We start from the raw sequence: 144179 nt of genomic DNA on the forward strand, positions 1-144179 counted from the left end.
TCTCAGTTCAGAAAATGCCTCCGTAAGATTTGCCTGTGGGCAAGCCTGTGGTGCATTTTCTTGGTTGGTGATTGATGTGGGAGGCTCCAACTCACTGTGGATGGTGCCGCTCCTGGATTGGTCCTGGATTGGTCCTGGATTGGTGGTCCTGGGTACTGTAAGAAAGCCAGCCAAGTAAACCAGGAGAGTAACCAGTCAGCAACACTACTCCGTGACCTCTGCATCAGCTCCTGACTCCAAGTCCCTGCCCTGTTTGATTTCTTACCCTCAGTAATGAACTGTTATCTGGAAATGTAAGCTGAAATAAGCTCTTTTATCCCCAAGCTGCTTTCGGTCATGGTGTTTATTCACAATAGAAACCCTAACTAAGAATTATTATTTGGCATATATATATATATATATCCACATGTATTAGTTATATATTGCATATATATGAATATGATGGGCATTTTGCTATTTAATTTAAAAATAATTATTTTCTGAATTGTGTGTATGTGTGTGTGTGCACGCGTGTGTGTGCCTGTCTGTGTGTGAGCATGTTCACATGAGTCCGGGTGCCTGCAGAAGTCAGAAGTAGTCATTGAATCCCTTGGAGTTATAGGCAGCTGTGGAAGGCATTTGATGTGAGTGGTGGAAATCAAACTTAGGGCCTCTGCAAGAGTGGTGCATCTGAGGCCATCTTTCCAGCTTGGAAGCTTTAAGTATACACCGTTTTAAAATTATTGAGTTGTTTTTTTAATGACATTACATGACTTGTTCTCATGTTATAGCATTGGCATGTTTTTCATCTCTCCATATGTGGCAGGCAGCTTTTCTGGTCACTATACACTTGGGCCCATCAAATGATTTTCTCACTCAGTTTATTGTCCCTAAACATTCACCAGCATAAGTTATTCTTCGTATAATTTTTTTCTATGTTAATATACTCAATTAGTGTAGTTCATTGAACAAAAGGGACAGTTAAAACAACAGAGGTATAAAATGGTATGTAGATTATAATAACAGTAGATTTGTATATCTATCATGTAAGTGTGTGTTAAAACGCACATATTAAGGAGTATACATGTTCATAAAAAGGTTATTTCTCAATATAGGTTTACAAGTGATTTTTACCCATCTTTGTTATTTTGTTTTGTTAAAGTGGATATCTGTTAGCTAGGCAGAGTGGGTCACACCTACACAGCATTTAAGAGGCTGAGGGCAGAGAATCACCTTGAATCTAAGGCCACCCTAAACTACACAACAAGTTCCAGGCTACAAACACAATAAAGAAATAAATTAACTTAAAAAACTAAAGGTGCAATGAAATGATATCTTAGTTATTTTTTAATTGCTATGGTAAGACACTATGACCAGGGGAACTTATAGAAAAGAAGAGTTTATTGGGGCTACAGTTTCAGAGCTGAGTCCGTGACCATCATAGTGGGGAGCAGGAAGCAGGCAGGAAAGCATGGTACTGGAGCAGTAGCCAAGAACGCACATCTTGAGACAACAGCCATCACGAGGCAGAAACAGCCAACTGAGAATGGCACAGGCTTTAAAACCCACTCCAGTAACACATCTTTACCAAAAATGCCACACTTCCTAATCCTTCCCAAACAGTTCTACCAACTGAGGACCATGGTTCAAATATATGAGCCTATGCATTTTTATTTATTTATCAGGCGTGGTGTGTGTGTGTGTGTGTGTGTGTGTGTGTGTGTGAATGCAGGCAGGCAGGCATATGCTGATTACAGTGCACATGTGAATGTCAGAGAACAGCTTTCAGAAATAAGGTCTCTCCAGGGTTAGAGAGATGGCTCAGTGGGAAAGAGTAGTGACTGCTCTCTTCCAGAGGATCCAGGTTCAATTCCCAGCACCCACATGGCAGCTCACAACTGTCTGTAACTCCCGTCCCAGTGGATCTGACTCCCTCACAAACATATGCAGGTCAAATACCATATAAAAATTAAAATTAAAATTAAAAAAGAAAAGAAATAGGTTCTCTCCTTTCATCATGTGGAGCATGGTTTTCAGGTTTGGCAGCAAGTGCCTTTCCTTGCTGAGTCATCTCTCTGACTCAGTTTCTCCACTGTTTCCTTCTGCAGTCGCAAGCATCAACCATCTCACTGAGTTCCTCCATTTCCCTGGCTTCTCTGATCGGATAGGTCACCTGCCCTAAGATCCACTAGGAACTTTTTCCTTTTGCAATACTTATAGAGGCTCAGGGTTGTTTTTTGTTTGTTTTTTTACAAGAAATAGCTGGAAGAGCTAAAGTTCCCGGAGAATCAAAAGCAGCTTAAAGCTATCGAAGGCAGATTAGAAGACACGGGTTTAGGCACAAGCCTTTATCCTGCCCTATTGGATAAAGAAGCTTGCTCCCAGTCTGGGATCTTCCTTGCTCTAGAACAAATGACCTTTGGTCCTTGAGGACGTCATCTTGTGCCCCTGGGGTGAGAGCAAGTTTATCTCTTTCAGCTCACTCTTTTGGAAACTGATTATTGGGGAGTCAGGGCCAGGGTCTTTAATTTTTAAAGTGCCTTATTTATTTATTTATTATCTAAATATCTATCTATCTATTTATTTAATGTATATGGATGTCTCTCCTGCATGTATATCTGGACATCACATGTAAACCTGGCACCTATTGAGGCCGGATGAGGAGAGCAACAGATCCCCCCATTGTAAGCCTCCACCAGGTTCTGGGACTCGAACCCAGGTCCTCTGGAAGAGCAGCAAGTTCTCTTAATCACTGAGGTGTCTCTCTTGACCCTTATTCATTTAGTGTGTGGGGACACATACATGCCATGGTATGTATGTGGAAGTCAGATGACAATTTTCAGAATTGAATTTTTCCTCTGCCATGTGGTCCCCAGGAATCAAACTCAGATCATCAGGCAGAAGGTGCCTTTTCCTGCTGAGCCATTCCACCAGGCCCGGACTGGGGTCCTTAGATTCTTTTGTATGTGCAGAAGCTGCTTCTCTGGCCGGAAGCTGGCTTTAGGCAATCAGCACCGTGGACAGCGACCACTGCCCGGTCTAGATTATCAGAACTTTCACGCAGGAAGTCTCGAAAGGGTTGCTGGTCACCACAAAACACGATTCAGAATCTGAAAATGGATTCAGTGAGAAGGATGAAGGAGCTAAGGTGACACAGCCAGCCTATCAAGTCACTATGCATAAAGCCAGCCACAGTTAAGCTGCCTTTGTAACTAGAAACGGTCAATTGTTTCTTAGCTCTCCTTGTTATTTAATGACGTGTATAGAGAGTTGCCGTACATTGAATTAGCCAATACTGAATGATCTCTCCCAGGTAAAGTGTAGAACTTTGTTTCTGAGAGTGTCTGGTGCGACAGTCTATCAACTAATCCATACATGACTACAAAGAGTAGATTTGCTTACCTTGAACTCAAGACTAACAAGAGCATAACTCATGCCCGAATAAAACTTATTTATTTTCTTGTTAAGCAGCATTATTATCTCCTAGATGCGCTTCAGTACAATTTTCCCATGGGGGTAGGCACTGCGAGCTGCAAGTGCTCACGCAGACACGTGTGATCATGCCCCCATGGGGAGGTGGGTAGAAATCGAAAAACAGTGACATTAATGAGACTATAAAACGAAGGATTTGCTTATAGTATGGGAGCTGATGACAAGAATGTCCCCCTATCTGACCTTGGTCAAGAGACTGTATGATGAACTACTCAGATATGTGCTAGTCTGTGCATCTCCCTACAGGTACCTCAGTACTGAGCTTAGAGTTACAAATACATTTCAGAGATTGAAAGAATTTGCAAATATGGGCATTGTGGGGGATAATTAGTATTGATTTTATGGTCTGATTTTATTTCAAAACAAGGATTTTGTGTTCATGCGTGTGCTAGTTGTGTACACACCAGCATGATGGTCATATGTGGTGTACGTATATACATGTGGGGGGGGCACACCACAAGGGGTGTGTGTGTGTGTGTGTGTGTGTTAGAGGACTACTCTGTGGAGTCAGTTCTTTCCTTCTACCTTTATGTGGTTCTGGGGACTACAGATCTCAGGCTTGTGCAGCCGAAATTTTTAACCACTAAACAATATTGCTGGCTTTCATCTAGTTAAAAAAATTGAAATGCACTTGAACTCTTAAAATGTACCCCCAAAATCTGTGGCGCGCCCCCTGACCAGCAGGGGAAGAAAGACCACCGACACGAGGATTCTTCTCTGATCACGCTTTAATGAAGCACTGCTTGGTTGAGGGAGAGCTGGAAGTGAGGGGCCCCAAGCTGGGAGGAGTGGCGGCTTATATGCAGGCTGAAAAGATGTTCCCCCCTAACAGGACACTAGTCAGGCTAGGATTGGTGCAAAGCTGTTGCTAGGCAAACTAAGGCAAGACTCGCGCCAAAAATAGAATTGCTTATCTTGTTTACCACGCTTCTCAGCGCCATCTTGTAATGGCAGATCTCAAACACGTGTGGATCCCCACAAAAATCTACTTTCTTACATTATGTATTTATGTATTTATTTATTTATATTTTATGTATGTGTGTGCTTGTATGGGTGTCTATGCATTTCATGCATGCAGTACCTATGGAAGCCAGAAGAGGGCGTCAGAGCCTCAGGAACTGGAGTTACTCTGTGTGTGTGTGTGTGTGTGTGTGTGTGTGTGTGAGAGAGAGAGAGAGAGAGAGAGAGAGAGAGAGAGAGAGAGAGAGAGCATATGTGAATGTGGGTACACATGACTATGAATGCACATGAATGCACATGCATCTGGAGGCCAGAGATCAATATCAGGTATCTTCCTCAGTCATGCCTACCTTAGTTTTTGAGATAAAGTCTCTTACTAAAGTGGATCTTTGAGCCTCAGGATACATCTCTCTTCCCACCCTCAGTACTGTGGTTACAGATGCCTTGCTATTTTTAGCAGTCATGTAGCATTTCCAACACTTCTTTCTTTATAAAAAAAAAAAAATCAAGATGAGTGTGGTGGCGCACACCTTTAATACCAGCACTCAGGAGGCAGAGGCAGGCAGGTCCCAAAGCTCAATCTGGTTTATAGAGCTAGTTCCAAGACAGTCAGAGCTACTCAGAGAAATCCTGTCTTGAAAAACAAAACAAAACAAAACACCCCAAACAAACAACCAAAACCAAACCCAAACCAACCAATCAAACAAACAAAAAAACACCACCACAAAAAAACCAAAACAACAAAACCAAACCAAACCAGACATTACAAATACACACACATGCACACACACACACACACACACACACACACAACAAAAAAAAAAACACTTTTTTTTTTTGGCAATTGTGTCTCTAAAAATGTTAGAGAATTCACCTTGAAGTCCCACCAACATGGCCACCTAAACAGGAGCTCGACAACAGCATCATCCATGGACTAAGGTGAAAGGGGAAGCGCCCAAGACCACATATGGGGAGAAAGAACTACAGTTAAGGGAAGCCGAGAGTGGGAGAAATGGTGAGACCATCTCAGACCAGGTCTTCTTGATCTACAGACACTTTCCTTCTCCCTCTCAGTCAGTAATTTCCTGTGAGAATGTGATACAGATTAGCTTCTGTTTAAAGCGAAGTGTTCCAGGATTTCCTCAGAGTGTCCTGGTTAGGTTCTTTCCTCCTCTAACCAAATTCAAGATACTTAATAGGGACTCTCAAGTTTTGACTTTTAAAATTCTAGACCAGTTGGGAGGTGGTGGTGCTTGCCTTTAAACCCAGCACTTGGGAGGCTCCAAAGCTATGTAGTGAAATCCTGTCTCAAAAAATAAATAATAAATAAATAAATAAATAATCAAATAAATTTTTTTAAAAAAAAAGAAAGAAAGAAAAAGAAAAGAAATTCTAGGCCTTAATGCTATCGATACCCATCTGTATGTTGCACAGGAAACAATTAAGACTGTATTTAATCTAGGCATGGTGGTGTGCATGCACCTTTAATACCAGTACTCCAGAGACAGAGGCAGGCAGATCTCTGAGTTCCTGGCCAGGCTGTTCTACAAAGCAAGTTCCAGAACAGTCAGGGCTGTTATACAGAGAAACCTGTCTCGAAAAACAAAACCACGACAAAAGACTACATTTATCTCTGAACATTAAGAGTCCTGTCCAAATATGCCCGGAAGATGCTAAGGCCACGGAGAGTGGAGATTTATAGCACTGATGGGCATGTTTTAAAAGACTATTGCCAGGCAAAGATGAAGAGAACTGTACTCTCTACACAATGCTGATCACAAGGCAACATGATACAAACACCTTGGGAAAGAGTTTGACATTCTTTTATGAAGCTATATAAGTGCTTAACACAAAGCCCAGCATTCATATCCCTGGGCAGAAAAATGTACATTTATATTAATCAAGTTTCTGAACATCAATGCTCACAGCATCTTCTATAGCACTAAACTGAGAATGTTTCAAGTATCTCTTAGATAGATGATGAACTCCATGGTAGTGAGACTCAACAAGGAAGTTTATCTAACCAGCACATGTTTCCATTTATATGACATTCACTTTTGGTACATATGTATGTGTGTGTAGTATGTGTGTGTTCACATGTTGTAGAATATGATTTTAAGATGTGTTACCTTTGTTTATGTTGTGGGACATTTCTTTAATGATGCAAAGATGTGTTGTATCCTTTTATGTTGCATTTGTTTAACTACGTGAAGCTGTGTTACTTTGTCTGTCTAAAATACTTGATTGGTCTAATAAAGAGCTGAATAGCCAATAGCAAGGCCGGAAAAAAGGACAGGTGGGTCTGGCAGGCAGAGAGAATATATAGAAGGAGAAAAGGAGAGAAAAAATATTTAGGAATGAGAAAAGGAGAAGGAGGACATCAGGGGCCAGCTGCCCAGCTATACAGCAAGACACAGAGTAAGAAGTAGGAAAAGGTATACAGAAATAGAGAAAGGTAAAAGCTCAGAGGCAAAAGATAGATGGGATAATTTAAATTAAGAAAAGCTGGCAAGAAATAAGCCAAGCTAAGGCTTACTCTTAAGAATAAGACTCCATGTGTGATGTATTTGGGAGCTGGGTGGCGGGCCTTCCAAAGAGCAGAGTAAGACAACCAACAGCCGGTCCACCTGAGTGCACACGCCATGTGCTTGTATGGCAGACAGAAGTTGGCATCAGTATCTTCCTCAATTGTGCCTCATCTTACATGCTGAGGCAGGGTGCCTCACTTGAATCCAGAGCTCTGATTCAGGCTAGGTTAGCTGGACAGTCTGCCGTGGGGATTGCCCGTCTCTGCCGCCTGGGTTGTGAGATTTTAGGCAGCCACCATGCCTGCCCACCTGGCACTTAGGTGGGTGCTGGAGATCCTCATTCCGGTCAAACCTCTGGCAAAAACCACAGAGATGAACAATAGGCTGGTGCTTGTAAGGTCCAGGAGTGGAGTCATGAAGGGAAGGGGTAAGAAAGGAGAGGATTTTTCTGTGGTGAGAAGACAGCTTCAGGTATTGGTTATGGAATGATTACAGGAATCTATTCATACTTCCAAAGTGCACCCACCCACAAAATGTGCATATTAAAAAATTGCTGATAACCGGGGCTGGGAAGATGGCTCAGTGGTTGAGGGCAGCTGTTCATGCAGAGGACCCAAGTTTGGTTCCCAGCACAACTACGTGTAACTCTAGCTTCAGGGAATCTGACAAGTTTGTTCTCTAAGGGTATCCATACTACACACACACACACATGCACGCACGCACGCACGCACACACACACACAAACAAAATTACAAATAAGACGATTTCTTTAAAAAACTGTTGCAAATCAAATAAGATCTGAGTTTGGCCAACAGCATTGACTGATGTAAATTTCCTGTGTTAGATATTTGGCTTCAGCTGTATAAAATGTTTCTGTGAGTAGATGAGTGAAACCTTGCAAAATCCTGTGCACTAGTATTGAATTTTATGTGAACGTGATTATTTATTTTTAGACTGTATGTGTGTGCATGTGCATATGAGCGCAGTGCCCACAGAGGCCAGAAGAGGGCTTGATATCTTCTGAAGCTGGAGTTACAGACACTCATGAGCTGCTCGATGTGGACACTGAAAACTGAACTCAGGTCCTCTGAGAGACGAATCCATGTCCTCTGTCAAATCTTCAACAACTGAGATTCTCTCTCCCATCTCTTATATTTTTGTTGGTTATGCTTTAATCTGTAGTTCCTGATTGTTTATCTAGATTTTCCACTTCCAAAATTCCCTCAGTTTGTGTTTTCTTTATTGCCACTATTTCTGTTTTCAAGTCTTGAACCATTTCCTTCACCCATTTTATTTAAGGGATTTGTTGATAATTTTTTTGTTTGTCTTTTCCTCCACTTCTTTAAGGGAACTTTTCATTTCCTCTTTAAGGGTCACTATCATCTTCCTAAAGTTATTTTTAAGGTCATTTTCTTCTGCTTAGTCCATGTTGGGATGTTCAGGTTTTGCTGCTGTAGTTTCTGGGGTGCCATGTTGCTCTTTATGTTGTTGAATGTGTTCTTACGCTGCCATCTGCCCATCTCTTTCTCCAATTGGTACAGGTGGGGCCTGTGGCTTAGGTGCAGGCAGATCCATGCTGCTGGTGGATGCTGGTACAGCTCTGAAGCTTCTCCAGGTAGAGGTGGAGATCACAGACGCCATGGAAATGGTTGGGAGTGTGGGGAGGCCTCCCAGGTCTTTGGGGCTTCGCTTATTGTGGGTAGGGCACGGGATTGAACTCAGGTCCTCTAAAAGAGTAGGAATTACTATAATTGTTGAGCTGTTTCTCCAGTTGAAGTATGATTATTTAAAAATAAAAAGTTAAATGAAATGTAAGAGTTGAAAGTCAATGATCAAAACTTCCATGTTAAGCTTGAATAAGAACAGTAAGTTAATAAAGTAGAATAGGAATAAATAAAGCCATTTATGTAAAGTTTTGATCATTAGTATCTAAATTCTCATTTCAAGATTCTTATGTCTATTTGAGTCTTCTAACTGTCCTAATAAAGTTTAGGAATTAGGTTGTCTAATCCCACAAAAAATTCATAGAGAAATGTGTTTAACTTGTAGATCAAGTTGGTTAGAATTGACATCTTTACAATAATAAAGTAAATAACCATGAACATGGTATATCTTTCTATTTATTCAGGTTCACTTAATTTCTCTCAATAATGTTTTCAGTACAGACCTTGTATGTGTCTTTCCCTATTTATTTCTAATTACTTGACAGATCTGGGATATTAACAGGCCTGGAAAAATATTCTCTCTCGTGCAATAGGGGCACAAATGTAGTGGTGGTAACCAACCACTCTCCAATTGGATTTTAAAGTATTTTATTTTCATTTTACTACTGCCTAGAAGTCAGTGCAATTGTCAAAAAATATGAAGAATCACTCTCCTGTGATGTGGAATGCCCTTCTCTATGCTGTATGTTTTATTACCACTGACTAATAAAGAAGCTGATTTAGTCAATAGCCAGGCACAATAGAGCCAGCTGGGAAATCCAAGCAGAGATACAGGGAGAAAGAAGGTAGAGTCTGGGAGATGCCCAAAGTCACCAGGGATGCAAGATATGAGGTAGCAAGCCATGAGCCTTGTGGTAAAATATAGAAAATAGAAATGGGTGAATTTAAGTTGTAAGAGCTAGTTAATAATAAGCCTGAGTTAATAGGCCAAACAGTTTGTAATTAATATTAAGCCTCAGAGTGGTTATTCGGGAACTGGTAGGTAGGAGAGCAACCTCCAGTTACATTCCTGTTTTCTTTGACTCTGGCATTCTTAACATATGGTCATCATCCTCAGGATTGTATGATGGCTGTTGTATTACCAGGCCTGAAAAAGGGAAGGAAGAGGAGGAAGAGGAGGAGAAGGAGGAAGGAAAGGAAGAGGAGGAAGAGAACAGGAGGAGAGAAAAGGGGGTAGAGGAAAGGTAACAGAGTGCATGTACCAAGATCAGAAAAAGAAAGCTCTTAGGTGAGCAAAGTGGCACCTTCCTTCAATCCCAGAACTCAAAGGCAGAGCAGGTGAATCTCTGTGAGTCTGAGGCCAGCCTAGTCTACATAGAGAGTTTCAAGGCAGCCAGGGCTAAATAAACAAACTCCGTTTTAAGAAAAAAACTCTCCCGGAACCCCAGAATTTTTTTTGTGTACTTGAGCTCCCTGTCAATCCCTAGAACTGGGTCTGGCTATTCCTATAATATATGGGGAATATGAAAAAAGGCTTTTCTTCTGGGTACAGTGCTCTCTAAAATACAACCAATACTCTACTGGAAAACCATGAAGAGAAAACAGTCATCAGTGAGGCCTGGGCTGTAGGAGGCAGGTGTGGAGAGTGCTGTATCTTTTTCACAGTGCTATTTAAGGCGGCATCTGCGTTTTAACATTCTACCACATCGATCTGTGCAATGTGTGATAAAATAACATTTTTGTCTCTTGTTCAGCTCCTCTTATGTAGTTTTCTGTCGGTGCATTCAATTCTTTCCTATCTATTCAACAGCATTGAAATTTTCTGTTACTTTCTTTCTCGTGTAATTAGAGAAGAGACATTGTTTCCCCCTTTCCGACTTGAACCATTTTTCTTAGAGTCTTCTGTAATCTTACACAGTCTAATCTGCTGATTCCTTAACATTCTGTAATTATCTTTTCTTTTTTTAAAAAATAGATTGATTTATTTGTTATGTATACAACATTCCTTCCATGTATACCTGCGCACCAGTGGGGGGGCGCCAGATCTCATTTTAGATGGCTGTGAGCCACCATGTGTTTGCTGGGAATTGAACTCAGGACCTTTGGAAGAGCCATCTTTCCAGCTCCCTGGGATTTTCTTAAGCCATTCTGTGTTGGAATTTCCATATCCTGGCTCTCTTGTCAGGCTTTAAGACTGAATCGTATAGTCCAGTCAACTATGTCTTCCAATAGAGATTTGACCAAGAAGTCATGTAAACACCAAGTGTGCATGTTGTATACGTGTGTGTGCACATATGTGCATGCTTTTGTGGGGGGTCAGAGATAAGTACCACACACCTTCCTTTATACACCATCTTCCGGAACAGTCTCTCATTGAATCTAGAGCTCACAGCTTTGGTAAGACTGGCTCAGCAGTAAGATCTCAGGACTCACCTGTCCCTGCTCCCCAAAACTTGAGTTTCAAATATGTGCAGTAACACCTCACTTTTATGTGGACCCTGAGAACCCAAGTCCAAGTCCTTACACAAACACTTTACCCACTCAATCGTCTGGGCAGCCCAGGAACTGCAAATGACATTTTTCATTCTTATACTTAGTTACTAACTTGGAAATCAAATTCTAGCTTGGAAATGGTGTTCTGTATTATTTTGAGGGCGTTGCTTCATTGTGTTTAGCCTCTTGTGTTGTTTTGGATGAAATTCTGATTTTTCACTTGGTATGTGAGTTATTGGCCTTTTTTTTAAAATTGTGGTTTTGTTTTTGTTTTTCAAGACAGAGTTTCTCTGTGTAGTCTTAGCCCTGGCTGTCCTGGAACTCACTCTGTAGACCAGGCTGGCCTCAAACTCATAGAGATCCCCCTGCCTCTGCCTCCTAAGTGCTGGAATTAAAGGCGTGTGTCACCACTGCCTGCTGGCTAGCCTCTTTTTTATTATAGTCACTTGTGTGTGTGTGTGTGTGTGTGTGTATGTGTGTGTGTGTATGCATGTGTGATGTGTATATGAGTGCAAGTAATTTTTCCTCTATTAGAATGTTCTTTGATGCACTATTGTGACAGAAGCCCTTGCCTAACACTCATGAGGCCCTGGGTTGAGTCCCAGCACTGTCTAAAGAGCTCGTCTTACTAGACCTACCTAGACCCTGCCAGGACTTTAAAACACACAGACTCCAGGACAGCCCCCAAGGATCTCGCACTTGGGCGCCATCTTCTGAGACCCTTGGCCGCTATTCATTGTTACTTTGGTGTTCCTAAGGCTGAGCAAGACCCAGCTGTCCCCACTTAAGCTTTTCCTCCCTGAACTCTCGGACGCTGGATGCCGTCTGCTTCTTTTAAACATTCTCTCTTTCTCCCTCCCTCCCTCCCTCCCTCCCTCTCTTCCCCCCTCTCTACTGGAAATAGCATTCTTTATTTTGAGGGTGTTAGAAATATTTCCTAAAAAAACGAGCTCTCCGCCGATGTGGAGATAATCCCAGTCAGACTGAATCAGACCAAATTAAAAGATATCCAGGTTTAATTGGACGCCTGTGTTGCCGGAAGGCCCGAGGGGGGAAATAGAAAGCCACCAGCATGACCACTGAAGAGGAAGAGGGAAGGCCACGTGTTTATTTTCTGGGGTGTAGTTTAAATAGTCTGTGGGAGTGGTCTTGACCTTTTCTGGGGAGGGGTCAAGGTTTGGTGGGCTGGGCTTACAGAGGGCATGATTTCATTGTGTTTAGTCTATTTCGTTTTTGAATGACTGATAAAATTCTGATTTTTTACTTTGTATGTGAGTCTTTATCTCTTTTTTTATTATAGTGTGTGTGTGTGTGTGTGTGTGTGTGTGTGTGTGTACACCCATGTACATACATCCAGGGTGGATGTGCCTGTGTACATGAGCACATAGAGGACAGAGGGCAGCTTTGGTGTCATAAATGCCATCCATCTCCTTTGAGACATAGTTACCACTGCTTTAAATCTCAAGAATTAGGCAGGGCTGGCTGGCCAGTGAGCTCCAGGGACCCACCTCCCTAGCACTGGGACTACATGAGCGTGGCCACCATCCAGCATTTTCACATGGGCTCTGGCTGAGAAACTCATACCTTTGAGGCACACTCTTCACTGACTAAACCATCTACCTTGCCTGCTTTCTGCTTCTGATGGACTCTTATAGAATCTCTCCATCACTGGGCCTCTTCTCAGCCTTCCGTGATGGCTTCATGTCTCCCGTGTACTCTTTCCTTCTCCTTTTAGTAAATGTTGGTGTCGAGGAGAAGAAAGGATCTATGTTTTCATTATGTTCCTGAGCATTTTCTATCCTCCAATCTCACTTCTGAATCAGGCAACTCCCACTGGTTCTTGCTTCGTCCCTGAATGGTGACCGACAGTCCCTTCTGTGTTTCGGTGCCGGCATTTCGATTTTCTGCACTTCTTACCAACTTGCTGCATCCGACACCTCAGTCATCTCCTGCTCCTTGTCTCAGGCTATCTTCTGTTTTGCCCAACTCACAGCATCCACTCTGATTAGCTGGCTCTTCTGGAAGATGCCAGACTCATTCCCAGCTCAGGCCTCCTCTTGCTTCTGTCTGTAGTGGTGATGCCCCCAGTAGTTTCCGGTTGGAGTGCGCCCCTCACAGGGATCTTTCCAATGCTCTATACTTGGTGTTACTATTTATTTTTAGTCTTTGAAAAAATGTACTGGTTTTGCTTAAGACTTACTTATTCATTTATTTGTGTGTGTGTGTGTGCATGCATCTGTGCATGCGTGTGTGTGTGCATGTGTGCAGGTGCATATGCCTGTCTGCAGGCACAGATATCAGGTATCTTCCTCCATCATTTTCCCACTGCCTTCTGTGTCAGTCTTCCCATGATTGTGGAGCTGATGTTTCTGGGCTAGACTGGAAGCCAGCAAGCCCTAGTGGTCCTTTTGTCTCCACTTCCCTCTCGGAGCTGGTGTTACAGAGGTGCTCAGGGTATCTGGCTTGTGATATGTGTGCTGGGATCTGGACTCCAGTCCTCAGGACCATACAGCAATCAATCTTAACCGATGAACCATCTCTGCAGCCCTTGATTTTGTTTTCCCTCAAAGCACTTAGCAGCACCTAAAATACCAATATTTATTTGTTTGTTTATTTCTGCTGTTCATCACCAAGATGGGGAATGCTTTGTATTTTCATGGCTACATACTGGAATCTGGAGCAGGTACCTAGGCAAGCATCCCAGTGATTGTTGAGTGTGTACACTTACATGACTCTCACAGTGATCTTATTTTTTGCAGAAAAAAAGCAGAGGTTTTATGTTTTCTCTTTGTGTGGAGTTTCAGTGTCTCTCAGGCAGATGGAATTCTGTTGGATCTTTGGAAGACTCTAGAAGGACCAGATGTGTATCCCCAGCTCCTGAGGTGGCTCAGGAGTGCCAGGAGGAATCTGTCCTCTATGTCTTCTTCCCACATCCCCTCTCCTGTGTGGTCTCAGAGACCTGGGCATCTTCACACCCAACACATCAGCTACCTTCGCAAGTGCCAAGATGGGATGCTGTTCTCAAGGAATGAGTGCTTCATGAGCCACCCTCACCGTGTTTGCCTTATTCTATTAGACAACATTATTTCAGAATCCATCCTTCTTTTAAAAATCAAATGTTATCTTTATGCTTTGTTTTACTTACTCTTTTTTTGTTTGTTTGTTTAACAGGGCCTCATATAGCCAGAACTGAACTCAAATCTGCTGTATAGCTAAGACTGCCCTAGAATTCCTGATCCTCCTACTCCAAAGTACTGGGATTACAAGTGTGTGCCGCTCTGTCTGGCAGCTAAATGTATCTTTTTTCTAAGCACGTGTTCTGCCACTAAGTTACATCCTTGGCCCTCTTTTACTTTTAGTTTGAGTCAGAGTATCAATAAGATGCCCAGGCTGGCATCAAGTCTGCCTATAGCAGAGTCTGGCCTTGAATTTGTGATCCTTCTATCTCAACCTCCTGAGGAGTTGAGATTATGGGAAGACAATACAAGGCCAATTCAAGTGCCTCATAATGGAGGGTTTTTTTTTTATGTTGGAATCATTTTAGATTAGAAGAATTGTAAAAAAGAATATAGCAAGTTCTTGTCTTATCTTTTCAGCTTCCCCTAATATTAATCTCACATAAGTACATGTCCTTGTGGGCTTTAGCTGTCAAGCTGACACGGCATAGAAATCACTTGAGAAGACAGCCTCAAATGAGGAATCCCCTAGGTCAGAGTGCCCTTTGGGCGTGTCTGTTGGGGATTGTCTTGATTGTCCCCATGGTGAGCACCATTTTCCTGGGAAGATGGTCCTGGACTCTATAAGAACGTCAGCTGAGCATGAGCCCATGAACTAGGCAGGAAGAAGGGTTTCTGCTTCAAGTTCCTGCTTGAGTTCTGGTCCAGACTTTTTTCAATGATGAACTGAAAGAAATTCTTTCCTCCATATATTAGTCAGGGTTCTCTAGAGAAACAGACCTTATAGGAAGAATCTATACATAGATGGGAAGAGGGTTTATTAGAATAGTTTACAGGCTGTGGTCCAGATAGTCCAACAATGACTGTCTACCAGTGGAAGGTCCAAGGATCCAGTGGTTGTTCAGTCCACAAGGTTGGATGTTCCACCTGTTCATCAGGATACACTGGAAACCCGAAGAAGTAGGCTCTAATGCCAGTGAAGGAACGGACTTGCTACTGAGGGCAGGAACAAGCGGGCAAAGAGAAAAAGCTTCCTTTGTCCGTGGCCTTTATAGGCTACCGGCAGAAGGGATGGTTCATATTAAAGGTGATTCTTCCCACTTCAAAAGACTTGGATTAGAAGTGGATCTTCCCATTTTAAATGATTTAATCTAGAAAAAAAACCCTCCAGGTGACCCAGTCTTTTGAATTTTAGTAAATTCTAAACATAGTCAAGTTGACAACCAAGAATAGTCCCCCTACTCCCCTAAGTTGCTTTTGGTTGGAGTGTCTCACCACAGCATCAAGAATGTGACTGGAATTCCACTGTACCATGAAACACTTGTTAAACAGGTGAAGAAGTTCCCAATAGTATAACATTTATTATACTTTATTTTGCATTGCTACTACAGAATGCATGACACTGGGCAATGATTGTGCACAGAGAAAAGAGGTTTATTTAGTAAACAATTCTGGTGGCTTGACAGTTCTAGCAGTGCAGTGGCAGGTGGCAGACTGTGTCACAACACAGCAGGAAGGCAAGAAGCGAAGCATGCTATGCATGGAACCTGCTCTTAAAAAAACAGTCCTGTCATACAAGATGTAACCCTTTCTCTCCAGAGAGGCAGGAATGCATTAAGCCCAGATAACCTCCAATAACCTCCCACTAGGCTCCTCCTCTTAAAGGTTCTACCACCTCAACACTGTCACACTGGAAACTTAATTTCTCCACACAGGAACCTTTAAGGCAATGGTGGTTCTTAATCTGTGGGTTGTGACCCTTTGGGGGTCCAACGACCCTTTCACAGGGGTTGCTTAAGACCATCGGAAATCACAGATATTTACGTTATGACTCACAACAGTAGTAAAATTACAATTATAAAGTAACAATGAAAATAATTTTATGGCTGGAAGTCACCACAATGTAAGGAGCTATATTAAAGGGTTGTAGCATTAAAAAGGTTGAGAACCACTGCTCTAGGGAATAAATCAGGTGCAAAACATCACAACACAAACAGTCAAAGTCTAGATTTTATTTACATTTTATTCAGTTTTATTCTGGAAAATATGGTGCATTGAGTTCTTCTGTTTCCTGGTCTTCTCTACCCTGTGATGGCTTCTTAGGCTTTCTTCAGTTTTCCTAACCTCAGAAGGCATTTTAAAGAGAGTCCCCGATGTAAATTTTCCTCATATCAGTTCTAGCTCATAGTCTGGGGAAGAAAACAGCAATGAGGTGAAGTACCATCTCTAATATGTCCTGAAGGGTACCCTTGATAGCGCAGTCCCTTTGACTATCCATGTGAACCTTGCTCTCTTTACTCAGGTAGGGTCTTCCAGGGCTCTATTGTCAAACTATTCTGTCTCCCTTTGGCAATGAGTCATAAACTCTAATTCACATCTCAGGAATAAACATGTTTTAAAAGGAAACTTCGTAAGACTGCAGCAGGTAGCAAACTGATCTTGCTATAAATAAAGGACAAAAGTAAAAAATGGATAGAGGAACACAAAATAACGCAATTAAAATCTCTTACAGCACTTTCCCGGGTTGCACATAGTCTTGGGTTTCATCTTTGGCATAACGAAACGACAGCGAAGGGTTGGAGAAGTGGTTCAGTAGTTAAGAACACTCACTGTGGGCTGGTGAGACGACTCAGGTTCCATGTCCAGTGTCCACATGGTGACTCACAAGTGTCCAAAAACTCCATTTCCAGGGGATCCAATGCCCTCCACTGGCCTCCAAGGGCACTGAATAGATGTGGTTCACAGACATATATTCAGGCAAAATAAAATGAAAACCACCTTCACTCCCACCACCACTACCAACTATATAGATGTCTGCTCGTATTATCTAATCCTAAATCTCAAGTTTCTCTCAAATTTAAGAGGCTAAAACAACAGGATCATCTATAGGTTCATGAGCCCACAGTGTAAGAAGTCCTTGGCTATGAGTGTGGCTCTCTGCTCTACTCAGCATATAGCAACAGAGCTGAAGGGTCCCCTTCCAGGATTGACTGCTCACGTGACTGGAGGGGTCAGTGTGGGATGGCAGCTGGTGCTCAGCCAGAATGTTAGGTTTGGCTCCTTTCCATGTGAGTCTCTCAGTGTAGGCTGGGCTCCCTTACCGTATGGCCACCAGGTCCCAAGGGTGAACTCGCTGAGACCAAGCCAAATGGAACGTATGCAGATGTCTTTGGGATCTGGCTTCAGAAGGCACACACTACCTCTTCCATGAACTTATTAGTTGGGGCAGCCATAAAAGCTCACCCAGTGTCAAAAAGGAGGGAGTATGGGCTCCAGTTCTTGATAGAGGAGTGTCAAAGGTTCTCAGTGGGCATGTTTATCAGGAAACATAGAATTTCTCAATACTGTAGCCTGCGGAAGATTCTGAACTTGAGGGTCACTCGTTTGTGTTAAACAACAAAGCACAGAAAGGTGTTTGTGAGTGTTGAGAAAGTCTACAAATCTACAAGCACTGACGAAAGATTTTCTTATCCAAAGGAAATGAAGGATGAGGTGTGTGGTGCATGCTTATCTTAGCACTTGGGAGGAAGAGGCAGGAGGAATTGGCAGCAGGAGATGAGCCTGGGCCACAAAGTGAGGCACTGCTAGTTCTCCATCTCCAAATTAATTAATTAACTAACAAAAAAGGCATATTCCCAGGCTGGAGAGATGGCTCAGAGGTTAAGAGCATTGCCTGCTCTTCCAAAGGTCCTGAGTTCAATTCCCAGCAACCACATGGTGGCTCACAACCATCTGTAATGAGGTCTGGTGCCCTCTTCTGGCCTGCAGGCATACACACAGACAGAATATTGTATACATAATAAATAAATAATTTTTTTTAAAAAATGCATATTCCCCCCTCCCCAACTTAATTCTGCTCTGTGGAACCACCTTAAATTGAATTTCCTTGACACACCAAGCCTTTTGACTGTTACTGTGTCATTACACAGTGATGCTGTCCTCTTGTAGACCAGGCCAATTTCGAACTCACAGAGATCCGCCTGCCTCTGCCTCCCGAGTGCTGGGATTAAAGGCCACCACTGCCCGGCTGATGCTGTCCTCTTGGGGTTCCCTTCATCCCTCCCATGCTTACCAAGTGGTTTCCGTCTTCTACTCCCAGCTCTGATCTCTGATGCAAGAACAACGATTTGCTTAGGCTAGACTTCACTCTGCACCACCACTTTTCTGAGTTGTTTGACTCCCCAGGTTCCTCCTCTACATCTACTCCAAAGCACGTCAGCCCCATGTTATTCACAACTGTGAACTTCTGCCCATTTTGGCTTCTGCTTCTCACGTTCCACCTGCACACTGCCTTTCCTGGCTGGCAGACTCCTATACATCCTTAAACTCTTCCTATATTGAAATATTATTAAAATTGAACACTACTTTCTGAATGAGTGTGGGTTACCTTCCTCATCTTAGTCTGGTTCAGCTGCTATAGACAACGTGAAACAACACACATTTATTCCTAAGAAGTCTGGATTCCGAGAATTCCAAGGTCAGAGCGCTTGTAGACTCTGTGCCTGCTAAGGGCCGGTTCTTAGGTTCACAGAGGTTATCTTCCTATGGAAGAAGGAGTGAAGGGTCTCTCCTGGAAATCTCCCATGATCCAGTCTTCTCCTAAAGACTCCACCTCCTAATGCCATCACGTTGGAAATTATAGTTTCAAATATGGGCTGGCAAGATGTCTCAGTAGGTAAAGGTGCTCGCCACCACGCCTGACGACCTGAGTTCAACTCCTCAGACCCACATGTTGCAAGGAAAGAACCCACTTCTACAAGTTGTCCTCCGACTTCCACATGTGTGTTGTGGTGTCATGGTAACACCAATAAAGATGTAATAAAAACTGCAGATCATGAGTTTTGGAGGTGCAAACGCATTCAGACCATAGCACCTTCCAAACGAATCCTGACTCTCATGTATGCTTCAGGATTTTATTTTTTAATGTCTGTGATTGTATCCAGATGCTGTAACATCCTGGTGTAATTTGTTAGCCAGTATGCCCATTTAAAAGGACTAAATTAAATCATATTTGTTGTAGACTTGTTTTCTGTAATCAGACACTGAGCTGAGAATTCTTAATGCAAGTGATTGGCTAAGGGAGAGCTCTCTCAGAGGAGACTACTAAGAGGACATATTAACTTTCCAGGGCTGTAGCAAATTACCTGACCTAATCAATATAAAAGATGAAAATTTTATTTGGGCTTACAATTGACGAGGTTTCAGTCCATGACCGTTGGCCCTTACAGTGAAACACATGAAGACAGGGAGTGCGTGGTGTAGCAAAACTGCACTGCTCACCTTGTGGTAACTAGAAGAGGGGATGGGATGTGGAGACTCTGGGATCCTACAAATTTCTTCAATAGAAAAAGCTCCCAGTTACTTAAACACTTCCACCTGGTCCTGCCTTTTAAAGGCTCAACCTTTTACCAATAGTGCCAAGCGGAGAGTTAACCCCCAACACATGGTCGGTCCTTCTGTGGAGGTCATTCCAGATCCAAGATCTAAAAAGGAGGGAGCAGGAGAAGGTCAAGAAAGAAGTCAAGTGAATTGGGTGTGATATTTTGAATGAAAATGACCCCTATAGGCTCATAGAAGGGATTTGCATTATTGGGAGGCGTGGCTTTGATGGAGTAGGTATGGCCTTGTTGGAGGAAGTGCGTCACTGGGGGTTGGCTTTGGGGTTTCAGAAGCCCAAGTCAGGCACCATGTCACTCTCTCTTCCTGCTGCCTGATGTAGAACTCTCAGCTACCTCTCCAGCACTATGCCTGCCTGCATTTCGCCATGCTTCCCACCATGATGATAATGGACTAAGCTTCTAAACAGTAACCCACCACCTCAATTAAATGTTTTCCTTTATAGGAGTTGTTGTGGTCATTGGTGTCTGTTCACAGCCATACAAACTGTAGCTAAGACAAATGGGATTAGAGCAAGGTCCTGGAAAGAGTCCCTCTATCCTAACCACGAAGAGAGCTCTGGAATATGCACCATCCCTCTGAACTTGTCTCAACTGAAGGTAATGTAGATGGCTTCACACCCCTGCACCCAACATTCATTGGCTGGGAATCCCCAGAAGACAAGTATCTTTTGGCTCCCTGTGTGCGCCTTCCCTAGCTTGGCAGCAGCCAACAGGCAGCACTCAGAAGAGAGAGATGTTTGGTTATCAGAAGGAAGCCAAGCATGCAGGAGCTGGAGTCTAGAGATGAAGAAAAGTCAGCAGGCTCCCAGAGGATGACAGGAACAATAGCCATCTCAGCTGCAATGTGAGGCTCAGGACATGACTTGGAATGAGAAGTCCATGAACTGAAGACAGCAGGGAGAACTCCAATGGAGAAAGGTGTTCAACTCCAAGTTGGGGCCTTGGGTCAGTAGAGGTGGTATAACAACAACATCAATAATAATAATAATAATAATAATAATAATAATAATAATAATAATAATAATAATTCTTTGTAAGATTTCACTAATGAATTGAAAAATCTGGGACATTTTCTAGAAAAAAAAATGAAAGAACTAAAATTAACCTAAAAGGAGAAGGAAAATTTAGATATGGAGATATTAATGGCTAAAACTTTAGAAAACATTTCAAAGAATTGTCAAGTTGGTCAAATAAATTGTGCAAATTCTCAGAGTCTTTGAAGATATGTCATTTAAATGATTTAGAGGCAAAGAAAATAGGAATTCTTCACAGTTGGTTAAAAAGAACTAGCAAATCTGAGTTAAACTTGCCAAGGACAGTAGACAGACAGACAGTCCTCCAAAAATACTCACAGACATGAAAAAAGTCCCCTCTCGTGTGTGTGTGTGTGTGTGTGTGTGTGTGTGTGTGTGTGTGTTTTGGTGCATGTGCGCACACTTGTATATTTTACCAACCAATCTGTGGAGATATCTCCAGTCTACACTGGCTTTCTTATATGAACTTAAAATTATGATAAAAAGATAAAGTAATGTATTTAATATTATCAAGAAGGCACCCTACATAAGATGCAGTAAACGGTTGTCAATTTGTTTTTCTATCACTGATTAATCTTCCTTTGTGGGGAGCCTCACTGGAGGTGGGAGGCAATTTCTCATTCTAGCGATGGCTGCAGGGAGGTGAAGCTGCCTTTTCTAAGTACCAGCTGCCAGGGATCAGACCTAAGCGCTGCTGTCCAAACAGATGTCTTCCTTAGGCTATCGTGATGAGGCTGTGACAGGAAGAGTCCAAAGACAATGTCAGATTATTCAAGGGTGTTTATGGTGGCAGCAGAGTCCAGCAGTGTGACTTCACTCTAATGATAGTACTGGTCTCGGGGAATCAACTTTATTGTCCAACAATGACATCTTAAAAGCAGCATTTTCTAGAACTGGGTCCTCCCTGTGTTTTCTTCTTTGGATTTGCAAACCTATTCTCAAGCCTTTCTGATACTCTTCCAGTGGAATCCCAAGCCGATGTTAGCAAAAGCAACTTAAACTGTTGCTGTGTTAGTTACTTTTCTCATTGCTGGGACGAGGCCCAGGGATTGTGGGATACACTTTGTCATTGCAGGGGAGGCATGGTGCCTGGGCTGCGGCTCCAACTGTTGCATGGGCGAAACTTGTGGCTTGGCTTCTTCTTGTTTGGGCAGATCAAGAGCAGAAAATTAGATTAGAAATGAGGCTGACCTGTAACTGCCATAGTGGGCCCCCAGAGCCCTACTTCACCAGCTAGGCTTCCTGTCCACACGGTTCTATAACTTACCAAAGCAATGCCACCAGCTGGGGACCAAGCATTAGAAGACACATGAGCCTGTGGGGGACACCGCACGCCGTTGTGGCTGCTGTTTGTGCCCTCTGATGGGTAGATAAGGTCTAAGTGGAAAAGAGCGCAAGTTCATTTTTGTAGGCACACAGAAGGTATTTGGTGAAGTTCAAGACCATTTCTGATAATGACCCTTTCTGAGTAGGAATAAATGGATACCATTTTAATGCAATAAATAATATATATCTCAAGCCCAAGAACAGCCCAAGCTTAATGGTGAGGTACTGGGAGCATAGCCATTAATGACAGAAACAATGAACACTTTTCTACTTTTTTTTATTGTTACAAACAGAATTCTGGAAGACCAATTAGACAAGAGGAAGATACAAATGGGATTTAAGAAAAGGCAAGATTATTATTATCTCATGCATTAGTATGAATTCCTGAAAAACTCAAGAGTCAACTGAAAATTGTGAAAAAGAACTCAAGTTCACCGAAGGGCTCTATTTAAATGTTTGCAAACAGCGCAAAAATGTCCAGTGTATAATAGCAACAAATAGGAACATATTCAGGTTGTGTGGAACCTATTGGGAGGCTAGTCTCTGGGAGAAAAGTCCCTGTAATAACTTTCTAAAAATTTTTTTTTACTAATTGTTTTGGAAGTGCTGGGGCTGGCGCTCAGGGCTGGGCTGAGGAAATGGCTCAGGAGGAGAAGCACTTGCTGTACATATTTGAAGACCAGAATTAAGGTCCTCAGAGTCCACATAAATGCCGAGTGGGCATGCCAGCCTATTTCTAAATCTGACACAAGGAAGGGAGAGATGGGGGAATCTCAGGAGCAAGCTGATCGTTAGACTAGTCATGTCACGTAGAGCTACTACCTCAGTGAACAGGGTGGAACATTCAATATGTCTCCACATGCACGAGCATGTGCAATTGCACACATGTGTGTCCAAGTACAAGCAAAAATGTACACAGACATGCATATATATATATATATAGTGCAAAAATATGCAAAGAATATTAAGGAAAAGAAAAAGGAGCTTAGAGCATTGCACATCCTGGGCAAGTGCTCCACCTATTGAGCCGCATCCTCCTCTTCCTTCTGAATGGTTTTAAAAAGACAAACTTCATTCTCGGATAAGTTAAAAACTGCACGATGTGACTTCTTCCTAAATTAATATATAACTTAGGCCCCAAAGGATTATGATTTTTGAGAGGTTAAGCAAATTGCTAATACTAGGGGAAGATAACCTAGCGAATGTTTCAATATATTCTAAATCTATATTACTCGGGAATATAGAGTTGATAGAATATAACATTTTTTCCCCTAACATTCCAAAAGCAAACAGAGTTTAAGTGAAATGGAAGGTGAGTTTTGAATCTATGGCGAGAGTTATGCTGTTCTCTTTGAAATGGTGCTGAGCCATGTGGGATAGAGGGAAAGTCATGTTTTGTCTTAGAATTTTTCTGTTGTTTTAACAGAACATCTGAGTCTGGGTAAATTACAAAGAAAAGAGATTTATTTTGTTTGTTTTGAAACAGGATCCATCTCAGTCTGCCCTTGGACTTCCTGTGTAGTAGAAGATGATCTTGAACTTTTGATCTGACTGTGGCCACCTCCCTAGTGTTGGGTATTACAGGTGTGTGCTGTGTCACATCCCTGCTTTAGGGACACTGGGGATGGAACCCAGGACTTCACGGCCTAAGCCACAGCCCTGAGGCTCTGCTGGAGCCTGGAAAGTCTGAGATTGTAACATGAGGGGCTGCTTGTTGGGGTTTCTGTCTCGTCTGGTACCCCACAACCGGCAAACCCCAAAGAAAAATCACACAGAGGATTCCATAAGATTATAAACTGATTGGCCCGGCTTCTTATTAGTTCTTGTAACTTATATTGACCCATTGTTCTTATCTATGTCAGCCACATGGCTTGGTACCTTTCTCAGCAGGGCAGATTATACCTTGCTTCTCGGTGCTCTGGGCAGAACTGCGAGGAATGGGCTTCCTCCTTCCCAGAATTCTCCTGTTCTTGTCGTCCCGCCTCTACTTCCTGTCTGGTTGACCCACCTATACTTCTTGCCTGTCCAATCAGCGTTTATTTAAAATATGATTGACAGATTACAGACAATTCTCCCGCACCATGAGATACGTTGTTAGTCTCTGGTGGGGCTCTTCTGTTGCTTCGACTAGGTACAGAAAGCAGAAGAGCAAGTGGTTGTGGAAGAGAAATCCAAGGAAGCTGGAGAGTCTGAACTTGTTTTATAACAACCTGCTGTCATGGTAACTAATTCAGAGTCATAAGAGCAAGCAGGAGCTCACCTGAGGAAGTCCTCAATCCCTGTGCAGGCGCCTACAATCCAGACCCTTCCCATTGGGTCCTGCTTCCCAACAAAGCCTTGCTGAAACCTAACTTCAACATGAGTTTTGGAAAGTCATAAGTAATTTAAATCATAGTAGATTCCTATCTCATTTTATACACACACACACACACACACACACACACACACACACACACAGAGCGAGAGAGAGAAAGAGAGGCACACAGATACACATGTACACAAATATCAGAAATTTCAACATTAAAGTGAAGGGGAATGCCTCATAAGAAAACTAAATGAAGTACAGAATACGATATATCCCTGTGATCTTGGGGCAGGAGAAAGCTGTTTATCTAAGTATGACAAAAAAAGCATCTTTATAGAAGAGATGGACCCATTTGAATACATAAAATATTAAACTATTATATGTGGTATGGAATCACTATAAACATGGTTGTAAGGTAGCTAAATGATACAGCATGGACAAAGAATGAAGCAATTCTAAGCAGGTGACGCAGGTCTGTAATTCCAGTACTCAGGTAGTTGAGACAAGAGGATCACCATGAAGTCTAGGCTACCCTAGGCTACAGTATGAGACGCTGTCTCAAAAAACTGAAGTATCAATAATGACAATTCACATGCAAATTGATGTTGTCAGCCAACTCTTATGAAAGGAAAGAAAACTGCGAAAGCATGTAGGTAACTCACAGCAATATAAATGTGAGAACTGCTAATTAAAAGGTGCTGCCGGTCATTTTCTTGATTACAGACAAAAGAAACTGACACCAGTTGGTTTCAGCCATAAAGGAATTTATAGGAAGCCTATCGGGTTAGCTCACAGTGAAAACAGAGCTGGAGAAACAGGCTTGGTCAGAAACTCAGGGAGGCAGACACCAGTAAGAACTTGTCACTAACGTAGCCAGCAGGACACTGGCTGCAGCGATGCCTGGCCTTATCCCTCACTGATGCCACCCTGCTGAACACATACCTGTGGGGTTTAGTGATCTGAAGCATTATCTCCAGCTAACCCTGTTTCTTTCTATACTTTCAGAGTCTAAGCCCGGAGACACACATCTGGTTGGTCTTTATTAGGTCACCTTCCTGGTTCTAGCTAGTGGAGTGGAAGTAGGGTGGAAGAAGTCCTTCTCCCTAAACCCTGCTCTCTTTTCACAATGGAAGCCTGAGTTCTCTTTTTTTTTTGTGTCCCTTCCAAACTGGAAGTCGGTTTGAATGTTGAAGAGCTAAAAGCCCAGCTTGTATCCAGCCTCATTTGTATAAATCAAAGCACATTAATATGCCAGCTAAGATCATCACACTTCTTTTCATTAGCCGGGCGGTGGTGGTGCAAACCTCTAATCCCAGCACTCGGAAGGCAGAGGCAGGTGGATCTCTGTGAGTTTGAGGCCAGCTTGGTCTATAAAAGCTAGTTCCAAAGCAACACAGAGAAACCCTGTCTTGAAAAAACAAAACAAACAAAAAAATTGCTGCCTACCTGGCTACTTAGCAGAAAACATGACATTTTAATACATTATCAAATGTGTGAATGTCAACATAAATGTGAAGATAGGCATTAATCCTTTTCAGAGATGAAAAGCTGATTCTCAAAGAAACAGAGGTTTTCCCAAATCTCTCCAGTGTTAAATAGTGTTAACTTGTTCAAATCCGGCCTTCTGGCTCCCCAGAATGGTGATGCCATCTGGGTTCTTTCTTATTAAGGTTGCCAGTGTGATAAAGATAATAAAACTGTGTTCTCTGTTCATTATTTTCCAGATAAGCCTGCTCCAAGGTAGACTTGACAGCATATGACGTGAGCAAGTTCCTTGACCCGAGTCTTAGCAAAAGGATAGTTGCAAAAATAAATAAAGTGCAGGCAAGAATACGCCCCACTGTGCTCTTGCTTCTCATTTGTGTTTCCCTAGCTTAAGTGTAAGGGAGGGACAGTGGGATATTTATCACGGAAAGTTGTTTCCAGTAAATCTTAAAGAATGGATATATTGGACTGAGAGATGGCTCAGTAGTTAAGAGTGCTGGCTGCTTTTCCAGAGAACCTGGGTTCAACCCCAGTACCCACAGAGCAGTCAATGTGTGTGACTCCAGTCTCAGGCAATCTGATGGCCTCTTCTAGCCTTCCAGTACACTAAACATATGTGATGCCAGACATACATTCAGGCAATACACTCATGAACATAAAAATACATAAAATTTAAGAAGAAAAAGAAAAACAACAGATTTGTCGTTCAACAAGGGACTCTGCAAAGCCTGTTCTGGACAAGCCAGGATTGGATGGTTTGGGGGCTCATGGGGACCAATATGCCTCCTCCTAGGAGGAGCTTGGAAAAGCAGTTCTCAGATATCCCGCCAGAAGTTCAGTTGTAATTTGGATATACTCTGTAGAAAAAGTGATCATAACTGAGCATTCCAAATGAGTAAGATGGGTGAGGTCTTGTGGATGGAGCCTACAGCATACTGAAAGTGACTGTGTTGGCTTGCGTTTATATATTTGAATGCTTGGGTCCTAATTAGTGGAACTGTTTTGGATTTTGGGAAGAATTAGGAGATGTTTTCTTGTTGGAGGAGCTGTATCAAAAGCCTACAGTAAGCCTAGTTTCTTTATGTCTTTCTGTCTGCCGGGGTCTCTCTCTCTCTCTGTCTCTCTCTCTCTCTCTCTGTCTCTCTCTCTCTCTCTCTCTCTCTCTCTCTCTCTCTCACACACACACACACACACACGTGCGTGCATGCACACACACTCTACCTCCAACTTTTGGATAAGATGTAAGCTCCCAGCTACTGCTTCAGCCTCATGCCTGCCTGCCTGCCATCATGCTTCCTACAATGATGATCATGGACCAATTTTGTGAAACTGTAAGCAAGCCCCCAATTAAATACTTTTTAAATACTTTTTTTTTAAAAAAAAAGTAAGTTGCCTTAGTCATGGTGTCTCTTCACAGCGAGAGAACAGTAATTAAGATAGTGGCTCATTGTGTGCTGAATTCCAATAGGATCAGGTTAATGCCATGGCCAGAAAGTACTAAGAGAGTCTGCAGAAAAGATACCTAGGAGGAGTTCATACCAAAGGCAATATTTGAGGGATGAGGAGAGGTAAATTAAGTGAGGAAGCTCAAGGAAAGCTACCTGAAGCAGGTGGATCAGATTGGGCAAAGGTTCTCAGTCAGGATCAAATCCCTAGGAGCAGCGAGTGTGTGTGTGTGATGGTGAAGGGCCATGGACTTCAGCTTCTGTCATGCTCAGATGACTTTCTTTCTGATGCTATAAGGAGCTTGAGGTAGAGTTAAGACTTTGATTAGGAGGTAGAACTGGAGTTGGTTCAAGCCTGTTCAGAGCAAACCAAGAACGTCATTACAGGATATCATACTTACTATTGGGTAGAAAACTAGAAGCCAAAAGTACTTACTTTGAAATGGGTGTAGGGTGGCCTTTCTATTTTTAAAATGTTATGGGCTTTCTTTCCCAGTATCTCCATTTTGCAGTAACCAGGTAACAGGCTAATCTCTCAGCAAAGGGAACATACAAAGAGAAGGTCAGAAGCCAGTGAGTTTTGAGTAAAGGCAGCCTTAATGCACACTGTTCTCCCATGTACTATTTTTTTTTTCTTTTTCAAACTGAACCAACATTTAAAAATAGATTTCCCAGCTTTTCTCTAAAAATCAGATGATCTGGCAACACCAAGCCCTCATTCTCACACATGAACAACTGACTGGAGGTGAGTGGCCGCCACCCCTTTAGAGGAATGTTAATTAGTAGCTTGCCACTGTCCACAACCATTCTTGTATTCCCAAGTCACATGAAGCATGACCTGGTCACCAGGATCTTTGGTCATTGTCATGGCCTATCCCTGCGATAGTGTAGTGGGTCTGTGGCTCTTGGTTTAAAGGCCAAGGTCAAGGCTTTGGATTAAACTTGGGTTGAAATGAGATATCAAAAGCACTGAACGGAAGATTAAAGAAGGTATTCCATGATTGACATATCCTGTAGAATATAGAGGTTATTATGAATGAGTGTCCGTCAAGAGTGTAAATTGTAGAAAGCAAGCAGAAACCCAATTAGTTTCATTCTTGTTGTATCCGGAACACACACTAAGTGTTCAGTAGCTATTTATTGAATGAATGAATGAGTGAGTGAGTGAGTGAATAATGGGAGAGTTCAGTGGATTTAAAGGCTGTTTTGTTTTTGTTTTTTTAATAAAACTTTTCAGTAAGGCAAGCCTGACAATACTGGTTTGCTGGAATTCCAACGTACATCCAGGAAGAAAAGCCCACCAGAATGCGCCAGGCTCCGTGACTGCGTTCGGGTGATACGCGGCAGTCCCTCGGGAGCCAGGTGGGTTAACTTGCCTAGGACAAGACAAAGTTACGTCCATGAGCTCTTTCACTACCTGGTAAGGAGCAGTTTGATTTCCGTACTTTTCCCTAGATCTCTTCCATTTGACGAGCCAAGACCGAGACCCACCCCTAAAATCCAGCACCCAGCGCCTGCCCAGCGTGCAGGACTATGCCCATACTAAACATGGCCAGTCTTGGGCTTCATGCCGCAGAACCACGCCCGGAGCCTGGAGCCTTAGGATCGGTTTGCAGGGACAGTACTATTCCCACAGTCAACATGGCGGCGGCGCAGCTTCAGCGTGGGGCGGGGCTGCGAGTCGAGCGGGTCACGTGAGCCGCCCCTTGGGTGGCAGCGCGCGCACGCGCGCCCCTCGGCCGCCGCTCTCTCGCTCGCTCTCTCCGCTGAGCTCTGAGGTGGTGTGGGGTGCGAAGCCCCCCGGGCCGGGTGAGGCGCGGGCGGCGGGATGCGGCGGCGGCCGTGGCGGGGTCGCGGTCCGGGCGGACAGGCGCGGTGATGAGCGTCGGCAGCTCCCGCCATGTCCAAGGTAACGGCGCCCGGGCCCGGGCCGCCGGTGGCGGCGGGCGGGAAGGAGAAGCGCTCGTTCAGCAAGCGGCTGTTCCGGAGCGGCCGCGCCGGAGGCGGCGGCGGAGCTGGGGGCCCCGGACCGGCCGCGCCCTCGTCGCCGTCGTCGGCGCGCTCGGTGGGCAGCTTCATGAGCCGCGTCCTCAAGACGCTATCCACGCTCTCGCACCTCAGCTCCGAGGGCGCCGCCCCGGACCGCGGCGGCCTCCGCAGCTGCTTCCCGCCCGGGCCGGCCTCCGCGCCTACGCCGCCGCCGTGCCCGCCGCCGCCCGCCTCGCCCGCTCCGCCCGCCTGCGCTTCCGAGCCGGTGCCCGGCGTGGCGGGGCTCCGCAACCACGGCAACACGTGCTTCATGAACGCCACGCTGCAGTGCCTCAGCAACACCGAGCTCTTCGCCGAGTACCTGGCCCTGGGCCAGTACCGGCTGGGCCGCCCGGAGCCGTCGCCTGAACCGGAGCAGCCGGCGGGTCGCGGCCCGCACGGTCAGGGCGAGGTCACCGAGCAGCTGGCGCACCTGGTGCGGGCGCTCTGGACGCTGGAGTACACCCCGCAGCACAGCCGAGACTTCAAGGTGAGCCCTGGGGGCCCTGGAGCTCGGGCGCTTCTCGGGCTCCTCCTCTTCGGGGCCGGGAGGATTTCTGCGCTGGATGCTCAGAGAGTTCTGGAAGATAACCCAGCTGACAAAGGAACGCGTTCCTCCCACCATTCAGCTTGCCTTCTTCCAGCGCCCCAGAACACAGGCGCCAGCTCCCGTCATCCGCCTTGGGGATGGATGTTGCCAGGAGCAAGACCCTGCATCTTGGAAACTGCAGTTTTTGGAGCGGGTGTTGGTGGGAGAGCATCCAGCAGGGTTCGAATCCGGCTGCTTCTCTCCTAGCAAACCGAACCAGTTTGTGCTCCCCGTTTTCCTGGTACCTATTCCCCGCAAGTTGACAGGCTCCATTGGACACTATGAAATTACCCAGTTGGGGCACTTTTAGGGGGGTTCAACCTGATACGTAAAGTGCTGCAGCTGTGTCTAGGGACCCTACGCACACAGTGCCCAATTTCTTTTTATTCTTAAGTAAAGTCAATCAGGTGTTAGCCAGCTAGTACTTTGAAGGAGGCAGAACCTGGTGACGTAACGGATGGGGGAGGTGGTCCTGGCCCTGGTTTGCAGCTGCTGGTGGAGCTGTCCGCGTGGAGAGAGGATAGGCTTGGAGAGCTGTTGTAAGGTCCAGATGGTGGGGGTCATTTGGGCAGTCCTGCGGAGTTGGGGCTTACTGCACGTTGAGCAAGGAGATGACTGGAGACTGTAGAGAGGATACTTCGAGGTGGGCCATGGGTATAAGAGTTGCTAGAGTCGAACAATGAAAAAAAAATCAGTTTCTTTTCATTCCTTTTCTCATCTCTTGTGCTTGGGAGAACACTTCAGTTTGCTATTTAGCCTTGTTTTTTTTTTTTTTTTTCCTATGTCCGGCATCCTCATGCTCTACCAGCCTTCCTTATTCTTTGAGACAGGGGCCTACTACATAGCCCAAGGCTGACTTTCAGCTCTTCCCGACAGCCTCCTGTGTGCTGTGATCAACCTCCCCATCCCCCCTTTTTAAGTAAGAAAACAAGTTTCAAGTTGAAAAACTTTGGTGAGCAGCATTGTTTACTCAAAAAAAAAAAAACAACCAAAAAAACCCCAAAAAAACAAAAAGAACTTTGTGTGTCTGTGTGACATTTATGTAGAGGTCAGAGGACAGTTTGTGGAGCCAGTTTTCCCACCTAGGTGTGGGCTCTGGGGCTTGAACTCAGGTTGTCATGTTTCCAGGCCCAGCCATCTTGTCAGCCCAACAGGAGCTAAATTTAATAAGGTTACGCTTTTATTGGATTTTTTTATTTGTTTTCTATTTATGGCAAGTGGTACTGGTTTTCTGTTGGTGCTATCAAGTTTCTCTCTAAAATACATTTCTCTAAGTACTGATTGGATTGCAGGACCTAATGATGTAGCTGAGGACTGCTTTGGGTAGACCCTGCCTTTTTGCTGAGGAGCAACACTGCTGTTGTATGCCGCTCCTTTTAACCATTTTTGCTTATATTGCTTCAAAAGAAAAAGTGTTTTGCTGTTTGATCTTGAAATTTTGAATGGAAATATTAGTCTGAAATAAGGACTGGAAAAACAAAGATTCATGTTAGGGGTCTCAAAGTAAGAAACTAGGAGAATGCTATTTTTATAGGACTCTTTTGCTTAGAGTTACCCGTGAGCAACCACAACAGTGGGGAGTTTTCAAGGCGGGATCCTAGTGTGAAGTTTGCAGTTTTTTGGTACATCAGTCTCTTAGCATGTAAGCATTGCAGTTGCTTTTCCATTAAGCTGTGAGTGAGCAGAAATGGGTTAGTAATTCTAGATGTGCTGGACTGATTGATAGGCATACTTTGGCAAAGTTGAGCATATTCTTCGAGGTTGTTCCCATTGCTTTTTATGAGGTTGTGCTCACTTTTACATCCATTAAGCTACCAACAGAAATGGGTCAATACTTCTAGAAGAATAGAGACTTTAGAGGCTTATTTGGCAAAGTTGAACACATTCTTGGAGTCCTTGTTTTTGAAACACTGTAGACTTCTGAACCTTCAGTAGAGTTTGCTGTATATCCATTAATTCACCTCCCGTTTACTAAGAGTTTACTCAGATGGGAATGCATTCAATTTCAGAAGGCGCATTCACAATGCCGGGAAGTAGACATGTTGAACAGGCCGACACAGTAATCTGATGGTTCTGTGGTGTTCCAGAGGCTTCACTGTATTTGTATTGCTAACCCAGTGCTAACCCTGGCCATCCTGTTTCCACTCTGTTGTTCTTAGTGTTGCTGGGATTCTAGTCTCGTGTTTGTCACATCATGGTTGCCTGACAGCGACACCTGCTGCACCTTGTGCTCTAGAAAGAAGACAGGAAGTTATGAGAGAAATAACTGTTCTCTTAGGGGCCCCCATCAGGCTTCTGCTGACATGTCACTGACTACCTGTGTATTTCATCTGCTGCCGCAAATGCTAGAAGCAGGTGTTTGGGTTTCCTGCTTTAATACAGAAGATGAGTCTCTTTGACCATGGGTCAGAAACTTGCAATGGGGGGTTGAATCCAGTGGGATTTAGGTTCACTGAGAGCTCATATTGTACTAGAACTTGTACTCGACTCGACTCACATTTATAGCTCACTTGAGGTCTTGTAATAAAGCCAATTCCAATTTGTTGAAGTGGGGCCTCACAGTCTGCTTTTCTGACAAGCTTCCCAGTGCTGGGGCTGCCGCCTATCTAAAGGCTGTTTTTTGAAGTGGGTTCCAAGGAGCAGATGAGAGGACATCACAGAAAAGGAGGCACACTTTCCTGGGCCAGGAAGTGATAAGGGCTAGTGTGAAATTGCAAATACTTTGAGAAAATAGTGAGACATTAGTAGTTGGTTGCAGCATGGCTAGCTGTAGTGGTACAGACCACCTTGGAGAATCATGTTTAAAGAAATCATGAAGGGCTTTGTGGACTGATTTGAACTTTAGCGTCTGAACATTGGGAACCAGAGCTGATACAGTAGGAGAGTGATAGGATTTCTGTCTCCTTCCCTGTCTCTTTACTCATTCCTTCCTTTTGCCTCTTCCCTCTTTCCTCCTCTTTTTGTCTGTTGCTCTCTGTGGAGGATTGGTTTCCCCCTTCCTTTTTTTACTGAATATTATTTTGAGTATAAGGAAAGTTGAAGTTTGGCCAGCATCGATTATTTGTGTATTTTTCGTATTCAAGTAGCTCACTGAATCTCCAGAGTCCTGCTCAGTTCTTGGCTCCAGGCAGCCACCACTTGACTGGAGCCAGCAGTGGTTAGAATCAGTTGGCCTTCTTGATTTTGCCTTAAGGCCTAGAAGAGCAAGCATTCACTGTGGAGTTATTGTGATTTTTTTTTATCATATTAAACCTTCCAGGTTTATCATTTTCTCTGTAAGTTTTCAGTTAGAGTTCCTCCTTCTACCTCCTTCTAACCACATTGATTTGTGCTTAAGGCACTTGCCAGTCAAATGTGTTTGTTTGTTTTGCTTTGCTTCTGGTTTGGACTATGGTTGTGAAAGTTGTGTTTTCATTTGCTAGAATGACAAATTGACTGGCCCAACTTTGATATACTTCAAGAAATTTCTCTAGGTTCAGCCTGCATATATATATATATATATATATATATATATATATATATATATTTGGTACACATATCTTTTCATGCTCTTAGAATGTTGGTTTGTAGTCAGAGCATTGTTACTTTTTCTGTGCCACATGCCTCTAGTCCCCTGGGACATTTGTCTGTGTTTGGAGACATACTTGGTTGTTATACCACATGGGGCGAGGGTGCTGTTGGCATCTAGGGGGTAGATTTCAGGAATTCTGTATACTGCAGTGTGAACTCCCCCCGCCCCCCCATGATTTAGCCCAAGATGTCATTGGTGAGGTGGAGAAGCATTTTGTCTGTTTTCAGCACAGATTTCTGTAACTTTCCCAGTCTCTAGCCTTGTAGCTTGGTGTTTGTTTGTGCATGCGTGTGCACAAGTTTGCTCACAAGGGTAAAACTTAGACTCAACCATTGTGTCAGTAACTTTCTTTATAAAACAGAGGAGTAAATAAATGGTTTTAAAATCTGAATACTCATTCTGGTGTTTTTAGGGGAAACCAACATATTGCTTTAATTTTACCAGGAACATAAGTGCTCAGGTTCTTATGAATTGCCTTTTGATTTTTAGTACTCAGTAGTCTTAGTAACAAGTGAAAAAAAAAAAAGACAGATGGACACTTTCAACCGAGATAGATAAGTTTTGTAGCCTCAGTTTTCAAATCATGCTGTCAAAGGGCAACTGCAGCAGAGTGATCTACTGGAAGTGCTCTGCAGACTCCTTCCAAATTTGCAGGAACCAAAACACAAGTCTTGGGCCTGGAATGGCCTTATCAGCTCAGCCACTGGCATGACAGGTCTCAGCAGAGCACTTGAACAGGCCTGGTGGACATGCTGAGACAAGCAGCATTTTTTCCCTCTGAGACTGGTACAGAATTGCAGAGAAAATAAGGTCATCTGCTTCCAGCTTTGAATGTATGCCATTGCTCCTGAGGCTTAGGTACTTTGAGAGATCTTGCTTAAAAACAACCCTTTCCGACTCTTTAAGTGCATGAGCTGATGTGTGCCATGTCTTACCAGGTACAGGAAGTGAGAAAGAAATTGTCTAGGAAGGCTACTTGGGGAATAAAATACACAGACAATTGTAGAACTCCATGTTTGCTGATGTTCTGGTTCTTTTTGCTATTATAATACCACAGACTGGGTGATTTCTAAAGAAATTTATTAAAATTCTGGAAACTGGGAATCACTGTTGAAGAGACCCACACCTGGCAAAGGGCTTCTTCCATCATCCTGTGACAGGAGACTGAGAATTTGTGAGTTTTGGGGTGTTAAGGAAGGAAGGTAAGAATGGGATGTAACTTGGTCTTTTTAATCAGGGACCTACTCCTCTGATAATGATGTTTATCCATTCTTGAGGGCAGGGTCCTCATGCCCAATTGCCTCTTAAAGGTCTCAGTATTTGTAATGGGGTTGCATTTCAAAAACAGGAGCTTTGGGGTCATGTTTAAAACATAGCATCCGACCTAAACCACACTACATCTGCTCAATTATTGTGTTTAAAGGAGCTAGAAGCCGAGGTGAGAGGCTGCTAATAGAGGGTTTAATGTAAAGGTTATGGAACAAAGTTCTTGCCCTCAGAGGACTCATCTGTTTATAAGGAAGCGATTTTGAATTCTAATGGAAGGTTCAGAAGCAGTTTAGAGGACTGGATTGTAAGCTGCACTGTAAGCAGTTAACACTTCTACAAAGTTCCTAACACTGTACTAGCTAGGCTTGGGTATGTAGTGTTTAAACACAGTGATACAGCAGTGGTAAAATAAGAAGGCACAGGCAACATAGTCCCTTCTCAGAACTTGTCAGAGAGAAGGTGGATATCAGCCAGTGAACACCGACAAATAAGAAACTTTAAATCCTAAGAACTAAGAGAAAGATAGGTACATGAGTGAGAATAATAAATTTGGCCAGATGAGCAAAATGGACTCAAAAGACTGTATTACTGGAAAGACCTGGAGGTGCATTTAGAAGTCTGACAGGCCTTGTTTGTGATGCAGGGAGGAGGTAGGAGAGTGGGGCAGACAAGGCTGTAAAGGGTAGGTCTCACTGAGTCTTGTAGGCCAAGGTGAAATACTTAGGTTTCATTCTGAGCAAAGGCTAGCTGCTACTGGTTCCTAAGTATTCTTGCATGAGTTTGTTCAAACATGAAATGCTCATTCGTGGTGCTTAATGGTGAACAGAGTAGAAATTTGAAGACTAGTCAGTAGACATTTGTGATGGGCCTGGTGAAAGATGGGACTGGATTTGAGACACATGTAGAGGTAGACTGTCTTTTCCTCATCATTGTCAAAAAACTGATTGTGTATATGTATGTCTAAGCTTGATTTGGTTCTGTTGTTCAATGTTTGTCTCGATGTCAGTGTCACACTGTTTTGATTACTGTAGTTGTAAGTTTGGAAACCTGTTGTGATACTTTCACCTGTATCCTTTGCAAGTTCTTTTGGTTTCCAGAGTCTTTTGATATTCTGTATGAACTTAAGGACCTTATTTATTTATTTATTTGTTTATTCATTTTAATTTAATTTATTTATTTAAAACAGGATTTCTCTGTGTACCACCCTGGCTGTCCTGGAACTTGCTCTGTAGATCAGGCTGACCTTGAACTCATAGAGATCTACTTGCCCCTGCCTCCCAAGTGCTTGGATTAGAGGCATGCACCACCACCTCATGGCAAATTTAAAGATTTCTATTTCTGAAGAAAAAAAGTTTAGAATTTTATTAGGGATTGCATTCATCCTGTGGATTGTGTCAGGTAGCAGTATCATTGTAATGATACTGTCAATTTTCCAGTCCACAAAAATGGGAGAATTTCATTTATTTATGTCATGTTTTATTTCTCTCATCTAGGATCTTCGACATACTAAACAGGTTTTTTGCTGCTGAATTGAGAGCTACACTCTCAGTTGCATAACTAGAAGTGCTAATTTCTTTTTGGATTGTTTATTAATAGTATATAAAAGTATGTAATTGACCTTGGCATGTTGATTCTGTATCCTACAACCTTGCTAATTAGTTTATTAGTTTCAGCGAATTTTCCTAGTACCTATAGTTTTCTACATAAAAGGGAACATCATTCATGAACAGAGATCGGCTTTTTCCCAATTTTGATATTTTTAGGCCCCCCCCCACCACTTTATTGCAAAGTGGTATCCTTGTCTTATTTCTTGGTCTTAGAGTAGTTGCTTTCAGGCTCCCAGGGTTGAATGTCTGCCCCTGTCTTGAAGAAGTATCCTTTTCTACTGGTTTGTTGACTTATTTTTCTCCTTAATTTATTGAAAGCCTTAATGTTTCTTTCTGTATCAGTTTGAGATGCTCCTGCCTCCCTTCTCTCTTGTTTTGTAATGCGTGGTATTTCATATTTCACATTGCTTGTTATTTTAGTATGTGGAGTCTTCCTTTCACAGCAGGAATAAATCCTCCTTGGTTATGCTGTCTGTTCAGATTTTGATACTTTTTCCTTTTATGTTTCAAAATAGTTCTTTAGTAACTTAGTAGTTTGCCTGTGTAAGCCTTGTGTGATGTGGGATTTACACTAAGGTTTGTGTAGTGTGGTAAGTAGTTAAGTGTAGACAGGGAAGTAGTGGCCTGTGTTCTAGTCCCCTCTTCTGCTTACATTGAGACCTTGAGGCTTGCATCTCTGGTCTTCACTTCCTCATCTGTAATGTGGAGATGGCAGTATATCTACTTCCTAAACCTGTTTTGGAATATATGAGAGAAGAACCTGGCAGGAGGCCTGCATTCAGTGCTCGGCAAGTGTTAACTGATGCTATTGTTCTCATCCAACCTTCCTGTCACCCTGCTTCTGGACAGAAGGCTTCTTTAGCATTTGATGATGCATTTATGAATTTTGCATTGTTTCATTAGTTCTATTGATATTAAATATTGCTTATTCTCTTTCATGCTCTTCTTTAAAATTCTCATTTTTTCAAGTTAAAAAAGTTATTTTGTGTGAATTTTAATGTTAAGTATCTATATTAATTTTAGACAGAGAACTATGCCTACTGAATACTTGCTTGCCATTGACAAATGCAGTAGCCTTCAATAAAATTGTAAACTAGTAATAATACAGTGAGAAAGCTTGCATCAACTAGTAACTAAGAAGAAACTGAGGTAATAAAGAACTGTCTGTTCCCCAAAGGATAACAGGATTAGATACATTTATTCATACATTCTTCCTGGAACCAGATAACCCCTATGTTATATGAACTTTTGAATAAGAGAAACTCAAGGGGATTTGGATTTCTTAACCCATTTTTTTTGTTTTGTTTTTGTTTTTGTTTTCCCCCAGTTCTGTGTGCAGTGGGCAGTGATTACCTCTTATTCAGCATCAAGTTCCCATTCCCGGTTTTTGGAATGTACACACTGTTGGTTAATCTGCACTGAGTGAAGCAGCCACAGCTAAGGACAGCTTGCAGACTAGACTGTTAACAGTGTGAATGTGCTGATGATGGCCAAGTCTCAGACCTCACTTGAGGCTTTAAACTTTCAGAGCGCAGTAGAGAGATCAGAAGATGGAGCGGCAGGTCTCAGTACACAGGACTTATGAGCAAATAAAGCCAGAGAATGAGTTGCTGTATGGAAGAGTGCCATTCCTGTCACTGCTCTACTATCTTCCTTCCCTCCCCTCCCCTCCCCTCCCCTCCCCTCCCCTCCCCCTTTTTCCCTTCCCTTCCCCCTTCTCTCGTTTTCTCCTTTCCTCTTCCTCCTTTTTCTCCCATTTCCCCCCTTTCCTCCCTTTTCTCCCTTTTCTCCTTTCCCCCATTTTCCCTTCCCCTTTCCCCTTTCTCCTTTCCTGATTTGAACATGTGCAGCCTATGCCCTGCAAGGTGAGTTGAGAGTGTTTGGCAGGTTTAGAGGGGAAGAATGAAGGAGAAAGAGTTGAAAATAGTATGGAGGGTTCTTGAGACAAGGTAGCTCGGTGGGGTGCATGGCTCTCTCTTAAGATTAGAGTGGGAGGGGAGTGGGAATTTGGATTGGTATTTTTAAGTAATGAAATAATGAAAAAATAAATCAACCCATATATATATATATATATATATATATATATATAGGGGTGGCACTTTTCAAGATTGGTAAACAAAGTGGAAAATGGTTTTGGAGGTGAAAGGTGAGTTTAGTTGTGCTTGAACTTTTAGAAACCTAGACAAACCCATTTTTAATGCTGTATTTATTGAGTGCTGAGCATTTTCAAGAGGTGTGTAAGAATCAATTTAAATTGAAAGGAGCTGGCCTGTCTGATCTGCCCATGGAACAAACACCATAAACCAAACAGTTGGTGTAGCATAGATACTTGTTCCCAGTGTATTGTTTTACATCTTCCTTTGTGTACTTTAGGCTTTTGCTTTGACTCGGTCACTTCTGTTTTGATATAGTATGTGGTTTGATGGATTTTTCCTGTCCTTTTATACCCTTGTCACAATGAGGGGCTACTAAATGGGGCAGTGTTCTCTGTCTGTATGGTCCCCACAGCTGTTTCCTATAGTAAAAACTCTGAAAAACAATGACCTCATAGTTTCCACATACTCAAAACTAAACAAAACAAATCCAAACTTTTTTTCTTATAGTAGTGGAAGAGAAGTCATTAAAAATTGAGTAAAATTTGTCATCTGTTGCCTCTTCCTTCAAAAATACTTGTTTGCTTTGTTATTAATTGTTCATTCGATGTTCTTCAAATAATTTTTTTTTCCTGTATAACAAACATTTTTTTCAGGGAGCACATGGGGTTATCTTGAGTCTTTTGTTGTGTTGTGATTGTTTCTTGTCTGTGTAGAAGCCATTGTTCTGTGCCCGCACTGAGGCAGTGCCTAGAGGAACTGGCCAGTCGCTGAACATCTGTTGCTTCTTCCCTCCAGTTGTTAAGCTCAGATGGCAGCAAACAGTACATCCCACAAACAAACAATTCATGCTTCAGAAGATTCCAGGGGGCTGGTCAGACAATGACTTTGTTGGTATCTCTCCTACTGAAAGGAATGTTGCTGCTTATCTTCGGATCAGTACATTTTAACTCTTGGCATTCTAATCTTTAAGAATAAAGCATAACTGGTTTGGGGGAGCATGGGACTGAAGATATGGCTCAGGGGCTAAGAACAGTGATGGCTCTTTGATTTCTCCCCTGCCCATCCCCTGGTTTAATTTTTAACATTATATAATTTGCAACTCCAGTCTTAGGGGATCTGATGCCCTCTTCTGGCCTTCTTGGACTTGAAGGCATACATGTATTCACACAGGGCAGACACGTGTTAAGAATTAAAGAATCATAGTCATGAAAAGATTCTGTATGTGTATGTTGAGCCATATTTGTTACAAAGTGATTTCACACTCAATTTTTAATCTTCACCACAGCTCTGAGAAAGAGGGCTTATTGTTACTCTTGTCCTAAATTTGTTTTAGATACTGGGATTCTGTGCTAGTGAGCAGCAGAACTGGAATGTAGTTCTACACAGTTTCTGTGAGCATTAAATGAGTAAGTGTGAAGAGGGTATAGTGTGGAACAGGGATTCGCAACCTGTGGGTTGCAATCCCTTTGACAAACCTCTGTCTCCAAAAATGTTTATATTACAATTCATAACAGTAGCAAAATTACAGTTATGAAGTGATCATGAAAATAATTTTCTGGTCGGGGTCACCACACATAAGGAACTGTATTAAAGGGTTGCAGCATTAGGAAGGTTGAGAACCACCGGTGTCGAAACTAGTACTCAGTAGTGCCACAGAAATGATGAATGGGGATAATACAGGCCCTTGCTGTCAACTAAGGCCACTTGAATATCTTCATTTTTGACTCAAACACCAAGTGCAGGGATTAAATAGGCTGTTGGAGCCATTCCTTCTACCCTGTGTGGTTTTAAGAGTTCTTGGGTATCAGATATACTGCTGCCCTTCCCTGCTGCACTTGAACACCGAGTTGCTCTTTCTAGTCCTGGAGTTCTGCGTGACCTCGCAGGTTTCCAGGCGTCATCTTAGTCCTAACATTTTTGTTGGTGGATCAGATAAGGTTCCACCAGGGATACTGATTCAATTTGTAAAATTATAAAACATATTCCATGTTACATAAGGCATACATAACTATTTTTAAAGTTACAGTAGAAATGGAACAGAATGCTGTATTTTGTATTTGGTCCTCAGTGAACTGCCCATGGTTCATATATGAAGGGCCCAGGGCACGATGCTTACGTCAATCCAGATGCCAGATAGGTGTACAGTGTTGTTCTGTCAAACGAGTCTTATAGTCTGGACAGGTAATGACTCTGTTTTAGGCAGACTGTACCTAAGGGTTAGTGTTTCATTGTGGGATCCTTGGGGTAGGGCATTGCATAATCTTGACTGACAAACTTCCATTTCTGCAGTTGATGGAGTAACAGAGAAAAGAGATGTGGCTTGGAAAGCATGCCTTACAGTAAAATAAGGGATTTGTTTTGAGGAAAGGCATTTGGTAGCTCTTCTGTACACAATTCCAGCTCTTAGTTCTGGCCACCTTATGTCTTATGACTGCAGGAGTCAGTCTACCTTCGTCATTTCTTAACTTCCAATTTCAAGTTTGTAATGCTGCCAGATTAGACTTTTTAGAGTTTGCTTGTAATTACATCTCAGAAATTGTTCCTGTCTTTACTGTTACATACAGAATGCAGTGTGCATTTCTTAGCATTTAAGTTTCTTCATGATGCAGCCCTTTCTTCTCTATGTTGGAAAGCAGTGGAGTACAGTTAAAGGGCTGAATGAAGTGTATGAAAATTTGGGTCAGATCCTGAGATCTGTGGCAAGGGACTTCCCCCTCTTAGTTCAGTTTTATTTTATGACACTGACATAATTATAACACTTTCTTGCTTGGCATGGTGGCTTACTCCTGTAATTCCAGCCTTTGAGAGATTTGAGGCCAGCCTGTACAACAGAATGATATTTTTTAATTTTACATTTGGTTCATCATTTCCTCTTTTCCTCTTCCCTCCTTTATTTCCAGTCCCTCTTTCCCATCCCACCTATTTCCACCCTTCCCCCCACCCCCACCCCACCCAATACAGTCCTCCATTTCTGTTCAGGAACGGGCAGGTTTCCTACAAATATCAACAAAACATGGCATAGCAAGTTGCAGTAAAACTAAACACCTCCCCATGTATTAAGGATGGGCAAGGTGACCCAGTATGGGGAGTAGGGTCCCAAAAGCCATTATAAGAGTAAGAGACAGCTCCTGCTCCCACGGTTGGGAATCCCACAAGAGGAACAAGCTACAGAACTGTAAAATATATGCAGAGGGCCTAAGTCAGTCCGATGCAGGCTTCCTGGTTGTCGGTTCAGTCTTAGTGAGCCCCTGTGAGCTCAGGTTAGTTAATTCTGTGAGTTTTCTTATGGTGTCCTTGAATCCTTTGGCTCCTACACTTTCTCCCCTTCTTCTTCAGGATTCCCCAAGCTTCAGCTTGGTTGTGGGTCTGTATCTGTTCTTGTTAGTTGCTAGATGAAACCCCTCTGATGACAGCTGGGTGAGGTGCCCGTCTATGTGTATAGCAGAACATCATTAGGCATTGTTACATTGATATTTTCCCCCTCCAGTCATGTTCGGTTTTATCCTAGGTCTCTGTCATCCAGCCTGTGGGACCGGGTGCTCCAGGCAGTGTCAGGGTGGGTTTACTCTCCTGGCATGGGTTTTAGACCAGTCATCGGTTGGCTACACCCTCAATCTCTAGGCCACCCTTACCCCAGCACATCATAAGCAGGACAGAGTGTGGCTTGAAGGTTATGTGGCTGGGTTGGTGTCCCAATCCCTCCACTGAAGTCTTGTCTGGTCACAGGAGATGGCCAGTTCAGGCTATGTATTTGCTATTGCTAGGATTCTTAGCTGGGGTCATCCTTGTAGATTCCTGGGAGATTCCCTTGCACCAGGCTTTTACCTGACCCGGAAATGTCCCCCATTCCAGTAGTCTCTTTTAGTACTGTCCCCTACATCATCCTCCATGCAACCTGATCACTCCTGTTCCCATCACCATCTGCTCACAGTCCACTCACAAAATCTATTTCCCCTTCCTAGGGAAATCAGGGCATTCTCCCATGAACCCTCCTTATTACCCAGTCACTCTGGGTTAGTGGATTGTAGCATAGTTATCCTTTATTTTATAGCTAATATCACTTATGAGTGAGTATATAGCATGCTTGTCTTTCTCTGCCTGGGTTACCTCAGGATGATTTTTTTCAAGTTCCATAATTTGACTTCAGATTTCCTGGTGCTCTTGTTTTTAACAGCTGAGTAATACTCCATGTGTAAATGTAGCACTTTTTCTTTATCCATTCTTTGGTTGAATGATGTCTAGGCTGTTTCCAGGTTCTGGCTATTACAAATAAAACTGCTATGAACATAGTTGAACAGGTGTTCTTGTGGTATGATTGAGTATATTTTGGATCTATGCCCAAGAGTGTTATAGCTGAGTCTTGTAGATTGATTCCCAGTTTTCTAAGATTACGCCACACTGACTTCCCAGCTTGTGGATTCTTGTTGCTTCATTAGACTGTGCGCCCATCAGTAATAATCCAGTGCTGCTGCTAACGAAGGACATTTGAAACACTTTACAGAGTCTACACCATGGATGCCTTGATGTCTGGTTCTGTTACTGTGTTTGAAAGTCACTTGGAGTTTGTTGTCGACTGGATATAAAATTAAAACCATGTTTTGTTTTGCGTTTGATTTTGAGGGACTTTTGTCTAAAGTTTACTTTTGTTGCATTATGTGAAAAGTAGAATTTATGACTTGAAGTCAGCTCCACAAAGTGTGATCTGTTTAAAAGTTTAACTTTTTCTTCAATCCTTACATTCTGTTTGTTCTCTCTAGATTTTATGATTTATTCTTCCATTGTTCAAGTACAAGCAGATGTATGTGGATGGTCTGTATTGATTTTGTCTCTCCAACTTAGGTAAATGGTAGTTGCACATCTGTGTGTTTGTCCTTGTCTTTTTTATGTGAGGGACATATAAGTGCCTGCTGTTTGCCCTGTACAGGGGATTATTTTATATTCCTTACAGTATTGTAAGAGAGATATGCGCAGTGGTATTTGTTTTATAAATTATGCAGAGAGCATTCTCTGTACAGACTTCTTATCCCATGAGTCTCCTGCCACATAGTAAGTAGTCCTGTCCTTTCCCTTTGAGTACCACTGAGACAGAGAAAGACTGTTTTTAAACTATAGGGAAAGATGTTCATCCTTTTTTTTTCCTTTTTTTTTTGAGGGCTATCACGCTAGTGGGAGAATGTGTACATTTATTCTCAGTAATTATAAAGATACATTAAATTTAGACTATCCTTCAATCTGCTCTAAAGTAAGAGTCCCCTTTTAACAGTTCAGTGATACCTTGGTAAATATCCCTGTATTAGTCTTTATTTCCTGTAAGTTACAATAAACCTCAGTAATTAAAAGACAAAGTCCTTTAAAAGCAATCACTCCTGGGAAATATCTATGAATAAATAATTTGGGGATTTTAGTAGTAGAAAGAATGGAAAGAGGCCTCATTTCCTGATGATAGAGAGTACTTTTTATCTCCATGCAAGAGGAGAGGTCAGTTGCCCTTCCTCTGTTTGATGTTGGGAAGCTGGTTGGGGTGTTATAGCTTGCTTCTTTCCTGGATACTCCTGGTTATGTAGTCATCATCAGACACCATGCTGGGTTGAGAGTAAGGGAGGCTGTGGTTGAGAGCTACTCCTTTCCTTTGGGAAATCTGTGAACCTATCTATGTGTTTGACTGTCAGAACCCTGGAGCAGCTGAGATCCTGGCAGGCTGTTGAGCCCCAGTTTCCTTAGTTTTTCTTTTATTACCATTATATAACTAGACTCATAGATTGTGGGTCTTGGATAACTCACTGTGTGTAATTCTCAGTGTGATGTATTCTGTGCCATTGAATTATCAATATGTGTGTGTGTGTGTGTGTGTGTGTGTGTGTGTGTATTATCAAAACTAGAAAGGCTCTTTCAAGTATTATTTAAATACCAACTGTCCTGAAGATTTCTAACTCTTTTATAGGGATGGCTGGATCACATGCTATACATACTTTTTCAGACACTTTGTGTTGTCTTTGACTAGAGTCCTTTAATACAAACATTAGCTGTTGAGTCCCTCTTCTGTGACATGGGGCATTCCTTTGGGGCCATACAGGTGAAGGATTCTAGGTTGTTGTTTTGTTTGGAGTCTCATTTCTGTTTTTTGGTACTTGCTCCCACTGCTCTGCACCAGCACCCTTCATTCTCAGCATTCTCTTGCTGTGTCCTCTTCCTGGGAGACACTATGGCTTGCTGCTTCAGTTTCTGATCTGCTTCTAGATAAGTATCTGGGTAAACAGAATCTATAGGATATGCGTAGAGCTAGAGCCCAAGAGACATTTTAGTACTTTTTTTCTTTTTGAAGGTAACTTTTAAACTTGTATAGATTATTGTATATGTACAAAAAGTGCACAGGTCATTAGAGTCCAGCTTGATGATTTGCCCAGGTACAAAATGAAGAAGTTACTAGTGCTCTAGAAGCTCCTGCTCTCCCTTAGTGGCTTTTTTTCCCCACAAATGTAGCTTCTCTCCTTGACTAGTTTTGTTTCTTCTTCACCTTTATTTTGAATTAGATACAAAGTATATATATTGGTTTAAAAAGTAATTTTACTGAGGTACAGTACACATACTAAATCATGAATTTTAGGTATACAGACACTTAAGCAGGTTTTGGGATTTTTCAGGGGGTTTGCAACCACCACAGTTTCAGAATTCTGCATTCCCTTAGAACCTTGAAAATTAGCAGTCACTCTACTTCCCCACTTTGCAGCCCTAGGTAATCCCTTGTCTGCTTTCTGTCTCCATAGCTATACTTGTTCTGGATATTTCACATAAACTTGTGATATGTGGCTCTTTTCTGTCTTTCATTTAGCATGTTACTTTAAAAGGTTACTGTTTTGTGCCATGTATCTTATTTCATTCCTTTGCACAACAAAGATAGTTATATATGAAGAGTCCACTTTTTTTGTTGTTGTTTTTGTGGGTTTTTTTTTTTTTTGGTGATAGTTTATGTAACCCAATCTGGTCTGGAATCAGGCAACCTAGCCCAGAATTTGCATTCCTGCCTCAGGCTCCCAAATGCTGGTATTTCAGGTGTGCACCTTCCCTTCTCACCTGTATTCATGTTGTTTTCCTTTTGGTCCTTTGAAAGACATTGGGAGTCATTTCCAGTTTTGGACTTACAAATCGTGCTGCTAGGAACATATTGTTTACAGGTTTTTGAGTGGATGTGTGTTCTTATTTCTCCTGGGTATATACGAGGAGTAGAATTGCTAGGTTGTATGGTAACTTTGTATAACTGACCAAGAAGTATCAAACTCCTTTCTGACATGTTTATATCATAATTGATAGTAATCCCTTCTTGTATTTGTGTTTGTATATATAATTTTGCATTATAATTTCTGTTTCATATTGTATTTTGAGTAGTTTTGTCATAAACATTCTTTAGCTTATTTCTTGAACATAGTAATCTCTCCCCAGAGATTTAAATGACTTATGGTTATGATGAACTTTTTTACATACATCTTTTGTCTATTTCTTCAGACCAAGTAGTGATGGCATTCCTGTGAGGAGTTTCCTTAAGTCGTATTGTTACCCAGCTTTACAGGATTGACTGTTTACTAGCAGTTGGAAAGAATGTCTCTGCTGAAATTTAAAAGGACTCTTTTATGTTGCTAAGTGGAAAATTTGAATTTCTCTGGTTAGTTGTGAGGTAGGAGAGTTTCATCTGGCAGAGCGAGGGTCAATGCTAGGTCATCACTCATGGAAGGCAGGTGTCCTGACATCAACCAGGTCTACAAAGTAGAAGTGTGTCTTTGTGATAGTAATATTTTGACATTAGGGTATCACTTTATTCTGACTCCACAGGCTTCCCCTTTGGTGTTCAAATAACCATATACTCTTCCATTTAGTGTCCTCATATATTAGGGAGATGACCAAGACTTAATCAAAATAGAATTGGTTAAAATTGGACCAGACTGGAAATAGGTTGTGGGAAGATTCTAAAGTATCCTTTGATAGGAAAAAACTGGGTTGGTTTAAGGAGATCACATTGTGAGACTGAGCAAGCAGAGAGCCTGTGACTGGTTTGGAGACTTTGTCTCCCTGAGCCTGAGGAGTTGGCCTGGTTTGACTGTCAAGCATGCTGTTTTGGGTGTGGAGAGAGATGCGTGACCTGTGACTTAAAAGCATTCTTAGCCACTTAAGATTTATTGGGTTTATCCTGGGTTTATGGCATTATAAATGTATGATGTGTATTGAAACTTTATAGATCTGCTTAGGGATAACATCTCTTTGTGACTCTTAATAGATGTTTTAGCTCTAATGATGCAGTAGAAGAGAAAGGAATCAAAGTAAGAGTATCTTTACAATAGTTTGGATTCCTTATTTAAAAAAGGTTAGCCAGAAATACAGGTCAGGAATCAAATAACAGCATCTCCAAAATCAGGAGCATATATGGTATGCATATGTGTGTGTGTGTAGCTTTCCTTCTCTCTTATATTTTCTTCCTCTTGTTTGTTGAAGAAATATAGTCTATTTTCAGTTAGCCTGTGGTTTTTCCAGGGAGAAGAAAAATGCATCTGTATTCAGTGTGTGTAAGCTTCCCCCATTATTGTTCCCCAGACAATACAGTAGTATATCAACTATTTATATAGCCCTTATACTATATTATATCTCATAGTAATCTAGAAATTAATTTATATATGAGGATGTCCATAGGCTAAATGCAAGTACTAGGCCATTTATTTTATAAGATACTTGAACATCTGTAGTTTAAGTATCCACAGATGTTGTGGAACCAGTCTCCAGAGGTGTAACTCTCGATTCTGTGTTACCACCTCGGTACAGTTTGTGTGCCACTGTACCATATGCGAGTCCTGGCAAGGGTCTGGAGATTGAAAGAACACACAAGAGACCTGGGTCATTCGAAAGGAGGTCAGCCGAATGCCGTTTATTCAACTTTGGGGAAATCCTATTATACCTGGCTGCTGCACAAGGATTTCCGACCAGGCAGGTGGGAAATTACCATACCAAAGATGAAACAATGCCCTACAGCTAATCACCAGGTGAGGCAGAGGGAGCACAGGAATAAACAGGATGTTTAACTGGCTGACCAGAAACTGTCCTCAAGATGCACCCCAGGAGCAAGGGTAGACCCGGGCCCTACACAGAGGGACAGTTGTACATGCATGTTTAGTCTTATGGATAGTTAAGTAAGGTTGGCCTTGCCACCTTTCACTCTTTGCCTTTCCCACTTATTCAACCTCCCAAGAAGAATAGGTTGCTTCTGCTTCAAGAAACACTGACTGACTTCTCTTCTGGCTTCCCTCTACCAGATTGATAAGCTGACCCTGCTGTGCTAAGGCCACTTAACTTTATTCCTACCCTCTGTAAGCCAGTGAATAGATGGCATAGTTCTTTTTTTCTTTCCCTTTCTCAGTTGTTTTATAATGGCAGTATCATCTTGCCCCGAGTGATAGGTCGAGAGGTTGATAGCTTGTAAACCTGTGAGTTTCAAATTAATATAGGACAGAAAATTTTAGTTTAAGGCTTTGCAAATCTGTTTTTTATTAAATGCTTTGTTGAGATACCAGTTCTTTTAAGTTGTATGAACTTAAGTTGTACATTTTGATGCTTTTAAAATGGAACATTTTTAATGTTCTCTGTTAGCAATATATATTAGTTTCTTAGATATTCAGGTGACTTTTCCAGTTTTCTTCTTTGACACTTAGTTGTCTATGACTGTTATACTTCCCTTATGACTTTATGACCTTTTTGTTGTGCCAGGTTTGGGTGTTTGCTTTTAAATTCTAAGCCAAAATTTCCTACCTTTCTTTAAAAAGAGAAAAAGAAAAAAGGCTTTGTTTTTCTGTAGTTGGGAAGAATTGTATATTTGGAAATACCAAGAAGGTGAAAAAAAGATAATTTTGAATTACTTTTTACTTTATTGGATACATAAACGTACTGTGGTGAACTGAGCTGACTAGCCCTGGGAGTCATCTCCCTTGGCCATATGTATGCAGAGGACAGTGAGGATGAATCCACAGAGCAGCTTCAGCAGTGTGAGGTGCAGAGCTTGTGCTGGTGAGAGACAGGGGTTTCTTGTTTGCACCCTCTAGCATCCTAGGGTGCTGGGGCAGAGAAGTCTTCATGTTGCCACTTGGTCTTCCTAAGTATTCCAAATACCTTTTAGATAACTCCCCTGTTAGATAAACTGCATTTGTGTTCCAGGTTATTATTTCTTTGTTTTGGGTTATATTTTGCTTTTTTATTTTATATGTGTGTATATGTTCCTATGTGCTTAAGTGTCTATTTTGTGGTACAGTTCTTGCCTTCCACCTTTAGTGGGTTCCAGGGATTGAACTGAGGTTGTCAATCTTACACAGGTGTCTTTACCTGCAGAGCCTTCTCATTGACCCTCAAGACTATACTTACTATAGGAAAAATGTACCTGAGAATAAAATGGAAACAGATGAGCAAAGATTTATTTAAAATTAGCAACTAAATGTCCAGAAGCCTTTGGATGAGAACAGCTGTTTTTCAGTATCTAAACCTGTTTTTGTCTGCCTGGACAGTTGATGTTCAATGTGAGAAAACTTAAGCCCTGTGTGAGCCTTAGTTGAAACACTGGGTTACAGTTGATGCAAGGTACCTTGTTTACCAAGGAAAGATCATGGCAGGGAAATATCTTAAGGCTTTTCAGTTCAGATAAGCTTGAAGAGTAATGTTAGTTAGCCTTGGACAAGCTACTTCAGAATTCTTTCAAATTTTACTTTTGCTGTTGAGACAGAATCTCTCTACATAGCCCTGGATGTCTTGGAAATCACAATGTAGATCAGAGATCTTCCATTTGCCTCTGCCTCCCAAGTGATGGTATTAAAGGTGTGCGCCATCACACTAAAGGTTTTTATTTGTGACTACTAATATTGTAGCATAGAATTTTTCTCAGGATTCTGTAGGAAATAACACCTATAGATAATTACCCTGAGCCAGATTCAGTATAGACACTCAGTAAATCTTGACATTTAATATTGTCTTAAGTGACATCGTGCTGTTATTAAGGGGTCTCTCAAACTTCTCATAACCTTTGATGATTAAAAAGTTGAAATCAGCTGGGTGGTGGTGGTGGTTCACGCCTTTAATCCCAGCACTTGGGAGGCAGAGGCAGGTGGATCTCTGTGAGTTCAAGGCCAGCCTGGTCTACTAGAGCTAGTTCCAGGATAGACTTCAAAGCTTCAAAACCCTGTCTCAAAAAACAAAAACAGAAAACAAAACAAATAAGCAAACAAAATGTTGCAATCAGAGCTTTTCCAGATTGGTCAGTTTTGGTTGCAGTCTGCTTTCATTTTAGAAGTAGAGTCATTTAAAAAGAAAATTACACTTAAAAAATTACAATTAAGCTTTGTCCGGTTTCCCAGATGACTGATGTGCAGCCGGGGCTAGGAACCTGTGCTTTGGGTCTCCTTTTCATTGTTTACAGGGTTATGTTCCACCACAGGATAAGTCTTCTCTTTGTGGTTTTGAGAACTCACGTAATAGAATCTGCATATTTTTTCTCTACCCTAGAGTCCCTACATGTCCCTACTTCATCCTTCTGAGGAAGGAGTAAAGGAGTGGATAGAGGTTGGGGCGGAGGCATTTCAGTATATAACTTCAGCATAGCTGTGTGTGTCTGTTTCCATAATGCTATGTGGGGTAAACACAGAAGGATCTCTGGGGCTTGCTGGCTCCCAGCCTAGTTCTCGGTGCAGTGAAAAAACTGAAAAGAACAAGGAAGATGCCAGGTGTGGTGGTAAATGCCTTTAGTTCCCAGCACTAGAGAACCCTTTTGTTTGCCATCCCAGAGGATGAGCATTCCAGTGTCTGTTACTTGACTTTTCTGTAATATTTTGCGTTGTTGCTTGTATCTCCTTGAATTTCTGTTTTGGTTCAACTTGTGTGAACTTCTTTGACTAATCTTATTTCCTTTTCTTATGCTCATGTTCATCAAGATTCTGGCCTGGTGGTTGACTGCTCTTCTCACTAGATACCCCATGGGCTGTTTTCTATGCTCATTTGATAGTCATATGCCCTCCTGATTTATTTCACCCACCTAGATATCTTTCCTCAGCACTATGAACAACTTCATTTGGGGTGATGTAGGCCTCAAACTTGGGCTGAAGAGATGGCTCAGCATTTCCTAACAACCACATGGTAGCTCACAACCATCTGTAATGAGATCTTGTACCCTCTTGAGGAAGATGCCTGGTCAGGCATCCTCATCAACATAGACCGTGAAACTCAGTATGGACAAGTTCAACAGAACCACTATATACAGGCTGCCCATGCATCATGCTTCAGTATTGCCAGGGCATATATTTCATTTTCAAGTTCAGTCCTTAAACTCAGCTTGTTCAGAACTCTATGATTCCTCATTTTCAGGTTTATTCCTGATCATTACCCAAGTCAGAAATAGAAAACCTTGATGGTATTCCTGTTTTTTTCTTTAGCTCCACTGACCTCGTAACACCAGCTACCTATTTCTCTTCCATATTCAGTCAGCAGCTGGTCTACAAAAGATGTCCTAGTTTTGTGTTTGTGGATTTTTTTTAATCTATCTCATTCTTCTACTGTACATACCAATAGCTTTCTTTTGATGTAAGTGAAGGAACAGACTAAAAGCCAACATCTTTCACAGTAGAGATGTCCAGAGGCACTGAAGAAGCAAAAATTTAGAGAGCTGAATCCTAACCACTACACTACCAGAGAAGAAGTAGAAATAAAGACCAAGAAAAAAGTTTGGCCTCTGCTGGGAGAAGTTGTGTAGTGTGGTGAAGGCAGTTCTGTACCTGTCCCACCCTGCATATTGTTTCTGGATGACATCCACGTTGTATTCCCCTAGCTGTGTTTGTTATCAGGTCCTCCCTCCGCTACTTTTTGAGACAGGTCAGTCTCTGTAGTCCAGGCTGTCCTTGAACTCATACAGTAATCCTCTTGTCTCAGACTTCTAAGTGCTTGCATATTAGTTATGAGCCACTATGCCTGACTCCACTCACTTGTTTGCTGGTGTCACATGTATTATTTCTAATGTCTCTGACTTTTAATCCCAAACCGAATCTTAAGATATTTTATAAATCAATTTTTTCCTTGTTATTTACATGTAATTAGTCATTAAGCTGTGACAGTTCTTCACAATCAAATCACAATCTATTTCTCTTTTGCTCTTTTATTATTTTTCTTAATTGGAACTATAGCAGGCAGTTTGCAATTCTGTCTGTGTGTATGTGTGCGTGATGTGTGGGGATGTGTATACATCCTGACACCTGTGTGAAAGTCAGAGGACAGCTCTGTTTCTACAAACCTTTCCATGGGTTTTGGAGATCAAGTTCAGGTTTCCATGGCAAATGGCTGCTAAACCGTCTCTTTGGCCCCATTTGTAGTTGGTTGGTTTACCTTTTATAATACTGGTAGGTCATTTCCTTCATGAAACTCTTCATTTGGTTCTTTGAGCTCCATGCTCTTGGCCACAGCTCTAATTTTTTTTTTTATTAAATTCATCTCCTTTGATGTCTTCCCAAGCCTAAATGTATCTTTTGGGTTTTTACCTCTGGCTTAATGTCTTGTGACATCACTGGGCAACCTCAGTGGTATTTGTGATTATAGTCATTCATCTGTTGACTTCTGCATCTCTGTCTTTATTGTAAACTCTTGTACGGAGCCTAGAAGTGTATTTTCTCAGTTGTCTGCCCTGTCCTCCTCTTAGAGTCTCTGTGGAGTGTCAGCCACAGTGGATTTGAAAGAGCGCTCGTCACTCTCTTTCTCTTCACCTTTCATCTTGATGTAGGCAGAAGCCACCCTCAGAGAAGACATGGGTGAGATAGAGGTTTACTTCCTAACTCTCTACAAATTGGATCACAAATTCTATTGATTCTGCCACATTTCTAAATCTCTTGCAAATTTGCCTTCTTGTGTATCTTCATAGTGTTGCCTTACACCCTTGTTTCTTCCCTCATTTTGTTTCATAACTGCTTTGCCACTGTGCACCCTCCCCCTACTCTAATTGAAATACTCATAGCTAAAGGTAGAGTGCTTATTTGTTTCATTTATATGTAAAATGTTTTGCACGCATTCTTTTCTAACAATCCCAACAGGTCATTATACTTCCTTTTACTTTGGTAGCTTATCCAGCTTCTCTTCTCAGCACATGGTCCTAGCCAGTTCACTTTAGAACCATTTCCTGGTTTCCTGTGCCATCTTAGGTTTGCTTTTAAAATCCTTCTTGAGCTAGTCTTGTCTTTACTCGTTCCTCTTGCTCTGTTTTGCAGCCTTGCTCTTTCAGGTCTATTGAATTTCTTGGTCTTTTTTTTTTTTTGAAGGCGTCATACTTTCTTATCATTTTTTTGTGTTTAAACATGTTGCTGCCTCCACTTTGATCCCTGCCTCTGCCCCTTCAAGGCTTAAGTGACATCTCAAGCCATATCCATCAACTCTTTCACTATCTTGTGTTCTACTCCCATGACATGCTGTTTATACACTTGCTCTATTAATAAAAAATATATTCCTCAACTTAATTCTTGGGATAATTTAGAATTATAGAAACAACAACAAAAGTAGCATGAGTCCTTTCAAAGTCTACACTAGTTTCCTTGTCGTTAGCATGCCAGGCCAATGTCGTAAGTAAGAAGTTAACGTTAGTACCTTGCTGTGGACTGAATTTCATGCATCAGGATATTTCTCTGGTTTTGTTTGTTTTTCTCTGGCCTTTTTGAGACACCCTTGAGATTTCGTATCTGTCTTTATGATAGTTTGTCTTCAGAGCCAGGAACTCACAACTGCTTGTGCTGATTTATTTCCTTGCATAGAGTATCGTATCAAAGAATGCTCTGCAGTATCGAGGAAATTCCCAGCATGATGCCCAGGAGTTTCTGCTATGGCTTTTGGATCGAGTTCATGAAGACCTCAATCATGCTGTAAAGCAGAGTGGCCAGCCTCCTCTGAAGGTGAGTGCATGTACTCACTCCTCATACAGTTGGGGAGTGGGGGAAGGGCTAAGGAGAGGGAAGTCTTCTCACAAACTTCTGTTAAGGGCTTGTTGCATTAAGCAGAGTGACTAGCTGCGGGTGAGTGTAAAACTAAGTGGGCATTTCATGGATATTTTACCTGCTTATCGTGCTGCCAGTGAAAGGTAAAGGACAACTGTACCTAAGGACTTCACAGTCTGATGAAGGGAACCAGATGCTTTCTATTCTAGTAAGACACATACTGTATAGATCAATAGAACAAGTACACAGTCAAAAAGGAAATGTATGAGTACCTCTGCTGTTAGACTTGGATCTGAGCATAGGAACTGAGTCCGGAAGGGTTTTACTGAAAAACATAGCAGTTCACATATATAGCTTTTTCATGTGCAGCCTTAATATTATAGGTAAAATGGTTCATAGAGTAGGAAGAGTACTTCTGTAGAGCTTTTGAAGTTTGTGACAAGTCTGTTCAGTATTTCAGAATTTCTGGTTTTAGAAAGTTAGTGGATTATTCTGACTTAAGGTCCTTTTGTTTCATAACTGTGTCTACATGGTTGACTCTGTCACCATATTAAGACATCCTAAAAGCCAGACACTGTTTTACTTGCCCTAACATCCTGTATAATGTTCTCTAAATGTGGTAGCAGATGGTTATTAGCTAGGAACATGAAAAGGTTAAATAAAACATGAAGCAGACTGTGATTAAGCATCAAGATGAAGATTGGAACTTTCTAGGAAGGAGAGCTGGCCAGTCTCCCAGCAGGCTAGAGAAATGCAGTTGTCTGTGTGAGGGAATGAGTCCATGTGACCTGCAGGCTGTGTGCTGTGTACAGAAGCATCTGGGGTCTATATACAGCTTATAAAGGAAGTTGAGTATTTGTGATATTTTAAGGTTCAACTTCAATCAAGAAGTGGTACCTTAGGCCCATGAATTGTAGCTTTTTTTTTTTTTAGCCACCATCAGAGACTGATATGATGCCTGAAGGACCATCTTTTCCTGTGTGTAGCACTTTTGTACAAGAACTTTTTCAAGCCCAGTACAGGTAAGAGCAAATGATATGTTTGTTACCTCTTGTTTTGTCTGCTCGACGTAGTTCTGTGTGACCTTATGTGAATGTTTTACATTTTTGTTTTCAAAGATCTTCTTTGACATGTCCTCATTGTCAGAAACAGAGCAACACTTTTGACCCTTTCCTGTGCATTTCTTTGCCAATTCCACTACCCCACACAAGGTAAGAATGTATGTATAAAATTAACTGTCTGCTGGGATGGGGCACTTCTCTGTAGCCTCCAGTGAAGGCCTTTTACTGTTAAGTAATAGGCTTAATGGTAATGAACACAAGCCTTGTTACATTCTTGAAACTAAGTGCCTGTCTGAGTGTACAGGCTGAGCAGGCACTTGATACAGGCAAGCCCATTTTTCCCCCCACTAGTCCTAGATTCTCTGGAGACCCTTCTTGTACTTATTTCAGATTTCAGAGTTTCCAGAAATTAGGTTGTTTTGAAGAAAAAGACAGAACCAATTATGAATGTGTTTCTTGAAAAATATTTTTATGAAGATTGCTTTTTCAAAGATCTTTTGACTTGTTTGGTAGTTTCTAGTTAGGTCTAATGAACTTTTCCCATTTGGCTTCTAAATAAAGGGGATGTTAGCTCAGTTTCTTTTGTTTTTAGATAGAGGCTCATGTATCACAGGCTGGCTGCAAATTTGTGTAGCTGAGAATGGCCTTGAACTCCCACTCTCTTGTCTTTAGGTTCTAAGTGCTGTAGTGGCGGGGTTATGTCCCTATTTCTGGTTTACGTCATACTGGGGGGATGCAGGGCTGTGCATGCTAGGCACCTGAGCTGTCTCAGGCCTCATTTTAGTTTTTGTGTTGATTTCAGGTTAGGTTTGTTTCACTTTTTCTGTATTTTAGCTAAAATAAGTGACTAATGAGAAGATCTGACTTTGATCTGTACAGGCCTCTCTATGTCACTGTAGTGTATCAAGGGAAATGTTCCCACTGCATGAGGATTGGTGTGGCTGTGCCTCTGTCTGGGACTGTTGCCAGACTTCGGGAAGCTGTGTCTATGGAGACAAAGATCCCCACTGATCAGGTAATAATTTGCTAAGACCAACTATACATGAGCCACTATACTGTTGGTTTCTGCTTATCTGGATTTTTTTTTCCATTTTCAATTTTCTGCCAAATATGTTAGAAATTGAACATTGTGGGGAGGATGGCTAGATGGGGGGAAATCCAGACTCAAAGAATACAGTGTATAGAAAACACTTGCCTGCTTCAATTAATCATATATATGAAAAGAAAACTATTTTGTGCAAGACCTTGTGGCTTGCTTTGTAAAGTGTAATTACTTAACCTTTAACACTACTGTGGGATTTGACAGGTTTAGAAATCCTCCTCTGTCATGGTGGTGAGAATAGGCATCCTGCTAGTATGATGTTCTGTATATAGTGTATGTTCATTGTGCTGCTTTCCAGCCCCTGTTGTGGCACTGAGGTTTGAACCCAGGGCCTTACTACTGCTAGGAAGTGCTCTATATCGGAGTTATACCTGCCACTCTGTTTTGTTTCCTTACAAAGTCTTTTGTTGGATAGGGAAAAGATGGGTTTCCACTTTTGGTGAATAGTGACGGGGACACATCTTTGATAAGTAGTTATGTTTAAATTGAACAAAAAAAATTATTTTGGCTTGTTGGGGACTTAACATATTTTACACACAGTTTATATTGGAAAAACATTATGGGGAAACATTCTTTAGGGTTTATAAGGAAGGATGGCTTACTGGTGAAATAGCTTTCCCCTGTATAGCTTTTGCAAGCTTCTATATAATCACTTGGATAATAACAAAGGTATTTTGTTCTTTGGCCTCATTTGGCCCCATTTGGGCCAACTCACTTAAAGCAGTGTTGCCTTAATGTAGCATTTCTCTTCTGTTCTCATAGGCTGAGTACTGGCACGATGATGAAATGTTGGCATTTTCTTTACTTTAAATTGCTGCTTGATCCTTTTTCCTCTCCAGGGAGGGGAGGGCAGAAAGAAGAGAAGTCTTGGTATCTAAGACAAATGCGACTGTGTCTGTAGAGCCTCAGTGCTGTCTCACTCTTTTCACATGTTGTATAAATTGGTGATATAATTACGAGTTTGCTTTAGCCCTCAGCTTTCTGGAGAGGTCAATTATACTTCCATGCTCACCAGGAGAAAAGCGGCATAAGCATAACATTCCTTAGAAGGAAATGTGCAAAGAGAATTTTTCTTTTTCTTTTTCTTTTTTTCTGGGTCATTTGTGAAACAGGCCTCCAGCCTTTTCACCTCAAATCTGTTGAATGCCAGGACTTTTGAGGTGGTGATGGGGAGGGGCACTGGGAGTTGGTGCCCAGTGGTGCCTCTTCATTCTGTTGAAGGAGGCCCTGTTCAAGAACACAGAGCTGGTTGATGGCAGACTAGACCTCGAACCTTCTCTTGCTCTGCCCAGTCTAGTACTTTTGCACTGGACAGTACAGTTGAACATGCCGCAAAAGCTTTACATGTAGCCATTGTTTTCATCCCTGTCTTTTGTTTTTCTATTTCTTTTTAAAAATATAACTTAGAAATTAAAAGTTTATTACGTATCAGTGCTAAGAAGGTCACTAGCTTTAGTGCTGTGTTATATAGTATTTTTTAGATTTTTTTTCTTGGATTCTATGATCTTTTCTAAAAGTAGAGTTATTACACATCATTCTTAGCTGTTTTTTGGCTCCATAATGCAGATATATGCGATATATGCAGGTCATCCTCTCTAGTAGCTTTCTTAGTCAGCAGGGCTGCATTTAACTAGGTGCTATCTATCATTGGGCATTCGAGTTGATTTTGTGTGTTCCAATATAGATAGCCATGGTCATTTGACTTTTTTTTTTAAATCTTAAAAGAATTTAATGATATGAAAGAATGTCTTAGATTCAGATGTAGTCTGTCTTCTCCATGAGACTGAAAACATGCAAAACCTTAGGCAGCTCTCTGTTTCCATTTTCCTCCTGTGAAACAGAGGAATGAATATAATCTGTCTCCAAACTTGGAGGAATTCTGGATTGATGCCACGGAGTTGTGGATTCAGAGTGTATTGCTACACAGTCATAGAGGCTATTATCCTTCTGAGAGTCTCTCGTTGCCAGCAAATAATGTGGTCTTAGAAGACATTCAGTAACCCCCACTGAGCATTACCAACCTGATGGTCTATGAAGGTCAGGGTAGGATTGAAAGATTATTTTGTATTGAATTTCTAGTTACCCAACTGTTCACATTTTCCCTATCTTTTAGATTGTGCTAACCGAAATGTACTATGATGGGTTCCATCGTTCCTTCAGTGACACAGATGACCTGGAGACAGTTCATGAAAGTGATTGCATTTTTGCCTTTGAGACTCCAGAAATATTTAGACCTGAAGGAATTCTCAGTCAAAGAGGTAAATGATCATGTCTTATAACACACTTGAGTTTGCAGATTTGACCATTGTGGGCATCGAAGTACTGTATGATAGTATACAATTTTAAAAATTGTGATTAAGTGTACATACTATTGTGTTTTTAGATTTTTATTCTCTTTTGTTTGTTTTTCTTGGTGTCAATAAAATTTCTATTTCTTCTATTACTAGTAGTGATCCTTTTGAACCCCACATGTGATTCCTGTGTATTGAACATCTGCCCTTTCACGTGCCTATTCTTTCTTACATGCTTTTACATTACCTGGAAGTCCAGCTCACCAGCTCTTCTCCCTATTTCCTACAAATTTCTGTAAGCTACTTAAGCTCTCTAGTTGTGTGTATGTGTTTAATCTCTGTCCTGTTCCTTTTCCTTTACTCTTAAAAATTTTTAAGCACATTATAAAAACATCCTTCCCCAAGTTACTCAGAGAGCAAGGCTTATTTCTTTTTCTTTTTTTAAAATGTTAGCAACAACTTTTTATTTGGGTTCTTCTATTTCTGACATGAATTTTTACTTTGATTCTTCGATGCCCTTCCTCCCAGTCAGTCAGGTGGATTTTTTTTTTTTACACCGTTACCTCTAGTAAATCAGTGTTCCCATATTTTATTCCCCTTTTGTTATTTTTCTGTATCTATCTCATTGCAACAGGAATTTTTGTTTCTGTGCTCAACGATAAATAAAAATACAAATTTAAGACAAAGACAGTAGAAGAAATCTCAAAACTATTCCTTTAAAAGAAAAAAAAAGGCATAACTGAAAGAATACCCCGACTTCTTTTGTAATTAAATAAAAAATATATTTGTACCGAGTCAGATACCAACAATATAGACAGACAAATAACTGAGTCAGAGTGTCCCCAGTAACGGCTTCCTCTAGTGAACCCTTATTTCCTTGGGTTTGCACTGCTTCTTAGTAGTGTTTTTAGCTGGAAACCAAGACTTCAAGTAGATGGGCCTGTAAAGGACATGTTGGCTAACTCTTCTGGATTACAGAGCTCCAGTGATTGCTTCTGCTCACTTGGCATGCGTATATGGAAATGATCTTGTTTCCTCTGTGTCTCACTATACTGGCATTCTTTGGAGTGCTGGTCATGTGATGGTTTATCTTTTTATACCTAGCAGTTTCTAATATGCAGCAAGAGTCTAGCTAGTGATTTTAAACTGAAAAATCCCCCAGTTCAGTCCCTGTTCCTTGATTGCTTTCGGTTTATCTTATCTTATCTGTACATTAATGAATCTCACATCTATACCGTACTCTGTCTAGAACATGCCTCTGTTGAAGGGTGCACCACTTGCAAGCATTTGTTAGACTATGATGTAAAGACGTTATGAGTGCTCTAGTTAGTAGCAACATGTGAGAATGTTCCTCACTCTGGGAATGACAGCTGTGAATTAGAGAGGTTAAATCACTGGTCCTAGGGCCCATCTGTTAGAAAACACAGGCTGTGATTTGAAGAGCGGATCTTTGCAGCAGCTGAACAGCGTCCCTTTATCTCACTAGAAATCCTGATAACTTCATACATTTACCTTTGCCAGGAATGAGGTAATTTGTTGTTTTAGATTTGGTTTCTGTTATCTTTATTTTTTCACATTACAGTTTAAAATGATTATAAAGTGATACCTACTCTTCTTCCTTTGGGATTTCTTTATGGTATTTATGCCTAAAGTATGTTCTTTCTTTTAGTAGCTTGATTAAAGTTCAGGTTTTTAATTTCTAGTGATTTTTTCACATATTTAATTATCTGGAGTTTATTTTGATATTAGCCATGTACTTGTCATTCAAATTATTATAGTGCTGCTGTATCTTAACAGCAAGTATTAGATTGCTAGCTACTTAGCATACTGCCAGAACTGTGCTGTGAATGCTTTTCTATAAGCTTTTTTATGTTCTTCTTCTAGTGTTATTATTATTGGTAATGCTGGCAGAAAGCCTTTTCCTCTTATGAGGGTACATTTCACTAGGTGACATCCTTTTGAAAGAGTAAAGGAATTAACAGATATTGCCATTAATTAACTACAGAGTCTTGTGATAGGTATTGAATAGCTGGATGGATGGCCCTGAATAACAGGAAGCTCTGCTGTAGAACACTGAAGATTTGTGCTGTCTGTCAGGCATTTGTGTTCTTGCTAATATGGGTTGCTCTGTTCTAGTTATGTTCTCATAACAGTTCTGGATTAGTAAGTGCAGTTTTGTCTCTTGTTATGAAAATCAGGGACAAGAAACTGCTAGTGAAACCTTGTAGATGATTCTAAATGTTGTCTACATTGCTTTTGGAATGCATTTGATGACTGGTTACTGAACCTAAATTCTAGTTATATTTGTGGGTCATTCCAGTAAACTTGGCTTCAAAATTTTCTGACTGTGTCTTGTGGAAAATTCTAATTTTCAATTTTAAAGGTAGGGAAGCCTACTTTAAAGGAAACAATGAATGCTGATACCTAGCCTGATGGCTAGATGAGTAATGTCATAGTAGTGTTTGTCCCTATTTTTGATTGTGGTTAAATTATAAAATGACAGTTTCTTATTATTTCTATTTCTATTTTTTGTAATGAATAAATGAAAAGAATCTTGAAGAGATAAGTTGAACTGTTTTTATTCTGTTTCAGGCATTCACTTAAATAACAATTTAAACCACTTGAAATTTGGCTTGGATCATCACAGACTATCTTCCCCACCATCAACAGCAGCAAAACAAGGAAAAGTGGACTTGCCCACCAGAGTGGCAAGCGACAAGATTGTTCTGCTTGTGTGTAACCGGGCCTGTACTGGGCAGCAAGGGAAAAGGTAAGAGCCAGATTATTTCCCAATAAATACTGGCTTTTTTGAGACTACATGCTTTAAAATCTTTTGAAAGGAGGGATGAAAAAATCTACTTTTAGTGGGAGTTTTGTTTTGGTTTTGAGATAGGGACTCATTGTGTGTCCCGGGCTACCCGTGAACTCCTGATACTCTAGCAGCTCCTAAGTGCCATTATGCCTAACTGCAGTTAATTTTCTACTCTATTATTCAGAAGGAATCTTTGTATAACTTGGTTTAGTTTGTTGTATTGGGAAGGGAAAAGATATAAAATTAGTGTGTTAGTATTTGAAAGATATTTATTTTAAAGCTTACTTAAACTGGTCTGTGGTGGCTCATGCCTTTAATTCCAGCACTCAGGAGGCAGAGGCAGGTGGATCTCTGTGAGTTTGAGGTCAGCCTGGTCTACAGAGCAAGCTCCAGTATAGCTAGGGCTACACAGAGAATCCCTATCTTGGGGGAAAAAAAAGAGAAAGAAAGAAAGGAAGGAAGGAAGGAAAAAAGCTTGCCTAGATTTTGAGAACTTATGTCCTGTGTGTATTAGGCTTTTCTTAGAATTCTGAGCCTGTGTCTTAAAACTTAAAAGTCTTAACATATCTCTTTATATGGTACATGTTCCCTAGACTTATGTCCCAAATTGAACTCATTATCTTTCTCTTCCAATATTTCCTGTTTTGGCAAACGGCACTATTATTCATTCAGCATTCTAAGTCAGAAATATGGGAGTCAGAAACCTCTCAAATTTCTCTGATGCCCTCTTTAAGAATTTATGGGAACCATAGAATATCTTCAAAGTAGCTTTATCACAGAAGGGTCTCCTGAATGAGAACAGCAGATGAATATGTTTCAGAAGGACTCAAAGGATTTTTTGTTTTGTTTTGTTTGTCTGTTTTTGCTAGTCAGGATAATCATTATTTGAGCCTTTTAAAATTTCACTTTGAAATTAGTTCCTTGGGTAGTAACAAACATAAAAATGTCACATGCATTAATGATATGAACAAAAATGTTGATACTTACAGTGTTCAGGCGCATTGTTGTAAACCCTGGGAATGTAGAGGTTCCCTTTTCTCATGAAGCTGAAATCCTAGTTAGGCCAACCAAAACCTTGTAAACACATTTAACTTCAGGTAGTTGTCACCATGTTGAAGACACTGACACAGGCTAAAATGATAGTGTGTTTGAAGGACAGGAAGGCATCTCACTGGAAGGAATGTGTCCCAAGGAGAAGGAGTGAGCTGTGGGAACATCTAGGGAGAGGTCCCATGTCGAGGGCCCCAATGCAGACTAGGAGTGTGACATGTTTAAGATAATAAATGGAAAGGAGCTTGTAGACCTATAAAATCCCCTTTGTGGTACCAGGCTCTTAGAGTGAAATCGTTCGTTGCCTTTTGATAGGAAGCTGTTTCATCCATGGAGACTTTCAGGCAAATAGCTTCAGTGTTACTGTTGTGAATAAGTCACTAGATGGCCTTTAGGAATGATTTTTCAAGAACCACTTGGCATCCACCCGAGTCTTCACAGAGTTCATCTTTTAGTTAGATTTGTCATTCATGCTGTGACTCATTCATTCAGCAGCTTCTGTTTTATGTGCATTGGTTGTTTAGGCTGCTAAGGTAAGTAGCCATTAATTTCTAGCCATTAGTCTGTTAGTAAAGTGTCCTAATAGCGGTTTCTATTGCTGTGGTAAAACACCATGACCATGAAATTCAGTTTCAAGGTTACACTTCATCTATGAAGGAAGTCAGGGCAAGAACCTGGAGACAGGATCTGGAACAGAAATTGTGAAGGAATGCTGCTTACTGACTTATTCACCATAGTTTTCTGAGCCTGCTTTCTTATGGCACCTATCTAGGACTACCAGGTCAAGGCCACAGTGATCTTGGCCCTCCTACATCAGTCATTAATCAAGAAAATGCTTCACAGACCAATATGATGGGACATTTTCTCAATTGACATTCCTTCTTCCAAAAAGAATCTAGCTTGTATCAACTTGATGTAAACCTAACCAGCGCATGAGGATGGAAAGTCAGGCAGTGTTTATAACCCAGTGGCTAGTGCTGTGGTTTGTGGGGAATGAGGGTATCATACAGATGGGCAGCAGAAAACATAGGAGGGTGGGGAGGGTATTCTATGCTGAGGGAATGTGGTCTGCATCTGGGTGTATAGAGAAGGAGACATTCAGGGATCAAAACATAGACTTGAACAACTAGGGCATGAATTGAAACTGAGACCAGAACAATGGTTCTCAACTTTAACTGCGTATTGGAACTACCTGAGGTATATTCAGAAAAGCCTGAGTGCTAGATCACATTCCAGACTGACTTCATTAGAATCTCTGGAGCTGGTTTGAGCAACAGAGATTTTTAATGCCCCTTTGGTGATTTCAGATGTAGCTAAGACTGGGAACTATAGTATTGTCTCTGATTTTATGTGGTATAGGAACCTGGCAGAGCCCAGCTGACTTCTGCCCTAGTTAGGAAGTGACTTCAGGTGTCGCTTGCTTGGTAGTGCCTATCTTGTCAGTACCAGGATGTCGCTACCTGCTTCTTAGACCTTCTAGCCGTGCCCCCTTCCTGCTTAACTGTGCTCCACAGAGGCCATTTACTCACCTGAGAGATCTAAGCTGTTCTTCTGACCTTGTCTTTTGTGAGAGTACCATTACTGTTTTTTATGTTTTTTTGTTTTTGTTTTGTTTTGTTTGAGAACTGTCCTAAAACTAGTTAGACTGTGATCCAATTTAAAAAGACCAAGAATAAGGGATTGCAACTCTGAAGGGATTGCTGTATTTTAAGGCGACCCTGTTGTTTGTGTGGTAGATTTGGACTGCCTTTTGTCCTGCACCTAGAGAAGACAGTAGCATGGGACCTTCTGCAGAAGGAGATCTTGGAGAAGATGAAGTATTTCTTGAGGCCTACTGTCAGCATCCAGGTTTGTAAGCATTTTGCTATCCCAGTAGAACATGATTTTTACTCAGAAGCAGCATTCAGTACATTGAAACTGGCTTTATTGGGACTTACCACCAGTTTCTGAAAGGAGTTGCTGTTGTAGAAGGCCGCTTGAACTGCTCTGTATCCTGTCATGGTGCCTGTCTAGTACAGCTGGCATATGGTCAACTTGAGATGATATAGAACTTCTATCTGTAAACTTTAAAAATCACTGAGCTAAGGTATCCATAAAAGACCATTTTAGTGTTCAGTGAAAGCAATGGAATACTTAAATACTTGATAAGTACGTTGCATTTGAGTGCATTGTACTTACTTAAAGTGAAGGAGTATTTTGTAAGGTGAGCTATTTGTTGTATCTGATGTATTTTGGAAATGCCACTGTGAAACACACCCTTGGCTAAGTCCAGCCTAATTCTCATTTGTCATTTGATACAGGTGTGTCCATTCAGTTTGCGTGTGGTCAGTGTTGTGGGAATAACATACTTGCTGCCTCAGGAAGAGCAGCCCTTGTGCCACCCGACAGTAGAAAGGTAAAAGACAAACACAAAATGATTTTCAAGAGTCTCAAAAATTTTCAAATTTGATCTGATTTCTGGTATAATTTCCATGTAAGTTCCTTAAGTTCTTTAAGGCCATTTAGAGGTTAAATACTTGGCACCTTGATTTGTCGTGCATTGCTGATACCCATGGAGGCCTGCCCCTTTCTGAGCAGAAACAGAGGAGAAGGGGCAGAGGGAACGATGGGGAGGAAATGGGAGGAGATGGGGGGACGACTGTGTGGTCAGGATGTAAAACAAACAAACAAATAATAAAAAACTAACAAGTAAACAGAAAAAAATTAAGTACTTGTTTTACTTTTGGCTCATACTAGGTACAGCGTTGTCCTAGTCAGGGTTGCTACTGTTGTGATGGAACACCATGACCAAAAGCGAGTCTGGCGAGGCTTACATTTCCACATTACTGTTTAGAGTTGATGAGAGTCAGGACAGGAACTCAAGTAGGGCAGGAAGCTGAAGGCAGGAGCTGAAGCAGAGGCCATGGAGGAGTGCTGCTTACTTGTTTGCTCTTCATAGCTTATGCAGCCTACTTTCTTAAAGAAGCCAGGACCATCTACCAAGGGTGGCCCTACCCACAATGGACTGGGCCCTCTCACATCAATCACTAGTTTAAGAAAATATCCTATAGGCTTGCCCACAACCCAGTCTTATAGAAGCATTTTCTCGGTTGAGGCTTCCTTTTCTCTAATGACTCTAGCTTGTGTCAAGTTGTCATAAAACTAGCCAGCACAGAAGTATTCTATGAGCTTTCTTGAAATTAAAGTAACTCATGTTAGGAAGATTTAAAAGAAAAAAAGAAGAAAAAAATACACATGCATGCACACATGCTCACAAACACACATGTGTATGTATGCATGCATGGATGAATAAATAAGTAAATGATAAATAAATTACACTCTCATTCACAAAGATTGAAGTGTTCTAGGCTAATGTTCTCGTTGTGCCCTGGTCATTGCCCTTACCTGGTAACTTGTGATCTAGAAGGTAAAGCCTATATCCCATAGTTTGAACTCTCTACTTCTCTTTGGTCAGGTCTTTTTGCTATCCCTCTCCCAACTACTCCAAACCTGTCTTTGTCTTCATTGTACTGATGATTATTTGAACATATGACACTGTCCATAATTCCTTTACTGTGAAAACATTTATTGTTCCTCCTCCTCTGATGGAATTAGTTGTTCTACTTTTCTACTCCTGTGATTTTATACATGATGTTCTATTATCTTTATATTATCTGTTGTACTAGCAGATATATGTATATAGACTGTCCACGTGTGGCTACATAAATATGAAAAGTTACATTATTTTTATTGTAATGATTTTCAACACATACTTTTTTAAAAAAACACAAGCTAGTCATGGTAGTCCTTGACTATAATTCCAGTACAGGAAGATCAGGATTTGAAGGCTGTCCTTGACTATATGGTAAATTTGAGACACGGGGTATGTGAGACAGTGTCTCACTTCCCCAACTACCATTTTTTTTATCAGTATTGTCTTGTTTGAAATGTCACTATTTGATTGACATGAAAGTAGCAAAATAATCTAAAAATATTGCACAGCATAATAAAAGTTTAGTAATATTAGCCATTAGTGATGAGTTTCTCAAAAAATGGTGATGACCAGTGAATTGGCTGGTTTGTATTTATGGAGGAGGAAGGTACAGGGGAGTTGACATGGACATAAGGTAGGCATAGTGGGGTGGGGTTGGGCAAGTGTGAGAGCAGACTGTTCCCAGGAAATGGAGTCTAGTCTCTGTGTGGGTAAGACAATGGGCAAAAGTTGGAAAGGTAATAAATAATATCTGAGAGTATGCAAGCAAACTTATGGAATGATGCTAAATTTCTTCCACTCTTATTTCTATATTGAATGTTTTAATTTAAGGATTTTCCATTCTACTTGTAAACTAGTTACAAAATCAGAGGCTACATTGATCTCATTTTCTAATGAAGAACTATTAAGATTTTCTATGATTACTAGATTCTAGATAGACTATGATGACATTTAAGCGAAATCTTTCTTTTAGAAAATAATATGTGGCTCTACTCTGATTCTTTAGGGCATTAAAGTCCTGTGGACCAGGTGGCACCGCTCATGTGAAACTGGTAGTAGAATGGGACAAGGAGACAAAAGATTTGTGAGTTGTTTTTTTTTTAAATTACCATTTTGGCAGCACACAGATCTTTCAGTTTAGCTGTAACATGCAAGTCTTAGCATTAAATGAGTATTTTAAGTGTGTTTTAACCCTTTATTAAAGCACATTTTTTCTTTTCCTGACTTTCCAAGGCTCAAAATTGTAGAAAATTTACTTGCTGCTGAGGGAAAAGCCATATGTTCATTAATTGCTGTGTATGTTGATTTACTTTGATTTTTTGTTGTTGTTGTTGTTACAGTATCATTAGCTCTTGTAGGCTTATAGCAGATAGGATCAGATGTGTTTAGGATTTTACAGCTGTAGACTAGTAAGCTTGTGTCAAATGCATGTCCTTAGATACCTTAGACAAGAATGAATGATTTAAGCAGCATGGATGGAGAGAGAGAGAGAGAGAGAGAGAGAGAGAGGGAGAGAGAGAGAGAGAGCGAACACACGCGCGCGAGCTCTGGTTAAGAGCACATACTGCTCTTGCAGAAGAATTAAGTTCAATTCTTACACCTGTGTCAGGAGGCTAACAACAGCCTGTAGTTCTGACTTCAGGAGAACTGACACCTCACCTCTGACCCCCATGGGCCCCTACGCTCACATGTACATACCTACATAGATACACTTACATACACATAATTAAGAACAAAATAAGAACAATCATGGACAGTTTGAGAAAAGCTAACTCCAAGTTAACTCTTAAAATAACTTTGCAGATGGAATAATTTCCAAAAATATTTTGGAATGTAGAAGAGTTGAATAGCTATATTCTTATGCATTGATCGTTTGGGTTATGAGTTCATAGCTACTTTGAAAAGCTCTTGTGTCTGTTTTATAAGACATTCTCTGAAAGCTGCCTATCCCCTGAATTGCAGCTTGTTTATAAACACTGAAGATGAATATATCCCTGATGCAGAGAGTGTCCGTCTTCAGAAGGAGCATCATCATCAGCCACAAACCTGCACTTTATCCCAGTGTTTCCAACTCTACACCAAAGAAGAACGGGTAAGATGCAGGTCTGCAAGATGACAGTGAGATTAGTCCTACCCAGGAAAACATATCCCATGCCCCAGGAGTTTGCATTCCCATAGACTCTACACATTAAATGGGCATACATATTTAGTGTTAGTCATTTTAGGGCTTTAATATGAAGTGACTTAAATTTTTGAGTGTTTGGAATGCTGTAGAAATAAGCCTTTGTAATTGTTTTATTTTTAATGATTAATACATTTTTTGTTCGTTTCAGTTAGGAAGTCTTAAATTACTTTCCTTAGTAATGAACACTTTTCTCAAATATTTTTGTTTTATTTTTGTTTTGTTTGATGTTTTGTTTTTGGGACAAGGTTTCATAATGTAGTCCTAGATGGTCTAAAAATTGCTATGTAGATCAAGATAGGTATTTGGGGGCATTTGGACTGTCCTGTGAATGAGGTATTGGGCTTAATTTTATGTAAAGAACAAAATCTAAAGGATGGGAATGCTCAAGAGAGTGATCTTGTCCTGCCATAAGAAAGTCTGTATGTCTGCAGAGCGAACTCCTTCATTGCCAGGAAGACTTGATAGACCAGGAATACTCAAGAATGTAATTGCCTGACCTGGGAGCTCTTTCCAACAGTTTATAGTCAGTACAGAAACCAGAGAAATGTTTTAGAAACTATCAGAATGATTAGATGCTATGACATTAATACTATATTTCATTAAAGTATCTGTTTATAATGTGTTGGGATTTAAACAGACAGAAACTTAACTTTTGGCAAAAGTGTGAAGACTACATACCCAATAAAGGGAGTACTAATATGCCGCATGAGATGTAGACTTACTAGATGATAGTCTGGGCCCCTTTCATCTGGCTTTCTGATAACTCCTATTTACCCAGACTTCCGCCCTTCTGTCTGCCAATCTTTTCTGTGAACGTAATATAATTGCATCATTATGAAAACTGAGCTTTTCAATTGTGCTTCCCTTTTAAGTTATTGGACTGGTTTCTCCTCTATTCTACCCAGATTTTCTGTTGGTAGCCTTCTTGTCCTCCCCAAAGCCTCTTCTTGTTTATCTGATTTGAATTAGGAATAGTGCTCTGTGAGGTTTTCAGTGGCCTCTGCTCAGGCATCATTTGATCACCTCATGGTGCATGGCACTAATGACCACATGTTCTCACCACTTTTTCTTTTTTTCTTGCTTTACCTAAAGGGAATATGTCTGAGTTCCGTATTTTGTTGTTGTATTTTGTTTGTTGTTTTGTATGGGGAGGAGGGGGCTGGATCTTGGTGGCTTCTGAGGTTGGTTATTTCTCTTAAAACATTTTCCCCAATTTTCTAACTTTGGCTCTTTCTCTTACATTATGGTGGGGATTATCTTCGTTCCCAGAGCTTTCCTTACCTCATTTCGTGTGTGGACCTAGGTTGGATGTTGCCTCTCTAGCTGGATTTTTCATGCTTTTAATACTTTTAAGTTGACATGTCCCTACTCGCCCATTTAGAGATGCTGTATTTAGATATAGAGTATTGGACTGATGTTTGGAAAAGCACATTGAGAGTATATGGGGAGGATTATTTGGAACAGTTCAGTGCTACTGGAGGAGAGAATGGTTAGGACACATCAAGTGTTGGTGAGAGTGAGCAAGAACTTGGAGTGGTGTAGTCATGCAAGTTAGTGTAGTGAAGAGTCAGACTCAGAAATGAAGGGACCTAGTGGGGTGAAAGGAAGAAGAAAAGGGGAAGTGCTTGGGGCTTGGGATAGCCTGCTATGTTCCACCTTGGTTGGCAGTAGTAGAATTTGCTCAGGTAAGATATTCTAGACCAAGAAAGTTCATATTGATCTAAAGGTGATAAGTTGCAATTGGGGGCACACTGGACTTGTGGTGCTTCTGAAACAAGAGCATTTAGCCATTCTTTGAGGAAGGGAGGTTTAGCACTCATCTGGATTTGTCCACACTGGCCAGGTGCTACTTGTGATTGTGTTATCCCATTGGCTGTCCTTCTGTGCAGCTTCCAGAGAGATGCTGAGTGATACCAGGCCCTGGGCAAGAAAGTAGTTCAGCTGTCTGCCATGACAAAGACTTTGATAATGTGGTGCCTAATGGAAGTCCTGCTCCTTGTTTCCAGCTTGCTCCAGATGACGCATGGCGATGCCCACACTGCAAGCAGCTGCAACAGGGGAGCATCACATTAAGCCTGTGGACTCTGCCTGATGTGCTTATTATACACCTCAAGAGATTCCGCCAGGTGAGAAAACCCTGTCACTGGGGAAAGCTAGCATGACCTTGTTTCTCTTGACTCCTGTTGGTGGTTTGTGTGGGTTCTTTGATGACCCTGTTAGATTCCCCCACTGCTGCTGTCTGAATGTCTCCACATGTTTGACCGACCCTATCCATAGTCATTTTCTAAAGCAAAATTTGAGTATTCTGTGATCCTTTAAGTCCTGAATATTTTGTTCACGTAAGTTTATGTACGTGTTTTTCTTTATTCTTGAGGGTTTGCTTTAGACTTGTAAATGTTTTCCTTAAATTTTAGTGTGTTTACTTTATGATTGAGAAGAGATCCTTTGTGAGAGAGGTAGAATTCCTAATTCTCCCTAATGTAATAAAAAGTATTGCCCTGCTTCATGGAGCTGTTATATGGTGTGGGGGGGTGAGTAATAGATACAGGTATCTGCTTTTTGTTGTACTACTTTGTGAGTCACTTTTCCCAAAAAGTCTGTCTACCTTTTGAGGTGAGGAATGTCCTAGACAACCCCCATTGTAAGAGAATTTGATGAGATGTGAACTGAGGTGAGCCTTTGTGGCCTGAATTCAAGAGAGTTTGTGCCTGAAAAGTGAGCAGCTGTTTACTAGATGAGAAGGAGAAGCAGGACTGCACCTTCATGTGACAGAATAAGCAGTTTATGCTGAGCCTGGGGCCTGACGAGGCTGAAAACAGGGCAGTGGGGTGACACACTCCAGATGATAGGTGATGGGCGCTAAGATGGAAGAGAAAGGCAGATAGACAGCAGTTGTTCAAGCATATCCTTATTTTAGTGAAGAGCTTTGAACAGAAGCAGCAGTTGCCAAATGTGTGTTTTGAAGTGATCCTTTCACTGTTGGGTGGGTAGCAGATGAAAAGTTGCAAGTGTTGCGGGCATCATGAAGGCTGCTGCTGACTTAGGATAGAGTTTTGCAGTAGGGATGAAGAAGTGTGCAGACTTAAGATGGAACAAGGCTGACACACCTAATCCCCAGGCCTGGGTTTTTCTAAGCACCAAGGTGGAACTTAGTTGACTACTCCAGATTCCCAAAACTTTCTAAATTTCAGAGCTGGGCTTCTGTGATAATGAAACATGGCACTTGCCTTGGGCATCCAACTTGGGTTCTTCAAATTGATTGAAACTTCCAGTCCAGCTTTCTTCTCTGTCTTCTTCCCCTAATGCTAACGAATTTCCTTCACTTTTCCTTCCAGAATCCCAGACTCAAAACGGAAGTGTCATCTTTGACGCTCCTTCTTATCATCTAATCTAGATAGCCACTTGTGCAGATTGACTTGGCGTTTCCATGGATTCTTTGCGTATCTCCTCCTGTTTGCTGTCACCCTACCACTAAATGACTTTCTGTTATTGCTCAGGTGGTTGCAGTTGCAGTCTTTTAATTGATTTCTTAGCCTTTATAACTGCCCTTCCTAACACGTTGTACACACTGCTCACAATTCTTCACTGTCAGTTCTGGTGACATCACTTCCTTCTGGCAAGCCTCAGTGCTGCCCTCGTGACTACAATAAGGCCCTGTGCTTCATCCTGGCCCCCATTCAGGAGCTTTTCTCCTATGAGTGTATATTTTCCTTTAATAGAGCCATCATAAATCCTTGGAATGTTCACATCCATGTCTGATTAGTTTGTTAAATGTTCTCTTGGACATAGAAGACATGCAATAATATTCATTCAACAGATTTTTAGGTTTCAAGGATATTCCAAAGGGTTTAATGGAAAATACAGATTCTTCAAGATTGTTGGTTAAATAGCTAAGTTCAGCCAAGTAAATGTGCTTGTTGGAGAAGTAGGGAGGAACAGATCACTGCTTATTGAATACCTCTTCTCTGCTAGGTGTTGGGGTTTGCCCTTTACGTAGTTATGTTGTTTATCTTCTGGCATCTGACAGAAGTGTCAGGGTGAATCACCTGAAATTGTCACTTTTCTCCTAAGCTTGCCTCTCCCCCACCCCCAAAAGCTTTGACAGATAAAGCAATGAAAATCCAGAGGTTCATTTTCCCCAACATGCTGATCCTCATTGGTTCTACTTTAAGTGGTACTAAAGCTTATTCCCGTACACAGTTAAAACTGTCAGTCTATTTCCCTATTATGTGTCTTGGGGAAATCAGAAGGTGATTCAAAGAGATTTAACTGACAGAGCCCATATTTCATGCTAAACTGAGCTTCCATCTGCTTGCATTAAAATGTCATCAGAACTTGTTTTTCTTCTTGCAACAGGAAGGAGACAGGCGCATGAAACTTCAGAACATGGTCAAGTTCCCTTTGACTGGCCTGGACATGACACCGCATGTGGTTAAGAGAAGCCAGAGCAGCTGGAGCTTGCCATCTCATTGGTCCCCATGGAGACGGCCCTATGGACTCGGGAGGGACCCTGAGGACTACATCTATGACCTGTATGCTGTGTGCAATCATCATGGCACCATGCAAGGGGGGCACTACACAGGTCTGCAGTGCGAGAGGCTGCGTGTCTGTGCTGACGCTTCCTTCAGGCTGTTTGCTTGTAGCTTTGAACCTCCCTTTCTCTTTCAGTGTGCCTTTTGCCAGCTCTGAGCAGACCTGATGGGAGAATGTTTGCACGAGACAGCTGAGGAGCCACTCTTGTTTGCCCAGCGTGCCTCCCCATTATAGCTATGTGATGCTTTTGAGGCTCTAGCATCTCCCTAACTTAGAATGGTCATGAGCCACTTTCATGATGGCTTTATTCTTTAAGGGTAAATTTACTTTTGCATTATAAAAGCATAAGAAGTCTAGAGAGAGGTAGAAAGAGTGCTATTGTGAAATGGGCTTGTCAGGCATAGCGAGATAAAAGGCTATTAACATTTAAAAAATTATGGTTAAAATATACATAATTAAACTTAGCATTTTAGTCAGTGTTAAGTGTCCAGTTTGGTGGCATCGAGAACACATTGTTGTCTAGCCACATCACTATCCATTTCCAGAACTTTTTCATCTTTTCAATCAGAAACTCATTAAACAGTAATTTCCATGCTCTCCCTCTTCCAGCCTCTGACAGCCCCATACTCTGACTTGATGAACTTACTATTTTAGGTGCCTCTTGTACATAGGACCACACAGTATTATTAGTTCTTTGTAACTGCTTTATTTTATCGAGCATAATGTCTTTAAGGTTCATCAATAGTAATTCTTCAATACATTTACTATTTTATACTGATGTGACTATATATTGGTCTGTTTCACTCATAAATATTAAATACTTTGTAATTAGCTTGTCATAGATTCTTATCACTTTACAGGTGACTAAATCCCACTGTGTATCTTTTAGGAGTAGAAACAAGTAGGCAGATAGAAATCAAATTTAAGGATATTGCCATGTGTGTAGTAAGTGGTAGTGGAGGTGAACCCAGGAGGAGAAGCTATCTGAGATTGGTAACCTGTTTGTGCAACACTACTGTATGGGCTCAGGATGAGAGCCACATCTTTACAGTGGTCCTGTAAAGATGATATTGCTTAATGATGTGGTAGCATCTTAGCTTTTGTAGTTGTATTAGTGTCTGATGATAGTTGTCTAACATTGAGCTTCTCAGAATGTAGTTCTATTAAGTGACTTGACTTGACTTGTAACTATTCCCATTACTAAACATATATTATTTTCTTTTTAAAATGTTTAATCTAATGTTGATTACTCTCCTTGTATATTCTTCTCATAGCAGTTAGCCACCAGTTCCCTGTGTATTGGCAAGGCGGTAGCCTTTCCAACCTTGCATGCTCTCTTTCAGTTCAGGAGGATAGGAAGATGACCAACTATAATTGTTCATTCTTCAAACCCTTTTAGTTTAACTCTGCCAACAACAGCTGTTTTTGAGAGGAACGACCCAGCCTCTGGGTGTGTTCACAAGAACAGTTTGGCTTCTGCTCATCTGGAAAGTATTTGCAAAGAGAAAAGGTGCTCTCACTTCACAGAAGACGTTAGTAGCTTAAATATGTTTTACCTTGCACTTTTTAAAAACACTATTTAGATGGCAATGCAGTGTTTGTTGTTTTGTGTATTTTTATAGCAGCCACTGTGTGATGATTGCATTTCTATTTGGATACTTGCTTTTCTAACATTACTAGTAATGTCTATGTTCTTGGATGCTGGGTCATGAAATTATATATTCTTTACTCTTAGAGTGGAAAGGGACATAGAAGTAATTGAAATATACTAACTACTCACTATATTAACCTCTTTGCCCACATTTCTGGTTAATATTTACACTGCTTCAGCTTTGGTAGAAAGTCATTTTGCAAAATAGGGACTTATATACTATCTAGGCAAGGAATTGTTAGAAAAAATAGGACAGTGCTAGATTTTAGAATATTATGTTGTTCTTTATTTAGAACAGACTTTGGAAACTACTTGAAAACCCTTAGAAGCAGTGTGTCTTAGTAAAAGGAGCTTGGATGAGATCATAAGAACTAATCTTAGAACTTGTCCAAATCACTTTATTTGGGCCCATGAAGCACAGCGATGAGCAGAAGTGGATTTGTCTGCTCATTGCCCCTTACCTAGGAGGTGCTCATATACTTTAATTAGTTCTTCTCAACCTTCCTAATGCTGCAACCCTTTAACACAGTTCCTCATTATTTTTGTTGCTACTTCATAACTGTAATTTTGCTACTGTTGCAAATTGTAATGTAAATATCTGTGCTTTCTGATGGTCTTAGGTGACCCCTGTGAAAAAGTCATTTGACATGCAGAGGGATTCTGACCCACAGGTTGAGAGCCAATATATTATTTCCTCTTTTCTGTTCTATATGTGTATTTGGGTTTGTGTTTGATGGCCAGAGGACAGCCTTGGGTATTGTTCCTCAGTCTTTGTCTACCTTGTTTTGAGACAGTCCCTTACTGACCTGGGCTGTCCATTGATCCCCAGGTATCTTCCTGACTCTGCCTCCCTAGTAGTAGGGTTCCCACCATGTGCCATGAAAAGTCATCTCTCTTCCTTTCCTGTTCTTAAGGCAAACCATTGCTTTTCTTATCTCTAAATGTTGACAGTTACAGTTTAGAGAAACAACCCTCGGCTTTATGTATTTTTTTTAAATTACATTTATTTGCTTATTTGTGTTGGGCTATGGCAGTGCATGCAGATATCAGAGGATGCATGTGTGAGTTGGTTCTATCTTTCCATCATATGAGCCTAGCAGATTTTTTTTAGCTGGCGATACTCTGTTTTTAAGTTTTCACTAGAATGTCTTTGATGATTCTTGCTGTAATTGCATGTTGTGTATATAGCTAACTTGTGCAAGGATTCTAGAACAGAGCCTCTCAAACTATCTGTGATAAAGGCCTTGATATTTTCTATTTTAGCATTTCCAAGCCTTCATAAGTCAGTTTTGTAAAAATGCAAATGTTACAGTAGTATCATATTGCTAGATGTTTTTGAATGCTTATCTTTGTTTTGGTGCCTCTTTTTGTGAACAAATGCCGTGCCGTACCACAGCTTGAGTAGCACTGGCCTAGAAAACACTTTGGAAGGCAGTGTTATGGAGAAAAGCAAATAGATTTATAAATGACTACTTCGCTTCTTAGTAAGTTACTATGTGGCCTTTCCATGCCACAGCCAAAACAAACCATCCTGAGAGCAAACAGACTGCACTAGAGCAAGGTTATTCTTTCTCTTGGTGGGTGTGGCCCCTGTGCAGTTCAGCTCCCACTCGCCTCTCCAGAATAGCAGCCTCCTCTCCAGATGGGCCATGTGTGCATTAGCCTGGCCTGACACCATTGGCCCAGCCGGTGCTGTTGCTATGACTCCATTTGTTGTGAGTGTCTCCACTTCACTATCTGGTTTGGAACTGATCTCCCTCCCACACTTTGAGGCTTTGCTTCTCTTTTAGGACCTGTTTCATTAGGAACAGTTCCTCACCTGGGTCCCTTTCATCTCTGTGGTTCCATACTTGCAAAAGTGAACTGGCCTAATCACTTGTGGTGCCTATCAGGATTGTATATGCCCCGACCTTGAAGGCCATTCTAAGTCGGTGTCATCATTTACTGAATATTCTAGCACTCATCTGTGTTCAGTATTTTGAGAAATGTGATAATAATTTGCTTTTTTGGACCAAGCTTTATAAGATCCCTTGACTCAGCCTACTAGTATGACTTTGGCTTCATGACCTCAAGGTTTTGGCATAAGTTTAGTGCTTGTGATTGAACCCAGGTTCTTGGGCACACTAAGCACATACTCTTAATACTGAACTACACTCCCAGTCCCAGATTCTTATGTTTTTATTGGCTCTTGCTGGTTCCTATTTTTTTTTTTTTGATGGTACTTAAATGTTCTTTATTTCTACCTCAGGCTTAGAGTTGAAACTGGGGAGAAGGCTCCCTGTATGTATTCTTGAGTTCTGTGTTCTCAGGTTTGCCAAGGAATATCTGTAGATCATTTCGGGCTTCCCCCGAAAGAAGAGGGTAGGATACAGTAGGACTTTAAGCACAAGCCATATATCCTCCCTCTACCAACTGCACAGCTGTGTGCTAGGCAGTCTTTGTGTGTAGGATAATATGGTTGTATTTGTGGAGTGTGTGTGGAGGCAGGGGTCCTCCTTAGGTACACCTATTTTGTATTTGTTTGTTTTTTTTGTTGCTGTTTTCTGTTTGTTTGTTTTTAAAAACAGGGTTTCCAGAGCTTAGGACTTGATATAACTTGACTGGGTGGTGGGATTTGAACTCAGGCTCTTATTCTTGCTATGTCCCCAGCTCCGTAAGTAGTCTTTCTGAGCCTGTGTAAATTTGTAGTAATGATAAATCTCAGAATTAAATGAGACGTTTAGATTATGATGAATCTTAAATATTAATTGGTGGCTGCTCATATTTATGTCGTTAGTAAGCACTAAAGTGATACAGCAACAAAAATCAAAGTTCTTTACCCTGTGAGACTGAATGAATATTCCGTGTTGCAGAATGCTTCCTATGCATTGTGGACATGCCCAGCCTCTAGCCACTAGACATTTGCTGACCCCAACCTCCTAAGTCACCCAGTTGTGACAATCGAAGTGTTCTAGTGGCTCTGGCAGGAAAATTGTCCCTGGTTGAGACCTACTTATACTTAGAAGTATAATGAGTTTTCTGAGATGAAATAGTTATGAAATTGGAATATTTAGGCATTTCCTGGAACATTCTGCCTATATGTGATATGAAATTTGGATTTATGTTTTTGTTAATCTCTTTCTGTTACTTTGGGCAGTTTAAAATGCTATCGAATTAATTATGTAAGTGAAATATAAAGGACATATGTAAATATAAAGTATGTGGGTAGAGTGTGTAGTGCGTGGCCTTGCTGGTGCTGACGGTGGGCTCTTTTTGGCAGCGTACTGTAAGAACTCTGTGGACGGTCTCTGGTATTGCTTTGATGACAGCGATGTGCAGCAGCTGTCAGAAGATGAAGTGTGCACACAGACCGCTTACATACTTTTCTACCAGAGGCGGACAGCCATCCCATCGTGGTCAGCTAATAGCTCGGTGGCAGGTAACCTGGTTTTCGTTGTTTTTTGTTTTGTTTTTTTTCCCAGAGCAGGAGTTTGTAATTCTTGGGCCAAAGGATGTTTCAGAAAGCTTCATTATTGAATGCTTGATGAGATTTTCACATTTCCACTTAATCTGGGAACTTATATGATTTCAACCAAGGAAGTTGGGGTGGATGCTGAACTATCATGAACCAGAAGAGTTCACAGAGAGGTGGGACAGAGCCCAGACAAACTACTTATAACTTACTTGTTGGTTAAGTACCTGGAGGTTTGGGTTGTCTTGAAACATGTTCCATCTGCTAACACCTACCCAATGGGGTTACTGGTTGCTTACCATTGGTGAAGGTGTGTGAAAGTATTCTATAAACTGTAAAGACCATTAGAAAGAAAGAATTCTTTTTCTTCCATAAAATTAATCTGTTCTGTTAGGGGAAAGGATTGACTGCTGTTAACTGACCGAGGGCTTGGTTTTGCTGATGAGATGCAGCCTATTATGTTAATAAATGTAGAAATGAGTCCCACACACAATATGAATGCAGCCATAGATAATCAACTGAGAGGAAGGTATATGCTTCTTGCTGCAGGCTGTGACTTTAAGAAAATAGCTTGAAATGTGGTAATACATCAGTAGGAGGAGGCTCAGGGAGTGGTGATCAATGTCCCCTTCCAGACCTGTAAAGGGTTATGCTCAAAGCAAGGAGGCAAGGCCTTCTCAGTGGGTAGGCTGCTCACTTGACTCTTGGGCCATTCCAGAATCTGAGATGTGCTAAAAAATGATAGTCACTTTAGGTCTGTTTAAGACAGTACTGCTTCATGTAGTCAATAAGAACACTATTACCCTAACATCTATTTAAAGGTAACCCCTGGAATTGATAGTACTGATGAACATACAACAGATTCGTACCCCGTACTGTGTGGGTGCATGCTGGTGCATGCATATGCATGCATCATTAGTATTATAAAATGACTTTAAAATGTCCAAAAGACATTGAAGCTAAGAAAAACAATGTCTGTATTACTGCTCTTCCTCTGGGTGGTTCAGAAGCACTGCCAGTGCTCAGAGCTTGTGCTGTGTGTCTCTATTTCACTATTCCCTTGCCAGGATTAGGTGTTGCTTTTGAAAACATTTATTCTATATTTGCAGTTTGTTTATGTAACCTTCCTATGTAGCAATTGCTTGGAGTTTCTTCATTTTTGCTAGGGATACTTAGTTCGGGGAGTTTTTCTTAACTTTGGAATGAGGACACAAATCTCTGACTTGACTGGCAGCACCTTGACAGGATGTGTGCAGTGCAGCACCCTGGCTGACCTTAGGATCCATCTCCTTTTCTACAGGTTCTACAAGTTCTTCTCTGTGTGAGCACTGGGTGAGCCGGCTCCCAGGGAGCAAGCAAGCCAGCGTGACCTCTGCAGCCTCCTCCAGACGCACCTCCTTGGCTTCACTCTCTGAGTCTGTGGAGATGACAGGGGAAAGGAGTGAAGACGATGGTGGGTGTGGGTCTTGGTGTCAGATTTCCAAAATGGCAACTCATAAACAAAGCAACAGTTTCTGCAGGCTTAGGAACAAAGTCTTTACAAGCAGACTGTAGAACTCAAAAGAGTAGGGGTACATAACTGAGTTGTGGCTTCTCTATGACTCAGGGATTTCTCCTTTATTATTTTCCACTTCTGTATTTCAGTGTACAGATAAACACTTTTTGTTAAAATTTGCAGGATGGCTATTAGGTCTCAGAGATGTTCTACCTTGCCTGGGACTGCCTCATGTAGAGTTGCTGTTCTTAGCTAATGAGGATACCATTGGGTCAGCTTGACCTCTACTCTAAACATAGTCACAATATCAATACTGGAGGAAATCTGATTAAATATTGAAGTGCATTTTGTGTATTTGTTTTTTTCTTGGTACCTTTCACTTATGCTTGAGTATTGACAGGATAGCCCTTAGTACTGTCAGGAACCCCAGGTGGTATGGGATGGACTAGGCAGCCAAAGTACTAAGAGCTGGAAGTGGGAGAGAGTGAGCTCAGCATCCATAATGAAGACAGTGACTCATCTTCCAAAGAGTCTCATTTGCTGCCAGTATTTCAGTTGCTTTAATCTACTTCTAGGGGCGATGGATAATTCTGAGAAAATGAAATGGAGCCAAAATGGGAGGTAGTTGGAAAGAAATCAAACTAGGAGAGCTGCGGCATGGCTCTGGCTCTACCCACTTTGGCATTTTGCTTCTTTTCCTTGTGAGCTGAAATATATTAGACTATTGTTGCTAAGCCCTTTCTCTTTCCTAGTATTTTAGGAAAAGCTGACTAGTGATCCTATACCTATTTAGGTGGACATTATTTTCACCACAGTCCTGTAAATTTGGAATTTGCTGTTGTTTTAACAATAAACCCAGAAGTAGCTTACCTTAATCTATTTTTAAGTAGTCTGGTTGGTGAAATCAATATCTTCTTAAGCATCATCATCATTTAGTCATGCTCAGTGGTCACATAGAACAGAACCTGACTCTTAGAAGTTACAAAGGCCACAGCTGCAGTAACAGAGGCATGCAGAATTCAGCTTGGTATTGCCTTGGAAAGGTTTAAGCCGTTGCAAATATTAGTCTACCAGTCATTGAAGGTAGTATGTATAATATCCAAGACTCTAGTTCTCCCCACTGGTGCCCTTTCATTGTTGCCTGTTACAGGCTTACTTCCACAGGGCATGCAATGAGGTTATGGGTTCGTGTGTCATTTTGGTCAAGGAATTCATTCAGTGATTTCCAGGCGTCCTTCTGGACAATGAAGGAGCTGGGTTAGAAGCTCATGTTTAGTGAAGATCTGAGAGTGCCCGGATCCTTGCTGGACACAGACTTCTTAGATGTTATTTAATTCTTTAATTAGGCTGACAGTCACCAGATTATAGCCAGAGGCCACATGTGGCTACTTTTTTAAAGTGCAAAACAATCCCACACCAGTTTGGATTCAAAGGGTTATTTGAGTGGAAAAAACTTACAGAACACCGTCCTACATGACAGCCAGGAAAGGATTCTAGTCACTGGAGCAAGAGAGAGAGCTGAGGGCTGCCGCTGCTTTTTAAATCGAAAGAGACCATGCTGCAGTGGACTTACCGGTATCACAACGACTATTGGCTGAAGGAGCGGAAGGAGTTCCCACAGCACCTTTTCCATAGTTTTTGGAACATAATCATCCATAGTTAATTGTGTGCCACCTGTGACTGATTTTATGGTAAGGTCACAGAGCTGAGCAGCCGCCTGAACAGCCTAACAGACTGACAGAAAGCGGACTGACCCTGATGTAGGATGAAGTAGATGGAGAACATTTTGCTGACTTGAGACTTAGCATGACCCTATTTTGTGGATAAGGAAACTGGTCTTTGAAGGGTTGAAAGCACACAGTTATCCTTGACTCTAGCAGACAGGCCAGCATTGAAGGTCATGGTCCTGTCATTCCCCCGGGTTTGCCCTTGCTCTGTCTTCAGTGTCTTAAGGTGTTACTAAGAAGTTTTGATGATTTAGTCTGACAGAATTTTCTCTGCTATGCAGGAGGCTTTTCTACTCGACCGTTTGTGAGAAGTGTGCAGCGTCAAAGCTTGTCATCCAGATCTTCTGTCACCAGCCCCTTGGCTGTCAATGAAAATTGCATGCGGCCTTCTTGGTCCCTGTCTGCCAAGCTACAGATGCGCTCCAGTTCTCCTTCCCGCTTCTCAGGGGACTCCCCGATCCATGGGTCTGCCTCCACTCTTGAAAGGATTGGGGAGGCAGGTGATGATAAAGTGTCCATATCTTGCTTTGGTAGTCTACGGAACCTTTCTGGTAGTCACCAGGAACCAAGTGACAGTCACAGTAGACGAGAGCACAAGACTGTGGGCCGGGCCCCATTGGCTGTCATGGAAGGTGTGTTCAAAGATGAGTCAGACTCTCGAAAATTGAACTCCAGTGTTGTAGACACACCAAGCAAAAATCTAGCACAAGGGGATTGCTTGCCCCCCATTTCTGATCCTTTTGATAATAATAACCAGATTGCTTATGTGGATCAGAGTGATTCTGTTGACAGCTCTCCAGTCAAAGAGGTGAGACCTCCAAGCCACCCAGACTCCCTCACAAAGAAGCCAGAGAGCACAACCAAGAGATCCCCTAGTTCCAAAGGCACTTCTGAGCCAGAGAAGAGCATGCGGAAGGGGAGGCCCGCCTTGGCCAGCCAGGAATCTTCTCTTTCAAGTCCATCCCCTTCTTCACCTGTTCCTGTGAAGGTTTCCTTGAAACCTGCCCGCTGTCGGAGCAAAGCAGATTCTTCCAGGGCCAGTGGAAGGCGTTCATCCCCTGCCTCTACCCAACCCAAAAAAGAATTGTCCCCCAGGTCCCAGGAATCCATGTCATCTCCTTCACCACAGAAGCAAAAGTCTACTTCTGCCTTCACTTACTCTTCTTCCTCCATATCTGCCAAAAAAGCCCCAGGCCCTGCCTCCAGGGGCTCCTTACCTTCTGGGAAGAGCAGGACTTCTGACCGGAGCTTGAGTAGAGAGGGTTCCAGACAAAGCTTAGGTTCTGACAGAGCCAGTATCACCTCCACCTCCACCTCCACCTCCAAACCTAGCTCCCCTCGGGTGAATCAGGCCAGATCAGGAGACAACAGAGTTGATGGCAAACACGTTCGGAGCTCTTCCATGGCCAGCCTGCGCTCACCTAGCACAAGTGTGCGCTCTGGGTTGAAGAGGGACAGCAAGTCTGAGGACAAGGGACTGTCCTTTTTTAAGTCAGCCTTGAGACAGAAAGAAACCCGGCGGTCCACTGATCTTGGCAAGACAACCTTGCTGTCCAAAAAGGCTGGTGGGAGCTCTGTCAAGTCCGTCAGTAAGAACACCACAGATGACAAGGCAGAGAAAGGCCATCAGTCCCCAGGCTCACAGCAGCCAAACACAAATGCAGTTGGAAAAGAACAGCTTGTCTCAAAGGACCCTGCTTCTGCTAAACATTCCTTGCTATCTGCTCGAAGATCCAAGTCTTCCCAGCTAGATTCCGGAGTTCCCTTGTCTCCCAGTAGCAGGCTGGCCACCGAGAAAGGCTCCAAAAAGCTGTCTTCTAGCATGCAAACCTCTGCACGGCCTTCTCAAAAACCCCAGTGATCTTCTGCAATCTGGGTGTTTTATCTGTACAGATGTTTATTTATTTAGAACTCCCTTCCCACCAAAGCCCTCTATGCTTTTATTTTGTATTTTTTTGGGTCATGTGCCTGACTGTGTGAGAGAATATGAGTGTGTGTGTGGAATTCAAATTGTTAAAAGCGTCGCCTTATTCTGCCATTGAACCAAATAACAGCCATAGGCAAAGCATTGATACCAAGCTAACTGGAATAACTGTAGAAAATAATCTGGATAGTCCCTTTAGCAACTGTACTTATTTCTTTCTAGAGAACTCTAATGACTTTGGTTGGACACTAGGGTTTGAAAACCTGTGAACCAATTAAGCTATCAGTGTGTAGACAGACGAATTGTTTGACTTGGGTTTCATCTGAACAGAATTTATCTTCATGTAGATTGTTGAGTGCCATCAGGAACTTAGAAAACAAACAAACAAACAAAAACAAAAACTATGACACTAACAACAACGTAAACTGAGGGAAAACTTGCTTTCTGCACTTTGGCCCCATCTACCAGTCTTTGTAAGGACAATATCTTAACACTAATGTTTCTCAGGTATATCTACTCAGCTAGTTTAGGATGGATGTACATTACTAATAAATGGTTCAAGAGGAAGATGACATGGGGGAGGGTGACTGTCCTTTCTCCTACTGCCACAGGTAGAGGTCTCAGAGGTAGACAGAAAATCTATTGCTACCTTCATATCTGCATTTATATGCATACCCTAGCCTGTCTTGACTCCTTGGATATGTTCTAAGATTTGGCAATTTTTGGATAGTCAGAAAGACAGTCACTAATATTTTTTTTCATTCTAAATTTGCTGGCTAAGGCCATTGGAATGTTCAAAAACTGTAGTTCAAAAACTGTAGCTGAACAGTTAATGCTTTTGAAAGATTCCCAGAAAAAAATTTTATTCCAAGCTGGAAGCCTGAGTTTATCATTCTCCTCCCCTGATGTTGCTTTTTTCTGTTAGAAGTTTGAGCATCTCCTAACTCCCCTTGTGTGCTTACTGCCTTGTCTTGCTGCTTGGAAAAGAAAGAAGTTGCCTCCTACCAAGAGCCACTGGTCGGTGTGGTGATGTGTTGTGAGACAAAGCATTGCACATGCACTTTGGATCGTACCTGTCAGTCTTCCTTCTGACTGCTTCTCTGTAGCTCTTTTATGTCCGCTCTGTCCTGAAGAGTTAACCTCAGACCCAGAACTCAAGCAGAGTCTGGCATATGTTCCCTCTGGCATGTTGTTGTCAATTGTGTTATTATAGATGAAAAGGGGAACCTCAGACCTCACTGGATTCTCACAGGTAAAACACAGTTTTCCAAGCCTTGTGGAAATCACTTGGAAATGCTTTCCAGCCCAGTTTCTTAGTGTCTTCTTTTTTTTTCTCTTCTTTTCTTCTTCTTCTTTTTTTAATATCGAGAGAATTGTGGTCTTGATTCTCAGAGTAGCATTTGTCACTTTGTCATTAAATATAGCATGTTGAGTTTATGTGTTGTTATATACTAGAGCTCATGGTTCCAGGTCCACATGAACTCCCTTTTCAGTATTTCTGTGAAGTGGCCGCGGTGCATATGTGCATGCAGTTTGATTTCTGCACTGTCCTTTTGTTCTTTATGTTAAGAATACCTCCTGGGAAGTACTTTCCACTAGTTAAGTTTATTTTGCTGCTAATATGGACATTAGCTGGTAGCTTACAGGTTCAGGGTGACTGAGATTTTCAGCCCTTGTGGTATTTGAGGCTTAAGTGTTCAGCTTTGTGCACGTTACCACAGTGCTCCACACAATCCAGTGTGTGTGAGCAGTGCCCACTGCACTCAGTCCTGTACTGGCTGCTTCTGTCCCCCCTCCCCCCACTCCCTGTGGCTTCCCAAAGCCTCCAGGCTCTCCTGCCTTTGTGTGACTGAGGTGACAGCTGCCTTTTCATGTCATCATTGTTAAGTGGCACAAGGTCAGCCCCAGCAGTGTTTAGCCACCAATCTTGTTTTCTTTTATTGTTTTTATTTTCTAAAAAAAGCATCAAATGTGAGACCATCAGCATCAGGAATTGAGCATTTGTGTGATTTGAGCCTCTGAAATGGTCTTAGAATTAGAATGTGATAAGACAAAGGATTTTTAATAACAAGCTGTTTTGCCATAATTAAGATGACTAGAAGCTAGTTTAATTTTCACAGTACTACATAGTTTTATTCTTGAATGCAGTAGGAATGGATCCTCCCTCCCACGTGTATCATGTTTTCTTAAACAAAACAGAGAAATCCTCTACAAGTCTCTGCTTTTCCATGGGATCAAGAAAGACAGTTTCTATAATGTAATAAAATTGAAAAGATGTATGTATATGGAGTTTAGTCCTTATTTCATATTTTAATTCAATAGAAAAAAATTAGCCTTGTCTAGGCTGTGAAGCTGCCATGCTTGTGAGGTTGGGAAACAATGCAGTCTGATTTCTTACTGCTGGGGTGTGTTTAAGACCCAGAAAAGGCTGCTCTGACAGTGCTGTCTGAAGTGAAAGAGCTTATGAGAGGGTTGCCGCTTGGTTCATTCAGTTCTGTGACAGGGTTAAGTTATTGCAGTCTTTTTCCAGCGATTTGAATATAGTGATTTTTGACCTCAAAAATCACCTACTCAGATGGTAGACCTGAGTTTCTGCTTGGCAACCCACTGAGCCTGGTTAGGGCAGTCATTCCCCGCAGGAACACAGCACCAACCAACAGAGTGATGCATTGGTAATTTTTTTGGGGGGGGTGTTAAATAGGCCTCCGTTTATCCTTGCTCTTTTCCTGTAGAGCACCCTGCACATGAGGCTACACCATCCCTTAAGTCAGCCTTCCACCTTGCCTTCATGATGATGCTTACTCATGTCCCTTACAACCCTCGCCAACCTCATTTATTTCTTCTTATGCCTGAGAGTGAGTAGTGCCATGTCCGATCAATAGGGCAATGTGGTATATCTTTGCTGTGCCACATTCAATTCATTTGGACCTGCTTTGCAGAGGCAAGCGGAAAGCTTCAGCAATCTGCTGTAGTTGAGGAGTCCTGGGAGACACCAAAGCAAACGGCCTGCCATGGAGTTGTGGTCTTCATCAGAAACACCCAAACACATTATGGTTGGGTCAGACCTGAGGTTCCTTGAGTTTTTGTCTGGAAACCAAAGGTATCCTTGTCTATCTCTGGAGACATTGTGTTCTTCTGGCCACTGGGTCAGATTGAGCCATCTGTACTGTATAGTGGTTAAATCTAGTACCTGGTCACTTTACATTAGAATCAACCCTCTGTGTTTCTGTGTGATGGCTATGGAGATTGTTGAGGGATGGGATGCACTGTCACCCTTCTAACTAATAAGTAGGAGTGGTGTGTTAAGGGAGCAGTCATGGCAGCTTAAAGAATATGGATTAAAGAGTTGTGAACAAAGCTCATTTCACATAAACCCTCTTTAAGTGGATGGGCACATGGCATCACATCTCATTTTGATAGATTATTAATAGCTGAAGTTACAGTTTCCTGTGTAGATTGTCATTGAATACAAAGGTAATTAGTGTTCCGGTTTGGACTTTTGAGCTAGGATGAAAATCATAAGCACAGTTTCAACAAAACACGGTTTGGAGGTGCATTGATACTTAGATTTTGGAGTTGAGAAGGGAAAACTTTGCTGGCAAACCAGTGCCTACCATAAAGCCAACTTAGCTGCTAATATGCAGGCTGCTCTTGCTTGAGTTTTACAAAGAACTCATTGCTGTTCAACTGGCTGCACCTTCAGTTGGGACATCATGCTTTTGTTTCAGTCAGTGCTTGGGGTCCCATGTTGCCTTGTGATCAGACCCCAGATTGTTCTTCCTAGCTGCCTTTTGAGCATGACCGATCATTTTCACCCCCAAGTAGAGACAGCAGTTTTGCATGCCCTCCATCTAGCCCAGAAAGCATGCTCATACTACCTATGCAAGCAACCGATTGAAAAGCATACAGAGAAACTACACTAAACATTGAGTTTTAAAAAAGAAAAAAGACAACTCAGATCCTGGAGCTCTATTTTTGAATTTGTAATTTTTAAAGCGTGGCTTTGTCATCAGTGTAGGTGATCCTGAGTATGAATTTTAGGTTGCTTTGCGTCTCTTTCTCTGCCAGTCTTTTTTTAAAATTATCATTGGTGAGATTGTGTGTAAAATAGTATTTTGCAAGCAGGAGTGGATTGGATATGTTGAACATACACTGGTGTATATATTGTATTTAGCCTGAAGACTTTCCTAAAGTATTTTGTTCTAAGAAATAACCTGCCATTTTCTATAGATTTTAATTTTTTATATCTTCTGGTGTCCTTCATCACAAGGAGAGATGTGGCTTCATATAGTGCTAACAATTTTTAAATGCTTTTGTAGAGACTTAGAGGTGTTTACGAAGACTCTGGGACATCCCACCCACTGGTCTCAGTAAGATTAAGGATGTGAAATGTATGGTAGTGTTAAACAATGGATTCAGGTCTAGATCCGTCTCACATTCATTTAAAACCATTGTTTTCCATGGGGCAGGGATGGGGCAGAGGCTCATAGCATATGTGAAAGATGTCTTTGAATCTCATACATATACTGTCCCCAGGCCTCTTCTGGATGATTCACCCTAGGTCACCAGGATCATCAAGGGACTTGGAATGCCTGGGCCTCTCCCAGGCTTTTGATGCTGGGTGACTTTCTCTCCTTATTCCGGTCAGAATCAAGAAGGATGTGGTATACCATCTCTTTGCCAACAATTTATGGCGAGAATCATCACTGCCATACAAAGTACTCAGGAGGAATTTCAGTTGCGTTGGACAAGAAAATTAAAAGAAGCTGTCAATCCCCTGCTTGAATTCAGGGGACAAGAACTTTCTGACTTTAAGGCCTGATTTGGACCTGTGAAGCATTTTATGGGTGGTATGTTACTTGCCAGTCTGGGGATTGTCCTTACTTCCTGGTGGCAAGCAGAGTGCCCCAAGGGGTCCGAGTTCATTCCCAGAGCCTCTGTTCAGATTCTGCTGTCGGGCTGAGACCCATGCAGGAAGGGAAGTCACTCCATGTTAGAAAATATGGCAGAAGACGGTAGAAGGCTAGCTGTCTAGCCGTGCAGACCCTGCTCTGCTTTTGACAGCACGATTGCAAACCACAGGCTGCATGGGCCCCTGCTCTGATTGCACTCCACTCTAGGTCTTTCCTGCTCAGAATGTAGCTCTAGGAGTCCTTTTAAATTTAAAAACAAATGTGAAACATTCTATTGAAATTATTTTGACGCTCTCATTGCTGTTTTTTTATGTAATTAAATCAATATCTATCCAGGAATTTGGCAGTATATGTTACCTACAGAGGCACATGAAGTTTGGTTTTAATCTGTGGTGAGCCAGGTGCACTATACCATCTTCAAAATAATCTGCTGTGCTGTGTGGCCTCATCCCATTGAACATCAGGCTGCCTACAAAAAGGAGAAAGAAACAGTTTATCTGACGGGCTCATATTTTAAGGAGTAAGGGTATCAGGAAAAACCAGAGCTGGAACAGCTTTGGCACACGGCCTCCCAGAGTCGGGCTCTCTGCTGCTGTGGACACGCAGCATGAACTTTCCTAGGTGCTATTCCAGACTGGGGGACTGCGTTTCTGCACTTGCGGTTCTGTCGGTCTTTCCTGTAGGCATTTATGCTCTGTGTAGGTCTGCTCACCAACTGTGCCTCTCACCACTGGTTAAAATTGAATATGGGCCTCATTACCAAAATGGTTTCTTGATTCTCTTGTGTATTTACAGCGGCGTTTATTTCTCTAGTTGTCTTAAAAGCTGCATGTCATATCACTGTACACAAAATGCTTTGGTGTCATTCATGAGCCAGTAGTGAGCTCTGTATAAATTCTTCAGTAAAAGGATGGCAGAGTATCTTTCCTGCAGGCTGGAAGAAAGTGTATCCTACATTTTAAATTATTTTAGGCCAAGTGCATGAGGTATGTCACTGCCTTCTGTTATTTATTTGTATATTTTATTATTCAAGGTGTATGCACTTTTAAGAAGCAGAATTTATATTTTTATGTTTAAAACATTTTATTTCTGAGACAGCAGTTGGTTATATAGTATACAATTGGAATTAAGAGAAAACTGGAAATGTAACAAAACATAATAAATTTACTACATGATGCCTTCTTCAAGACATACTCCTTTTTTTCTCCCTTTGCCAAACCAGTTTTTTTTTTTAAAAAAAATGTTGACTAGTATTTGTACTGCATCGATTTGTATAACATAATGCTTTAAAGTTGCAGCATTTCAGGTAAAAACATCAAGTTACAGGATACTACCATGCAGACTAGCTGACTCCCCATGCAATCGCTGTGTAAAAAGATCATCCATACTTGTTCCCAGTCAGAAATTATATGAGTGATATAATGAGAGATATGAGAGACTAGATGTCCTGAGCTACATAGCTGGGCAAGAAAGCTCACATTCTGTCTCACTTCCAACAGATTTTCTTCATTGCTACTCTTTGGTGATAAGAGGAAATTTTAACATAAAAAGTATTCTTTCCTTAGCCTTTTCTCACCTCTTATACACATAGTTTCTGCTTTATTTTTTATTTTATGTGTATGAGTGTTTTGCTTGCATTTGTCTAAGTGCACCATTTGTGCCTGAACGTAGTACCCAGGGGGAAGCTAGAAATGACTCTTGGATCCCCTGGAGTTTAGAGTTTCTAAAGACTGATCTATTGTGTGACTGCTGGGAACTGAACCCACGTCCTCTGGAAGAACAGCCAATGCTCTTAATCACTGAGCATCTCTCCAGCCTCCTAGAACCTGGCTTTTAACCGTCTTCTTCTGAGTTGTTTTTTTGTTTTGTTTATTTTCTAGCTATCTTGCCTACAAAGATAATTCTCTAGTGTGGTGTTGTATCACTTGTGACCACTTGGGGGCAACAGAGCTCAGTATTCTCCAGTGTATTTTAAAAGTCCAGTTTACCAGTTTTTAATGTCTTATCTGAGGGTGGAAATGCCTGAGATGAGCTGAGAATAGCATCTCTGAGCTGGCCATGCTCATCGTGCAAATATTCTAGTCAGCCATTTCTCCCAGAGAAGTGAGTACCGTGGATGCACAGCATCGTGGCAAGTTGGGTAGGCCACTCTGGATCATCCAAAATGGCACTTCATCCTCTAATTTGGAGTAGTAAGGTTTTCCTTTAGCTTAGCACAGCACTAAAGAGGTTCAATTATGCCTGCACATGTTCACGTATCATAAAATATATAAATTTTTACAGAAATATTTAAAGGGCACTTTGTTGCCAGTGAATTTGGAGGATTATTTTCAAATACTTGAATGCGATGTGTCTGCAAACACATTTTAGCTCTGAAGTCTTCCTGAAGAAAGCAAAGATGTGGCAAAGTCCCTTGACCTGTTCCATTTCTCCTTTGTATTAAACCTCCCTTAGACTTGAGGCCTAAACCAGCAGAAAGTGGTTTAAAACATGTCACCCCATGTCAGTGCCCCTTCCCCAGATGGGCCCAAGGACTGCAGCAGATGTTTGGGTTTTGCCTCTTTGGGTTTGGCTCTCCTGCTTTTCAGGCATCTCCATGTGGGTTATCCAGGACTTTGATCTGGTGCATAGGGAGACTTGAGATCTTGGCTCACCCTCACATTTTCTTCTCTTCAACATTCACTACACAGGGAGAGCAGGACCTCCTCTCTGATGGATTCTGCATGTGTAGTCCAGTGGATAGCACCCTGTTACTTATGGTTTTCAGGGCTATATCATTAATTTGGCTTGCTCTTCTGGTTTAAACAGCTCCATTTTTCTTTTTCGAATTGGAATTTACTATTTTGTGTGTATGAATGTTTTGCCTACACGTATGTTTGTGCACCATGTGCATGCCTGATGCCCACTGAGATAGGAAGATCCCCTTGGAACTGGAGTTACAGATGGTTGTGAGCCACCATGTGGGTGCTGGAAATGAACTCGCCCTCTGCAAGAGCAACTGAGTCACTGGTAATACAAGACTTCAATATGTAATTAAGACCATGTAGCAGCAGGCTGCTTGGCCGATTGTTCATTTTCCGGCTGCCCAGACCCCCAAAATAATCACACAGAAACTGTATTAGTTAAACCACTGCTTGGCCTATTAGCTCTAGCTTCTTATTGGCTAATTCTTATATATTAATTGAATCCATTTCTATTCATCTGTGTATCGCCAAGTGGCTGTGGCTTACCTGCTAAAGTTCCATCTGCCTCCAGCAGGGCCACATGGCTTCTCTTAAACTCTGCCTGCCTTCCTTCTCTCAACATTCAGTTTAGTTTTCCCTGCCTACCTCTGTTCCCTGTACAGGCCCAAGACTATTTATTAACCAATGATTACAGCATACAGAGGGGAATCCCACATCAAGACCAAGCATGTGATATTTCCTAGGTCTCCCCTTTGTTTATGAAAAATCCATAGAGACTCAGATTTGGTTTCCAATTCCAAGGACTCGGTCTGTCTTCTAGAGTAGGCCTGAAGAAGACATTGTGGTATACCAAATGCAGATGGGCTTTGCCAGCCTCTGGTTCATACAAGGTCCCATGAAGGGGAATGACACATATCATTCCAAGGCAGAGACCAAGTCCCTTCTTGTAGCACTGTTTCTGTAGTCCAGCACTAGGATATGGTCACAGGGTCAAAATAGTGAATGTAACATTTCAGCCCTCCTTGCTCTTAAGGCATTCTGCCTACTAGCTTTGAGGTGTGCAGAAGGTCATCTCTCTAATACGAGCTTGCTTCAGAGAGCTCCTGGACCACCCTCTCCAAGTTTGCAGTCCATGCTAAAGTCTACCTTCTCCCTACCTTATGTTCTGCATGCATTTAATCAGCTAGTGCTATGCCTGTTTGAAGGAGATGCAGAGGTGGCTTGCTCCATTTGCTTGCTCTTTTTCCTCTTAAAGGAGGGCACATAGTAGTGTTTCCCTGAACTCCTGGGCTAGCTGATTTGTCTGAGTCAACTTTCTTGTCTAGGGGTGGAGTTAAGAAGGTTAAAGGGGAATGGTGCTCTTTAAGCCTGCCCCGCTGTACTGGACATAGAGAAAAGATTCAGTGAGTGGTTGCAATCGTGTTCAGAGGAGGGGCTAATGCTGGAGGCCTTGAAAGATAGCTCCTTTAAAAAAAAAAAAGATTTATTTATTTATTATGTATACAGTGTTCTGTCTGTCTGTATGCTTGCTGGCCAGAAGAGGGCACCAGATCTCATTACAGATGACTGTGAGCCACCATGTGGTTGCTGGAAGTTGAACTCAGGACCTCTGGAAGAGGGGTCAGTGCTCTTAACCTCTGAGCCATCTCTCCAGCCCCACAGGACAGCTGTTATTTCACCTAAGGGAGACCATACTTTCTGGGAGCCCCAGGAGGCCCTTCCTGGCATGTAAGACAAGAAGCAGTGGAAGAAGGGAGGAGTGACCATCTAAAGGAACCTCATATGACCTACATGTGTACCAAAGTAAATGACAATCAGGAGCAGTGTAATTTGGGGGAAGATATGAGACCCAGTTTGTGTCTTTGCACAGTCACCATGACAACAATGTATCTGAAAAGTAAGTTAGGAACTTGCTGCAGGAATCTGGATGACCTAGAGTGGTGGAGGTGCAGGAGGGTAGGGAGGTTCTGTACAGGGAAGGCTGGCTGCTGGGCTCGGTCCCTGTGACTATGACTTAAGGGTTGGACAGTCAGGACAAGTCACTCAACTTCTCTGTGCCTGGGTGTCTTCCCCTGTGGAATGTAGATTGTGATATCTACATGAGGAGGTATTTAGTTAATGGGGTGTTATATAAGTATTTGGTTTTATCTATTATCTTACTATTTCTTTGATACTTGTATCACCCGCTTTTTTTTCTTTCTTTCTTTCTTTCTTTCTTTCTTTCTTTCTTTCTTTCTTTCTTTCTTTCTTTCTTTTTTTTTAGTTTTTCGAGACAGGGTTTCTCTGTGTAACTTTGGAGCCTGTCCTGGAACTAGCTCTTGTAGACCAGGCTGGCCTCGAACTCTCACAGAGATCCACCTGCCTCTGCCTCCCGAGTGCTGGGATTAAAGACGTGCACCACCACCGCCTGGCCGATCACCCGCTTTTTAACTATTTAGTTTTTATATGTGACTTGATCACCTTTTACCTTCCTTCTTCTATACCACCTGCTTTATATCTGTCTCTCCTTCCTTACTCTTTTCAAACACCAAGCCTTTGTGCATGTATAGGGGTGTGTGTTCATGTGTCAGTGTACATATGCATGTGGATGGATGTGTGTGCTTGTATGAGGGGGACCAGAGGTTGATTGACATTGGGTTTCCTTCTCAGTTGCTCTCCACTTTGATTTTTGGAGACTGTCTCTTACTGGTTTGGCTAGGTTAGCTGGCCACCAAGCTCTAGGGATCTTTCTGCCTCTGGCTTTCCAGTGCTGGGGTTCCAGATATGCCCCACCCCACATGGGTTTTCACTTGGATGTTGTGGATACAAACTCAGGTCCTCTGGTTTGCACTGCAGATGGTTCACTTGACCTTGTTCTTACTCTGCCCCAAACTGGCCCCATACTCAAAACCTATCTCCTTGTTTGACTTTAGCTGCCATTTCCTTCTTAAAAGTAGGCTCTCGCCATGTTCTTCATGCTGACTTTCCACTCGCCACTGCAACTCCGAGTGCTAAGGTGACTGTAGCACGATTAATAAAAACCCAGAGACAGAAATTGGGGTTCAACCTGAAGTTCAGAAAAGTAAAACAGCCAGCCTCTGGCTCTTACCTCTACCTCAGTCCGAAATGGCAATTCTGCCTCCAGGAATCCTCAGAATGAGACTGTGTGAGAGCTGTCTCCTCCCGTCTTCTATTCCTCTCTAGTGCTGGGTTTAAAGGCGTGCACCACTACTGCCTGGTTTCTATGAAAACTGGTGTGGCTACTGGGATTAAAGGTGTGTCACCACTGCCTGGTCTGTAAGGCTGACCGGTGGGGCTGTTTTACTCTCTGATCTTCAGACAAGCTCTATTTATTGAGATACAAATGAAATATCACCGCAGGTGACAGGTGTGTGCTGGCTTTCAGCATTGCTGTCTGGATCTATGAGAGCCCGAGAGAGAGACGTCACGTTTGTGCTCAGGCTTCAGAGCGCTTTCATCCTCTTGCCCTTCCTGACCCTTTGCTGTTCTCATGCCTTCTAATTCCGCGTACATCTAACAGTGTTAACGTTACATAGTCACTGTTCGCTTAGATTCACCAGGATACTTACTTTCATTGCTCTTCCTACCTTTCTATAGTTCACGCTGTGATTGGTTTCCCTTTGCCTGAAGAATTCCTGCTAGTGTTTTAAGTTTGTGTAAATGGGTGCATTTTCTCAGTTCTTATTTGATTAGAGATATCTTTATATTTTTAAAGAAGAAATCATTTGTGTTTATTGATCCATGTGTGTTTTTTCATTAAAAGACGGTTAGCCTTTTGACTGAGCGGTATCTGCGTTAGGCATGAGGAAGGATCAAGCAGCAGCAATACTCTTCTGTTTTCTAATTGAAAACGTTTCTCTATAGTTAAAAAAAGAAGAAAGAAAGAGAAACAAACTAGAGATAAAATTTTTATTCTGGGAAGTAAATTCTTCAGTCTGGAGATTAGGGATGTAGCTTAGTTGAAGAGTGTGTGATTAGCATGCTCAAGGCCTAGGTTCTACCCCCAGCACCAATAAAATAAAATAAAAAGAAGGAAAAAGTTTAGTTGATACTTCTCCTGATTACTGGCATGTTCTGGCTAAATTTTATGTCAACTTAACACAGGTTTCATTTTGGAAGAGAAAATCTCGATTGAGGAAATACTTCCAAGGCTGGAGAGATGGCTCAGAAGTTAAGAGCACTGGTTACTCTTCCAGAGGTTCTGAGTTCAATTCCCAGCTACCATATGGTGGCCCACAACTATTTGTAATGAGATCTGGTGCCCTTTTCTGACCCGCAGGTAGACATATGGGCAGAACACTGTATACATAATAAATAAATCTTTAAAAAAAAAAGAAAGAAAATACTTCTGTCATATTGACCTGTAGGTATAAGTCTGCAAGAGCATTTTCTTAATAATTGATTCTCTAGGGTCAAGCCCATTGTGGGTGGGGCCATCCCTGGGCTGATGATGGTCCTGGGTTCTATAAGAAAGCAGGATGAGCAAGCCATGGGGAGCAAGCCAATAAGCAACACCCCTCCATGGTCTCTACATCAGCTTTTGCCTCCAGGTTCCTGCTTTGAGTTTCTGCAATGATTTCCCTAGACTGTAAAAGGAAATAAACTCTTAACTCCCCAAATTGCTTTGGTCATGATGTTTTATCACAGCAATAGGCACACTAAAACAACATGTAAACCAATTCTGCTACAGCCCTGTTTGTCCTCAACAGAACCATCTCTGCTTACCCCAGCCCTCTCCTTATTGCCCCACAGGGCACTGTCTAAGCTGGGCCTCACCTCACCTTTCCCATCCTGGCCATTCTCTCCATTGTACGACTTACCTTCCTCTCTTCCCAGCACACCAGACTCGGCCACTTTTCTAAGCATGCTGTCCACTGTCTTCTTTCTCCCTCTGCCTGGTTTATCAGCAATTTGGACTGTGTATTGTTTGAGTTCCAGTCCCTTCCCCATATGTAGGGGGTGGGGCTTCCAACTTTTCATGTGTGAGACAAACACTCTACAGCTAAGCTACATCCACATCCTGCCTTCAGTTTTGAAGAGGATTGTCACTGAGAATGGAACTCTGGGATGGAGATTAAGTTCTTTGATGTCCATTCCATGGGCTTCTTTCTTTGGTGAGTTTGTGAGCAGCCTTACTGCTTGGACAATATGGGGCAGGGTGCTTCTTCCTGGATTCTTTGAAAGGGTTCATTTTCTACCAGCTTCCTTCTGATGGACAAAGGTGTGGGTTCCTTGTCTTTTATTCCCAATAACAAGAATCTGACTTGTTTTCTTCTTGGGATTTTTTTTTCATTCTTTTTAAATCTTCATTTTTTATTCTGGACATTTCCAGCAAATGAGTCTTCCTCAGTTGGGTTTGACTTTTCCAGGTAAAAGAAGGAGCATCCTATTAAATAGTAGTTTCACATACACACTGGATACATCTTAGGATGTCTCAAGTTTTGAATGGGGCTTATTTATACCAAGCTTCTATTGTTTTTCTGAAACTAAAGTTAAACCGAGCATCCTCTATTTCATTTGCAAAACCTGTCAACTTCTAGATATGTCCAATTTTCTGTTAAACATATCTCATTAGGTTTTTCAATTTAATTTAGGTGATTGCTTTTTTTTTTCAGTTCTAGAATTTCCATGGGTTATTTATGGAGGCTAGGTGTCTGGTGCTGTTCCCCGCTCGGCTGTTGGTTTTCATAGGCGACATGGTTGTGAAAGCTTATGTCTGTGACACTAGTATCTAGTCACATGTGCATGCTTTCCTGTTATAACCTCTGTTCCACTTCTCGGCATCCTTTAATGTTTTTCTTATATTACATCATATTTATTTTGTGGCGGCAAGGAAATGGATCTACGAGTTTGAGGTCAGGAGAAGTTTCAGCTGTGTGTTTTTGCTGGTCCTCAGGCTTGGTGGCCAGAACTTTACTCACTGAGACATTTTTTAATTTGATGCTAAGCAGTGTGTAAGAAAATAGCACAGAGGCTCTGGCCAGGGTTGATGTTTCCCTCCAGGGAAAACTTACCCTGTTCCTGGGCTGGAAAAGGGGAGCTAAACTGACTTTTAAAAGACTCTATGTACTTCCAGGCTGTCCACCATAGACTGACCTTTCATTCCACTGGTTATTCAGCAAGAACATATCGAGTACTGCCAAGTGTATCCGTGAGCCAGAAACCTCGCCACAAAGTAAACCTTTCCTTGGAGGAGTTTAACTTCTAGTCACCTCTCCAAGGGACATAGAAAATGCTAATAATTGATTTTACTTGGGACCAGCTTCCTGAGGAAGTGAGAGTCCAGGTTAGTTATTTTAAAAGTATGACTATCCACACCCAAATGCTACACACACTTCTAGACCCCAACCTTTCTGCCTCCATAAATAACATTCCCCATCCTGGCAATCCTTGATGCTGCCCTTCCTCGAAGTCTATTCCTTCCAGCTAAGCTCTGTGTGGGCTCCATCCAGCTCCTCTTCCCTAGGTGTGTGCTAAGCCTATCCCCTGTCTCCACCCATGAACCTGTATTCCAGTTGCCATGGTCTCTAGCCCACGTTCTTGTGCCTCCATCTCCAGCTCCTCACCCAGCCCTGTCTGGCTCAGTCCATCTCTGCTGCTATAACAAAATGCGTTAAGCTGAGTAATTTATAAACACTGGAAATGTTTCACTTCTAGTTCTGGATGTTGGGAAGATCAAGACATCAGCAGGTGGAGTGGTAGGAACCTGTTTGTAGGCTGTTGTGTGAAGCCACTTTTTCATTTCCTGGCCGCCCAGCATCCTGAAATAATCACACAGAAATTATATTATTTAAATCACTGTTTGGCCCATCACGTAAGCATATTGTTAACTAGCTCTTTTATCTTTGGTTAACCCATTTCTATTTTTTTTATATTTTACCATGAGGCTTGTGGCCTACCGGCAAGGTTCCAACTGGCGGCTTGCATCTTTCTCCTCTGGCAGCTCCATGCTGTCTCCCTGACTCAGCCTTCTTTTTGCCAGCATTTAGTTTAGTTTTCCCACCTAGTTCTATTTCTGCTAAGCCACTGGCCAAAACAGATTTACCCATTGACCAGTAAAAACAACACATAGACAGAAGGACTTCCCACACCAGTAGGTAATACCTGTCACCTGTCCTCTTGTGATGGAAAGGGTAAAGAAGCTATATCTGTGTCACTTTTCCTTTCTCTCTCTCTCTCTCTCTCTCTCTCTCTCTCTCTCTCTCTCTCTTTCTCTCTCTCTCTGTTTTGATTTTTTTTTTGGAGGCAGACTTTCTCCATGTAGCCCTCTGTACTAAAACTTGCTCTGTAGACCACGCTGGCCTTGAACTCAGAGATCTGCCTGCCTCTGCCTCCTGAGTGCTGGGATTAAAGGCGTGAGCCACCACTGGCCAGCTAAGCTCGTTACTTTTTATAAGGACAGTTTTCTTAAATGTATTAGTTACAAAATAATCTAACAACACTAGCATCTCATTAATAAGGACTCTCCCTTCATGGGATGGTCACCCCCTGAAGGCCCCACCCCTTAATACCACTGCATGTAGAACTGGACTTTACTATGAGGGGGTGGGGCGGATAGGGGAGCACCAAGATTCAGCTGCTAGAATCACCTTTTTGTCAGTCCTGATAGAATCTGATTTTTTTGCTTCTGGGGCTCAGGTTTTAATGTTTTCTCTGCTAGGAAACTTTTCTCTCTGATGTTTACAGGGCAAGTTCTTCCTCATCTCAAAAGGAATCTCTAAGTCCTTGGGCCACCAAACCTCTAATCTGCAGGGTTTTCAGCTCATCACTGCATTTTATTTTAGAGGACTTTGTGGGCTTGGAAATTGTGAATTTGACCACTGACTTTAACAGTGGAATGTCGTTATCACAGAAAATGGATCTTTTGTTTGTCTGTCCCCTGATAAGTGCCATTGCAGAGATTTTATTACCACAGAAAATGGATCTTTTGTTTGTCTGTCCCCTGATAAGTGCCATTGCAGAGGTTTTAAACAACAATAACTAACTGTCTAACCAAAGTCTGTGCCACTATTTTAATTTTATGCAGAGGCCCAGAGAGAGAGTAAGTAATGGTAACTCACAGGAACATGGTAGATCTTGGATAGGAACCAAATTTGAATTGCTTTATTTCAGAGTTCGTGGTTTTACTCTTCTACCACACCAGAACTTGACAAATAAGAAGATGTAGTAACATAGACAAGTGTACGTGATATGTGAAGGGGATTCCTTCAAGACTAGACATCCCTTTTCTGTGTAAGCCTGAGGAATTTCTACTACAGCAGATCCAGAAGTTGATAAAACTTGTACAATTCGGTAACAGAATTTAGAGGATGTTCTTGGATATACCTTTTTTTTTTGAAAAAAAAAGAAAAATAGTAAAGAAACATTCAGATTTATACAAAAGTTGTAAAAATTATTCCATAATTTATCATATCCTTTGCTATGCTTCTCCTGGGGGCAGCCTACATAACCACAGTACAAAGGTAAGAGCCAGACGTTAATGTTGTCATAATACAGACTCCAGGTGGGTTTCACTTGTCTACCAAGCCTTTTCTTTTTGGCCACCAACCAGCTCCCAAATCATGACATGGGTATTTATTAGTTTTGAATGCTCAGCCTTAGCTTAGACTTGTTTCTTGCTTGCTCTTATAACTTAACCTATTTACCTTCCTCTACATTTTCCCTCAGGGCCTTTTACCTGTGTTTCCTTCTGTGTATCTTACTTTCACTGTTTCTCCATAGCTGGCTGGTGACTGCCTGGCTTCTGACCCTGGGTGTGTCCCTCTCTTTCTCCGTGTCTTCTTCTTGCTCAAGAGCCTAGATTTCAACTCCTACTTATTCTCTCGGCCCGCTAGCTCCACCTATCCCTCTCCTCCCTAGCTACTGGCCATTTGGGCTTTTAATTAGACCAATCAGGTGCCTTAGGCAGGCAAGGTGAAACAGCAGCACATCTTTACATAGTTAAACACACACCCTTACATTGTTAAGCAAATGTAACACATCTTTACACCATTAGCAAAGTCAGCAGAAATAAATGTAACACATTTTTACACAGTTAAAGCAATGTTCTGCAACATAAACAAATGTGACACATCTTTGCCCACCTACAGTAATATTCCACAACATACCTGCTTTTTTTTTGTTATCTAGGAATCTATCTCTGATACCATGCCATATCTAGCTGTCTTGTGGTTTCTCAGCCTTTCATGACCTTGACATTTGAAGTGTTTGAACCACTTGTATAGGATATCCTTCAAACTAGGGTTTGTCTCCTATCAGCTCATGAGCTGATTAAGGGTCTGCATTTTGCAGGGAGAATCCCATAGAAACAGAGTGCTTTGCTTGGTGCTTCTGAAGTCATAACATAGCATTTATCATGACCATGATCACTTAGTAATGCTCATCGTTATGAAATGGTCAGCCATTCTTTCATCAGCATGTTATATCTTGGCCATGTAAACATCCATTTCTCCTCAGATCTTGGACCCACCATCCATCATGTGGGTCTTACCTATGAAGCTTTTATATTATCATGGCATCATACCAAAGGGTAAAGGGCAAGCTTATAAACCTCTCCTGAAACAACCCTAAAGGAATGTTTCCATCAAATCCCTTCCCTCAGGGCTCAGGGAACTCCACAGAAGAGGAGGTAGGAAGAGCCAGAGTGAATGGAGGATACCAAGGAATCAAGGCCTTCTTAGACACAACAGGGCTGGTACACATACACACACACTCTCTCTCTCTCTCTCTCTCTCTCTCTCTCTCTCTCTCTCTCTCACACACACACACACACACACACACACACACAGACTGAGTCAGCATGTATGGATTTGCACAGGTCTGCACCAGGTGGGGTCCGAGAGACGAAGGAGAAGTGAATACAAGTCCCCACCCCTAACCAGGAAACTATCTCCATTTAACCACTCACAAATGAAAACTTAGGGTTTTCTTTTTCTTTTTCCAGCCAGGCACTGGTGGCATGCACCTTTAATCCAGGTACTCAGGAGACAGAGTCAGGCATATCCGTGCGTTCAAGGCTAGCCTAGTCTACAGAGTGAATTCCAGGACAGCCAGAACTACACAGAGGAACCTTGTCTTGAAAAAAAAATAACAAGAAAGAAAAGAAAAAGAAAAATTAGTTTTCTCCAAAGGAGTCTGGTCTCACTGGAGAAACACACCTCTCTTACGGGTAGACTTTGTGCCCAGCCGTAGATTGCCAACACAAAGTGAACTCAACAGCATCTTTGGAGGTTCTTTGTTTCATAATGTTAAACTAGGGATTTTTTTTCACACCTTACAGTTCCTTTGCAAATTTTTTTGTGTCTTCATATTTTATGTTTTTAAGGGACTCCTGTTGGTGCAAGCATGTGTATTTCTTCATCTTTATGTGTTTCTTGTGCTTTTTCTTTGGGTCTTTTTTTTTTCCTTATTTGGTTGCTTTGTCCTATTCTGATTTGTCTTTTTTTAAAATTTATCTTGTTGTATCTTATCCTTTCTTCCTTTCTTCCTTCCTTCCTTCCTTCCTTCCTTCCTTCCTTCCTTCCTTCCTTTCTTTCTTTCTTTCTTTCTTTTTAAGGAGAGACAGAAAAGGTGTGGACCTGGATGGGAAAGGAGGGAAGGAAGAACTAGGAGGACTTAATGATGGGGAAAATACTGCATAAAAAATGTGTTTTCAATAAAAGAAACAAAGCAAAACCTCTCTCCATTCAAAGTCCAGAGGCATGGTGGGTACCAGGAAGCATTCTCCCTCACCTGTGTCATCAAGGATGGAGGGATTTATTTTTCTTTCTGCTCTTCCTAGTGGCTTTGTTTTCAAATTTGTTCTTAGTGACTGCTATAGTTCTGAAAAGGTGACAACACCCAGGTGAGAAAAATAGGACCTTTTTTCAGCCAGGTTTCTCACTGTTCTTTTTCTCTTGGATAAAAAAGACCCTTTTTTTTCATACAATATATACTGATCACAGCTTTCCCTCCCCAACTCCTTTCAGAGCCTCCGCACCTCCCCACCCGCAAGGAAGTAAAATGTTTCTCAGAACGGCACTGCTTCCCAAGAACCTTCCCTCCCTTCCCACTGAACATATCTGGGTCTAGCTCATTGATTTTCCATTTTCCTAATGCAGCAACACTTTAATACCGTTCCTCATGTCATGGTGACCCCCAACCATAAAAACCATCTTTGTTGCTACTTCATAACTGTAATTTTAATATTGTTGTGAACTGTAATATAGACATCTGATATGCAGGATGGTCTTAGATGGCCCCTGTGAAAGGTTATTTGACCATTACTAGAACCGTTGGTCTAGCTCCTAGAACAGAATAGCAGGCGAGGTGGAGGAAGTGTCTGGCATTTATGGGATTTGTCACGAAGGCACCTGGAGGGGGTACTTTTCTTCGGAGGCAGCCACATCACGTCCTTCAGTTCCTGCCGCTGTCAGACTCAGGAGAGCCTCGCGGAATGACAGGTTCTTCGTTGTCTTCCGGCTTCTCTTCTTCCACGGCCAGGGAGGCTCATACAGCTCCTCTCTTGACTGTGCTGTCTTGCGGAGGAGTGACGGAAGGGACCAGTAAGGTCAGTGTGGCAGCTCCAGCAGCCAAGTGGGTCCCGGGTAGGAACAACCCTGACTCAGTGCTCTCTCCCTAGTTCCGTAGTGCTGTGGTCTCCATTGGGGGGCTAACCTCCACCCTGCAGTCACCTGTCAAAAACCTTAGAGACTCCTCAGGACACATTCTAAGAGGAAGGCAGAGAGACCTGCCTGCTGGGCCCAACCACTCTTGCCCTGAAGCTTCTTCAGAGGAGGGCCCTTCTCCATACTCCCGAGTTTTTCTCTGGGGGGGCTCTGACACAGCTGGGTAGCTTGTTTGGTAAATAATGACATTGTTATAAATATTTAACAAGTCAAGGGACTGCAGTGCATGAAAAATTGATGAGGTCCCTGGGTGGGAAATGCAGGCTTCCTTCCCTCTGCTCGGGGGAGGTGGTTAGAGTCTGACGTCGGCTCAGGCTGACACCTGTATTTGTGGTGGGGTTGATGAATGGCCGGAGAAATAGTCTCCATGTTTGGGAAGCATCAATCCATCATGCCGGAGCTTAGGCCGAGGGAGGAATTCGCAGCCATCAATATTGCCCATGTTTATTAAGCCCCACGTGCGGCATGAGACAGCCAGTCCCATGTTGGTCCTGGGAGCAGCGCCTCTGGAAAGGGCACGGCGGTTCCTTGATGAATGAGTTTAATAAGCAGCAGCTTGGAAGTCCCTCCAAGTAAGAAACTAATAACAATAATTAGATGTTTCTTAATCATTTATTTATTTTATAATGTATGCCCTGCCTGCTTCCGGAAAAAGAATGGAAGTGGCTTGCAATTAAAACACATCTACCCAGGATGGTTCAAATGAAGATAAACAGGAGATCAGCAACCAGATAGAGGGAGTGAATTTTTCTTAATCAACTTTCCTGTTGCCAGCGGAGAATATTGTATTCCCTCTCCTCAGCAGTCACCTCTGTCTCTGTAGAGCCACAGGAGCGCATGTAAAGCAGCAGCCAGCAGTGTCGTGGGGACCAGAGGCTGAGGTGGAGCGTGATGTGACCCGTAGCCCGGCATCTCCGGACTTCCGGTCGCATCCGAATTTCATTCATCATAGCCCAGTCTAACCGGTGTGTCTGTAGTAGGACAGCATAAAAAATTAATGCCCCTGTGTCCGACAAAGCTTGTCAGAGTGCCAGTACTGAGAGGGAACAACAAAAGGGTGAAGCCAACAGTGCTTCCTACTTAACTGCTACTCTTGTGTCCCCTAAACAGTCCTCCCTCGGGGTTAATGGGTCTCGGCAGCTAGCCTCTCCCTTTGGGCTAAAGGCAGAGTCTCCGCCTGTGCACCAGGACCTCTCTGTCTGCAGGCCAGGTGAGAGCCAAAGCCTTTGTGGTCACAGACAGGTGGCTTCTGTTTGCAGAGCTGTCTGTGTACAGAGAAGGAGGAAGGAAGTCCCTTCTCAGAGATCACTGAGCACAGAGATGTTTTGGAGGCTCCAGAGTAGACTCACCTGGGGAAACAGGTAGAACTGGGCGGAGCTAAGCTCAGACCTTGGATGTCAAGTCCAAACTTCTCAGCGTCTTTAGAGTCCCCACAAACCATTGTCCCAAATAATGCAATTTTGCACCCCCTCCTCTTCTAAGGTCATAGAATTTGAAGGGCCACCCCATTCTTGCCTCAGGAATGCTCGGGCACGGAGGCAGGAGTCACGGAGCCTGAAGCCTGGCGTTCTGTGTTCAAACCACAACCATACCATTTTGTGACCTGGAGCAAAATTTTTTTTAAAATCGGTTTTGTGGCTCTGTTTCATTATGTAGAATACCAAGATAAATGTATTCATTGGATTAGCTATTACCATTGGTTTTTATCCAAGAGGAAAGGTTAAAGAAGACATAAAACACAGAAACCTAGCTTACTGTTGTTTTGAAAAGTCCTAAGGCTGAAGCTTTGAGAAGAGAATTAGGGTTTTGTTGACTTGAGAAAGGTTTGGGGAGGAAGTCTACACCATCTGGCTAGGAAGATGGATCAGGTAGCAAAGTCTTGCTATGCGAGCATGGGGACACCATACTCACATAAAAACAAGCAGTATGGAGCACAGTATGGGTATAGGCATGTGCCTGCAATCATGGCGCTGGGAGACACGGCAGGTGGAAACTGGGGGCTTAACTGGCAAGCCGGTCTATCTGAACAGAGGAGTTCCAGGTTCAGTGAGGGACCTGTCTTGGAAAACAAGGTGGAGATAGATTGAGGACACCTTACACTGACTTCTAGATTTTATGTGCGCGTACACACACACACACACTCACACACACACACACACACACACACTATCCTCTTCCAAAGACATGCCCAGAAACATGAAACCTTCCCACCCCTTCTTTATCAAGGATGAACATAGTACATATAATACAAAGTTTATAAGATGAATCAGCCTTCAAGGTACTCCCTCATGAAGTAGAAGAGAACAACTCTTTTATGTCCTTGGTGGAAATTTAGTTGTATTTTTTTAAAACATGAATTCCCCAGGTCTCTTTCCTCTGACACATTAGATTTCCCCCTTTGGGAATGCAAACTGACAGACCCTTGGGGCTGGAGAAGAAGGTCCACTTGCTGCGCTTGCAGGAGACCCAGCCACCACGCCAGTGTCTCACAGTCCTGTAACTGCGATCCATGGGGATCTAACACCCTTTTCTGGCTTCCAAGGGCACCTGCATGTGTGTGGTGCACATATAGACAAGCAGGTGCCCACATACACAAATGAAAATAAACACAAATTTTAAATCACAGAACTTAATTTGGAGACGCTAATCAAATTGGTCTCAAGTGAAGCCTGGATGATGCTGTGGTTCCCGTGAGCAGGTTAGGCTGAAAAATCCCTGCTTCTCTCTGACGGCAGCGCTCTTTAATTTTGGAACGCAAGTCCCATTAGGTACATGAGGAGGTGATGACGGAGTCAGAGCTACAGAAGGCGTGGAGGAAAGTAATGTAGGCTGGAGGGCAGTGATGTGGGATCCAGAGGCTCTGTGCAGAAGGGCAGGGTGGGCCATCCTGCTTCTTCCTCTGGCCTATGAAAGCGTGAAAGAGGCATTAGGGAGCACATTGATTTCTCTGGAATAATGACCTCATCTTCCACTTTTCATTCTTTACCCAACCAAGGCTCCAGTTCCTCGTCTCAGGTCAGTAGGGTCACCCATAAATTCTGGCCAGCATGATGTAAGAGGAAGTTCTCTGTGCAGCTTCCAAACTGTGTCTTTGAAAGGGAAGCAGTTTACCCTCCACCTCCTTTCTTCCCCAGTTCTTGATTCCTGGAGAAACTGCCTAGGGCAGCAATGGAAGGCACCTGTCGGGGGTGGGTAGGCAGTGCAGCCCTGCAGCTCTGGACAGGGGAGGAAAACTAAAAGCTAATTATTTAAGTTACCTTGTCACGGGCTGTTTTGTAGTATAGCCTGTGCCCTGTCTCGTCTATGCTTCATTCGACACTGATTTCCTCACCTTCCAGAATTATAGGAAGAAGAGGGCAAAGGAGGTCAGAAGTGGCAGGGGGAAGGGGGAGGAATGGATAGGGGAAATGTTGCTACCCAATGGATCTTAGATTCTGTTAAGGTGTTTTCTGATTCTGTAACCAGGTCAGCCCTCCTGCCCCTTCACCTCCACTGTCAAATATCTCTTAAGTCCTGCGTTAGTCACTTTTACTCCACTGTGACCAAATCACCAGATAGAAACGACTGATAGGCAGAACAGTTTGTTTGGGCTCATGGTTTCAGAGGGCTTATCTGCCCATAATGAGGGGAGCATGGAGGAGCTCACAATGTGGGAGCATGTGGTGAAAGGTGCCTCATGCGGAATAGGAGCCAGGGGTTGATAGAACTATGACAGGTCTTCTCATAGTGACCTATTTCCCCTACCTCCTAAAAGCCATACATGGTCCTGCTAGTTGGGGTATTCAATCTGTTGACATTGTAATAGGATGCTGTCGTCTCCGAAGTTCACGCTCAAGAACCATGCAATTGAATTACAAATAAAATAAAATAAAGCAAATCACAGATGAATAATAATAATAATTTCGTGTTGGGCTGTATTCATTGCTATCCGGGGCTGCACGTGGTCTCTGGGACAGAGGCTGGACACCTTTCCCTGTGGATCAAGCATTCAAATGAAGGCTGTGGAGACGTTTTAGATCCAAACCGTAAGTCTCAGGCACCTCTAACTTAAGGCATTTCCTATAGCCGTGGCTTTGCATATTCTGTTGACTCTAGGGTACCCATGGGTACTTTTCCCTGCTGGCTCAAACTTTCAGTGTGTCACCAGGATTGAGACACAGAAGGTGAGTCCTTGGCCCCTTCACTCTCCATGTTAGGAGTTAATGATCTACAGCCCTGCCAGGCGAAGCTCTTGTGGACAGAACGCAGAACTCCAGTGCCAGTAAACCCTTCCTTTCGTTGTAGATGCCACCTGGCAACCGGTATTTCCCAGAGTTTCTCATTCATTCCACAGGCATTTATGGGCTACCCGCCGTATGCTGGACACCGAGGCTATGGTAAAGGATAGGAGGACATGGCAGAGCAGGTGTGTTCTTTGCCTTTACGGAGCTTTTCTAGTTTCCTTTCTGTGGATGTGATAAAGCACGTGGACCAAAAGCAGGAAGAGGGAAAAGTTTATTTGCCTTCAACTTGATCCAGTTCGTAGCGCCTCACTGAGGAAAGTCAGGGTAGAAACTTGAAGTAGAAATCACGGAGGAGTGCTTCTTGCTGGCTCGCTTCTTAGCTAGTTTTCTTTACATCCCATGACCACCAGCCCAGGGAATGGTGCTGCCCACGGTGGGCTAGGCCCCCGACATCAACTAGCAATCAGGACACACTCACAAGACAGCCTAATCTGGGCAATCCTTCAGCTGAGACTCCTTTCTCAGGTGACGTAGGTTGTGTCAAGTCGACAGTCAGAACTAATTAGGGTTGTAGCTTATAGTCAAGTGGAGAGAGAGATACTAAGTAACCACCTTGACCTACATGAAGAATAGAGAAATGGTTGTATTTTTCTACCTTGTTTACGTTTATTTGAGAGAGAGAGAGAGAGAGAGAGAGAGAGAGAGAGAGAGAGAGAGAGAGAACCAGCTCTCAGTATCTGTTCTCCATGTAATGGGGAAGATCTCTAACATTTTGATTCTTATATTTAACTTTCCGTTTGATGGAACTGCAAAGAAATAACTGGAGGAAAGGTCTCACAGGCCACATGATGGCTTTGGTCCACGTGTCTGATACTTCCCCTGCAGTAGCTCAGTGAACTGTTCTAACGTAAATGAAAGGGGAAGCTCTAAGCAAGAGACAGAGCCACACTCAAGCTTCCTAGGCAACAACTGGAAGAGAGTTCATTGTTAGAGAGCCAGCAGCACACGGAGACAGAGCCCTGAGAGGATACTGGCCAAAGATTTGGTGAAAGGAGTCTCCCATCAAACATGTCTTAGGGTTTCTATTGCTGTGAAGAGACACCATGACCACAACATGACCGCTTTCTTATAAAGGACAGCATTTAATTGTTGCTGGTTTATAATCCAGCACCATCATGGTGGGAAGCATGGCTGCATGCAGGCAGATGTGGTGCTGGAGAAGGAGCCTGAGAGTTCTACATCCAGATCCAAAGGCAGCAGGAAGAGAGATACCCACTGAGCCTGGGTTGGACATTTGAAACCCCAAAGCCCTCCCCTAGTGACACACTTCCTCCAACAAGGCTACACCTACTCCCAAAAGGCCACACCTCCTAATGCCACTTCCTATGGGTCTATGTGGGTTATTTTCATTTAAACCACCACAATCCATAAGCCCCACAGCCTCTGTTAAACCAGTGAAGGAAAGAACAGCCAGAGGAATGTGCTCTGAACTTTCAAGCATGGACGGATATTCTAGAGAGCTGTAGAGAATGTCCACCTGTCCTTCCAGGTAGCTAATTGGACAGGGCATTATGAATAGAGCAAGAAAGACTTTTATTTTCAGAGACTGACAGGGAGAATAGGCTGTAGTCCAAAGGACATATGTCCCTCAGTTTTCTGGGACCAAAGTCAGTTAAACAAACAGTTCCATGGTCTGACACATGGCATCTGTTCTCTTTTGGACTCACAATCCATCAACGTGAAAGACGGCTAATAAAGCCCTTTTTTTGTGATTGGTATTGACCTCTCTTGATTATTATTGTGAAAACCTGAAGTTCTGTGTGGGCATCCTGTGTAGAATACTCAAAGTTCTAAATACATCATTAAACCAGGTGAGCATTCGAGTTAGGTAAATACAGTTAGTGTTTAAGTCGACGATGGTTGATATAAATGTTTAGGTAGCCAAGCAGGGCATGGCCTGTGATCCCAGTGTGTTGATGGTGGGAACAGGTGCATCTCAGACTTGAGGCCAACGTGAGGTACACACCAAGACCCTGTATCAAAAAATAAAGCAAGGGGCTAGGGATGTGGCTTAGTTGGAGCGTATGTGATGCCCGGGGTCTGGTCCCCAGAATTGCAGAACACAGATGATTTAAACATGTGCCTGTAACTCCAGTACTTGGGAGGGAGAAGTAGGGGAACAGAAAATCGAGATAATATTCAGCTACATAGCAAATGTGAGGCCAACCTGGGCCACACGAGACTGCCTCAAAAACTCAGCCAGAGCAAACCACAGTCGATTAGGTAAGACATGGCAGAACAAGTGTTGGCGTGGTGCCGCGTTGGTCCCAGTAAGGCCCACTACCGAAAGGCTTCGGGTTTCGAGGAGGAGAATAATGACCCGAGGGTATATAGCGTTCAAACTGCATGGTTTGCATGAAAATGAAAGACAAATGCTCTCAGACCTTCAAGAGCAAATGCCACCTACATATTAGTAGCTTCTTTGAGGCAACTTTTCCAGGAAAATGAAGCAAAACAAGGAAGTTAGCATTCCATTCAGGAATCTGTGGCTTTAGCTGTGTCCATAAATGTTAGTGGATTAGACCATCCAAGAAGAGCAAAACGACCCAGATTGTAAGGCTGGGTTGAGAAATATATGGCACTCTATGCTGACAGGAGGTGCTTTGGACTCCAAGATGGATGTGAGGTGGACGCCATCGCTGTAGACTTTCAGACAAAAAGCAGAGGTCGGGAGAGGACTGACCCAGCTGGAAGGTATGCCAATCCTGTAGTCATCTGTCCAGAGAGCTCCCAAGTATAGGAAATAGACTTGGACCCAAATGGGAGTGAAGTAGGTCATCTGACAGAAATGATCTGGGGACTTCAGTACCTGTCTTTTAAAAAGTTTTATTTTGATTGACAAGAGTTGTGCTTTTCCCTTTGGGGTCCAGTGTGACATTTCAATATAGGTAGGTAGGCACTGTGTCCTGCCAAAATCAGGGTAATAAGGACACCATCAATACCCCACTTTCTGTGATGGATGGAACAAGCAGATAGACGATCAATACGAGAACTGAAGTCTGAGAACGCTGTTGATCTAACGCGTTAGATATAGAGCAAGTCTCCTGGAGTTTGTCTCTACCAGCTGTGAAACACTCCCTTCAGCAACAGCAGGGCACACCCTCTCCTGTTCGCACGGGGGCGTTCTCTAGTGGAGACCACACGGCACCCTGTACAGCGAGCCTTAATGTGATTAAAGGAACTGGACTCATAGAATGTATTCTCGTTAGAGTGGAGTGAATGAATTGGGGACAGCAGGGTGAGCGGAACACAGCTGTCATCTCTGCGCCCCTGTGAGAACAAGACAGGAAGAACTTCAAGAAGAGCAAGAGCTTTGTTAGTGAGACCCTGGTCAAAAATACAAATAAACAAACAAAAGCAAAACAAAACAAAAAAGCCAAAACCTCATCTAGGGGTTGCTCTGGAGCCAAAAAGCTTTTGCTTTGAAGCTGTACAGTCCAAGTTCAACCTTGGAGACCCATACGGTGGAAACTGACCCCTGAAAGTTGACTTCTGACCTCCACAGTCATGGCCAGTGCACCCTGACCGCCCATTAATTTAAAAAAAATTTAAATCTATAACAGAAATTCTGAGAATTTACAAATATGTGGGAATTAAATAGCACACTCCTCCTCAACAACGAATGAGAGAATCACAAGGCCACAGGAAGTTGCTTCGAGACCAGGGAAATGCCGGGGCAACATACAGAATATATGAAGTGGAGCTAAAGCAGAAACTTTGCCCATGGACACCTATGTTTTAAGAAGAAAGCTGTGTGTGGTGGCTCACACCTTCATCCCAGCACTTAGGAGACTGAGGCAGGAGGATTGCCGTGGGTCAGATGAGATCCTGTCTCAAATTAGCATCAGCAACAACAAAAAAGTAAAACAATAACTAAATATGAACGTAAGATATAAACCAGAAAGAATCTCATGTCAAAAGCACGATCTCTCATCCAGCTGTGGAAACAGCAAGCTAAGTCAAAAGCAAGCAGAGACAAACAGCAGACGTTAGAATTAGTGAAGCTGAGAATGGGAGCCCGGTGGAGAAAGGTCAACCATCTGGAAAGACGGGGAAAGCCCGACAAACCGGCGAGTTGGAAGCCAGGAAGACACAGAGACAAGGTGTCGGTGGTCACAGAAGGCTGTGGTGGGGCAAGGGTGTGTTTCTCGGGGATGCAGGTTAGTTTTCTAAATAGGTTCCATTCATTGATTTTTAACTTGGTCCATGTGCACACGCTGGTGTGTGAGTGTAGGAGTCTGAGGAGGCCAGAAGAGGAGTCAGATCCCCTGGAACTGGAGTGGGGATGGTTGTGAGCTGCCATGTGGGTGCTGGGAACCGACTTCAGGGCCCCTGCAAGAGCAGTGTGAGTTCTTAGCCACTGAGCTGTCTCTCCGGTCCCAACACACAGGGTTTCATGTGACCTCAGGGCCAGCTCTCCCACCTGACTTAGGCATTGATGGGTGGAGGGGCGAAGAGGTACAGCATCTCTTTCCTTCCTATGCCACCACAAGACAGTGAGTAATGGGGACAGCTCTTCCACGCTCACAACTTTGGGGCTGCTTCACCCACACCTCTGCCAACAGGGTCAGCTCTGCTGTGATGCCCAGGCGAGGCCCAAGGTCCATTTTCCCGAGTGCTGCAGCTGGTAAGGGGGGAGGGCAGTTCCCTCGCCCACCATAGGTGGCAGGGGCAAAGAGGGTGGGCATCTCTTCCTCTCCCTCACCACCACATGGCAAATGATGGAGTATGGTAGCTATTCCACTCTCACACACCCAGGGCTATCACACCTGTGCCTTGTCAACAGGGTCAGCTCTGCTGTGCTACCTAGCAAGGGACAGGATAGGGCATTTTCTTAATTAGTGACTTATGGGGGGGTGTCCAGCTCATGAAGGGTGGTGCCATCGCTGGGCTGGTGTCTTGGGATCTATAAGAAAGCAGCCATGAAGAGCAAGCCAGGAAGCAGCACTCCTCCATGGCGTCTGCATCAGCTCCTGCCTCCAGGTTCCTGCCCTGCTTAAGCTCTGGTTCTGACTTCCTTTGACGGTGAACTGTGATGTTGAAACATAAGGGGCATAAACCTTTTCTTCCCTGAGTTGCTTTGGTCATGGTGTTTCTCCACAGCAATAGAAATCCTGCCTAAAACAATTTGGTTCCAGTGTAGTGGGAGTATTGCTATGACAGACCTGACCATGTTTTTGGGGGGATTGGGGAAGGACTTTGGGACTTTGGGCTAGAAAAGCCAATGAGTGTTGAGAGCTCAGTAGAATGTTCTGTAGGGGCTTGGAAGATAAGCAATGAAGAAGATGGAAGCTTGGCTTGTGAAATTTCAGGGGGAAATTTCAAGGCTCTATCATGGCTGTTTGCTATTTTGAGTTTAGATGAACAGAGATTGGCACCATTGAAATGAAACCTTTGAGTTACTGGGACAATTGATGATGGTTAGCTGGAACCAAGAAATTAGCAGAGATTACAAGACCAGCATCACGGAGGTGAAATCTTCCGGGAAGTGTTTCCTGAGAGCTAGCATACAGAAACTGTGTTCCAGACGCAACCAAGGTTGAACCTTGAGTTGGCAACCAAACTTGGTAATGTCTGAGTCACTCAGCTGGTATTAGTTTTGAAGGCATGATGGGGTCATGAAGAACAGTTGAGGCTTGGCACTATGCGAGGCCAGGAAAGTCCAGTCATGAAGTGCAGCCTCAGAGGCAGTTGAAGACTCAGGATGGAAGGGGTCATGTAGAGAAGTTGAGGCTTGGCACCCTGAAGGGAGCATAGGAAACTATTGGTGAAAGTGCAGCCCAGCTACCGCAGAAGATCCTAGTGTTTCGGAGATGCCAATGTTGTGGGATGACCACCAAGAACAGCAGCAGCAGTGGAGGGGAGCCAGCTGAAGACAAGCTGTGTGCGCTATGGAGGGGGGAGCCAGAGAAGTGACCCAAGCCCCCTTGGAGGCGCCCAGAAGATGGTGAGTGAATCCCAGGTATTGGACATTGGGTTATTTACACCGTTGGAGTTCGGGTTTGTCTTTGTTCAGATTGTGACTCTGCTCTGATTCTTCCCTCTTAAGGATGTATTTAATTAACTAATTAATTCTTATTTTACAGGATCCCACAGTTGAGAGACTGAATTTTAAAAGAGAGTTTAGGTTTTAAAAGAGACTTTGAATTTTAAAAGGACTGAATTTTAAAGTGTTCGAATGTGTAAAGACTGTGGGTCTTTTTAAGTTTGTAAAATGTTTTCTCATACTGATATCGATGTGTCATCTTGGGGATGAACTAGAAAGGAAGGGTTGTGGCTTAATAGTGATGTGTTTGTGTGTCAAGTTGACCAGGGATCAGTTTTATGTCAGCTTGACACAAGCTAGAGTCATGAGAGAGAAGGGAGCCTCAGCTGAGGAAATGTTTCTATAAGATCGGGCTGTAGGCAATCTTATAGGGAATTTTCTCAATTAGTGATCAATGAAGAAGAGTCCAGTCTTTGGTTGGTGGTGCCATCCCTGAGATGTTGGTCCTGAGTTCCCTAAGAAAGCAGGCTGAGCAAGCCATGCAGAGCAAGCCAGTAAGTAACATTCCCCCATGGCCTCTGCATCAGCTCCTGCCTGCAGGTTCCTGCCCTGTTTGAGTTCCTGTCCTGACATCCTTTGGTGCTGAACCACAATGTGGTCATGGTACTTCATCACAGCAATAGAAACCCTGCCTGAGATGAGAAGCATCTTCACGACTTTTTGACTGCACCAGAAACCGTAACAAACTGTACCCTTTAAGTGGGTGAATTATAGACCTCAATTATTAAATGGTGTTTTAAAAGACAGTAATGAACCAATAGTAATGCAGAAAGGTGGTTAAAATAGTGTTGGTATGGATACAGCTTTGATACAATATTTTACTGGAAAACTGTTTTGTAAAGAGAATGAATGATGTGTTTTATAGAAAATTTCATATATAAATAGAAAGTACAGTGGATTATTATTTGCCAGTCACTCAGTTCAACAACTGTTGCATTTTAGGAGCCTTGTTTCATGTTTTTAATACATCAATGGTAAGCTGGAAGCATGGACCGTCTGCTCTGTAGTTACAGGTGTGTATTTGCTATTCCTTTCAGTCATCCACAAAATACCTTCAAAGCATTGTTATCCACTGAAGATGGGAATTGTATGCCTTGTTTACACACTGAGTTCTTTTATCAGCAGAAATGCTTTCAGATGAAAATGAGAGGCCCAGTCACACTGCTTTGTGCAAACATGAGTTTAGTTTTTCTTCAAACGAGGATCTGGGAGTCGACTCTTTTGGTGTTGGTTTAGAAGCTCAACAAGTCAGGGTAAATAGCTGGAAGATTCTTTGTTATTTAAGCCACTGTCGTTTTCTAAGTTGGTTGTTGTTTCAGCTTTGCTTCCCTATTCTGACTAATACAGTATCTGTGCCATTTACACAGAAATCCATAACAATTCTCCCAATGAAGAATTTTTCCCAATGCCCAGTTCCAGTGGCTACACCTGCAAAACAACTCCTGCTCTTAAGGCCCAGGGAACAGTGCAGAAGAGGGAGGAGGTGGGAAGATTTTCAGAGACAGCGAATCAGGGAGTTTGCTGTGAGATTGTGTCTCCTAGCAATGTCAGAAGCTACACCCCGTCACCAACATAACTGCCCAAACATGATCTGAACAAGGACAATAGACATGCCCTGTGGATGGGGGGAAGCCGGTCTCAGCCCAATATAAAGAACCACAGGAAACTAAGAAATGCTGGGAGTGGGAGGGGCAGTCTTCCTCAGGGAAGAGCACACCGATTGGTTATCTGGGCTAAATGGTCAGCCCCGAAAGCATACATATGAGTAACACAGAGACCGAGCGGGTCCTATTTAGGATACATACGTATGTATACCATGACTGTGAATGAAAAATAGGCCATAAATTTGAAAGAAAGCAAGGAGGGATTTGTGGGAGGGTTTGGAGGGAGGAAACGAAGGGAGAATGTTATAATTATATTATAATCTCAAAAGTAAAGGTCCAGAAAAAGAATGTGAAATGTTATAATTATATTATAATCTCAAAAATAAAGGTTCAGAAAAAGAATGTATAAATGTTACTTCTGGTCACATTAAATAGCAGGAGCATGGCTAAAACCAGATGGTAGCTGCTTGAAAATTAAATAACATAAAATATGCTCTTTTATTAAAGTGGAAATCAATACTTCTATGGTAGACAATTTAGATATTTAAGACAATGGGACCCTATATAAAATGTGTCGTACTTAAAATCTATACTCTAAAGGTATTGTTACTAAAATAAACATACTTACTTGTTTAAATGGAAAATAATTGAATTAAGAAGTCAGAATAAGTAGAAAATGAACAGCAGAATAAAAGTACAGAGGGAGGAAGCAATTAATGCAGATAAGAATTGCACATTAATCATGAAGCAAAAAGCCAGCAGGATTGATTAATCAAATCAAGAAGCAGAACTTTAAATCAATAAAATAAAATAGATGCGTCTCTGGAAACTTTAACTCCCCTGCAGTGGGGGAGAAAACACCGAGATTCAATATAGGCGTGCGAAGAGGGCGGGGTAAATTGTCCTTCTTCTAGCGGGTGGTTTGATCCAACCCTCAAGATGTAAAAATGTATGTGTCTCGAAAATGGGGTGAGTACATAAATGTTAGAATCAAACGAGGCTCTCTAATGTGAAGGCTAACGAAAACAACGACTTTTCTGTGAGAAATGTAGACAATGGGAAGGGTTCAAGGTGGAAGATCTGCAGCGGGTCTTGCTGCAGGCTGCTTCCTGCTCATCTGGCCTGTGGGTGAACCACAGGACCTTGCCCAGCCCAATCGATGCTGTGATCCTTTCTCACTTCTGTTCCCTCTTCTTCTCCCAGGAATGTCTCATGGATTGTTGCCAAATTCACAAAGCCAAAGGCATCCCCTGAACCCTAGAGTATTTTCAGGCTGAATGGGGGCAGGGCACCCTGGTCATTCACTGGGCTCTCTCTCTCTCTCTCTCTCTCTCTCTCTCTCTCTCTCTCTCTCTCTCTCTCTCTCTCCTTCTGTCAGAGATAGCACTTGGCTCAGCTTTCTCTTCTGATGCTGTAAAGCAGGGCTCTTTCAGAATGCTGGTGTAAATGCCCTCCTCTTTCACGGTTTTGGCTTTTAGAGGAACCAGTAGTTAGGGAAGGGCTGAGGCCTCCCCCTCCTCTTCCCTCTCCTTTTCTTCCTCCTCCTATTCCTTCTCTTCTTTCTCCTCTTCTTCCACCCCCCTCCACAAATCTTCACAACTTTGTGTTCTCTCTAGGAAACAAAATAACCCACTGAGTCCAATTTGTTCTGTCCATATACTCATGGACGTGCGGCCATCCACTGGAATGTAGAGGCCTTAACCTGGGACCGCTGCGGGAGAAGCCATCCACAGCCTTACTCAGCTATGAGCCCCGTGACTTACAGTAATGTCCAGCATGGGGAGATATGTCTGCAGGTGCAATAGTAGCACACGTGTTACGGGGATAACCAACTGCTTTCCGATTGGATTTGAGACCTACTCCTCCGGAGGAAATGTATGCCTGCTCCTATTAATCTGGTCGAGGCAAATGATTGGTGAGCTCCCAGGCTAAATGGATGTCATGTCAAACCACCTTCTGAGTTTACAGCCACAAACTAGTGTAGCTCCCAGACCTCATCAGAGAGGTGTTTCTGTGCCATGGATGACGACTACTGCAGAAACTTGTAACTGATGAAAGCACAGAGAGTATCAGGGCAGTGTTCAACTACAAATGCAACATCTAACACACGCACCAAGGCCTAGGGACCATTGCAGAAGGGGAAGTAGGAAGATGGTCGGAACAAGAGGTTGGGAGGACCAGACTGGAAGAGTGTCTTCTGGAGAGGACCCAGCCACAGCGTTCATGAGCTCATAGCCCCTGTGTTTGCTTACAGGAGACCCTCAGTGACAGCCACAAAGCATCACTGTGTAACCTACTCAATGAAAAGCAGTGTTTAATTAGAACTGGGAGAGTTAGGAAAGCAAACGATGAAAGGTTCTATTGTGATTGGATATGCTGTAAGCCATTTAAGCTGCAGTCCAGTAAGGAACCATTATAAAGGTTCAGAAAGATGGGAACATAGGAGTACACTTTTGCCCTAACTGAAGACCTGGTACCATGATGCTCTAAAGGTTTCACTGCGGTGGATGGAGACTCTCAGTCCCAAGAAGGCTCAGCTCAGACAGGACGAAGGAGGCGGGAGGTGTGTTCTTCATCAGCTAGATGAAGCGGGTGAGATGGAGCTCAGACAGGAGCCTGTTTGCTAAGCTTGTTAGGACGGTAGTGACAGGGAATTGGGGGTGTTATTTATTTATTCTCTGCTTTATCTTTTTATGTCTAAGAGCCACCATGAGAATTCTGCCTGGGAGGGAAAAGCAGCTTAAATGAAACTTTGGGATGTCTTGTGAGATGCTGGATTACAGAGTAAATATGTCTAATAAAATCCCCCTGCTGGCTCAGCTTTGAGGCTTTGCAAATAACTTTAGACTCTTTGGGGGAAGGCATTGCTTTGCTGTAACTGCTTAAATACCTGCTGAGGTGCCGAAGTCACACATGGGGCTCAGGGATAAAGATACCATCCGTTGCTAAGTTCTCCTGTAGCCAGGACCCCTGCCCACGGCCCTGGGGATGCGCAGGTGCCAACTCGGGTTCCTTTTTCTCCACTTCCTCTTGGTGTTGTCTCTTCCATTTAAGGAGCATCCCTCCTGTGACCCGGAACAGTGATGGAGCCGTGAGGAGTGGCACACCTGTGATCTCAGCCCGAAGAGGCCAAGGTAGGAAGATTGTGATTTTGAACCTGCCCGGCTATAGCAAGATCCTGCCTTAAAAAACAAAACCAGCCAAGCAGATACGGAATGGGAAGTGTCACGGGGGAGGGTCTGGACAGAATTGTACTGTAAGCAGGCCTTTGGGGTTTCAAGGATCAGAGAACCCAACTCAGTCTGGCTTGAGCCAGATGAGAATCATGAGGCTTATGTAATAGAAAAGTCGAGGCTGGATGGATCTACTGCAGGGTGTGGCTAGATTGAGGAGCTGAAATTCTATGCAGAGGAAATTTGTCACCTTCACCTTTGACTCGCTTTCCTGTGTTGGCCTCAGTCTCGGAGAACTCTCCCTCTGCAGCAGTCCCAGGATCTTTGAGGCCCCATGCATCTCTGACACCCCGTCCATGGTGGTAGTCAAGAGGTTGCTCCTCTTCCCTGTGACTCTAGCCAGACCAGCAAAGGTAATGTGCACGTTCTCCTCCCAGTGTTGTTGGCCAGCAAGGTGGATTGTTTGGATCAACAAAGCACGGTTGTGTGTTGATCCTTGATCTGCAGGTGAGATTAACCCCTACACAGAACACAGGAGTATGAGCAGAGGAAAGGTGTCCTCTCAAAGGGAGGCCCAAGTGCTGAGACTAAAGCGTGGTGCTTTTGGTGACAGCCACGGTACCTCACTCTTGCTGCCTGATCTTCATGGTCAAAGGTTTATAAAGCCCTTTGCATTCAGACACATAGGCTTATTGGTATTGATTCACCATGAAGACTGTGAACCATCCTGCACAGAGCAAGGTGACACACTTTCTGGCTCTTCTAGGATCATTCAGGTGCTAAACTCTTGAACCTTGTTGGGAACTGAGTCAGTGGCTACATCAAGTATAGTCAGAAATCAGGCTTGAGTGCTGGTACTTAGCTTTCTTCTTTTGATTCAGTCCAGGCACCCAGCCCCTGGGACAAAGCCTTCTCATCTTACAAACGTGTCCAGATGTTTGTCTCTTAGGCTATCTAAGCCCTGTCAAGTGACAAAGGTAACAGTTACCGCCTCCATACCTTCAGAAGAACAAGGCGTAATAGAGGGAAGAGGGTGCCTTGCTTTAGAGTAGGGCTTTGGACTGTCTCTAGAATGAGCCAAGAAGTTTAGAGTTGAGGTTGAAGTTCTTTCAGTAGAAAGACAGTGGGTTTTGCGTGGAGCATCTTTTCTCTCCCAAGCCTCAGTAACATCAGCAACTGAGTGTAAAGTCAGAGCCCTGGCATTGGTGGAGCACATCATGGACACCATATTTGGAGTTAATCCAACTTATTTTGCTCTGTTTTGTTTTTAATCAGCAAACGTATCATCATGTGACCTCTCACATGACTTGCCTGATAGCAAGGACAAACTGACTAAGCAATTGTATTCCTGACTGTCAGTGGATATTTCAGAGCCATGACGGAAGCACCAGCTTCAGTTTCATGGGAGTCTGCCTCTAGAAAAGTGAGTCCTTGTTTTAGGTAAATGTGAGAGCTCAGCCCAACCAATGGGGTGCTAGACTGAGGCCTTGGGGGTTCACCACAGACATGCTAACCTATAAAGCACTTTTGAACTCGGGACAGCTGCCTGTCTTAGAAACTTCTCACCCTGTCATCAGGTGGAGCATGTGTATGTATGTGTACATTCATGTATGCACACGTCTATGTGGGGACATGTTCTTGCATATGGGAATGAATGTAGTGGGAAGAGGCCAAGCTTGTTATTTTGATATAGGGTCCTTCATTGTTTTGGTGTTCACCAAGTAGCTAAACTGGCTGGCCAGTGAGCCCCAGGGGTCCTCCTGTCTCTGCCTCCACAGCATGGGGATTAAAAGTACACACCACTAAGCCTTTTTTTTTTTTTAACCATTTTTTTTTCGAGGCGGGGTTTCTACGTGTAGCCCTGGCTGTCCTGGAACTAGCTCTGTAGACCAGACTGGCCTCAAACTCACAGAAATCTGCCTGTCTCTGCCTCCCAAATGCTGGGATTAAAGGCGTGCACCATTACCATCTGGTCAACCATGTTGTTTTTTAAATGTTCTATTTAGTTATCTTTTTAATTGGCCTGTAGTGATTATGCATACTTATTATATAGTGTCATGGGATTTTTTTAAAAAAATTTTTATTAGATTTATTTGTTTTATTACGTATACAACATTCCTTCCATGTATGCTTGCAGGCCAGAAGAGGACACTAGATCTCATTATAGATGGCTGTGAGCCACCATGTGGATGCTGGGAATTGAACTCAGGACCTCTGGAAGAGCAGTCAGTGCTCTTAACCTCTGAGCCATCTCTCCAGCCCCTCATGGGATGTTTTTTACACATTGTATAATCTTCAAATTAGAGTAAGTCCATCTACTTAAATACTCATCATTTGGGATAAGAATAAAGAATTTTCACCATTTTGAAATACGACTTAGTATTGTGGAATATTACATTAACTAGGCAAAGATGTGTTGCATTTGTTTAAGCTGAAATTGTTTAACTATATAAAGATGTGTTGTCTTGCTTGTCTAAGGCACCTGATTGGTCTAATAAAAAGTTGAGTAGCCACACCTGAGCCAGGACCTCTGCAGGTCCGGGTATGAGTCTGGGACCTCCGAGGATCTAGGCCTGAGCCAGGAACTCTGCTGGTCCAGGCATAAGTCTGGGACCTCCGAGGGAGTAAACCGCAGCCAGATACCTTTGTGGGACCAACACCAAGCCAGGGACCTCTGCAAGAGTGGTTCCGGTCCTTGGACATTTACGGAGCAGGCCTAAGACAGTGAACTCCACAGGAACAGAGAAAACCCTGGGAGTGCCGAGTGACCTCCAGAAACAGGGAGTGACCAATGGGGTGACTGGAACTGTGGCTCTGACTGCACCACAAGGAGCAACCATCTGAGTCTTGGATTCACTGGCACCTGGAAGATTGGTCTCCAGAGTCACAGATAGCCCCAACTACACCTATCAGAGGAAAAGATAGGTAGACAAGATAAGATCACATGCAACACCACAAAGAACATGACACCAGTAAAAACTAGTGACCCTACAACAGCAAGGCTTGAACAGCCAAATATAGATGAAGCAGAAGAAAATGACCTAAAAAATAACTTTTGGAGAATGTTTGAGGCCCTTAAAGAGGAAATGAAAAATTCCCTCAAGGAAATAGAGGACAAGACAAACAAAGATTGGAAGATATCAGCAAATCCCATAAAGAAAACCAAGAAAAAGCAATCAAACATATAAACTATTCAAGACTCGAAAACTGAAATAAAGATAATAAAGAAAACAGAAGCCAAAGGAAATATAGAAACAAAAAATCATGAGAAAATGATCAGGAACCACAAATGCAAGCTTAAACAACAGAATACAAGAGATGAAAGAAAGAATCTCAAGTGCTGAAGATACAATAGAGGAAATAGACTCATCATGGTATAGGAGTTCCTTCTGTTTGTATGTTGCTTTCATTGGATAATGAATAAAGAAACTGCTTGGCCTGATAGGGCAGAACTTAGGTAGGCAGAGAAGACAGAAGTGAATTCTGGGAGAAAGAAAGCAGAGTCAGAGAGCCACCATGGAGACGCCAGAATCAGACATGCTGAATTTTTCCTGGTAAGCCACGACCTCGTGGTGATATACCGTTTAATAGAAATGGGTTAAATCAAGATGTGAGAGTTAGCCAAGAAGAGACTAGACATAATGGGCCAGGCAGTGATTTAATTAATACAATTTTTGCGTGGTTATTTCAGGTGTAAGCTAGTTGGGCAGCCGAGACAAAAAGCAGGCCCTCTCTCCTTCAACATCATCAGTCAAAGAAAATATTAAATCTAGCAAAAGTTTAGCACAAAATATCCAGGAAATATGGGATACCACGAAAAGACCAGTCCTGAGAACAATAGGTATAGAAGGAGAAGTTCAACTCAAAAGCACAGAAAGTATATTTAACAAAAATCATAGAAGAAATTTTTCCTAACCTAAAGAAAGATATGCCTATGAAGATACAAGAAGCTTACAGAACACCACTTGACTGTATCAAACAAAAAATCCTCTCGCCACATAATAATCAAAACACAAAGCATACAGAATAAAGAAAGAATATTAAGAGCTTCAAAGGAAAAAGGCCAAGTAACATATAAAGGCAGACCTATCAGAATTATACCTGACTTCTCAATGGAAACAATGAAAGCCAGAAGGTCCTGGTCAAGCTTTATGCAGACATTAAGAGACCACAGATGCCAGCCCAGACTACTACACCCAGCAAAACTTTCAATCACCATAGAAGGACAAAACAAGATATTCCATGACAAACACCAGATTTAACCAATACCTAGCCACAAACCCAGCCCTACACAAAGTACTAAGAGGAAAACTCCAACCCAAGGTACTTGGCTACATCAACAAAAACATAGAAAATTGATGATCTCATAGTAGCAAATCCCAAAGAAGGGAAAAACACACAAAATAACATCACCAACAATGAAAACTAAATTAACAGGAGATAGTAATCACTGGTCATTAATATTCCTTAATATAAGTGGACTCAACTCATCTATAAAAAGACACAGATGATGGAGGAGGGTTATCTGTCTATTGTGTTATTTTCATTGGTCAATAAAGAGACTGCCTTGGCCCCTTGATAGGACAGAAAATTAGGTAGGTGGAGTAAACAGAACAAGATGCTGGGAAGAGGGCTATGAGGCAGATGCCATGGAGCCAGCCACCAGGTCAGACATGCTGAATCTTTTCTGGTAAGCCACCACCTTGTGGTGCTACACAGATTATTAGAAATGGGTTAATCAAGATGTGAGAGTTAGTCAGTAACTAACTCTCTAGAGATAATGGGCCAGGCAGTACTTAAATGAATACAATTTGTGTGTTGTTATTTCCGGGGTTAAGCTAGCCGAGCAGGAGCCATGTGGGACGAAAAGCAGGCCTGTCCACAGCTCCTTGCTACATATGGCACCCAGACGTGGGTAACTGAATCCACATAAAGCTTGAGAAAGCTTGGGAAAGAGTAGAGTAAAGCATGTTTTCTTGGTAGCAGCAATTTCTCGGGTCTGCTTTGCTTGCTAGAGACAAGCAAATGCTCTCATCTAAGAGAAGCTTCTTGACTCAGCTTTAGCTGCAAAACCTTGCAGCTTTTTTAAGAGGTCCTGCCACGAAACACTTGAATGGTGTTGACGAAAAGCTGAACGCATGCTTTTCGGTTGTCAGTCATAGCAGGAAAAAATCTGCGCTGTTTTAAAATGCCAGCTTTCTGGGCTGTCCTGCCAGGGCAAACTCTGACTCTTTCAAGCAGGCAGTCCGACTGAGTGTGGTCTGTGAGCAGAATGCTGCAGCTTGCTTGCTAGCAAGGACCTTGAAACGCCATAGAGTTGTGGCAGTGAACACAGCTCTGGCTGGTATCTCAGCCATGAGGCTGGAAAGTTCAGAAATGGGCTGGATCTAGCCGTCAAAGCCACGGCTTTAATCCTCTCCTTAAAGGCTCATGTGGTCAAAAAAAAGAGAGACATACAGTAAAGAGAGATTCAAAGACAAAAAAAAAACCTCTTAATGGTTTACAGTGTGTTAAAAATAAATACAGGATAAAAGTTAAAGTTCTTAAAGTAAAAAGAGAGTAGTTAGGTGTGGTGGTACACACCTTTAAACCCAATGCACAGGAGGTAGAGGTGGATTGACTTCTGAGACTTCAAGGGGCAGAGGTAGATTGGCCTCTGTGACTTCAAGGTGTGGTAGCACACACCTTTAATCCCAATGCCTGGGAAGCAGAGACAGACAGATCTCTGTGAGTTCAATGTGTGGTAGCACACGCCTTTAATCTCAGCACTGGGGAGACAGAGACAGACAGATCTCTGTGAGTTCAAGGATAGCCTGGTCTACAGAGTTAATCCAGGACAACGTTATACAGAGAACCTGTCTCTAAAAGTAAAAGTAAAAATAAAAGAAATAGAGGTTAAAATAAAGCTGCATAAAGATGAAAAATACACAGAGAATCTTGATACTGTATGCTATTATGCTCTCTTTGAATTGTTTGAATGCTGAGGAAGGAGCAACAGCTGCTAAAAGATATTTGTTTATAAATGCTGCTGAACTAATCCAAGATAGATATTTTAAAAATACCTTGACTTCAGAATTTGGGTCTAAGAATATGATGCTTTGGAAAGGAGGTCCTTTTTTTGTTTTCACAGAGGATGAGACCCTGTGGATTGCTTCTATCCCAATATGGTATGATAGACCACATCCTCCTGAAAGGTTGCTGTGAACACCCTCAAGAAATTACTTCACTCAACTGCCAACTGAGATGAACCTGGCAGACAGGTTTTACCATGAAAGACCTGATTAACAGTGCCCCTATATAGCAGGAAGAAGTTTGGAGAGAAATAACTATGTCCATATTCCAAAATATTGTTTATAAATGTTCTTTTACATTTAAAGGGGGATATGATATAGATATAAATAATTTCATTGGTATGGATTTTAAGGTCAATTTTGTTATATGTATATATATTTCTGATCTTGATTGAGGTATTGTGATTGTGTAGTTCATTTAAAAATGTAATGTATAATTAAAAATATAGGTTGTTAATGGATAATCATTGATAATAGTCAAGCTTGTAGTAATGTTAGTTTGATTTTCTAGATGTGCATAGATATATTTCAGATATGCATTCTTCATATCTTTCAAAGACTACAAAACATGGCATTTAATGTTTTAATAACTTAGGACTTTTCATGACAATGAGACACGTCTGCTCCTGGCAGCATCAATCTACTTCAAGAGAAAGATGGGCATCGAAGAGGCTCCTTATGGAGTTTGATAGCCATTTTGGGCAAGAAACTGCTCTTGCCTGGACTGTTGTATAAACTGGACACAGAGAACCCGCAGAGAGAGGACTGCTAAACTTGCCTAAAGGTGAGATGATCTTTCGGGGTTCCTGATTCATGAAAGAGTCTGCGAGACATTCTACAGGACACAGCAGTTAGTGACTGAACTGCCTTTGAAATTTCCTGCTTCATGAAAATGTCCCTGGATATTATGGGCCTGAAGGCCAAAGATTGGTGCCCCAACGATACAGAGGAACTTTGGGTGACTGTCCAGGCAGTGAGATGTCTCTGTCATTTCTAGAGTTTTGGAGGTTGCTTACTTCTTGTTTACTTAGGTAATATTATATCCTTCTGGAGTCTTTGATGGAGTTGAAAAATGGATAGTCATAGTTATAGTTTTCCATTATTATGATAAAGATATAGTTATAAATATTGTGACTGTAATTCTTGCTTGATAACTGTTTTGTTATATGTAATTTTACTATGTTAAAATGAAAGCCTTTCTTTTTTGTTTAAACAGAAAAAGGGGAAATGATGGAGGAGGGTTATCTGTCTATTGTGTTATTTTCATTGGTCAATAAAGAGACTGCCTTAGCCCCTTGATAGGACAGAAAATTAGGTAGGTGGAGTAAACAGAACAAAATGCTGGGAAGAGGGCTATGAGGCAGATGCCATGGAGCCAGCCACCAGGTCAGACATGCTGAATCTTTTCCAGTAAGCCACCACCTCGTGGTGCTACACAGATTATTAGAAATGGGTTAATCAAGATGTGAGAGTTAGTCAGTAACTAACTCTCTAGAGATAATGGGCCAGGCAGTGCTTAAATGAATATAATTTGTGTGTTGTTATTTCTGGGGCTAAGCTAGCCGAGCGGGAGCCATGTGGGACGAAAAGCAGGCCTGTCCGCAGCTCCTCGCTACACACAGACTAACAGATTGGATACAAAAATAGAATCCATCCTTCTGCTGCATACAAGAAACACACCTCAACCTCAAAGACAGACATTGCCTCAGAGTAAAGGGCTGGAAAAAAATTTCCAATCAAATGGACCCAAGAAACAAGCTGGTGTGGCTATCCTAATATCTAACAAAATAGACTTCAAATTAAAATCAATCAAAAGAGACAAAGAAGGACATTTCATGTTAATCACAGGAAAAATCCAGCAAGAGGAAATCTCAATACTGAACATCTATGCCCCAAATACAAGGGCACCCTCATATGTAAAAGAAAGACTTCTAAAGCTTAAATCATACATTAAACCCCACACACTAATAGTGTGTGACTTCAACACTCCACTCTCACCAAAGGACAGGTCAGTCAGACAAAAAATTAACAGAGGAATAAGGAAACTAACAGATGTATGTTATGACTCAAATGAACTTAACAGACATCTATAGAATATTCTATCCAAACAGAAAAGAATATATCTTCTTCTCAGTACCTCATGGAACCTTCTAAAAAAATTTACCACATGCTAAGTAACAAAACAAACCTCAACAGATAAAAAAAAAAAATTGAAATAACCCCATGTGTCTTATTGGATCACCATGGCTTAAAATTAGAATTCAACAGCAATACTAATTCCAGAAAGCCCACAAACACATGGAAATTAAACAATATTCACCTGAATCATCAGTAGGTCAAGGAAGAAATAAAGGGAGAAATTAAAGACTTCCTAAAAGTCAATGAAAATGACCATACAACATATCCAAATTTATGGGACACAATGAAAGCAGTGTTAGGAGGAAAGTTCATAGCGTTAAATGCCTACATAAAGAAGCTGGAAAAATCCCACACTAGTGAATTAACAGAACATTTGAAAACTTTAGAACAAAAAGAAGCAAACTCACCCAAGAGAACTAGATGGCAGAAAATAATCAAATTGAGAGCTGAAATCAACAAAATAGAAACAAAGAATACAATACAAAGAATCAATGAAACAAAGAGCTAGTTTTTCGAGAAAATCGGCAAAACAGACAAATCTTTATCCAAACTAACCAAAAGACAGAGAGATATTATCCAAATTAACAAAATCAGAAATAAAAAGGGAGACATAACAACAAAAATGGAGGAAATCCAGAGAATCATCAGGTCATATTTTGAAAACCTGTACTCCACAAAATTGGAAACCTTAAAGGAAACAGACAACTTTCTGGATAAATATCACTTACCAAAATTAAATCAAGACCAGATAAGCAAATTAAATAGACCTATAACTGCTAAAGAAATAGAAACAGTCATCAAAAGTCTCCCAACCAATAAAAGCCCAGGACCAGAAGGTTTCAGCTCAGAATCCAAAGAAGAACTAATACCAATACTCCTCAAATTGTTCCACACAATAGAAACAGAAGAAACATTGCCTAATTCTTTTTATCAGGCTACAGTTACCCTGATACCCAAACAACATAAAGACATTACTCAGAAAGAGAATTACAGTCCAATCTCATTCATAAACATTGTTGCAAAAATACTAAATACTGGCAAATCAAATCCAAGAACACGTCAGAACTATCATCCACCATGATCAAGTTGGCTTCATCCCAGAGATACAGGGATGGTTCAACATATAAAAATCTGTCAACATAATCCACCATATAAACAAACTGAAAAAGAAAAACCACGTGATCATCTCATTAGATGCTGAAAAAGCTTTCAACAAAATACAATATCCCTTCATGATAAAGGTCTTGGAGAGAGCAGGGATACGAGGAATATACCTAAACATAATTAAGGCAAAATACAGCAAGCCAACAGCCAACATAACACTAAATGGAGAGAAACTCACATCCATCCCACTGAAATGTCCACTCTCTATATCTATTCAATATAGTTCTTGAGGTCCTAACTAGAGCAATAAGACAACAAAAGGAGATCAAGGGGATACAAATCAGAAAAGAAGAAGTCAAACTATCACTATTTGCTGATGATATGATAGTTTACATAAGCAACCCCCCAAAAATCTACCAAGGAACTTCTACAACTCATAAATACTTTCAGTAACATAGCAGGATACAAGATTAACTAAAAAAAACCCAGCATCCCTCCTTTACACAGATGATAAATGGGCTGAGAAAGAAATTAGAAAAATATCACCCTTCACAATAGCCACAAATAGCATATAATATCTTGGAGTAACTCTAATCAAACAAGAGAAAGACTTGTATGGCAAGAACTTTAAATCGTTGAAGAAAGAAATTGAAGAAGACACCAGAAAGTGGAAAGATCTCCCATGCTCTTGGGTAGGTAGAATTAACATAGTAAAAATGGCAACCTTACCAAAGGCAATCTACAGATTCAATGCAATGCCCATCAAAATCCCAGCAAAATTCTTCACAGACCTCGAAAGAATGGTACTCAACTTCATATGGAAAAGCAAAATACCCAGGATAACCAAAACAATCCTGTACAATAAAAGAACTTCTGGAGGCATCACAATCCCTGACTTCAAACTCTTCTACAGAGCTACAGTACTGAAAACAGCCTGGCATTGGCATAAGAACAAACAGGAGGACCAATGGAACCAAATCAGAGACCCAGATATTAATCCACACACCTATGAACACCTGATTTTTGACAAAGAAACAAAAAAATATAAAATGGAAAAAAGAAAGCATATTTAACAAATGGTGCTGGCATAGCTGAATATCAACATGTAGAAGAATGAAAATAGATCCATATCTATCACTGTGCACAAAACTCAAGTCTAAATGAATCAAAACTCCTCCACCGCCAACAGCCTGTTGATATCTGGAATCTTGCTCTTGTCCCCCTGCCCCTGTTTGTGACCTGCTGCTTCAGGGAACAAAGCAAGTGTGATTTCCAGAGAACAAAGACAGGTGGCTCATCCCTGGACCACTTTGCCTAGGAGAGATCCCACGTACCAGCTTGTAGAACGGTCAACCTGGAGCCCCAGGAGCCCATAAGACCTTTACATTTTGGGGGTAGGGTGGAGGCAGAACTGTATTTGTGGCACTGTGGGCCAGATTAAGGGGTCATACAGGTCTGTCAGGGCTGATACCTTCCTGAAGTGATCAGTCCATATCATGAAAGCTGTGGAATTACTCCACAACTCATTGGGCGAGTAGTCATTGGTGTAGTGGCCTCTCTCCCTCTCTCCCTCCCTCCCTCTCTCTCTCTTTCTCTCTCTCTATCTCTCTCTCTTTCTGTGATATGTGTGGAGGTCAGAAAACAACTCGTAGCAGTCAATTATCTCCTTCCACAACCGTGTGGGTTCCAAGGATCAAACTTAGGCCATCAGGCTTATTGGTGAGAGCCCACCAACCTACCACGGAGCTCCGTGTCATCATATTGCAGTTTCATTGCTAGCAGCTCTTTTTCCTCCAGAATCCCTCATTCACTTCAACACAGAAAACATAAGCAAGCAATACAAACAAGAGCATTCCATCCTAGTCACTTGACCTCGGAGATCTCTCTTCTGGTCCTTGCCTGTTTAATGGCTATCCAGCCAGCTGAGTATCCAGAATTCAAGTCCCCTTTGATTTCCTCCCTTTCCTGAGCCGTGGATTTATCTTCTTCTACGGAGTCATTCACACCTCTCATTTCTCTCCGCAGCTCAAAAGCTGCAGAAATGTTTTTTTTTTTTTAAAATTTAAATAGATTTAAATCATCTCAGAATAAATTAGGCAGGCTCTCCTTTGGGTTGGATGTTTGTAGGGTTGGGAGTAAAGCAGGCACTTGGCAGTCATCTTTTATTCTTCCCAGTTAAGCAGAGGTGGGCTAAGAGAGGATTGGTACCTGGCCTGGGAACCTCCCTGAGCATCCCACAGCTGAGCCCCTGGGGATCTCTAAAGGCAAGAGGTCAAAGCAGGGCAAAGGTGTTCAGTTTTGAGGGCTGAAACTGGGCTTGTGAATAGCCCTATCTGGGTGCTCCTGAATTCACAATGATGGCCAAGCACTTTTAACTGGTAGTCAGTCCATCTGCCTTGTATCCCGACTCACAAAGAACTCACACCATCAGGAAGCAAGTTTGAACGTTGTGAGTGACTTCGTAGAGCAAAAATCGGCTCATCAGATGCCCTGTTGGAGTAAACCTATGCAAAGTCCTTAGTCTCTATGTCCTGAGACCAGAAGGGCCACAGTAACACCAGTACAGCCAGCCACTACAGTGTCTTTGTGTGAATTTTCACAAAGTAGGTAGACACGGTCATTATCACACAGAACATGGGACTCTGTCTCAGTACATTCAGCCTTGGGCTAGGGCCAGGGGCTGGTGGGAGGGAGCACATAGTTCGTTTTGGCTTCCACTGCATGCCATGGTGATGGTCCACAGCCTGCAAGTGGATGGAATTCTGTTTCTCGTGGCAATTGTGCCATTCTGTCTATGTTCTGACTCTTCCGTCACGAGAAGAAGAGTAATCAGCCTTCTTTGCTGTCCTTTGTTATGTTCTTGACATGTCCCAACTGATCTGCTGTGCTGTTGGCTCCACTTATGAGATGGGAATGGGGCTGGGAGATGGTTCAGTGGGCAAGAGTACTCACTGTGCAACCCTGAGCACTGAACTTAAATCCCCAGAATCTATGTAAAGAAGCCAGGCGTGGCTGAAAATGACTGTAACCCTAGCAGTCTGCGGTAGAGACAGAGCCTGGGCGCTTGCTGGCCAGCCGGTCTAGGCAAACCAGGCAGCTTCCAGATCAGTGGGAAACCCTGTCTGGAGGGAATACGAATGATAGAAGATATCCACCATCCTTCTCTGGCTTCAACATAGTGTGTGTACCTGTACACTCACACTCATATGTATTTACACACACACACACACAAACACACACACACACACACACACACGAGAATACTGGTCAAAAAAATTTTCCAAGGTAATAGGACTCAAAGGTAATGAGACAGAGTTTAGTCTGCCCGCTCCAAAATCCATGGTAGTTGAAAGTAGATTGCCCTGGAAAAGCCATTGTCATGGGATGAGTGGACATTAGTGCATTTAGTCTGAGGTGTGCGAATGTGTGGGTATGTCAGGTGTGTGTGTGGAGGTTTATTATTAGATAAGCTTCCATTTCCTGTGAATTAGGAATCTGTGACCGCTGCAGTGTTGGCTCTGCTCCCTCCCCAACCTTGTGATAACACATGTGGTCCAAATCTAGGTACCACCTCTTCCAGGATCAATGACAAGGCTGTGTGCAGAAGGCCACAGGCACAGGAGCTTCCTGTCTAGTTGGGAGAGACTGAGGCAGCGACTCCCCAAACCCAGTATCTCTGTTTTCACAGGACAGGTACCTGATACGAAGATGGAAGGCTGGGCTGGGAGTCAGTGGTTTGGGAGCCCCAGCATGAGCAAATCATTCAATGCAGTGACGCCTCACTAGGGTTTGTCTGGGGAGGCAAACAGCTTCCACAGTTGTAGCAGTCTATGTCCCCTGTTCTGCAATGTCATTGCCCTGTGCAAACCTCTCACCCTACATGTGACACTCAAACCTCTGTGCCCTTAGATGGATTGTATTTCACAGGAGAGAGGGGGCCTAGTGTTTTCTGCCCCTTTCTCTCTTTTCAGAATTACGGAGTCGGGCACCTTGATTGTTGCAAACAGAGATAACCAGAAAGCAGTGGCGCCAAAATAGCTGATATCCATAAGAAAAGGTGCTCGGTGTCCCGCTGAAAGAAATGCAAATCAACACATAGCATCATCTCCGTCTTTCAGATTGGAAGAGCAAATGAGAACACTGAGATTACTTGGTTTATGCTAGAGAGGTTGGCAGGTGGGGCACGGCTCTTCATCTAGGCTGGGAATGCGCCCTTTCAGCAGGTCCGTTCTGCATGCGTATTAACATCTCACTGTGTACATCATCCACTCTCGTGATTCTATTTTTAAGAGCGTGCTCGGAGAAATCCTTGTGTGGGTCGATGAAGATGCACGTGAAAGATTGTTCAAATATACATTTTCTGTTGTTGGAAAAATATGGATGTAATCTAGGACCCTGCCAGCTAGACTGACCAACTGGACAAGTTCCAGGGCAGTGGTTGCAACTCTTGGAGGGAGTAGAACAACCCTTTTACAGGGGCCGCCTAAGACCATCTGCATATAAGATATTTACATTACAATTAACAACAGTAGCAAATTGCAGTTATGAAGTAGCAATGAAAATAATTTTATGTTTGGGGATTACCACAACATGAGGAACTGTGTTAAAGGGTCACAGCATTAGGAAGGTTGGGAACACTGCTTTAGTGTGGAGACTACCAGCCAGGGTGACCAGTTGGAATGGTGGCCTAGCTCTTCTCTTCCCATCACTCTTGTAGAAAGATGTTCTCACGTTGTCATGTGCTTCCAGACCGCCTGCAGAGGATATCCTTGCAATCACAGTGCTTGCTCTGAAGGGAAGAAGAGAGTTTATTTTGAGCCACATGTGAGTGACCATGGCCCAGGAAATGGATTGAATTTGCCCTCCTGACCTATTCTGCTGTGGGAGATTACATGCAGTTTCCTTAGCCACAGAAGAGAATAAAGTTATACATCAGTGCATTTACCAGAAGCCCTTGGTCGGGTCATCAGACAGGTAAGTCACAGCCAAGCAGGGAGATTTCTCTCTGGGTCTCAGATGCCAGCTGAAGACATTCTTACTTTGGCAATGGTGGAAGCTAGAGGTTTGCTAAGTGAATACTTTGAAAGGGTTTTTTCTTTTACCTGATAGCCAAAGGGAAAACTAAACATCAAGAAAACAAAGAACACATTTTAAAACTGGGGCATGGAACTATCCTGGGAGTCCTTCAAAAGTGTAACACAAATGACGAGCAACATTGTTAAAATGATCAACATCCTTGGCCATTGGGGAAATGCAAATTAAAACTGTTTTGGGATTTCATCTTACCCCACTCAAAATGGCTAAGATAAACAAGAACACACCCAAAAGACAGCAAATGCCGGTTCTCCCATGGTGGGAAAAGTGGAAGGCTTATTAGCTGTTAGTGGGATTGCAGACTGGTGCGGCCACTATGGACATCAGTGTGCAGGCTCCTCAGAACGCCAGAAAGACCACCATGTGGTCTAGTTCCAGCACTCTTGGGCCACACCCAAAGGACGCTGTATCCTACGACAGAGATATGACTCATCCATGCTCATTGCTGCTGTGTTCACAACAGCCTGGAAATGCAAATTGAGGTCAACCAATGACGAATGGGCAATGACAATGTGGTATATTTACACAATGGAGCATCATTCAACTGTTAAGAAAGTGAAATTATTCAATTCACAGGTAAGTGGATGGAGCTGGAAACAATTATTCTGAGTGAGGCTACCCAAACCCAGAAAGACGAACATCACATGTTCTCCTCATTTGGAGATGCTAATTTTGAATCTTTAGATATGTGTGTTTTGTTCGGGATTCCTATGGGACTCAGGAAATTAGTCAGGGGACAGAGGAGGCAGGGCTTTCAAGAAAGAGGAGATAGAACACAGTGGTAGAAAGAGGTAAAATGAGGGTTTTACCCTAGATGGGGAGAAGAAACCATGAACCTGCTCAGTAATGTAAGAAGCAAGCAGGTGGAAATGCAGACACATCCAGAGCCATTTGCCCTAGGCAGGGATGATGGGCAGTCAGGTGCCATTATGGTGAGCAAATGCATGGTGGGGCACAGGAGAGAGAGGCAGAGAGGTTTGTGTCCTGTGGAGAGAGGCAGATCTGAAGATGGCAAGGAACGGGCTGTTGTGGAAGGCCTGGGGCCATGGTGATGTCTGGTTCTGGGCTTCTGCCAAGGGCCATGTCTGGGTACATGACCCTGCTGTGGTCATGGTCTATGTTGACGTCCATGGCTCCTGTTACCACCAAAGGCGGTAAGGATGCCAGGGTCTGGGCCACTGAATGAGGCCACATTAGTGCCCAAGGGCCATGCCACTGCAGGGGCCATCCCTATCTGAGCGGCCTGAGCTGCCACACCCAGGGTCATGGAGACATCAGGGCTTGAGTTGCAACCGAGAACCATGTCTAAGGGTTCCTGGCCCTATTGCAGTGAAGATCTGTGTTAATGTCCATGGCTCCTGTTAGCACCAAAGCAATGTGGATGCTTGGGGTCTGGGCTGCCACCTGGGGTCATGTTGGTATCTGAGGGCCACCCTGCACCTGGGGTGATGCTGATCTGATTGACTTGTGCTGCCACCCAGAATCATGGTGACATCAGGCCCCAGGCTGTTGCCAATGACCATGTCTTTGTCTGTGGTCCTGCCACAGCTGGGGTCTGAGTTGACGCTCATTGTCTGTGTTACCACAGAGGCCATGTGAACCATGTGTTAAACCATGTGTTATAATATGAGGGCCTCATGGAACTGCCCTGTCTCTCACTGTCCTGGAAGAGCTGCCCCCTCCTCATCAGAAAGCTGACCCCACTCCTTATGGTCCCTGGGACAATGGACTCCAATGATCCTGGCAGGGGAAAGCTGGCCCTAATAGGAGAGTCCCCCCACCTTGGGAAAGTTGGTCTCACCTCCTACTACAAGTGTGGGAGAGCTAGCTCTACCCCTCACCTAAAAGGAGCCGTCCAAGTGGCCTGGTCAAAATAACCCAGCAACCACCTAGACACACATCCAGAACTTTAGTGGGCACTTCCCAACATCTGCCCCATCTGTGACTTGCTTGAACATGTAAAAGAACTGGCCCGCAGAACTATAGCCACAGGATCTCCATAACTAGGGGAAACTGCAGGATATCTGAGGGAGTTTCTGTGAGGGTCCAGTATTTGATGGTGTACCAGAAGCCAGAGACCTTAAACCTAGCAGACACAGTAAACACTGAACATTTGCAAGTAAGGCTATATAGACAAAAAGGTCAACTGCAGGATACTCAGCAGTTCTCAGTGCCACCAAGATGAATAAAGAGGTGATGGAAAGGTGGGAAAGACAGAGGATCCAAGTGGAGTTTTTGTTTATTTGATTTGATTGCTTTCTTGGTTTTCTGTCTTTACTTGTTTGTTTTTAAATTAATATTCTTATTTGTGGTTTTAATTAATTAATTAATTAATTAACTTTTATTATTATTTATTTTGAAGTTTTCCTTTGTGGGAGACACTACATGGGCGAAGAGAAGATATGGAGGGACAGGGAAATGAGTGGAATTGGGGTTCATGATATGAAATTCTCAAAGAATCAATAAAATTATATGAATAAAAATGACGTAAAGGGTAAAAATGGAAGAGAAAGGGTTGAGGTGGAAGATTGGAGGGCAGGACAGAGGAAGGAATAAAGGGAGGAATAACTAATAATAAATATGATGAGACATTTGATTACACTCTGTAAAGATATGTCACTGTGATTGGTTTAATAAAAAGCTGAATGGTCAATAGCTAAGCAAGGGTATAGGGAGACTTCTGGACAGAGAGAGCTCTGGGAAGAAGAAAGGTGGAGTTGCCAACCAGATATAGAAGAAGCAGAATGGACAAAATGGAGATGAGGTAATGAGCATGTGGAAGCACATAGATCTAAAAATATGGGTTAATTTAAGCTATAGGACCTAGTTAGAAACAAGCCTAAGCTAAGGCTTGGATTTCATAATTAATAATAAATCTTCTTGTTGTTTTTTTTTTTGTGTGTGTGTGATCTGGCAGCCCAAAAGAAAAATCTGCCTACACATGGCATCCAATATGGGACTTGAACCCACAACCCTGAGATTAAGAGTTTCATACTCTACTGGCTGAGCTAGTTTTCCTTATTACCAAATTCAGAAAATAAACTTATGTAAGAGATGCAAAGTTTATAAGGTTGGAAAACATAAAAGCTTAAGTTTATCTGAAAAGATGTTTTAAGATATCAAAAGATATTTTTAGGATGGTAATACATGTTATGATGAAAATGGTTTAGATACAGAACTTTGGACTGAGGTAGGATAGATAATAAGTTTTCTCTAAATTTGCCATAGTATAGATAAAAAGTATTTTTTTAAATTTGCCAAATGCAAATGGACTGGGCATTGTAAATATAATTCTTACCTGATAATTATTCTTATTGTTGACAGTTTTATTATGTTCGAGTTAAAACCTTTCCTTTTTATTTAGACAAAAAAGGGGAAATGTTGTGGTGTATTCTTATACATTGTGTGAAGATGTGTCACTGTGATTGGTTTAATAAGGAGCTAAATGGCCATTAGTTAGGCATGAAGAGGTTGGTGGAACTTCTGGGGACAGAGAGCTGTGGGAAGAAGAAAAGGGTGTTGCCAGTCACATGCAGAGGAAGCAGGATGGGGAGTACAGAGTAAAGGTAACTGGGTCACATAGAAGAATGTAGATTAAAAGATATGGGTTAAGTTATAAGAACTAGTTAGGAACAAGCCTAAGCTGTAGCCAAGTTTTCATAATCAATAATTAGTTTCCATATTTTTTTTGTGAGATGGTGGCCCAAAGAAAAATCTTACAAAAAAAGATCTTTCAAAAAGTTTTATGGAAATCTACTACTATAAAAGTGTATTAGCCAAGGTTCTCTAGAGAAACAGAACTTATAGGATGAATCACTCTCTATATAGAAACAGGGTTTATTAGAGTGACTTATAAGTTATCGTCCAACTAATCTAACAAGAAGACTGGATGTATCTGCTGGTCTCCAGTATATGCTGGAATCCAAAAGAAGTAGGATCTAATAATACCAGTGAAGAAAACTTGCCCATGAGAGTGAAGGCAAATAGAAAAAGAGCAAATACTTTCTTCTTCATGTCCTTTATATAAGCTGCCACCAAAAGGTGTCACACCAATTTAAGATGAATCTTCCATCTCAAATTATTTGATCAAGAAAAATTCCTTACAGGTGTGCCCAGTGCCTTGGGTTTTAGTTAATTCCAGATGTAGTTAATTTGATAACCAAGAGTAGCCATTACAAGAAGCTTCCATATCTATATCTATATTTAAAGTGGAATCATCCTAGTGTGTGTGTGTGTATGTGTGTGTGTGTGTGTGTGTGTGTGTGTGTGTGTGTGTGTGTGTGTGTAGAAGACCCGTTCTGAAGGCATCACATACTTGAGTGATGGAGCATGGAGAAATCAAGTTGGTACCAACCTGGAAGCTTTATTCCTACTCGTCAGCTTTCATAGTGCTTGATGGGGCTATGCATGCTACTCATGGAGAAATTAATCATTAACCATGCTCAACTGTGAACCCATGAGCAACAGCAATGACTTGTCTGGCAAGACTTGTCCACTGGTGCAATAATGGCATTTATGTTATGGGAGTGATCAACCACTTTCTGATTGGGTTTTAGACTTCCAAGATGGAACTCATGCTTAGAGTTGTTATCAGGGCTAAAACCATGTGACTAAACATCTCCTAAGTCCTAGGGAAGCACCTACCATGATTATTCTACTAAATGGACTATGATGGATAATCTTGTTGGCAAACTTGACTGCAGCTGGACTCAACTCATCCAAGCTATTGGGAATTCCTGGGAGGGATTTTCTTGGTTAGATTGTTTGAAGTAGGAAGACCCATCCTCAGTTTGAACCACACCTTCTGGTGCAGCCTAGATAAGAGGACGTGGAAGAAAGACTGTTTCCTTCGTGCCCACTTGTCCTTACTCTTGCTGGCAAGTTCATCTACCCTATTTCTGCATTTTTCTTCACCAGCTTCCTGAGGATTCCAGCACAGACTGAAGACCAGCAGCTCTTTAAAAATCCTCAAGGCCTCCAGCATCAGATGGGAACTGCTGAGACATTCAGTCTCATAGGCTGAACAGCAACTGGATTCTTGGCTTTTCTAATGTGAGATGGCCATTGTTGAACCACATCCTGTAAGCCAATATTTAAAAAAAAATCCATATCTATCTATTCATCCATCCTTCCATTCTATCAGTTCGGTTCCTTTAGAGACTAATATGGACATAGTACTAAACCAAATCCTGACTACTCTGCCCATTTCTAGACCCTCATCAGGAAAGCATCGTTTTACAGTAGAGTGATTAATACAGAGTCACAGCTGGCAAAAGGTACCGAGAATAAGAGACTGGAGTGTTCAGCTCTAAATGGGACACTTGTATCGCCACCACCCCCTCCCACCAGTGTTTAGGGATCATTTCTGAAGAACATAAGAGCCGGAAGCTGTGAATGACTATTTGGAGAGAAACACTCTTTTCCGGGCACAACAGGGCAGCTGCACATATGAACTCTCAGTGGTTGTGGTTGTATGCACAAGACTTGAACAAGATCCAGCCTAGAGTCCCACCTGAGGATCTGTTGGTTTTGATAGTTCCTGGGAGGATGAGAGTCAGTTTTCTTTAATGGCTGCTGATAGGTCAACTGCATCCCAGTGGCCTGGCAATATGTGGGCAGCACAAATTGGACTTGATGAGTCTTAAAAAAATAAGAAAAAGAAGGCGCAACGTTGGGCTGTTAAAGGAGGGGACGAGTGGATTTTGGAGGAGTTAGGGGAGGGTAACTATGATCAAAACACATGGTCTGAAATTCTCAGGACTTTCTGAGAAAATGTGAATGATAAGTGGCATTTCAGAAAACCAAAGACAGCCCAAGATAACTCTGTTTCTTGATCTATAGCATCCAGCATCCAGACTTTCCATAATTACTAAGTTAGGAACAAGCCTGTTACTGTGAGGTGTGGGTGTGGGTGTTACTATGGGGGAGGGGAGTGAGTGTCAGAGGTAAGCCTTGGTGTCAGTCTTCAGGAGTTGACCACTTTATTTTAGTTATTTAATTTTTTTGAGATAGGCTCTTATTAGACATTGTGGCTCATCAATTAGATTAGGCTGGTATGACTTCCCAGTCCCCGGATGACAAGTGCACGCCATCACACCTGACTTTTAATGTCGGTTCTGGGTAGCGATCTCAGGTCCTCACGCTTGCATGGTGAGTACTTTACTGAGCCAGCTCCCCAGTCTTTAAACTCACTATGTTCTGATCAATCGATCAGTCTGGAGACTCTTTCACACAGATATGGCTTTTTTTTCATGGAGCTTCAGTTCACAACGGTTTGCTCAGAGACTGGCCCTAACACCAGCTCAGTTTTAGTAGGGTGGGGGTGGAGTCTAACAGCTGGCATTTCAAGGAAGCTCTCAGAGGCTGCTTCTCCCAGGCCGTACTTTGAGAAACAGAGATAGAAGGACAATTAGGAAACCTTTCCCAGTATGACTTAGTCTAGATTTAGAAGCCTAGTGTAAAGGATCAGAGAATTAAGCAGCAATTCCTTCCTCTGGTCTGAAGCCCCTGTCTGATCACTCAGAACACAGGCCACATAGAACTTCAGGTGTGGAGGGAAAGAGGAAGCAGCCTATGCACTGGCCTTCTCCAACAAAGGTACCAAGCTGGGAGGGGGAGGGAGGGTCAGTTGGGACTTCTGCCAGCTGCTTTTGTTGCTGCCTCCTCCCTGGGAAGCTGGTATTCTGGTTTCAAGGACAACATCAGATGCTCAGGGACCAGAGGAGCAGGTGTTTCTAGGAGTCAAACGTGGCAAACGAATTAGCAGGTGTTGATCGCTGCCAAGCAGCGGTATGCTGTGCCTAGCTATTGCTTTCTGCCTTTTTTGGGATTGAAGGCCAACACCCGACCTCCCGGCCCCCACCCCAGCTAGCACACCTTTTGAGACTCTCCCAGGTACATCTTGTGTCTCATTAGCAATCTCTCCCCTAGGCATATACAGCTTCCCAGCCATTGTTGTAGAGAAGCGGAAGAATGGAGCAAGAGAACGCTCAGAGGCTTTCCCCTCTCTTGGGAACCCCCTGGTGCTCATCACAGCTACCTTTGCTAGAATTCTATTCCCCAGAGCCCAGGCGATATTGATGCAAGGGGGGGGGGGAGAGTGGTGAGGAGAGGTAAACAAATGTTTGCCTTTTTGGACACACTCCTCCTCACCCACTAATCTGAGCCTTGTTCTATTTCTTACTCCTGTTTCCTAGATGAGCGGGCTGGTTTGGCTGAGATCTTTTGAAATGGCCTACCTTCTCCTGCATGCCTCTTGCCCCAGGGAGGATGAGGATGTGCTGGGTCTCCTCTCTGCTCATGGTCTTATTTATTCTTGAACCACACTGATTCACTCACTGCAAGTTGCTTCTTTCTGGTCCTGACTTTCCTGGCCGTTGAATGTGCTAGGCATTCTCCCACGTGTCTCTTTGCCTCATCCAACACGGCTGCTCTCAGAACTTGTGTGAGTTCTCCATTCATGGCCTCATTCCTTCCCCATCTCACCTACAGACTGAGCAGACCTCAAAGGAGAAGATGAGGAATTGCTTCTAGAGGAAGTCCTGCCCCAAACTGAAGAAATGAAGTAAGAACTAGGAATTAAAGGGCCTCTATGATGGGAATCCTATAGGGACTGTGGCCTGGCACTAAATCAAATTTACAGCTTGTAGGATGTCTTTGAACCAGGTGCTGCAGTGGTCAGGGAAGGCAGCCATACGTCAGGCAGGCAGGCAGGCAGGCAGGCAGGCAGGACCCTTGCTGTCCATGGTACTGAATTCCATCGCTGATTTTCCTATAGGAAAGGAACACCAGCAAGCCCACCAGAGAAAGTATAATTCAACTGTTTTGGAAGCTAAACCCTCTCCAGGAAGTCAGGCATGATTAATTTGAGTCTATCTGAACTAGGTATCTTGGGTCATTTATACAACTGGGGGTGGAGGTCCCTGTCCAAACACCACTGAACTCCTGGCTGGGTCCCAAGCTTGGCATCTTGACATTGTGTATTTCTGTCTTCAGCGCAGGCAGACTGTTGTGCTTGTTGATTGATGAGGAGGTGAAGGCATGACGAAGTTCCTCACACTTTAGTCAAGCTCAGGTCCCTCCTGACGGTGACATGAGGCCTCAACCATAGAGGTGGCTGCTCCCAGAGCCGGAACTGGTATCACTAGATCCACAACCCCCAAAGTATGTGTCGGTGGCTTTTTGTTGACATCTACAAGAGAACTTCTGACACTTGATCAGGTCATCGTCCTGTTTGTTTCTTTCCTGGGACATTTCAAATTTCAGAATTTTCAGCTTCTGAAACCATTTTAAAGGTCGGCATTGTCTTCAAGACTTCCACAGCACACTCATGCCAATGAACAGGACCCATTCACATTTCTGTTTACTGTGAGTATAAAGCAAAACATGTGGATTAAAATGGATGGTCTTATTTAATTGGTCTTTGTTTCTTAACTCACTGTCTCCCTCCCTCCAGGTCCTGGCCTCTTACATTCCTTGCTGTGCTCTGTGATCCATCAGAGCCCTCGGCTCAGCAGCTGTAATTGGTTCGTAACTTCCTGGGATGTCAAAGCCAAGATGGAAATTTTACGTATCACTCTACCAATTCTGTCCTGGCTTTAATAATAAGCTGGCAGAAAGGAAGGCAGATTTACAGCAGGAGAGAAATGTAATCAAATTTGGAGGTGAAATGCAATAAGTACAAATGCTAGTTTTCATTTGGAAGCTTCTCGGATAAATGTGATCTCACACTGGTCCACAGGCAAGCCCTTTGTTTCTTCTCCGGGAACAGTGATTCTTGAAGGAACAGTCCTCCCTGAGGTCCCATGCTCTGTCCCAGCAGAGGTTCTGGTGACTGGAGGGTGATGGCTGGAGAGGCAGAAAATGTCAGCTGGACAAAGTTTCAGTTTGGGTGTGAAAATGGCTTGTGTGTTTGAGCACTTGCTCCCCAGCTGGTGGTTGTCTGAGAGGTTGTGGATGGAAGCTTTGGGATGAGAGGCGTGGCTGCCTGACGTGGTGATAGCCTGACCCACTTCTGGTCCGAGTTCACCGTTTCTTGATTTGCTACACAGCAAGCTCCTGTCACCGCACACTCAGCCACCCAGCCGCTACACCCTTTCTGCCAAGATGGGCCTTATCCCCTGAAACATGAGCCAAAGTAAGTTCTTCTGTCAGGTATTTTTATTTTGAAACGTAACTAAAACAGAGAATAATGATTACTTGGAGCCTCTGATAGGCTAAATGCCAGGGAATAGAGAACTGAGCACACACTAGTGTTAATTCCTCCCAAGGCTCACCTGTCTCATCCTGTGGCAACCCTGTAATATTAAGCGTGATAATCTTTCTATAGTATAGTGAGAACACAGTGAGGTATAGGGAGAGGACTCTCAACAGTAGTGGGGTGGGATTCTGTTAGATTTTTTTCTTACCTTTCTCTACAGAATAACAACTGTTAATGTTTCTTATAGGACCTCCCTCCCCTGCCCCCCGTTACTCATGATCCTCTTGTTAATGCTGGGATAATAGATGTGTCCACCATCCCCAAACTAGTTACAGCTTATACCTCTTCACCCCCCCTTTGCCTGTCTGTGTAGGTGCATGGGGAGGCCAAGGGTGACGTCAGCATGTTTTTCCTTATTCAGGTCCTTTGGCTCCCTCTGAACCTGAAGCTCAGTTTCTGATTGGCTGGCTTGCTCATGAGTCCCGAGGATCCTTGTGTCTCTAATCCCCAGCCCTGCAATTATCGGCATGTGCAGCTGCACCTGGCTCTTCCGTGGGTTCTGAGGATTTGAACGTAGATCCTTGTGCTTGCATAGTCAGCACTTTCCCCGCTGAGCATCTCCCCAGCTCCTAGTGTTTCTTGGAGAATCATCCAGTGGGTTTGTCTCTAGAACTCACCCAAACACTTCAGTACAGTAAATATTATTGTCCTAAATTTTAACCCTCCCCCTGTTAGGTGAGAATATGATACCAAGGTTAATTTTCTTGCAAAAGTTTGTGAGAAGATATTCAACGCCATCAGCCATTTGGAAATGCAAATTAGATCTCGATGAGATGACACTACACATCTATTGTCATGGTCTAAATACAAGACAGTGGTAACACTAACGGCTGTTGAGGATGTGGAGGGCCAAGGAATCTTGGTCATTGCCGTTGGCAAATTAGAATGACATGCTCTCCAAAAGGGGATGACAATTCCCTACAAAATTACAAGGGTCCTGTTTTCCACAGAGAGGTGGAGACTGATGTGCACACAAAAGCCTGTGTGAGATTGTTCATAGCAGTTTCATTGATAAACATTCCTAATGGGAGACAACCCAAATGGTCTCCATAGGCAAATAGTTAAACAGACTGTGGGCCATCCGTGTCATCAGTACTGTGAATTCCCCCGTCAGCAATCTAAACGAATAAGGAGCCAAGTGTCAATGTGTTTAACCACTAGGCTGAGTTCCAAGGAAGTTGTGCTGAGTGCAAAAAACATGTCAATCCAGGGACATTCATGCTTCATGGTGCATCGTTCTTACGCTACAACGTTTTGATATGCCAGGAATGGAGAGTGGAGGAATGGTGGCTGCTGAGGGGAGCATTCAGGAGGAGGCAGGAGCCCATGGATGCGAAAGGTCTCATGGGGGCTCTGTGCTGATAGATATCGACTATACTGGTGATCATACAATCAATGTATGTTGTAGACTTGCATTTGCAGGACACACCAAAACATGTAAACTGTGATACCTCCAAAGAATGGAGAATTGTGCCAATGCCCAGCTCTTGGCTTTCATATTGTAATATACTTGTGCAGTGTTATCACAGGGGGACACGGTCTGTGAACGCTGTTACTTCTAAAGCATGTGTGAAGGTTCTTTTGCGTGTCAGTGGTTGGGGGAGTGGAGAGAGAGGAGGGGAGGAGGCAAGGCTCTTGCCTGAGCTCCTATGTTAATCCATGTTTTCCCCTAGCTGAGAGAAAACTCAATGACCTTGACTTCCGGAGCTCAGGCTGCTTGAATGACTCGAGTGACATGGTCTAGTGTGTTCCACGGGGGCACCCAACACAAGATTACTAACCATGCTGCCACTCACAGTCGAGGTGGGGCATGTGGCCACACGAGTGCACACCAGTTCCACACGTCTAGGAGATCTGGAAGCCAAGTGGGACCACTTCCCTCTGACTCTGGGGGGAGAGCATAGATCAAGTCTGTCCAAACAGGACCCGTATGCTCCTGGCCACAATGACTAATTTAGTCACAGACTCTAGACACAAGTCAGTTCCATGAGATTTTATTGGGGACTTTTGAGGGGCTCCTAGTCACTGCCTGGTGGAATATTGTCTGTTGATCGGTCAGGTGTGGGTCATGTGCTCAGTTTTGAACCAATCATTGTGAAGAAAAGGAGGCTACAGGATAATGTACTGTCCTAAGAGTCTTGGGCCCTTAGTCATCTACTAGTCTGAGTTGCTATTGCTGAGTGGAGGGGGTAGAGGGGCAGGGTGTTATCATGGAGCGAAGGAACAGGCAGCATGCCACATGTGGCGTGGGGGGGCATCTTCTCATACTCGATTACCCGTCATTTCAGAATTTTAAAGCCCTGCTGAGAAAATCTGAAAGATACTACGCATGTGGCCCTCGAGCCCCTCAGCTAAAGTTTCCAGATGGAAACCAACTTTAAATCAATTGAACTTCATAAAAAGGAGCCCAGTGCTCCCCACTGTGGGATCTGTGGCCCAAGCTTAGGCATCTACACGCCAGTCATTTTCACACAAAAGACTGAGATTTCATTTAAATTCAGCCTTAAAAGAAAAGTCACAAATACGAAGGCAATGGGAGTTGAGGTTTTCGCTAGATGGCTCTGTTCCATAGATGAAGCCTACAGCACAGAAAGCTACAGCAACATTTAAGGCTGTGAGCTCGGAAAGATCAGCATGTCCCTAGACCTGCCAACAGGAATTAAACATGATAACAAGGCAAAAGCTTACATACTTAGCGTACTCCTTGAAATGGCTTTCTTCTAGATATGCTAGCCAGAAAATGTTGGATATGATTATTGAAATGAAAACAGTTTTATTGGGGGGGCACAGTATGATTTAGCTCTTGCCCCTTGAGAAGTGGCATTGCTCTGTTATCATCTATTCATTTGTGTCTGCAACAAATACCATTGCTTGTGGAGTGTGTGTTCTTGTGATGCAGAGAGAGGCAGCCAGCAAGGAAATGTGTAACCACCATGGAACAGTGAGATGGGATGAACACCCTGCAGAAAAGTGAAGCATGAGGGAGTAGACGTCGCTGGAGCGAAAGGTAGAGAAATCAGGGAAGAATTCCCAGAGCCCAGGACTTAAGAGAGGTGTGTAAGTGAGCCACATGGCTCTGGGAGAAGGGTCTAGAGCAGTGGTTCTCAACCTTCCTAATGCTGTGACCCTTTAATACAGCTCCTCATGTTGTGGGGACCCCCAAACAAAAATTTACTTCGTTGCTACTTCATAATTGTAATGTTGCAACTGTTACAAATCAGAATGTAACTATTTTCGGAGATAGAAGTTTGACAAAAAAAAGAAAAACCCGGCCCACAGGTTGAGAACGAATGGTCTAGGCAGATGAAGGCCCAGAATTTTGCTGTTTTCTGGACCTGTAGGCAAGTAGAAGATTTCAACAACCTTCTACTCAGAGCAAGGCCTAGCAAGACTGTGGTGCTCTTCTTGTTGGAAAATAAGTGTAACTTTTTGACTCCAGGGTGACCAGAGGGGCTGGCAACCAAACTCTGCCAACAGTTGCTACATTGCCACTGAGGGATGAGCAGGAAAGATAGTTCAGTTAAGCATCAGTATTGTGTCCAGATCTATGCAGGGCATCTGAAGTTCAGAGGCTGCTCAGCAAACCTGGTAAGGAAACTTAGAACTATTGCCAGGCCTGGTGGCTCAGGCCTGCGATCCCAGCCACTCAGGAGGCTGAGGAAGGAAGTTCAAGCACTTCCTGCACTACAGTGAGTTCAAAGCCCAGGCAGGCAACTCAGGGACTCTGACTCAAAATAGAACGTCAGAACCAGGACTGGGATGTAGCTCAGTGCTAGAGAACTTGCCTAAGAGAGCTCTGGGTTCAACCCCTGGTATGGGAAGGAGACAAGCAGAGGAGACTGAGAAGGGACATCTGGCCTCGGTGTGGGGCAGTGACAAAGGCTTCCCATCCACTATTTCTCATCTAGCTCCCCCACCTTTGTAAACTTCAGACTCCCCAGCTTCTGTCCAGATCTCAAAGTATC

The 144179-nt window shown here is 42.6% G+C and overlaps 1 protein-coding gene across 1 annotated transcript; it reads left to right on the plus strand.

Moving 5' to 3' along the window:
* The first annotated feature begins 29038 nt into the window (after nucleotides 1–29038).
* Nucleotides 29039–88278, plus strand: Usp31 (ubiquitin specific peptidase 31). The gene is made up of 16 exons (XM_048460146.3): nucleotides 29039–29804; nucleotides 53245–53382; nucleotides 54358–54446; nucleotides 54543–54635; nucleotides 55365–55500; nucleotides 57701–57845; nucleotides 60471–60648; nucleotides 63477–63588; nucleotides 64041–64135; nucleotides 66219–66296; nucleotides 67175–67304; nucleotides 69404–69523; nucleotides 71754–71979; nucleotides 76841–76999; nucleotides 78333–78485; nucleotides 80536–88278. The coding sequence occupies exons 1-16, from the start codon at nucleotides 29187–29189 to the stop codon at nucleotides 82113–82115; spliced, it is 4050 nt and encodes a 1349-aa protein (XP_048316103.3). The 5' UTR covers nucleotides 29039–29186; the 3' UTR covers nucleotides 82116–88278.
* The last annotated feature ends 55901 nt before the right edge of the window (nucleotides 88279–144179 follow it).

This window comes from Myodes glareolus, chromosome 7 (assembly GCF_982192425.1).
Source record: "Myodes glareolus chromosome 7, mMyoGla1.1, whole genome shotgun sequence".
In the NCBI taxonomy this organism is placed as follows: domain Eukaryota; kingdom Metazoa; phylum Chordata; class Mammalia; order Rodentia; family Cricetidae; genus Myodes; species Myodes glareolus.

What these genes read in the sequence shown, in the direction of transcription:
- Usp31 (XM_048460146.3), top strand. Translation starts at nt 29,187, where the DNA reads ATGTCCAAGGTAACGGCGCCCGGGCCCGGGCCGCCGGTGGCGGCGGGC. An exon ending in AGCTAATAGCTCGGTGGCAG is followed by an intron (nt 77,000 to 78,332) that starts GTAACCTGGTTT and finishes CCTTTTCTACAG; the next exon opens with GTTCTACAAGTTCTTCTCTG. An exon ending in GGAAAGGAGTGAAGACGATG is followed by an intron (nt 78,486 to 80,535) that starts GTGGGTGTGGGT and finishes TCTGCTATGCAG; the next exon opens with GAGGCTTTTCTACTCGACCG.